Source organism: Callospermophilus lateralis, unplaced genomic scaffold (assembly GCF_048772815.1).
Source record: "Callospermophilus lateralis isolate mCalLat2 unplaced genomic scaffold, mCalLat2.hap1 Scaffold_929, whole genome shotgun sequence".
Taxonomy (NCBI): domain Eukaryota; kingdom Metazoa; phylum Chordata; class Mammalia; order Rodentia; family Sciuridae; genus Callospermophilus; species Callospermophilus lateralis.
Window position 1 is genome coordinate 87,615 of NW_027517440.1, and position 144,179 is coordinate 231,793.

Below are 144,179 nucleotides of genomic sequence, written 5' to 3' on the forward strand. Positions count from 1 at the left end.
TCACCTTGGGCCCAGAGCAAGGAATTGGCCATCAATGGACTGAGACCTCTGAAACTGTGAACCTCAAATAAATTTTCCTTTTTTAAGGTGTTCTTGTTGAGTATTTGTGGGACAGAGATAAAAGGCTAACTAAAACAAGAAGCAATTATAAGGGGAAGAGAATCCAGAAGGTGAAAATTTCCTCTGGTTTAGACAGAGTATTGTAGATTAAAACTCAGACCATGAAATGCTACCAGTGAGTGTGTAATGGGGAAGTAACCTTTAGAAGGTATTTTACAGTAAATATGGCAGTGAATGTAGGAAGATATATGTCAATAACATTATTAAACAAGATTTTTGATTATTGTTAACTATGGGAAAATTATTTATTTTAGAAGAACGGGGGAAATTGAAGAAGAAAAAAGTTGAGGATGTTGTTCAATGAAGTTTATGTTGACACAAAGTTTCCAAGAAATTACAGAGTTTTGAAAAATGGGCAGAATATATAAAGGATTAATGAAGGGACATCATCTAAAATGTATCCTTTCATTAGATTGGGTCATTAGTTTTTCTTCATATATAAATATAAATGTGATTTTCTTAGTTGTAGGTGGAAAAAATACCTATATTTAATTATTTTTTTAATGTGGTGATAAGGCTCAAATCCAGTGCCTCATATGTACAATGTGAGTACTCTACCACTGAGCTACAAACCCAGCCCCTGGGCTATTTTTTTCTTAAAGAGTTTTAAATCATATCCAAATTTACTTTTATTGAAAATCTGATAAAAAATGAAAATATGAATTACTTCAGTCTCTGAGGAGCACTCCTGAGAGAAAAAAGAAAGAAAAAAAAAGTATATAGAACTTGTGAAGAAAGAGGGTCAGTTTTAGAATACTTTCATGGGTTTGCAATTATGTACTCTATAGACTGCATGTGTTTATATCCTAAGCAGGGTGGCCAATGAAAGATGAATGACTTCATGCTGTTAAGAAAAACTGTAGGTGATGTGGATATAATTAAAACCTAACTGAAAATAAGAAAAAAATATACAGAGATAAACTAAATACTTGTGTTAAGAATATACTAGCTATAGTCAAATTAATGCCATACAGATATCAAGTATGTGAGTCAAGACAAATGCTCTCCTTTTGAGTCTACTTGGGCAGTGTTAACTTTAAATAAATTCTAATTCATTTCAAAAGTATTACACTACACCATAATATATGAATACACATTATGACTTCATAATTTCATGTTTATATTTTTGTATAATGCTTATTATATAGAACTAAATGTGAAACAATTCTGGCACAAAGTACATAATAGATTTTTGAAGCATTGATTTTCACTGGAGACAGAAGTCTTCATAGTAGCCATGCCTCAGACCACTAGACAGAAAAAGAGTGAATGGGGCACTTCATTAAAAGAATGAAAACTAGTTCTTCATGCACAAAAACAATTAAGTAGACTTTTTGTCAAATTTATCACCTTGTGATAGATAAGAATAAATCAAAAATCAAGGATAATTGCAATTTCTCAGAAATACTTTCCATTTGTTCCAGCCATATACCTTCTTTTTATGATTCCTCTTTCTGTTATTAAATAAAATGCATGAAAAGCCAATATTATCTAAAATTTTCCACATTTGAGTGTAGAGAAGAGTTTAAAACAATTCTTAAAGGAAGAGTCTCATCAAAACTTCTGGTGCATAAATACTTAGGAAGAGATAAATATTTCTATATTTTATTTACTAGACATGAGAAAATAAAATTGATGCTTGTACTGATATTTCACTTTGATAAGCCTTCCTAACATTTCTGAGTAGATATGGCAAGATTTTTTTTCTAAATATAAACACATGACCTTAGTATAAATTAATTTATTGAATGAAATAAATCAAGAAATGGTACTTTTTAAAATTTATTTATTAGATAATTTTTTGTCTTAACCAAGAAATACTTTGCTATAGCATGTTCATATATATGCCTTAAGTTATAAATCAATAATATTCATAAAAATCCAAATGTAAGTGCATCTATAAAACATGCATTATTTTATTATATTTAATGTTTATAAGACATTGAATTATTTATTATATCATATAATGATATATTATTATATCTAAGCTTTTATCAGCTAATTATATAAATCATAATGCTTAATTACACTTAATGTTTAAAGAGCAATGAAAAGCCTTTATAAGTTATAAAATATTTTTTAAAACGCAAAATAATGTAGTATTTTATCTAATGCATGGCATCAGAATACTGCTGAACATAGTAACCTTAATAATAGAGATATTCAAGTTAGAACAAAAAATATTACTCTTAATAACTGAATCTAATGCATTAATTAATGTTTAACATTTTTTAATGCATTTAGTTTTTTTCCAAATGATTCCAAGTAACTAGTCTGCATTAATTAACTAGTGATTTCCACATTGTATATCTACATTGTGTATCATATGGTGATGATATTTTGTACTTTTCTAAAATATCTGAGCCCTACTTGAGGAAGCTTATTAATATCAATTTCAATATATTTGTTATTCCATAAACTTTAATTTTGTCTGTATACAAGATATAAAAAAATCAACATTTTAACTTTTTAAATGCAAATTTTAGCAGTATTATGTATATTTACATTGTTATGCAACCAACAATGGACAGATATATTGTATAAATAACAAGGTATAGATATAAAACTAGTATTCTATATCCAGAAATTTTTGGCCAATTTATTTACATTAAATTTGAAACATGTGTCCTTTCTAAATTCTTTTAGAATTTGTGTATGTATACATCATTTATATAATTTATACCAAAACAGTTAAGGGAAAATGCAGTTGCATGAGCTACTTTGTTTTTTTTTTGTTGTTGTTGTTGTTGTTGTTCTGATATTCCAGGCTGTGTGACCCTCCTTAGTTCAGTGACCTTACCAAGATTTTTGTTCTTGAGTCTATCATCGTTCATTCAGATATAATAATCTTCAAATCTATATTCTATGTGTTCTTATGTTTTGACTTTTTTTTAAGGTTTTAAAGTGTTTTGGTATTCTAAACTTCATACTAATATTGCAGCATGGACCATACCATATGTTTTGAACCAATACTTTATAAGACCATGCAAATGCCTGTGATATCTTGTGTCTTGAAAATTATTTTCATATTAATTCATAATATAATTTTGTCAAACTTAAATTTCTAATATCTCCATCCTTCAAGGATAAGAGTGCTCACACAAAGTAGCCATTCTTTCAATATGTGTTGGCCAGAGTGAATGAATTGCCAGGAAACATTAAAACAAGGACTCGTTATGGACACACCAAGGGCAAGAAAATCAATAGATGCAGTGCATATTAAGAAGAAAAATGTGTCAAGGAAACACACCATTATTAAGATAAAAAAGCACACATGTTTAGCTATTCTGCAATGTTTTGCATATGTGTAGCAATATTAGCTGGCCATGAATTCATCATAGAAAAAGATCCCCTTGTATTGGGCATTGTCCCTCTTTAAGAGAAGTGTAATTGAGTTCCACTAGCCTTGATTTAGAATAAGCAGAAAGATATAAGAATGTTTGACCTTGAAAAGACAATACTTCAGAGGGATGTAAAATATGCCGGTAGGAATTAGTTTCATTCTGTGTTGCTTTCGAGGAGAAGCTCTCTCAATGGCTCTCTAATCTAAATACACTGTTTGTGTGTAAAAAGGGGATGTGTCATAATCTTATGAGCTTGACATCACTGGATTTGGTATCATAGATCAATACCATAATCGGTAATGTGTTTAATTAATAATTTTTTTAATGTACATTTATTTATAACCTATGGTCTGGCAGGTTCTTGGCCACAGTGATACTGAGATGAATCAAGTAGATTCCCATCTACTGGGTGGAGCCCATCAAGTCCTCAGAAGGTTATATTTGAATTTTGTAATACACAATTTTCTATGATGAATAATGCTACTAATGGACACTACAGATATAGACTGATTAGAGGGGTGAAACTTCTTGAGGAACATCTCCTGGGGAAAATGACTCCTAAGTCCTATGGAACTGTTAAGGCCTATTATAGTGGGAGTTCCCTGTTAAAAATAACTTGTTAATTCTTCTTATTATCTAAATACATTGTTGACAACATTTACATCTGCATCCATCACTGCATACATGAAGTTCATATAAACTTCATCTATGCAGTGATGGATGCAGAATTTTTACTAATATGTATAATGGCATGGGTATGAGGTGTTTTCTGAAAATTACTGTTTATGCAGTAATATTTAGAGGTAAACTTATTTGGCCATGAGACCTATAAACTTATCTGTCCATCTTATTTTAAATCACTGGGTAATAACTACAGGCAGGTGGGATGTGGCTGGAGGAGATAGATCACTAAAGGATGTGGCCTGAAAGTGTATCTTCCCTGTGGCCCTTCCTCACCACATCCTTTCTCTTTCTCTACTTCCTCACCCAGCCACAGGGGAGAAGCTTTCCTTCACCGAACATGTTCCCCCATAATGTGTTGCATCATCTTAAGCCCAGGGCAATGGAGTCAGTCTGTGATGGACTAGACCTCTGAAATTGTGAACCGCTAATAAACAGTTCTTCTTCTTATTTGTTCTTGTTGATAATTTCTGTCAGAGAGATAAAATCAAAACAATATGGTTTCAAAATGCATCATTTTTGGCCAATTAAGTCTAAAAGGAAATGAAACTCAGTAACTTTTCAAATCAACTGATAACAAAAAACAGATCTCTTATATAGTGTTTTTAATTACTTAGCTGTGAAATTGAAAATGGAAATATATATTATGCTGCTAAAGTTCTTAGTTCTTACACTATTATTATTGTTCCTATCCTGCCATCTATCTTTAACAGGCTTATATATAAAATATATTTTATACTGCTTTCTCCACATTATTACTTGTGTAAAGGTTGATTATTACTTGGTCAATCCTGGAGCCTATGATTTACTTAAAGAGATCACTCTCTGGTCAAAAATAATGCTTATTCAAGATGTTTCTCATGATAGAGCAATTATAATACATCTAAGTCCAAACTAAATCCTTCATCCCATTCAAAATTATATCAGAAATTCTTTTCTGCAAATAGTGACCAGAATTTTTAAAAACACATTAAATAATAATCTCTCTTAAAAAAAATGTATGTATGCTTTTTTTCCATATGGTAAATTAACTGTTACTTTATTAAAATCTACTTTTTAAAATATTATTTATTAAGTGGCTACTGTATCCTTGAAATTATTCTAAGTAAGTATTCTCCAAAAATACAGAGAAAAAAGCTTGCTTTCAGCAACTGATATTTTGTTGGCGACCACAAACCAAAGAGAATAATTAAGAAAAATAAACAGGGTTTTGAATAGCAATAAGAACTAAAGAGAAAATGACAAAGGTCATGAAATGCTGAGGAGTAGTATCTCTCATAGAATAATGACCCAACCCGAGTATTAAAAGTTGTTAATTGCTTGAACTTGCAGATGTGTTATATTATATGCAAAGAAGAGCTAAGTAGCAGGTATAATTTATCCATCAGATTATCTGCTATGGAGATGGGGATCATCCTGTTTCCTTTCAGTGGACCCAAGTAATCCCAAGGGTCTTTCTTAATGAATCAGAGGAGTCAAAAAAGAATTAAAGAAGCTGCTTCTGTTGCTGCCTCAGAAGATGGTGAATAGTGATGAGGATACAGGCAGTTAGGCATTCTCCAGAAGATGAAAATATTTAGAAAGGAACACAGCACTGCTGACAGCTGGACTTGAGGCTAACAAGACCCTCTAGAGTTGATATGGTATCAAGCTATTATATTTATGGTAATTGGTGACAGAAGCAATAGGAAACAAATTTAGCATGAGAGTTTGGATCAAATGACCAAGAATGTTTTAAAAAGATAACTTTGAGGAAAAAAAAATCTGAAGGAAGTTGAGAAAATTTTCATGAACCTACGATGGGATAACATTTGCAGGAGGCAAGAAGAGAAGGTAGATTCCTCCAGTGAGTCAGGAAGGGTGTTAAGGGGAGACAATCAGAGAGCTCAGTGGGAAGGTGGGGATTTTGTGAAAACTTTGAGAGTCCTGCAGTTTCTGAAGACTTCAGAGAGAAGATCATTGGAAACTCACCATTATAGCTGCTCTAATGAGAACACATTGGTGGCCTTTGGGACTTCTTGGGGCTAGATTACTCAGTGAATGGAGAATGATGGGATTCATTTGTTGTTCATCTCCCAAACCCAAACTATAATGCTATTCTAAATCTCTAGGACTTGGAGGGAAGAAAATAACCTGATTCCCTTCTGTCTTTGAAAATATTTTCTTCTTCCATGACACAATAAAGATTGATTAAAATATAGCATAGACATTTCTGTCTCAGAATTAAGCTTTAAAGTGACATGAAGATGAATTGGGAAGAATGTAAAAGGCTTTTGCAATGAACCTTATTCTATGTATTTATTTGATATTTATTGCAAAATAAATAGATACACAGGGAAAAGACCATAGTGAATTGCTAAATCAGGGCATTGATATGGGGGATATTGTGTATCTTCCCTGAATAAAAGGAAAGAAAAAAAACATGCTTGTATTTTCTGATTTGCAGGCAACAAAACATAAAGAAAAGTGGTTTCAAAATAATGAGTATCAAGTACACTAAAAGTATTGCATATTATTTTACCTCTATTACGTGAAGGTAAATAATTTTACCTTTATTACATATAGGAAAAATATAGAGAGTTGTATTAATAAAGGTGAAACAGGAAAATAGATATACATTCATAAAAATTATTAAGAATCTTTTCAGTCTTCTTGCAGCCTTCTGTCTATTGAGGGAAGATAAGAAAAAAAGAGCAAGTGTGTACCATGAATAACGGGCATCTGAGCCTGAATCCTGTTGGATATAGTCACATATGAGTCAGAGATGGAGCTGGTCATTGAGGCAGAAATGACTTCTTAGGAAAAACACACTAACATAGGAACGAGAAAGATGAGCAGCCTGCCATCTGTGGAACAGAGATAATAAGAGTGAGATGTCTGGAAAAGTACAGGGGCACAGGTAGCCTGGCAAGGCTGGGATAGCAGAGGTAGAGTGCTCCAAGGTGTGAACCTCAAATGCCACCCTCTCGGAATCTATGACTGGTGGTGGTGTGTGACTGCAGTGAAGCCATTTCTCCTGAGAGTTTCTCTATCCCAACTATGTTTATAGGGAATATAACAATTCTGGAATTTGCATTGCTCAAATGAATCCCAACCACCTTGTCCTTTCGTTAAATCACCATCATTTTGAATATATGGCTAATATCATGATTGGTCCAAGACTAAAAGTTAGGTTATCAATGCTACTAATCCATGGTCACCCACAAATTAGAAATGTCAGTCTCCCGCTGATTGACACAGTCACTACACTGCTGAAAAAGAAAGACAGCAGGATGAATCTGTCAATCTGCCTCAGATAATAATAATAACAACTGTAATGATAACAACAACAACAATAATAATAAATCTATATTAAATCCAGTAGGATCTGTAATAACTTGGGGATTGTGCATAATAGTCCCCCAAATTGTGTTTTTATTCTGGACTGTCACCAAGTAGATGTCAGAAGACTTTTTGTGAAACTGAAAAGTGATCACATAATTTTCAAGATGCTTTCTCAAAAGGCTTATTTGTCTTTGAATAACACACTTGTCTGCCTGTTTTGCCACTCTGGAGTCTTGTTTCATGTCATGTTCTCTCATCTGCTGGGCCTGAGGGCTCTTCCAGTGGGCTTTGAAGTAGGGACGCTCTGCTGTCTCCTCTCCTTAGAATGCCCCACCCTGTTTTTTTCCAGATCTGCCTCCTCTTCTCTGAGATTTCATCTCCACAGTCTTTCCTCAGAGGAGATTATTCTGACACCCCCACGTCCAAGGCACTTGCTCTTATAGTCTTCACAACACTCATCACCATATGAAATTGCCTAAATCACTGTGTACTTCCTTATGATCTGCTTTTTACTCCCACAAACACAAAACCATTAAATATAAATTTTGAAAGGAACTGTACAGAGAGTGTATGAATTATCATCCCATATGTCTCATATGCCACTATGGGACAGTTTGAGATTAGTTTAATTAAACTACAATTGGCTAAAGCACATGCACACTTTAGAGAATCACTAAGGCATACATAGTACCTGGAGAAGGAATAACAAGAGGGTGCTGTTAGCTTACTAAGACTGAAGGAGAGAGAGGGTCTAGGGACACAGGCATTATCTAGTGAGGGCCCCTGGGATAGAAGAAATGGGATGTGGGCTACTATGGGAATAAAAGCCCAGGCCAATTTCTGTTTTACTTGACAATACACTGCCAATAGACCTAAGGCTTCCTGGAGCCAAGGAGCAAAGTCTAGAAAAGTATTAAAGTAGATCTGTGGGGCGGGGGGGGGGGGAAGGAGAGGGGAGGCCGCAATTGATTGTGTCTATTATATCCTCAATTCTTTTTTTAATTATTTTTATTTTTTTATTAGTTACACATGACAGTAAAATGATCTTGACAATTCATACATTTGAATCAAATGGGGCGTAATTTCTCATTTTTCTGATTGTACAGGTTGCAGAATCATATTGGTCATACAGTCACGTATATACATATAGCAATAATAATGTAATAATAACAATATATTGTCTATTTTATTCTGCTGCCCTTCCTACCTCCCTTCCTCTCCCCACTCCCCTCCCATCACATCTCTCTACCCAATCTAATGTGACACACTTCTTCTTTTTTTTCTCCTCACAACATTATATGTGTATTCTGTATAATGATGAGGGTCTCCTTTCATCTTCCATGCAATTCCCCTTTTCCCTCTTTTTCCCACCCATCTCTCTTCCCTATTTAAAGACCTAAAAAGAGCATAGTACAGGTGCACAGCCACATCAATGTTTATAGCAGCACAACTCACAATAGCTACACTGTGGAACCAACCTAGATGCCCTTCAATAGATGAATTGTTAAAAAAAATGTGGCATTTATACACAATGGAGTATTACTCAGCACTAAAAAATAACAAGATCATGGCATTTGCAGGGAAATGGATGGCATTAGAGCAGATTATGCTAAGTGAAGTTAGCCAATCCCTAAAAAACAAATGCCAAATGTCTTCTCTGATATAAGGGGGGTGACTCAAAATGGGATAGGGAGGAAGAGCAGGAGAAGAAGATTATATCCTCAATTCTAATAACAATAGGTGAATGAAATGTTTACTTTAGTACAAGGCTTGCCTGATCTGTGGTCCCATGTCTTAGTACTGAACTTTACCTCTTCATTCAAAAATTAGCTTTTGTAAAATTATATACTAGATGATCACAGATGCTGTTTATGATATTTTTTCCTATATAATATTGTATTATTTTTCATCTCAAAATGGCATTCTTGGAACATTTACTGTATTTTATAAAATAATCAGACATTCATCAAGATTGAGGGACTATTGCCAAAGAAAATAAACTCTCTGAAGACTATTTTTCTTTGTTATATTATTTTAAATGTGTAAAACTATCTCAATCATATATGTCCATTTATATTGGCAGAAACTATGTAACAATATTCTTCCCATTCTAGTTGTCTTGATTAATACATTAGAAATATCCTCAGTTAGAAGATATTAAAATAATCCCAGGATTAATTATCTCTGTCTCCTTTTATCCAACAAAAATGATTTATTTTAGAATTCTATGGGATGAATTAAAGTAAGTGGCATCATTTTTGTGAAATATTTATACTGTTCTATAAAATTCATTGGTTTGTTTTCAACTGCTCTCCTATAAGTCAGCCACTGTATCTATATACAAATACCAAAAGGAAGGTAGATAGGATGGACACTAATACTAACATGAAAACTTAGTTGGCTTGAAGCATTTTCTTCTGCTTCCTGCTGTCTGGTATGGAAGTACTGCAGCTCAGTTCTTTGCAAAGTCCTCCTACATCAAAACTATGTAATCTATTCTTGCTTGTTTGATTGGTTTTTATATTTTAATTGATTGATACACAAGTGGCCATAAGAGGAATAATTTCCTGAAAGAGAAATTTTCAGCATTTTAAAAAGTGATGTAATGAAAAATTCTCTTTTCATGTTCAATATTATAGTCTTCCCGATTCCCCAGATTTGTACAAGTTACAAAAATGTGCAAATGTTGCATTTTATTTTTGTGGAACCGTGGTTTCTTGAATGTAAGTGATGGCGGAAAGAGCATTATTCTCATCATCACATATATTCTTGCTCTTCCGAAATTTTAATGTACTACCTTATAGTTAGTTAGGCAGCATGGTACCAAAAGAGGGCAAGGAACAGAAGGCAGGTCACCTATCATACCCAGGGCAGATGAAGAGGGCAGGGTGGCAGATTCCATGGGGACAACTTGACAAAATTAAAAATCACAGGGGGAAACAAGATCACAGGAAAAAACAGATATTCTGAAAGTGAGTTATATGTATCTACCCCCTTTGCAATTCTATCTTAATGTTTTGATCTAACTTCATTTCAGTACATAGCTTTTTTTATACACTTCACTAAGCAGAAAGAAACAAGTCCAAAATTCTCTCTCCTTTTCTCTCTTTCCTGCCTTCTCTCTCTTTTCTTTCTCTCTAATTTGATATTGAGGATTTTCAAACACAAACGAATTAAACAAATAAAAATATTTTATATATATTTGTAATTATTATATTTAAAATAAATTGTGCAAAGCTAGGCCTTAGTGAATAGAAGAACAAGTCAGTAAGCATATGAACATATGAATCAAACTCAGGGATTTATCTAAAATTTGCAGATAGCATAACTCAGAAAGAAGTCACACAGATTAAGGTAGGCAGGACAGAGACATTAAAAACTAGAGATGAAAAATCTTAGTTGTAAGATTTAGTTGGAAATAAGGCATCAGGAGCTTAAGGTGGAGACAAACAGATTGAATCAAAATGGTGTCAGTACCAATTCTTGAATAAAACATCATTAGCAAAATGAAGGCTGTCATTTTATAATTATTTCTTCTAAGTGTCAAAAAAAATTTCAGATTGCAGTTAAATCTGAATTGGCTTCAAAATGGCATTTGGTAGTTGGATAGTAAGTAGAAAGTAAAGATAAAATGAGGATGTATATTTGGTTTGTGATTTCAATGCTATGTGCTCCTGTTGACACTCTTTGTCATACATACTTGTTCCATTACGAAACACCACTATTAGTGCCACACAGGTTGAAGGCAAAGGCTGTCCCATCTTACCCTAAAACCATTGACTGAAAATAGGAATTAGGTTAATGCATTCAGTTTTTTTTTTTAAAGAATGCTGGAAGCTTTTACTTACTTCCTTTTGAATAAGTGTAAATATAAATTAGTTCTAAATTTGGACACAAAAGTAGAAACTGAACATCATGTATAAATATGCATATGAACCATTAAATTTATGACTAAAAATGTAATTATGGATAAATTCACTCGAACAATCATTTATTTGGTCAACCAGCTGTTGAGTCCCTTCCAAATATCAGGCACTGTCCTAGGTGCTGGAGGACCTGGTGACAAAGGAGACAGAAGTCCCAGCAATTATAAAGCTTAATGATACCTAAGTGAAAAATCTATTGCTAAAGTAACTGAGGGAGATGGTGAAAGACAAAATATAATGTGCAAAGGAGATTATTCACGAATTATAAAAAACTAAGTGGCATATTTATCCTAGAAAATGAAAGTGAAGAAGAAAATGGTAATCATTAGAAAGTGAACACTCAACAAAAATTGACCATGTACATTTTTTCACATGATTATGTTTACCAATTTTTTAAAACATTCTTATTTGAAATAGACACATTTGTATAAATAAAATTTAACCTAATGTTCTTAGTTACATTTTAGAACTAATATGGTAGTTTTTAATAATTCCTCACTGCTGCTCTATATCTCATTGTAGGGTTGTTTCCGAAATTAAATTATATCTTAAGTATTGAGCATTTAAGGTGTTTTTAAATAACACATGATTTCTCACCGGCATAACTTTGTTAGTGAATCTACATAGAATCATTTTATTGTGGTTGCAATCTATTTTATTATGGAAAGTACAGGATTTGTGATGTTTGTCTTCTGTTACTATTTCCCCCTCAAGGTATTATTAGAACAGCTTTGGCAAACATGGATACAGAAGTCAAAGAACAATACCAAGTTCTCATTCAAGCCAAAGATATGGGAGGACAACTAGGAGGACTGGCTGGAACAACAGTAGTCAACATCACCCTCAGTGATGTCAACGACAATCCAATTCGCTTCCCCAAAAGTATGTAATTTACCCTAACTCAAAATTTGCAGAGCCATTTGAAATTATTAAATTACAATGTTATATAATGCATTAGCAATTAAAATCATTTCCCAGACATTTTTTTTTTGGTTTCAGGGAACATAAGTCAACAGATAAAAATTGCATGACTTCAGAATTTATAATTTCAATGTATTTCACATCCCATATTATTTTAATAGAAAATAGAGTTAATAATTGAACAATCAGACTTATTAAATCAATGTTAACTAAAACAAAATATTTATAGTTATTTGGGTGGGATCTTACCGTGATACATTATTAATTTAAGACGTAACACAAATATACATAATCTGATATAAGGCATCCTATTTATAACACATGTACCATCATATTTTTTATTATATATTTAAGATAATAATTCTGTGACTCCATTTTTGTAAATATACACATGGAACTATTTTCATATACTTTTGTGAATAGGATGATATTGATGATATTTTATTATTTTAGTTCTGACTAGTTATTTCATTTTAGTTTTGCAATAGGTGAAAATTGCTACAGTTTCTTTTGATAATAGAATGGTTCACACCTGTATCCTCTCTATAACTCTGTGTTTCCCTTTGAAAATGAGTATTTCTCACTTGTATTTCATCTAGTTTTCTGTTACAGTATTACATTTAACACCAATCCGTACCTATTCACTTCCCAGTGCATTTTGGGGAATTATTTCTCTGTTCCTCAGAGTTAGAATATTGATGCTGAATGGTTTTAGTCATAGTTTTATAAGAAATTTGATTAAGTCATCAGGTAGTTTTTTTGTCTAGAGAGTTTAAAAACCAAAATGATTTTTCTTTTTCCACTTCAGAAGGACAATTAGGGAGTTCATCTACTAAAATCTGTAGCACTAAGAATATTTAAATAATTGTATGTTTTATTGCTTTGGCTACATGTTTTCATATTTGAATGCTTTGTCACTTTTTTCTTTATAGTTTCAACCTATATTTTCTTCATTGGTATATATTTTTATTTAGTAATCAGAAAGTCTAATTGCCAAATGTTTGGAATGGCATTTAGAAATCATTATACTTTAATGCATATGTTGATTAGTCAATTGAACCATTCTACCAGGACACATATTAAAAAATGCCATGTGATTCATGCTAAACATACATAGTTTCTGTCAATTTAAAAAAAATGTATGAATTTGTTTCAAAGATAACACCAAACTTTAGAACATGGAAAGTATATAACAAAGTTTACTAGATAACGTTATGAGCAATAACACAAAATTCCTTAAAGCAATATTTTTTCTTACTTTTTTATTGAGGGAAACAGAAAAAACATTAAAAGGAGAAACAAATAATTACTTTGATTACCTATTATATGATCTCATTAAAGAATATGGTTCAAATTCTAAAAGCTATCCATGTTTTTTCTTTTCTTTTTTCCTGTAGTTCTTTCTTATTTCTTTCTTTCTGTTTTATTTATTTTTTTTTTTATGTCTGCTTTAAATTCGGCAAGCTGTGATAGATTATTGAGCAGTATGGATTGAGAGATTTTTCTGTTTGCATGTAAAATGTGCAATATTAAACATGGGTTCAGATTCAGGTTTTGTGTATATAAAGCCTGTGGAATCTATAGTGTAGCAAATACGTTCTGGGAAATGTGATATTCTTATTTATATGGGTGATAGTGGTGTTTCCAGGTCAGAAATTCAAAACCACTACCAGTGGAAAGATGTCCTATTAGTGGGTATGTGTCAGGGTTTTAGCCCCTGGTTTCCTCCTGACCTGCGGGAGACATGGGGAAAGCATGCCCTGACCAGGATGAGCCAAGAAAGGCAAAGGTTGATTGGCCTTCGCCACCCAGGCACCCACACCCTGCCCTCCCTCGCCGAAAGACAATCAGACACGCTAGGGAGACCTTCAAAGCAGGATCTTGTTTATTGAGGAAGTACACACAGCTAATATAATGCTCAGGAGCCAATCAGGATAAAGGTCAGAGGGGTGGGGTGAGTTCACTTATACACCCTTCCCATGTTCTGTAAGGGAAGGCATAAGCTATTCACGAGGGTGGAAGAGTACTGGACCTATCCTGGAGGTGGTCTGTTTTTTCTGTCACCACCACACTACCTACTGGCTGATTGCCAGGCGCCATCCCAGCCACATGTGCGGCCCCAAGACTGGGAAGCAGGCAGCAAGTCATGTCCTACAGGTATGGGTGAAGAGTATTTTGTAGAAGTTTGGGCAGGGATAATAGACCTGGAAAATACACAGTGAAAGTCTTGATTCAAGAGAAGCTACATATAGTTAGGAGACACAAATTCCTGCTTAGATCCCACTGAAATAGAAAGATAACTTTAGATCGTATGTAGGGCGTAAAAGAATATGGATAGGTCCATAGGCTTGTTGGGTATTTATTCAAGTTTCAATTTGTGTTTTTAAGAGTGATTAAACAAGAAAGTATGTGAAAGAACAGAGCATTGAAACTGTTAGAGCATTTATAAGCTATTCCATGAACTTTATGATTACTGTCTTATCTTCTTTTTTACAATAACATTATTAGATTAATATTTATCACTTTGCCTATAAAGAAGATGGACCCTTAGAGAGATAAATACTCAGTTATCAACAATGAATTGAAGTTACAAGTTTTTTAACTCTGAAGTTCACAATTCTTCTAATTTAACATGATATTAAAAATAAAAACTATGGTTTTCTTTATATGCCACTCTAAAACAATATTATTTTAAATGCACTTCTAAAACAATCATAACATATATTAAACTGCCTATACTCATAAAGAGAAAAATAAGAGGGCAATAGAAAATTACCTAGCAGATCACTGTGATCAAATTATTTTATGATTGTATTACATGCACATTTGAACCACTGTCTAGCATTATAATAAGTGGGAGATATTGTTGAATTATTTGAAGGAAGAATGTTTTCATGTTTTGCATGAATAAAAAATTAGTCCAACTGCCTGAAGTTTTACATGTCTTTGTGTCAAAACCTTTTTAGTGTAACATCATTTTGAATTACATTCGTCAGAGAAAAAGACAGAATACATTTATACACAGTAAAACCATTCTTTTGAGGCCAGTGCTCATTTAGCAGAAACATTTCTCATATGGAGCAATTAAACAGCAAATGTGACATAAAATTATGAACTGAAATGATATCTATTTGAATGTTAATGTCAAGGAAACATGTATTTCCTACATAAATAACTTAAAGGAGAATTCCCCAGACTAGCTATATTTGCTCATGACTCTTAAGCAGTTATGATAAAAAATCTTGCTTCAGATGAATTTGACATACTTTTTCCATTGCTTAAACATGCACAACATAATTTCTTAGAATTTACTTATCACAGTGCATTATGGCAATGTGTATTCATATGCATGTATGACTTATTAAGCCCCCATTTGCATCCATTTTCTTCTATAAAAGAAGATGGGAAACCATAAATGGCAAATGTATTTGTATAAAACTTATGAAAATAGTTTGTCATTTTACTGTTGATTTAAAATTGATTGCCCCATGATTTTATAACTTTTCTCAGTCTGATAATGATGATGATGACTATGGTATTGACTAATAAATTACTATGTTTCACACAACATAGAAATTGTTGTGTGACAATGATTTGGATGTTCCTTCTCACTTAATTCTTATAATGACTCAGTTTCAGAAATAAAATTGCAATGCTATATTGTTTAAAAAGTAAAAGAGATTCATCCAGGAACTTTATTTTTAAATTAACTCTCTCTCTAGAGTGGAAATTTATTTTTGATGCCTATGTTTACCCAAAAAGTTCCTCCAAGTAACCCAGAAAAGTGTCCACAAATGAAACCAACAATACAGGATCAGAAGTGGAAATAACCTGATACCTACAAAAAGAACTCTGAAATCATATGAAGAGAAAGCATTTTCTTTTAAAAATGTTTTGCATGAGAGTTATATGGCTCCTATCTATTACAATCAGGGATATCTCTAGAGGATCTTTATTTGTAAGTAAGCTACAAAAATATTAATGATTTCTATTACATGAATTTTAAGTGGCTAAACCATCTAACAAGCTGATCTAAAGTATATATTATGAAATCAAATTACTTAAGTAATGGGGTCAATTCAAGAGTATAAACATATACGCACATAGATATTTATGTGGTTATATATACACAAGCATACACACAGTCTCAGAATATGTGTTATATGTGTTAAAATAGAATATCTCCTGGCCTTTGAGTTCAGAGAAGGCCTTATACTACTCATCTGGATATGGTGAGGATCACTCAGTTCCTTTCACAAGCTTCCTTGTTACTCTCAAGTGCATTTTTTACACCTCACTTCCTATCTTGCCTGGAAATTCTGGCTAAGGGCAGGCGACCTGTTTATTCTCCAAACACAAAAAAATAAACAAACAAAACCTAATAACACTCCCATAATATGGCTAATCAAAGCCTTTGAGCCTGGAGTAAGTTGAATACAAATGTTACAAAGTTGTAATATGTATACACTATGTATTTATGTTACATTATTGCAGAAGGGCAATAATGTAACATAAATTACATTAAGGGCAATAATGTAACATAAAACAAATTTCAATGTATTGCTTTTTAGATAAAATAGCTTTTATATGTGATAAGGACTGAAGTATACAGTAGTGTAGAGAAAGCCCACAGAAACAGTAAGTGAAGCAGAGCCTGGAGATATCTCAATAACAGAGTGGAAAGGACACGGGGATCTTCTGGACTCAAAAAGGAAGTTAAGTAAGAGGAAGACCAATGAAGAAATGACTTCAGCAAGAAGATGGCTTTTGTGTTAATATGATGAGCTTGATGGAGGGGAGAAAGCAAAAGGCCATTGAAAAAGGCTTTAAAATTCTTAAAAAGTGTTTTCAAAATCAAAGCCACAAAGAAATATTTCTAAGATATATAAGCAAAGAAGTGATACATGAACTCTCACACAAAGATAAAAAATAACTGAATTAAAGAAATCATGCTCTGTTTATCATTAGAGTATGAAAAATCTTGAAAAGAAAATGAAGTTATGAGAAGATGAAAAAAAGCAGATCAAGTCTTTATTACTTAAATTTCTGACATTAGTGACAGTCTTTAACCATAGTTGTGAAAGAATCCTAAAGCTACCTTTAACTCCATATGGTTCACATTTCTCTACTTCATTTTTGCTTTATTATTGGTCTTAGGAGCTATATAGACAAAGAAACTGGATTTTGAAACTGTTTTGTTAATAAGAGCAACACAGAACCAAGTTTAATAGTAAAAACCTTGGAAACAAAATTCTGATATGTAAGAAATATATCTTATTAACAAATATTAGATGTAATAAAATATATCATTCAATAGAAAAATAATTAAAACTGCAGTTTTATTGAAGTAATGAATTGAAGTAATTGAATAATGTAAAAATAATATAATTTTTTATTTGAACCTGCATAAAGAGAATAAATTTTTAAATTTCTTCCCTCAAGCACCAAGTATAGATTTTTTAAGTAACTGACAATCACACAACTTGGAATAAAAACAGTGATAAACTTATGAACACAATATATATAAATGTACTGGATGGGAATCCATATCATTACAGAACAATGGAAATGTTGGAAGAAGTGATATCGACATTGATTCCTGAAACAATATTATTATAATAGTGTTAGTGGGAAACCAAAGCTATACTGAAATACTTACAGCACTGCAAAACATGACATCCTATTTAAAGGTTTGTATATATAGAACTATAAAAAATTAGAAGTGAAAAGACAGAAAGGGAAGGAAGGAAAGAAGAAAGAAGAAAGAGAAGGGGGAGAGAGAAAAAAATCAAAGAGTGCATTGAAACCATTCCTGAAAAAATAAATGATAGTCAGATATTTATACATGAAGAGATTTGTAGTGATAGCTAGTGAAACATTAAGGCACGGGCAACTAAACAGGGAAAGTCCAACAGTCAAATACAGGCAATAGAAAAAAAGAAAAGCCAGTGCATTTGCACATGATTCATGATGGTATGATGGCCATTAAGAAATCAAATTAAGAGACAGCTAGTTGGACTGTCAGTTAACGAATTGGTTTTGGCTAAAAGAAACTAAACTCTGCCATGAGAGAGAATATTACAAAACTTCATCTCTTCCAGATTATCTTATTAAAGTCTCAAAAGGAAATTCATGAGTAAACAATCCTTTGAATAAATAGATGAGGTCAGCTGAATTTGAAAGTCTAAATATTTATTTGTTTTAAGTATTTCTATATCTATCTATATCTATATTGATCTTTATTTTTATTTGTTTTTATGTGGTGCTGAGGATCAAACCCAGTGCCTCACAGGTTCAAGGCAAGTGCTCTACTACTGAGCCACAATCCCAGTCTTGAAAGTCTAAATATTTATTAAAATTTTGTTAGTTTACTTATTTTTGGTACCAGGAATTGAAACCAATGGCAAATAACCACTGAGCTACGTCCTTGGCCATTTTTATTTATTTATTTTTATATTGAGACAGAGTCTTGCTAAATTTCTTAGGACCTCCTAAATTTGCTGAGCGTGACTTTGAACTTGTGATGCTCCTACCTCAGCTTCCTCAACTGCTGGGATTACAGGCATCTGCCACCATGCCCAGATAGGATCTTAGTTTAAAGGTGCTCAATTTTTTTTCTAAATCATAAGAAAATTTGTATTATTTTTGTGGAATATTTTGATAAGGTTATTTGACAATATATGTTAGAATTCTTAATGTGCTATATCTTATTTGATTAATCAGAAATTATAGGGATAAAGTCAACTGAAAGAACTATTTACATATTTAAAGGAGGATTTAAGGGAATATTAAATGCACTCTGTTAAGATGAATAAACAATGGAAAGTTATTGATGCACTTGAAAGGATGTGAACTCTTGCCAAGATCCACATCATGTTTATTACCATGTAACAGGAATAGTGAGTATATAATTCATATGTATTGAATATATATATATGTATATATATATATATATATATATATATATATATATATATATATATATAATAGAATGTGAAAGAGATTTTTATTCTGATAATAATTAAGTAATATAAATGGGCTGTTGAAATTCCAATGCAAATTTTTGAAAAAAATATAAAGGACAATTAGATTTGTAGGGAAATATAGATATGTTTATTGAAACTGTAGTTACTATAACTGCAGTATTAGATGTAAAACTTATACTTGCATAGAGGTACTTTGTAAAAAGGAAAGGAGAATCAGAAGTCCAGAAAAAAATGTAGTCAGTTTTCCTTCTTTTTTTGCACTACTGGCATAGAAAGAGTGTAGAAATAAATAAATTTTATCTTTAAAGCCCCATCCCCTTTTGAATATTTTTAAATCTCCTGATGATCTTTTTCTCCGTATTTTCACTGACTGTGCTCTTTAAACTTTGAAAATAGAAACCCTCCTGTTTATGCCTAACCCACTAAGTCACACATTATTGAAATGTACATGCTTCAATATGGCTGAAAGTATTAATTTTGAGTTATTTGTATTTTAAAAGCTTGCTTACTAACAAAATATTGCCTCAGTTTAATTGATTTCAGGTAGTAAAATGAGACCAAGTGGACAAACCAAATAAAGTAATTATTCTGTGGGTCAGAGATGCCACTTGACTTGTCCTTCTCATAACCTAGAACACCTGAAAGAGGTGTTGAACAGATTATCTGAGCTTATAGGGCACATCTCCCAGGACTGTGTTCAATGATGACACATAGTTGACTTGAAATTATCTGTGGTGGGAGTTCTTATGCCATAGAAGTTGACAAACACTAAAACCCAGGGCTTATACCTGCATTCCCTCCCTACTCAATATGTATGTTCATAGTCATACCCTACCAGGGTATGAATGGGAATTATGATAACAGTATAGACATCATAGTTCTAATGTGATGATAAAAATATTTATTGATGGGAAAGATTTTAGATACATGCTACAAAATGTAAAGAAGTTTAGAAATGATTCCTAAAAATAATTATTCTTCTTAAAGGGTAATATGTATTTTAAAATGTCTTTCTTTCCTTCATATTTATGTCCATTGACTTTCTAAAAGCTTTATACATTTATTCCATGTTATTTCTGTGTCAGAAAATAATGTACTCACTCCCTGTGAGTGATAGACATGACCCTGTCTCTTCTTGCAGAAGAGCATGAGGAAGACATTGCAGGTACCTCAGAGAGAAGTACTACGGGAGACTCAGTTAGCACACAATAACAGTAATACAGAGAAGAAATATGTGTGAGATCTCTGTTAGCAAAGACTATGATAGTTGTGAAAATGATAATATGTGTATAGATTTGAACAATTTTATTGGATAAAAATGGTAGTATTTATTTTCTATCAATGGAGGATTTTAATTTATGGAACAGGAGAAATACTACTTGCTGAGACATTGCATATTAGATATCTTTTGGGGGACATGGCAATCCTATAAGCTCTATGTGGAATGCAACAAGATCGATGCCTTGAAGTTTTGGAACATCATAATGTTTTGCCAAGTATGAAACTCAGAAGGTGTATATAGAGAAATTTAAAATATAAAAAAAAAATTAGTGTGAATAGAGTAAATGAAGTCAAGAGGATAGATGAAATTAACTAGAAGAGAAAAATCAAAGGGGCGGCTGGAGACAATGGCTCTTGACCATGATTGTCAATAGAACCAGAAGGAATGTAAAAAATCCTGTTATTCAGGTCTAAACACAGAACCACTAAATTAACTCCTCTTTGGGTTATTCTTGGGCTGCAGCATTGTATCCAAATCTTTCCATATGATGCTAACATGCAGCAGGAATTTTATCTGATCTTGAGGACATAACAAAGGGCATTGGGGAGGGGACAGCTGTGAAGTGGAAGAAACCAGAACTCTATATAGAGAATGTAAGAGATGTTAGAAGTGTGCTTCAAAAAAGAGGGAATGATGAAGAGGGTTGAATGATGCCCAAAAATTGTTAAGAATTTAATGACAAAGAAATAAAACTGGCAATATCAGAGGAAATCTTTAACAGAATAGTGGCTTCAAAAACCAGCCTAAGTCTACATGTGGCTTGCTTGTTAGGTAGAAATAGGTCACAGTGACAATAAAGGAGAAATTATGTTAAAAAGGGGACAATAATTAAAAGGGTGCCTGGAGTCAGTTTGGAGCAAAAGAAAACCTTTGTGAAATAATCAAATATGAACACTGTCTATTCTTGGGAATATCTCAGTTAAGAAGAATATTGATTGTGAAAACAGACTGTGTGATAAATTGTACCAGTATTTGCATATTGCTGGAGTTCAATAGTAAGAAGGGAAGATGAAGGATATCTCAATTGAAATTGACTAAATAGCGGGAGGGGGATGCTTACAGATGTGATAAAAGTTTATTATTTAAATTTTTACCATGATGCTAAAATGCAGTGAATATCATCTAGCCAAGTATTGTCCAAAGTCAAATGTAGAATTTAAAATGAAAATGTCAGAATGCATTTAAGGCTGTTGAGTCATTAGTCAGAACAAGATATTTTGTGTGTGTGTGTGTGTTTTTTTAAACACTTTTTATAGAGTATGGGGAATAATAGAAAAAGTTTATGCTGAGGTATTCTTTGAGAGAGTGATGAAGAGTTCCCATATAATCAAAGTAAGTAGTGTGGTTGCTCTTTTCCTAGCCTCAGGTATGTAGAGAAGAGCCTCCTCAACAACCAGGGCAGATCACAATGGCTGCTGTTATTTTCCCAGACAGGGAGCAAATCCTTGGGATAGTGTTTTCCATATGTTTAAGAATGTTGAAGTACCCAAGGAAAGCTGTTTGTAAAAATAATTACATGATAACAAAAGGAAGGGTAAAGATGTCGCTGCAGAAGGGAAAAATACCCAAGAGTCATTTTAAGTCCTACAAAGGAGATTTTCCTCATATTGAGAATCTGTGCGTGGAGTGCATCACTGAGGGATCTGGAGGGTGAGGCAGTGTTCTATCAAAGTAGAGGCAATTCCTTGCTCTTGGGGGTTGCAGGATGAGATGCTTCCAAGAGTTCTTCACTCACTGCCACTCAGATAAATCAGACCTGGAGAAGCAAAACTATACCTTAAAACAAGGACACACCAAACCCCTAGCTTTGCTGTATCCTACAGTTGGGGAGTAATATCTTGGAGAATTAATAGGGAACAAAAAACTGACCACTATATTGTAGTTACTGCTGCAGATGATGTTCTGGCTCAACATTGTTTTCATCCAAGGAAAGACATTCACTGAGGAAATGGAGAGGGGAAGAAGGAGAAAAATGAACATGCTGTACTTATTCCAATAACAGGAATATTAATGAGGGATTGTTTGCAGGTTTGGGAAAGTGAAAAATCTACATAACACCATTCTAATTTCATTCTGTGAAATACAGTTCACAGTCGTTATCTGGGAAAAGAATTAGTGAAGTTAGTAAAGCTGAGTTTGTGGAGAGTGGATTGGTTTAAAATAGAAATGAAAAGAGAATGGTAGTTACTTTAGCATCTGCATACTTTGCAAGCAATGAGGAAGGTGAATTCTAGGTTAATGATCATAATTTAAACCAATATCTAGCTGTCTTTCTTGTTTTTTCTTAGTCATACATCTCTCCTCTTTAGAAGATTAATATGACTATTAAGGGTTGTCTTTTGTCAGATATAGTAATAAAAGAATGTCAGAAACCAGGCATGGTGGCTTATCCTGTAATGCCAGCAGCTTGGGAAGCTGAGGCAGGGGAATCACAAGTTCAAATCCAGCTTCAGCAATTTAGCAAGACCCTGAGCAACTCAGCAAGACCCTGTCTCTAAATGAAATATTAAAAAGGGCTGGGGATGTGGCTTAATGTTTAAGCATCCCTGAATTCAATCCCTTGTACAAAAAAGGTGGGGGGCATTGGGAATATATATAGGCCACACATTAGTATTTTATTGAAATGATAAATCAAACTTTTCAAGTGGATATGGAAAGAACAGGAACAAGATGAGAATTTATACAGATTAATATACCAGTGGTCTTTCTGATATTGGAGTTGATAGATCACAGTGGGAGTAGCTGAACAAAGAAAATTATAAGTCAGGAAATTCTTAGCCTATTAGCTTTTTCATGTGGTTGTTTCTGTGGTTTGATTCTATGGATTGATGGTTCTGTGGATTGTTTCCTATTAGATGACCTCACAGACCCAATATCAAGTTGGCTCAGTTCACACACTCAGTCTAAATATCATACATGGAATAGAATTATAAACATTGCTTCAGACCTTCGAAGTTGCCATGCTAGATTAATATTTCTGATTTTTCAATTAAATTCTTCAATGACATTAAATTGTTAACACTCCTAGATATGTTTAAACTCATTTGAACATTACACAATATATACATATTTTTAAAAGATGGGGAACCTCATAAATATGTATAAATTTATGCTCTTATGTAATCATTCAAAAGAAAATTATTGAATTCTGAGAAAGACAAAACTATAAAAAATCTGTTTATCCATTTTTATATTGTCTTCAACATCCTGTGGACAAAGCTACTAGAAGCTGCAGTTGGACCTAATCTTTTACCTGAATTACAGGCATGCTAAGTAATTAACTTACTATATAAATATGATTTACATCTGGCCCTATATTTTTGCATTGTCTTATTTGCATAGAACCAGAAGTTTTAGATGGATGAGTTCTTATCACTCTTAGAAAAGATTTATTGCTATCATTACATAGAATTTATAAAACTTAATCCATTAATTTTAGATATATACTTAACAATTCATGTACATGCTTGTACAATTTAGAAGGGACATTTATAACCTTTGTAAACTTTCTTTTCTCTTTTAGTTGTTGAGAACTGAGATTGTATTAGATATAAACATTTCTAAATTGCACTAGATTTTACAAACATTTTGTTTTCCTTTCCTCTTCTGAGTTCTTTGAATTTCCTTTTTTTCTACTATTGTATTTAAAAAGGGAAATAATTTAACTAAAATAGTAAAGTTATTGGTGCCCAATCCTTGACATTTTAAAACGTGTTCAACCTGCACTTTTACTAAGTCAATCATTGCTAGAAAATGCTTCTCTTTTAATTGATACAAGTTTTTCAATGGCTTTAGGTAATGATAAGTTTGTGAACAATTTAAGATGAAAAATTTCAAAACTTTTTTAGAAAACTTATATCAGTAGAGTAGAATGAACACTAGTTCTCTTCAAATTTATTGTCACTGGTCTCATAGCCATTCTGAGACTGAGTTTGGATAGATTTGTCATTCCTGAGGTTCTATTTACAGATGTTTAATGTGTTTGGTTTAAGCCCAGATTGAATTCAATTTTGTCATCAGAAAGGTCTTTTCTTGCGGACTTTTTTTTTTTTTTAATTAAAAAAGTGCTTTAGAATTTTGAAGACAGAGGACCTAAAATATTACTAAACTATCAAAATATTTTGTTATTCCTGAATTCTAAAATTTTCAGAACAAGAAAATAAATATTTTAGTAAAATATAAAATAATTTTTCAGCATTCTCTTTTTTTCATTCTCACACATTTGTATGCAGCTTTCTCTTTCTTACTGTTATTCATATAGAAAAAAATATTATAATGCATATTCATGGGGACATTATCAATAAAAATATTATTTAAAATTTAATTAGTAGTAATGGATAATACAAAGTATGTTATTATATATATATATATATATATATATATATATATATATATATATATATATATAATACTAAATTTTATTTACTATTGTACCAGTGAATTTTTGAAAATAAATCTACAAGATGAATCAAAATTATTATTACACCAATCTTACAAATAAAAGAATCACTAAATATTTTGCCCAAGGTCACAGAGATATAGGTAAAGTTTCTATAAAGTTATTATTATTTTTTTAATTTACAACAATGTTGGTTGCTTTCTCTTGGTATGTTCTTGACATACTACATTATTTGTCTATTATTACATTTGCTTAAGAAATCAAATCATATGCAATTAGGTGCAATTAGATGGCATTTCAAGGAAAAAACATACAGGATCAGTATTTAAACAATTCTATGTCTAAATCTAATTATGTAATCTACAGTTAGGTGATTGTGTATGTATATGCATATACACATTCTGAATATTAAATGTAAACTTTTTTAAAAAATAGTATAATTATTTAGGTGGGCTCAAGGATACAATTTTGAGTTCTTAAAATGTTTAATAATTCATATCAATTTATTCTTAAACATTTCATATTTCTAGCATTCTAGTGCCGCAGTCCGGCTGCACCAAACTAATGGGGGGGGGGGGTGACGAGCAACTTGTGTACATTGATACAGCAGGAGTGGGAGCCGTTTATTGTAAGACAGGAGGGGTATATATACATTCCACACAGCTTATCTTAATTAACGTAAACTAGATACAAGAGTCAACCAATAAGGAATCTCCACACTTAATGGCTCTCTGGCATTACTTCACAAACCACTCCCTCTGGCAAAATGCCAGGCGCCAACTTGACTTGTTTACAGACCCTAACATTCTAGTATTTAAATTTTTTAATTTGTTCTTTCTAGGTATACATGACAGTAAAATATATTTTGACATATTATACATACATGGAGTATAACTTCCCATTTTTTTGGTTTACAATGTGGAGTTATAGTGGTTGTATATTCATATAAGAACATAGGAAAATTATGTCCAAATTATTCTGTGGTCTTTCCTATTCCCATCTCTCCCTTCCCTTCATTCTCATTTATCTAATCCAATGAAGTTCTAGTATTTTTAAGCTCCAATTATTACCTGTCATATACAAATGATCTTTATAAATAGTTGAATGTTGAGCTCTTACACAATTTTTTTGTTATCTGAAGACTTATTGCTTTAAATATAAAATGTATTTTAAAAGTAAATTTGTAAAAATTTATTTCATCTTTTTAAAAAAATTTTCACATTGCTGAAAGTTTTTATGATATTTATAAATTGTTCATTCATTTAATATATTTGGTTATATCATATTTTCTCAGTAAATTAAAACATTATTTATATTTTTTAAGTACATGCACTAAAACCTCGATGCACAGAAGAAATGTAAGTGATAAATAATTTCTTTATTATGTCTTAATTTTAAGGGATACAGATTAGTCAAATGCTGTTACATCAACCATATATGGACAATGCCACTCTGAATTTACCACAAGTTTTCCAAAGCCATTAAATATTAATGAAATTTGTGAGAATGCTCTGAGATGACAATTCTCAAAAAGAACTGCTTAGATAACTTATAACTTATATTGACAGAGTACTACAAAGTATAGCTATCTTCACATTTATTGTTAATGGCCTCATAAAGTGTTCTTTTTTAAAGCATAAAATTCACATCTCAGCATAGTGTCTTCAAGGGGGGTTATTTCATCTCTAGTCTGCATTATTTGGTACCCTTCAAAGTTTAAAGTGCTTTTTCTCACAATAGAGGGTCTCAGTTCTGGCTAGACTTTCCATATTTACTAACCATTATCCAGTGGACATGACTCTAGTCTTTATTATTTTTCTCAATATACAATTTATTTATTTTTGCTTCTATACTTTTCAAATGAAAAGCTACCTTATAAAATTTAATACGCAACTTGAAGCTGCTCTCACTGAATATATTGGAAAGTGTCTGCAGAAATACCCTATGCTCTTTATATCCTCCTATTTCCCTAAAGATATCATCCAACACCTGCCCTGCACTCCTCAGGGAGGTATCCTCACCAACCCAACAGAAATCCCCTGTATAGAGCATCATGCTATTGCTCTCAAATCAATTTTTATTGTAATGTTTAACAATAAATTTCCTAACTAAATATCCTATTAGAGGGAGATTTATAGTACTCATTCAACTTAAACCTCCATTTCTCTATTTTTTCAGCAAAAAATTTAAGACTCTAACACTGATGGACCATGAGATTGAACTGTGACTAATCATACTATCAATTTAAGGGTTTTATTTTTTCTACTGATTTTTATCCCAATCACACAGTGAGAATCAAATGTTGTAGACTCACTTCCTAATAAATCATATTTACATTTAATTGACATTAAAAATTTTAAAAGGGGGATTCCACTTCTTGGGTCCCCTTCTTCCTCCGGGAGAAGTCTTTTGTGCTGTCCCTTAATAAACTTCTAATTTCTACTCTGAAAAAAAAATTCAAAAGGAATTGAAAAATATCTCATATATTCTGTGCTCTGTTCCTTTTCTCTGAATTTTCTCTTTGAGATGTTGAGTAAAACTTGAGTGACTATGCCCCATGCCTTACTGCCACACTAAAAATAAATTCAAGTATCTTCATGCTTGCTCAAAAGTCAGGAGTCCCTCAAATCTGTACTTATTGAGAAATATTTGTGATCTGAAGAATGTAGGTGACAATGGTCACATTAATTTCTACTAGGTACTTGTCACTTTTTGATAAAAGACAGATTGCCCTTGAATGTCCCACTTCCCACTTTATCCTTCTTGGAGACAATTGGGCAACATTTAATCCTTTCATTTTTGATTTTTCTAGTTGATCTGGTGGCCTAGGTTTCAAACCCTGCTTAGAATTTAGTGAACATTGAACATCTGGCAGCAACTGTGTTGTTTGGCAAATAAAACCTAATGAAAATAATACTAGTTTATGAGAAATGGCTACTTTGATCAATTACTATGACTTTCATTAAATATGATTCCTTAATAAAGTCTATATTAATGCTCCAACATTGTCATTAGAAAGTTTTATTATCATTTGTTTGTATTGTATATTTACTTATTTAAACTGTATATGGTGTATTCTTTTAGAAAGTCATCTTACATGTATAATACTAAACAATTAATTACTTACTCACAATTATTTTAGGTCAGTATAAACTATACCTTCTAGTGGGACACAGTGGCTCATGCCTGTAATCCCAGCAGCTCAGGTGACTGAGACAGGATCATTGCAAATTCAAAGTCAGCCTCAGCAAAAGCAAGGCGCTGATCAACTTGGTGAGACCTTGTCTCTAAATAAAATACAAAATAGGGCTGAGGATGTGGCTAAGTGGTTGAGTGCCCCTGAATTCAATATCTGGTACCAACCCCAAATATATATATACCTTCTTTCTTGTGCATCAAATAAACAAGATATAGGTGGATATTTAGCCCTCTTAAGACAGAATGTGTGTTCTATTGAGGTGATGTTCTTTCGATGTCAGTTAAAATAAGGCAGATTTCAAAATAATTTACAAGAAAAAATGGGAAATATTTGGGAGGTAGAGGGTAGCTGGCAAAATTTAACTGTTACCAGGGCTGATGAGATTACCAAGTTTTGCCAACTGATTGTGAAATAACTATATATTCTATAAAAATAATTGGTAATGAAAAATGAAGTGACTTAATTTAATAATTTTTCATGCCATCTTGAAGCAAATAATTATAAGTTTAAAAAGTAATTTGTTGAGTGAACTTCACCATGCAAGAAAAGTCTTGAGTGCCGTCATAACTCAATATTCACATATGTACTAGAATTCTAAAAGAACTTAATCACTGCACTTTGTTTGTCCATGGGAAAGTGACATTCAAAATTTTTTTATAGAATTTGAAACTGGAATTCCAGTATCAAAATTAAACATGGAACTTCTTCATTCATTTTAGCATCTGCTAAAATTTTTAACTTTGATTTGAATATTATTGTTTACCCCATTAATATTCACTTTGATGAGATGTTCAAAAAATAGTATGTCTTATTTATTTTCTTTATCTTAAACCTTAAATTTTTGACAAAGGTTTTAAATTATGTCTACTATTTTCATAGTTCTGGAATATTTTCCACAGATAAGTATTCCTTTTTTTACATTTTTTTCTGATCCAGTACATATTTCATGTAATGTAAGTATTCTATTTGGTGGTAAAAATGATCAGTTTAATTTTTTCTCCTTTAATGAGAAAAAGAAAAAAATTGGGGAGTTCAAACTTTATGTACTCAGTTTAAATATTAGAAAGTATGCCAAGTTAATATGTATTAAAAATGAGCTGACGCCTGGCATGCGTGCAGCTCTGGGTTTGATGCACCTCATACAAATAAAGATGTTGTGTCTGCCAAAAACTAAAAAATAAATATTAAAAATATCTCTCTCTCTCTCTCTCTCTCTCTCTCTCTCTCTCTCTCTCTACCTATTAAAAAAATGAGCTGAATCTTTGTCTCCAATATGCCTTATTTAAATTCATCGAGGTAGAATTTTGTATTAGTGTACAGCTTATCATTTCAGTTCATTGTAAGATGAATTCATAGTCATTGTAATGGTTACTTTCTGTATACATAACCTTCAAATTCATAAATAACTATCCATCTATCTATTATCTATTTATTATCAATTTATTAATTATATATATATATAGATAGATAGATAGATATAAATATATATATATATATATCTTTTTATTGTGTTTTAGATTCTATTTTATTGGTATTGATTACTTTGGTGACAATTATGAAGACTTTTACCCTCACATAGAAGGTATAATTTGATATCCATCATATTAAAATATTTCCACACAGTAATTTTAATATAGCACACTCTATTATTTATAATACCCATTTAAAAATCAAAAGCAGGTCTACTGAAGTGAAAATGAAGTTATTACATATAATCATAATCCTTGACAGCAAATTGCCTTTGCATTTTGCTCTATTATGTTCCAAATTTGATTTACTTTGTGCAGTCTACATTTTTCAAACCTGATAATCTTCCTTTACTAGTTCACTGTCAATGCAAATTACATATATTTTATCAGGCATCCTCCATCTGAAAGTTCCTGAGTCTTCTCCTGTTGGCTCAGCTATTGGAAAAATAAGAGCTCTGGATCCTGATTTTGGACAAAATGCAGAAATTGAGTACACTATTGTTCCCGGAGATGGAGGGAATTTGTTTGACATCGTCACAGATGAGGATACACAAGAAGGAGTTATCAAACTAAAAAAGGTACATAAACAAAGGTTTTGACAGTTTACTATGTAAAAATAATTAAAGAAAATGAAAGAGTATAAGCAATTTTAATTTTACTTTAATTAGTAATATTTTAAATAAAAAAGTAATTATTATGAAGTATTCACTCCCACAGATAGTGTTATTCTATGATTTAACAAATATGGATTTATATTGAAAATTGAAGCATAATAATTTGATTCTGTACTTTTTTAACACTCTTATCAGAGTTTAATTTCTAATTAATTTTATAGCAATATATGTACAAAAATGATCAATTTAAAAATAAAAAAAACAATCAATAACTTTTATCTTACCAAATTTGATCTTGACATTTCATGACTTTTTGGAGAACACAGAGTATAAATATCTAAGTTAGCACATTATTGGTGAGAGTTGATATCACAGTGGAGAAACACTATTGTTGGTAAGTTTTATTCAGTGCAGAAGTGGAAGAAATAAGAAAGGATAATAATGGACTTGAGAATTCTGTAAGAAAAAAGCCTACAGAGACTTTTACTTTTATCAGTTAGGAAGTAAGACTAGAAATATCCCCAGTGACGAGATCATTGAAATAATACAAGAAAGAGATTTAGATGCTAATAGTAGTGAAGATTGAGAGAATTGTGATTCTGGCCAAACTTTAGAGCAAGAGAAAGAAATGGAGAGTGGAAAGAGCAGTGGAGGAGGACAGCAAAGTTGTTCAGACCCTTGAAAGAAATTGTTACTTGCCCAATATGTAGTTTTGTCTTTTATTGGGTAGTGGCACATGAAGGAGTGTGTAAATGTGAGAAAGAAACCTGATTCCATTGGAGGCATGTAGATTGCTTCCATTATAATGAAGAAAACAATGAATTTTGAGTAGTGAAGTATAGCAAAAAAGTGAATCTTATTAAATTTAGGTCTTCTTTCCCCCTCTCCTTGTACAATGTATACTCTCTTAACCCCAAACTGCAGTACATGTCATTTCTGTTACTATTTATGAACATTTCAACCCAGAAGAAATATTTTTGAAATCAGTGCTATTAATCAGTCTTTTCTTCTCATATTTGTTAGGAGCTCTGAATTTTAATAAGAAACACTATGAATTATAATGAAAATCATCATAAAAGTAAATGTAAGCTTCATATAGATAGTCATTTTGTTTTTATTCCCACAAATGTACATAAATTGTACTTAGTCCAGAAGTTAGTTAACACACATGATACCATCTAAAATTATGCATTAATGCTGAATTTGAGAATTACACAAAGAAAAAAGGTGTATGATTCTTGTGTATTTCTCTATTGTTATTTAGTATTTCTCTTTTCTACTCAGTAACATATCAGTGAATATTCTTATTAATTTTATGTAAAAGTATAATATTTAAATATTTTTCAAAATCAATCCAAATGAAACAACTGTAACAAATATTAATAAGCTAATAATACTAAAAATGGTAGAAAATATTTTACTATTTATGATAATAAATAGTATCTTAAAATTTAAAATTTAACCATTAAATTAATTAGATTTACAAAGTTAATCTGAGTGACAGAATTAATACTAAATTATGCATATCTACATTTAAATATTCTTTCATCTTGCTATTATAAAAGTATTTTATATTCATCAATGTAGTTTTATATATTTTATATTTACTTTTATAGACACCTATTTTTCATCCATGCCTGTAAGTAACTGATGATTAGATGTCAATCAGAAAAATCTTTATTTTTAAATATATTTGGAAAGAAATAGTGTTATATTTCTTTATTATTTTATGAAGTCAAAAATATAATATTTAAAGGAAGTGTTGCAGTTATAAATTATAAAAAACTTAACTATTATTAATCAGTAAAAATGCATTTTCAGTCCAAGGAAAGATTAATAGTGAGTAGGTGCTACATCATTTTTTGTTTGAATTTTTGAGAATTTAAAAAAAAATTATTGGATTGACTTTGAGATTTATAAAACTATGGAAATGCCTTATTAAAATTGAATTACATAATGCAGATAATCAATCTGAAAAATGTATCTCTAAAAAAGACAAAACAGTGTTTCCTCCTGAGGTAAATTAATCATTCATCTTACTGGCATAAAACTCCTTGTCCAAATAAATCTGTGATTATACCTTTCCCTTCATCATTCAAGGGATATTTATGGTGTAGCCACCATGTCCCAGATCCATTTTGGACTCAAAGATAGACATCCCCTGTTCTCCAGCTCCATCCATTCAATTGGGAAAATCGGAAAATTGACACATGAAATATCTCTATCAGCAATGATAGATTCAAGCTGATAGGCATAATTCAAGGTAAAAAGATTACAGGAATGTGAAAGGCAGTCTTATAGTAAATGTCAAGAAGACTTTGGGGCTATGGTGAAATATAAGCATATTTCTGAAGAAAGACAGATGAACAACAACTGTGTACATTACATGTGTTCAGAAAAACTAAGCAACAATTGCAAAATCTCTCTCTGAGGAGGGACTGATGGACAAAGAGACTGGAAAGGTCAGTGAATAAAAGGAATGTTGATTGGAGAAAAGGTATTCAATGTCCCATGATGGAGGTCTTGTAGGTCAGGTCAAGGACTCTGAGCTTGGTAATAATGAGGGGAGTTATATGTAAATCACCTCTGTTCTAATAGAGTCAGTTTACTCTGTATGCTTTGAGGAAAATCAGACTTAAGCAAGTAAGACTTACTTAAGTAAGGCTGAGAAAAGCCCAGTGAAAAGATCACTGAAATTAATCCAAGAAACAGATTGAGATGCTCATAGAAGTAAAGACTGCGAGAATTGGTGATTCTGGCTAAATTTAAAGAAACAGTCAAAACATATTGTTATAACTATTTTTATCATGTAGAACATTACACCAAACAATTCAGTACTTACAAAGCCTGACAGAATACTTGGAGTCACTTTCAATGTTTTAACTTGCTGTGATCTCTAAATAAGGATCCACCAGGGGCAATCTCTACCTAGTAACCTATTCTGTTGAAAAAAATGCAATCTATAGACTACATCTATTAAATCTAAGAAGTAAGTTTTGCAACACAATTTTTGAAATATCTAACATCTATCTACGTGTTGGATTGCATGAAATGTGCTTATGTACATACATACACACACACACACACACACACATATATATATATATATATATATATATATATATATATATATATATATATATATATATATCAAACATGGTGGTATGATTTTATGAAAAAGGAATAATGGAAAAAATATTCAGCTGAATAAAGTGCATGGAAAACTCAAAATAAATTAAAATGGCAGCTGTATTTAAAATACAGAATCCTTTTGGTTAAAGCTCATGTAATAAGACTATTCAAGCATTACATGCAGTAGGTTCTCAGAAAACTTTATCTTGCACTTATTATTGGTCTTTGAAGAATGAAATGAGCAAAAATAAATATGAATGTAAACATCAACAGTAGTATTTTAATTTTCCATATGATCTTAAAATTATTTTTTGACAGTTCCTACATAAATCATATTTTTATGTATACTAAATACTTTTAGGAAATCCATAAATATATATCCTACATATGAATACATAGCTGTATTTTAAAGATGAGTTATTTTAAATTTTTGGCTGACAAAATTTTAAGCAGCAGTAGAGGAATAAAATAATATATTCTTCAATTTAACAGAGCTTCTCTTTTTTTAACCCACTTAAAATACATTCAAATGCTCAATGTTCTGAAGCACATATTTTCAATGTTGTTTTATCTTCAAAATCTTTTATTTAGTTTTATTTTACTGTATACTTCTCTCCTTTTCCTCTGTAGGGTGAGGATATATAAAAATGAAACTCAGGTTTATATAAGCTGAGGAGAATGAAGAAAGCTGTCATTTCACTGTATTACGTTGAATTCAGAGTAAAATTAGGAAAATTTGTAAATCTCTCCAAAGCACACAATACTGGTAAAAACCCAAACCAACTCTTACTCTACTCTTGCATGTTACACTGAACAAAGTATACACAAATTAAAATTCTCTTATGTGTTTTTGAATAATATAGCAATACCAACACTAGAAAAACTAGAATAATGCTTCTGAAAGTTTCAATCACATCTTAAAATCTAGGAGCTGGGATATATTTGCAATTAGAAAATCAGCTGTTTTAAATTCAAAAAAATTCTTATATTTAAAAGACAAATAAACTATATCTTAGTAATTACTCCCTATGAGAAAAATAAAAATAAAATATATACTTATTGAATATAAAAATGAAGAGGAATTCACATTAGTTAAAAAACTCTAAATGGATAAATATATTGAGAAACACTTTGGTTTGCTTGTTGCTGAATGAAAACTTAGGTAATTAAAACAGTAGAGTGAATACTTCAGTAATACAAAGAACAGTTTAATATCCTGCAGAATTTCAGAAAGAGTCCTGTACCATCTCTATAAAAATGTCTGTTAAGAACTACAAAGTAGTGGTGGCATCTTTTTAAAATGAAGAATGATGAAGTAGTGGCCTATTTACTATAAAATAAGTAAAACATTTTTTGAAATTAAAAAGTTTAACCAGTTTGATGTTATCTTAGCATATTTTTATTTTGAATTTACATAACTAAAGATCACATTAAATGTAAAGTAGAAGGATTTTTAAATAGGAGATGAAATATTTGACTTTTCAACAGAACGATTTTATAAATAGGCTGTGGCCTCAATTGGTTCCATTGGGCATCTATATTTTATATTTACTCATGAATCAGTAAAACTCATTAATTTTATCATTTTATATGACTGAGAATTATTTCCACACTATATGACTTGGTAACAGCACCATCATGTGGTAAATTTTAGAATATCTCTTAGGAATAAAATGAAAATAAATTGTAGACTAATTTATATGCTCAAAAAAATTAATAAAATTTAAAATTCTATTTTTAGTAACTCTGACATTCCTAATTTCAGAGAAAGGGGTACTCCTTATGTTGTTTCTACAAATATTATGTTCCTGTTTTTTTTCCAAATATTTGTCTTTCTCTTGTTTTTCTTTTTTAATTTCTAAACCTTGTTTATATTCTTTAAATACCTTGCCCAACTTTTCTTAATAGATTCAACTCTAAATTAACCCCGAATTAACAAAACCAAGGCCAATTTTTCTACTGCTTTGCAGATTTTTCTATTTGAATATTTCTTAATGCTTTTTTCAACCTCAAAATGTATAAAGCCATATTCCTTCTTTTTCTCCAATAAACATGTGACCTGTCTTATTTTTGTCCTTTCTAGTTTTTTTTAACAAAAAGTCCAGAATGCTTCTTAGGTTTCTACCATTCCCTTAGACCTTTGTTTTCCAAAAACAGGGCAAGAGCTTAGCCAGTGATTTCTTCTGAGCAGAAATTAATGTTGTGGCTTATATCCTTCTTTAATACTCCCATCCAACACTTCTAAGTATTTGCCAGCTTCACCCCTTATCTTCCTTCAGGAACTCTTTCATCCTGTGAATGAAGGGTGGGAACTACATCTGATTATCTTACTTAGACTTTTATCTGGTCCCCATTGCTGGAAAAGTCAAAAGCAGGCTGCATATTTTCTTTTACCAGCCTCTGTACACACTGTCACACACATGTACAAGCTCCTTTTCACCCACACCAAATTCACTGCAGGTGTCTACCTGAGTTGTTGAGCTGTTCCACATTCTCATGGAAGTCTCTTGCTCACAGGAATTTCAATACTTTCCTGTTACTTAGTATTATCTCCCTTGCTTATCATCAACGGTTTTTTTGAGCCCTCCTTCCCAAACTGGTTGTCTCTTACTTTATTTTACAAAATTTCAGCATTTCTGCAACAGCACTTGTTGTACTTATGACACTCATTTATGACATATCTGATTTTTCTTATTTGAAGTTCTTTATCGTGTTTATGTTTTGTCCTGTTTGTTAAAGAAAATCTCTAAAATATATAGGGTATTAATGTTTTGTTGGATAAGACAAAAAACATTTCATGTTCACTTACGTACTATATAAAGTTCAAAATATTTTGCAAAGTATATAAGAAAAGCAGTGTTTTATTGATTTCATTAATGGGAAATTTGAAGTGCATGGAAGAAGGATACATTTTTCAAAATCACATGGCTTATTTTCAACTATGGTGTATTTTGAAAAGCATATACTTTCATTGCAATGAATAATGATATGTGACAAAAAAAAATAACTGGCCTCTCCAGATAGGAATGATTTATACTGTACATGTATGTGACTCATATATTTCACTTAAGCATTTATAATACTTGATGAAACCTTTTGTCATTTTATGAAAATTATTATTGACAATGTGTAGCAAGAAGCCCTGACATTATTGCCTTTGTTTTGATTTATTTTGTCTTTGTTACTAGATTTGTTCCAGAAATTATTGTCACTAAAAAACAGACATTGAACTAATGTCCATGGTCTTTCAGGTACTTGCTAAATGACCGTAAAAATATTTTCAGTATTACAAAAGACTGGAATGCAATAACTTTGCAAAGAAAAACTAAATCCATTTTAAATAAGTAGTTCTGTTGTAATATTTTTAGAGATAAGTTGGATGTAGTGTTTATTTTATTCTTTAAATAAAATGGCAATTTTTTATTTATAGTTATATAATTTTTAACTGTATAAGAAATACTGTGAACACTGTCAAAAGTAAAGCCTATATTTAAAATATCCACATTTTATTTTGTTGCATGCTTCTTCACTATAGGGACTTTCTCATGTGGTACAAGAACATCAATTATTCATCAAATCTTTGATTATTTTTAGTGAAATATTGAATTTAATTCCTTCTTCAATGGAGATTTTATATATATATAAGCTTTCCCATCTCTTCTCTCAGAGAGGAATTGACTTTATTGATCATAAAATTAACTCATGGAAAACTTGACTTTCTTTCAAAATAATATGTGTTCTGAACATCTTATCTTTATTGTTCAGCTGGTATATAAACTTGCTTTGGAAGAGTGTTTTTCTAATGTATTTTCATCATGGTTCAGTCTGATTTAAATCTGTTTTCTAACTCCTTATCTTGAAAGGGACTAGTACATTTTGTAAAACATTACACTCCTCGCTCATTTGTGTCCCTTCACAGTTTTCTATTCTCTTGACTGTGAAGACCTACAAAGTGATTGAGTACAGCCTTAATGCCAAGGATACATTGTTTTTTGTTCATTTTTGGAGTGTTCCCTTCACTTTGTTGGTAAAACTGATAGATGCTCATCATGAAAACTGCTGCAATAACATTATAGATGGGAAGACGGCTAAGCCACATCCCTGGTCCTTCACTGTCGGCTTTTCAGGCTGAATTGAAGGTGTGGGTTGAGGTTGAAATCTGATACAAGGTTGGAACTCTTTACCAAGCTAACTGGTTGCCTGCAGAATTAACTTTGCTGAGGTTTTATGATTGTTTTGTTAATTCCTGGCTGAGATCAAGTCTCAATCCTCATAGGTATCCTTTAGGCACTTGCCACACTGGCTCCTGTGCTCACATGTTCACTTGCTCAAGACCAGCCAGAGCTGCTGGGGATATAGCTCAGTTGGTAGAGTGCTTGCCTTGCATGTACATGGCCGTGGGTTCAATCCCCAGCACCACCGAGAAAAAAAAAAAGTCCAGCCAGAATCATTTGCACCATTTGCTAGGTCAGACATCACCAGAATGTGTCTTCAGTCAATGTCAAATGATTAAGGGCCTTAGTTCTATATTCATATTATTTTTTCCACAGAACTGAACAAGTTGACAAGAGTAATATGCCATTTAATTCACAAGTCCCTCACACTAAGGAGCAGAATTATTACATAAAATGGTTGGGGGCAATGGGGACAAAAATAGGGAGCATCTCAGAATTCTGTCTGCCACAGCTGTTTTTTCCCAGTTCTCATGTATCTGTAATTATAGGTACCTGTTTCCACTCAACATTATCTGGAAACAACAGGAGGCCTAAAAGAGCCCAGGGGGTTATTCTGATATTTAATATTAAAAATAGCTTATCCTCCTTTTAAGTGAAACAAAAATTATTTGTCATTGAACATTTTATGTATATTTAATTATCTGGACTTCAGCAAAGAGTAAATAAAGCAATGTAACAAAAAGAAGTAAAAGGTGAAAATTTGACCCTTCTCTCACTTTGTATTCCAGAGAGAAGCTAAATATGCCATTCTCCAATTCACCATAGTCACGGTCTTATGTAGCACAATTTCCTATATTGTGAATTGTTTTCCAAAAGTTCTGATCTTACTAATCTTTTGTTACAGAAAAATCCAAAGAAGTTGCTCAGTTAAACTCTCTTTAGTCAGTCTTTTTCTTATTCTTCTAGAAAGGCTCACTGAATTAAATATGCCCAGAGCAATGTCATAAAATTCTCAAAGTACTGTGTAAAAAATAAATATTTCAAATTTATTTAATCCCATCAAAAATAGAACCAATTTTCTAGCAATTACCAAAAAAAATCTTTTCTGTTCTATAATTATATCAAATGTTAGAATTTTTGTCGATTACAAAATCTCCCTCCAAATATGGCTTTGGTCTGTCAGATGGGTGAGTACAGGCAAGTAGAGATGATTGGTGATTCTTTGCTCTTTCAGAGTTACACCATTTTGTGAATTTGCCTAAGGGTCAGAGTCGTGAAGAAGTCCACATAGAATATAATTGTGGCATTTCTCTTACAATTTTCTCCTGTTCTTTGATCTTCGTAGGAAATAACGTTTTGGTTGCAAAAAAAAAAAATCTAAATGTACAAAAAGCTTCTTTCATCTCACTCTCTATTTCCCTCACTGCCAAATTCTTACCTGTTGTGATAGGCCAGGACTTCTTTAAAAACATACATCATGTCTTATCTCCTAAAAATAAAAGTAAAATTAAAAAAGCGAAAAATGTTTCAGAAGTCTCTTTCTGTCTCTGGCTTGAAATCGGTTTACCAGTAAAGAGTCAAGTTCATCCAGACAGATGTAATGTATTATTAAGAGGGAAAATAAAACTATATATACAATATATAAGCTATATATACAAATATACACATTAGTACAGATAGTCAGAGGCATTTCAACATCTAGAGGAAAATTAGAGATGGGAAACAGTTGGTAAGAATGCCTACATTTTAGGATAGCCGTGGATTTGGTGCCCAAAAGAGAATAAGTCTGAGGTGGGGCAACTCAGTTTGCTTTGAAATCAAGGACTCCAAAGTTGTTAAAATTAGATTGCTCTAAGATAGATGTTAGGGTTCACTGTCAGGAAAATACATTGTTTAACATTTATGGAGCACTTATTTTTTTACATGCAAGAAGAACTTTGTATTTTCTTTAATTTGAATTAGCCAGTGAACTCTTTCAATTTACTTTTTTTTTCTCTTTTTTTCAGACAACTACTATGGTGTTTTAAATGAAATTTATTGCTTCTTCAAACTTCTCCATTAGACAACATGCCTTTATTCTATAATTTATTGAATGCTGAGAGAAAAAAAAAATCTTATTTACCTTTGTACCTTTCTGTTTTTCCAAGGGGATACCTCTTGCCTTGCCAGAATCTTTTATATTTTAACTAATTCAGTGGTGAAAGTTTTAATTTGTTATTTGTTTCTTCCTTTTTCCAAACGAAAGTTATTGTTGTAAAGAATTTAAATTATTACTAATTCACTACTCAGAAACTTACATAATAATCCTAACTTATATTCACCATTATAGTCCTTAATATTTAAAATATGTGTCCTGTCTTGTTTTGGTCTTATTTATTCGAAACTGTTCATTCTCACTATTTGTACTGATTTCTTCTTTTTGTTTTAAATAACATTTTGACATATTTTTCTGTAAATTAGCTGTATTTTCTTGAGTCTGATTCCTTTCTCAAAGCATGAGAGTCAAGCTTTAGATGGGTCAAAATATCATCATGGGATTATCCTCTATCTATGCTTTCTTAGATATTTCATTCCTAATCATGGGACCAGTGGCCATATTATCAATTTTATTTCTATTTGTTTTAAGAGAAATAAACATTTCTAACAGGAAAGTAATAAAAACTGAAAGAAATCAATGTTATATGTTAACAGGTATGACTAAATTATCAGAAAGTCAAATCAATTATTTGCATAGAACAAAGATAAAAATAGGAATAAGAATATAATGAACTTGATAAAATGAAGGGAATAATTAAAGGGGAATAAATGTATGGTCTCATGCGTTAAAAATATTGTGTGGAGACTTACTTGATGCATATACAAGACTTATAACTGATTTTACCATAGCAGATTTCATTAAATTGTGAGAGTTTTTAAATACATAAGTGATTTTTTTCTCTTTTTCTCAGAAGAAATACATAAAATAATACTCATGTCTTTAAAAGTGAAAATAAACCTCCTTTAGTTTCCTCTGGTGTGCTAGATAAAGGAACAGATGCTGACAAGGCAATTAGCAAATCATTGTGGTCACACTATAGGGAACTGCTTTAGCAAACAGAAACTTAAGGGTCCCCGTATTCACTGTTAATGTTAAATTTGTGTTGTCTTAGTTTTTCCTTGGAGATTAGAAGTCTGAGTCATTACACTTAAGCTTATCACTTAACAAAGCAACATAGTAGCACCATATTTCTGGAATATAGCATTTTCAGTTACTTTCATAATAAAACTAACATTTACAGTGAGGGTGAATGTAAATAGTAGCAAGTTAAAATTGAGCATTACTGAAAATCTGGAAAATGACTTGTATGTTTGTTCCAATGCCTTCTTTAATTTGTTCATATATGTTGGAAGCCTGAATTCTTGGTGATACTTACTGACAATGCATGGGAGAACCAGTATTTATATGGAGTTCTGAGAACACAAAAGACCAACACTCTTCATAATTACCATTGTGTGTGATTTTGAATCTTGATACAAATGTTTTCTAATAAAACGACTTATTAATTCATAATTATTTAAAAGAAAATGATACTAATGTCACAATAGGAAAAATGAACTTAAAAATGTGCTGTTATGCCAAATTTACAAATGGAATCTAGAAATTTTCAATTATACAATTCCATTTTTGTTCCATTTCTTTATCACTGCTTGCTTCCACTAGATGTCAGTATTGGATAAGATGTGAGAAGTGCTTTCCTTAAACTATTAACTGATTTCAAACTGCTTTTATAAAATGTCTAACCCCTATCTAGTATGTATGCTCATAAGTACATTATGTAAATTTAATATGTGCAAAAGATTATGTTTATGAGTTACCCAGAAAGTTTGACCTTGTGCTTTACTTACACACTAATTATAAAAGTGAGACATTTCAAAACCAGTATAATTAATACCAACTTGCATTGCTCTGAAATGATGCTCATGGTTTATGCCACATTCTATAAAAAATGTAACACTTCAATTTGGATTTGTCCTCACTACAGCCTTTATATTTTGAAACGAAGAAGGCATATACTTTTAAAGTAGAGGCCTCCAACCTTCACCTTGACCACCGGTTTCACTCTGCTGGCCCTTTCAAAGACACTGCTACAGTGAAGATCAGTGTTCTGGATGTAGATGAGCCTCCTGTATTTAGCAAGCCACTTTACACCATGGAAGTTTATGAAGACACCCCTGTCAGGACCATAATTGGCGCTGTAACTGCACAAGACCTGGATCTGGGCAGTAGTGCTGTTAGGTAAGAATAAGAAATATTTTCTTTTTATGTGTCTTGAAAACAAAACAAAAACTAACAATTAACAATTTTCTGACCAAAAGTGCATCATGATTTACATATAGAATACGATGCTATAAATTATATATAAGAATAGAGGAAGTGCTGTAGGATTTGGACCAAACATCTGTATCAGTCCTCCTTGCAACATTTACCACAGATAAGCTATTGGATATGTCACACAAACTAACAAATCTCAATTTTTAATCTATGAAAGATTTAATAAATGAAGTTCAAAGAATGATTTTCCAAATTAGTTAATTTAAGACACTTTCACAGTGCCTAGAATGTAGCAGCCATGTTATAATTATTTTAAAATTTCTGTCCCCAAAGTTAGTGTTTAAAAATGGATGGTTTTGTCATTTGCTATTTGAAAGCAATTTTTTTTCTTATTGTAATGACTTTTCATTCTGAATGTGAGATTGAGACAATGAAAACACATTTAGTCAGTCCAAGAGTAAGATGAATTAAGGAATTGCCCAGAACTCAGACTTTGCATGGAGCTCTTTTCTATGGATACCTCCTCACTAATCTCTCTCTCTCTCTCCCTCCCTTCCTCTTTCCCTCCCTCCCATAAAGCTATAACTTACAATAGCACTGTGGAGGGATAATAAAATCCCCTTTTCCTTACATTGATCCTGCAATAGGATTGAGACTTCCTTCCATATTCTGTTGTTTGCTAACTGACCCGAACCCAGACTTTGCACAGAGCTCTTTCCTATCAATACCTCCTCACTAATCAATCAATCTCTCTCTCTCTCTCTCTCTCTCTCTCTCTCTCTCTCTCTCTCTCTCTCTCTTCTCTTCCTCTCTTCCTCTTTCCCTCCCTCCCATAAAGCTATAACTTACAATAGCACTGTGGATGGATGATAAAATTTCCTTTCCTTACATTGATCCTGCAATAGGATTGAGACTTTCTCCCATATTCTATTGTTTGCTAACCGACCTTACACATCTTCAACTCTTGAGAACCAATAAAGAACAGCAATAAAAGCTATTCTGGACCAAATTAAGAAAACATTATGTAGTCTTTTAAAACAAAAATACTCTATTGATATAGAGAGGAATAAACATATCTCTTAAGATTTTATGACATGTGGTAAGTAAATACCAAAAATTTGTGTCATGTATTCAGTGGTAGAAAGCACATCACTGTAGATAGCACAATCTGAAGAAGTGGTTTGAAAGCATGTATTTTTTTATTGTATTCATCTGAATCTATCCCATGGGGTGCTCAGTCAGTCTAGGCTGTAGTCTTAGATTACCACAGACTGGGTGAATTAAACAATAAACATTTATTTCCCAGATTTCTGGAGGCCGTAACTTTCAAAATCCAGGTGCCAGCAAGTCTGGTATCTGGTGAATATTTAGAAGATGGTGGTCATCTTCTTCAGTGGTCATGAGGCAGAAAGAGACAGAAAGTTCTCTGTGGTCCACTGTTTAGGAGCATGTGGGCCCCACTCACACAGCTTAATCACCACCATCTCTTAATACCATCATATTGGAGATTCAGATTTTGTATCATGACTTAAGGGGGTGAGATGTTCACAAGCACTATGTCCTTAACATTCCATTCTGACCTATCAAGATTCTTGTCCTCACCTTCAAAATGTGTTCATTCCTTCCCCAGAGCTCCCAAAGTCTCAAATTATTCCAACATAATCATTTGAGTCTAAAGTACAAAGTCTAGCTAAATAATATCTAAACCAAATATGGTTGAGATTCAAGGTAAGATTCATGCTGAGGCAAAAATTCCCTCCAGCTATGAACCAATGAAACCAAACAAGTTATGTATTCCCAAAATACAATTCTGTGACCTAGGTCAGACATCACCATTCAAAAAGGGAAAAGCAGGCAATGCAAAAGTGATGACAAGTCCTATGTGAATGTGTACTGCAGCAGGCCAGACTCCCTTCAGCCCTAAGATTTAAGAATAAACCTTCTCTCGGTCAGTCCTCTGCCCTCCTGGACCACTGGGGCAGAGCTCCAGGCTTTTGCACTCATCAGGGTGCTAACATCACCCCTACTCCTGAGCAGGACTCTACACATGCTGTTGCTCTCTATGTTGGCCCTACCCATGTAGGAAGGTGGCCTCCCAGCCCTCTATTTGGCATCCTCACCCTTTGGCTCTACAGGCATTGATCTTGCACTGTGAAATCACTGGGAAGGCAGCCATGACCCTAGCCCTAGGGAGGTTAGATTATGTTGGAGTCCTTCTTTTGAACTAAGGAAAGCACATGTTCTCAGTTGAAGGTACTGTAGGGCTTTGGAAGTCTGCGAGCCTTCTTTTGTTTTTCTCACTGGTTTCTTCAGTTTTTTTTGGCAGAGCTGCTGCTGCTGTGATGACATCTTTACTCCTGGCTTTTGTTGTTATGGTGGTTAGAGTCTGTTGCTCACACCCACAGGAATCCCTTTATCAAATTAGTAGTCTGCCAACCCCTACTGTGCTCTTCTAAACACACTTTCTCATGTTTTACAGTATGGATGAGCTATTTCCACATTTTAAGATTATGATTTCCACTGGCTTAACCATTCCATCTTTAGTTAATCTCCCTCCACGTTTTGCTGTAAGTAATTAGAATGAACCAAGTTTCTTCTCCAACATTTTGTGTAGAAAACTCAGCTAAATAGTAAGTTTCACACCTTGAAAGTTATATGTTCCACAAAATGCTAGACTGTGAACACACTTCCCCAAGTTCTTTGATCTTTGATAATAAATATTGCCTTTCCTCCAGTTCCTAGTAGGTTCTTTATTTCTCTCTGAACTTCAACAGAATGGTTTTACCATCTACCTTCTACAACACTTGTTGGTGATTTCATACCTGTTCTCTAAGTAGACAGAAACTTTCTTTATACTTCTTTTCTTCTTTCTGTGCCTTATGCAGGTTGACTCTGAATGCCCATAATTTATAGAAATGCAAAGGTCCCTAATACCATCTATAAGGGTTTCACCTCTGAACCTAAATACTCCACAAAATGCTGACCTGTAATACCATTACATTGCAGGTTACAACATCAATATATATACAAGGGGAGCATGGCCACTCAGATCACAACAGATTCTTTATTTTCTATAGCACATCTGTGATAAGGACAGAACTCTAAAAGAAGCACATCTGTCTCACAAAAAGGGAGAAAAATTATAGTAATGAGCATACCTTACTTTTCAGGTCAAGTACTGGCCAGTTTACTCATGGGGCTCAGGCTGTTTTTCTGCATGTCAACATTGCAACATGTTTCAGTTCCAGTTAATCTAAAGAGAATGAGTAGAAAATGCCTTGCAAACAAAATTATAGTTTTTTTAATAAATGTGTAAAGCTATTAAAGAAATACTGAAGATTGTAACAAAAAATAATGAAAACATTGAAAAAAACACTGATTAAAACTCTATACAATTTAATAAAAGAGAATTGGGGTAACAGTCCAATTGCATATGTCGAAATCACATTCAATTTTTTAATTGTTGAATTACATGATGATACAAAAAACATTAACAAAAGTTGTCCTTCTAATGCAGCACTTCAAAACCCTTTCACACAGAAAAATTTAAAGATTACATAAGTAGAACTCATCCTTAGGTAAAGGGACAGTTTCAAACCCAGGAAAATTGTCAAATTAATGATCCTGGTATGAGAAGGAAAAGAAAGATACATTTCAGAGAAATTATCCTGCACAAGTGGGCTTTCAAGTTTCATTGTTTATGTCATAGGAGTCAGGGCAATGCCACTTTATTTTAAAGTCACACCCTAGTCTTTCTTCTAATGAGTAGTGCCTGCTTCCAAGATGAAGATGGATCTAATTGATTCTGTGAGAGTTGTCGAAAGACAGAATTGTTTTGAAAACATGAAACTGGTCCATGTTCATGGAGTAAACAACAAACTTGAATCATGCCAGTTGTGGAAATATCCTGTTGAGTCATCTTCGTTTGGTGTAAAAACATGTTTGCTCACTTAACAATGATAGTGAAAATATGTTCTGAAAACTAAATATCAAATATATAATTATTTGACACATTAGGGTACAATCTATTTGTTTTTTTTTCTTTGTTTAATATCTTTTAACAGTGTTACTATGCAAGGTAAAATTTAGTAGTGTTAATCTTTTATTCTGGATATTTTATTACTGCTATTATTCTTATCATTACACTGAGCACAGTAAAGCCAGAAGTAATATCATCACCAAGAACTAAACCAGCTTCAAAGAAAGATTGGCTTTGATTTTCTGCCTGGCAAACTTACCACACAGTTCCCTAGTAGTCTTAGTTTAATTTGTAAATATTTTCCCCTTTGTTCTTCCAGCCTTTGCCTTTTAATGCTCTCTTCTTCTGCCCCTAGTATTGTCTACCCTTTGTGGTAGAACATGTTACAATAAAGGTCATAAAAATAATTTCTAGTGAGGCAAGTCTGACTGCAACATGTGTACCTATTACTAGCTACTTTTTCAATACACCAGAAATTTAATCAGATGGGCAAAAATACACATTTATCCACAAAGCACATGTGGGAAGAGACACAAAAGTGAAGCCAAGCTTCCCATATGGCATGCTAAGGCAACAGATAAAATTTATTTTAATTATTGATAAAATTGGATCGGGAGATACTACATGTTCAAAAAATGTCCATTCTATTTTTTTATCTTCCTTAGCAGGAATTTTGTGATGATTAAAATAAGTGGTGGTATAAAATATTTCTAGATTAATCTGCCACATTCTATGAGCTGCATATGTGATTTGTTACTTTTCCTTCAGCATATAAAGTTCAGAAGGCCAGATACTGCTCTTCACTGGATTTTTATCTATCTATCTATCTATCTATCTATCTATTTATTTATATTTGGAGTCAGGGTTCTATTATGTTGCCCAAGCTTGACCTAAATTCACAATTCTTCTGTATCAGTCTTAATAGTAGCTGAGATATGATCACAATCCACCAATCCCCTCTCTTCTGCATTGGTCTTGATGAATCCCACATACCTCAAACATTAATGTTATAATTTGTTCTAGAAACTTCACTCCATGAAGCAGTGGTTCAGAGGTAGGGATTTTTGACAGTGATTAGGGCTAGAAGATAATTGGTGGATTAATATATTTAATGGAATAATAACTTGAGTGGATTATTGGGTGGTAACTGTAGGCAGACGGGGCATAGCTAAAGGAAGTCTGGTTTCTGTATTGTATTATATATAATATGATACATATATTATATTATATATGTAATTATAATATATATATTTATTTAAAGAATATGTGCACTATAAGAATTTGTTTTATATAAAGATATATGGTGATGATCCATAAAAAATTGTATTGTATTATATTATATATATTGTATTGTATATAATATTATATACAATACAATACAGAATGCCACTGGAAGCCTGGTTCTTGAATTGTATTATATTATATATAACATCATATTACATATATATAATTATAATAATATATTTGTCTCTATGCTCTTCCTCCCTCCCTTTCTCTTCCTGCCCCTCATTTCTGACTGCCATAGGTTTTGTGACTTTCTTCTGCTACATCATAAGTTTAGAGCAATGGAGTTGGCCAACTATAAACTGAAGTTTTGAAACTGTGATCCCAAAATAATTTTTTCTACTCTAAATTATTCTTGAGAGTTATTTTGCTCAAAGCAATACACAGCTGACTAATACAATTACCTAGAACATAGGGGTAGATAAATAAATATTGGTTAAATTAATGACTTGATTTCTATATTATAAACTACAACCAAATAGCAAACTATTCATTTATAAATATTTTCTGTATGATGCAAAAATCAAAATGATTAAATATTTTGTTTACAAATATAGAACAATACATGGGAAACTCAGTAATTAATTAATAGGACTTGCTTCTAAGAAACACTGCATATATATTTTTTATGGATCATGACCATATATCATTATATATAACAAATTCTTGTAGTGCATACACTCTTTAAATGATTCTAAGATATATATATATATATATATATATATATATATATATTATTAAAATTCACATTGCAAATACAAAGTAAAGAGATAAGGCTGCAGTTCTAAAAAGTATTAAATATTTTATCTTAATAAATATTTTATAAAGTTTTATAGGTACTACTTTTCCTTAAGATCACAGTATCTGAATACTGTGATCTGAATCACAGTATTTTAAAATAAAAAGTGGTCATGAAAACAGAAATAATTCTCTTCTACTAACTGATAAAATATAATACAGGAAAAACTTACTAGAGTCATAAAACCAACTGGACTCTAGAAAAGGAAATATGTTTCAAGTTTACAATAAGAAACAAATAGTGTGTTGGTTTCTATGCCATAAACTATTCTTCGTGGATTATTTTATTAAGTTAGGAAGAGCTAACTATTTACCATAGTTGAAACTAATTTCCAGTAAAAGATATATTATGAATTCTTACATCACTTGAAAACCTGCAGAATCAAATGAGAAGAAACAACTCCAAAAATGTTAAATGAAAAACATAAAGATATTGTGTATAAATATTGGTGGACCAAAGAGAAAAAGCAGACAGGACTTGATTTGAAATACTTCAAAGAAACTCAAGGCAAACATGCATTAAAGGGGACACTAATTTAGAAACTGCAGTAACAGCTGAATGTGTTAATCTCTGGGGAGTTTGCCTTATTTGAATTTGTCACAACTATGCTATCCTTAAGATTTAGGACCCTCAAGAGAATTATTTTTCTGAAATTGGTTTTTGTATGAAGTCTACTTGCAAATATGCTGATGGCATATAGCTTTCATTAACTGCATTTATAGAAGCTAAGAACAGATAATCATTTTACACAAAGGGAAAAAAAGAGTGGGGGAGGAAATTAATTTTTCTGAGAAGAGATTGATCAAACTTCCTTTTGCTATGACATTAGAGCATAAGTTCTATAAATATAATATCAAAATCCTCATGTATGTAAGCCCTTAAGAAAAAAAGGCCAACACACACACACACACACACACACACACACACACACACACCTCTGCTTAGGATAGATTTGGAAAAATGCCCTTTCATATATTCATAAGCATATGCATACTACATTTTATTAATAACATTGCATTGCATATTAGGATACATGTTTTACTTCAAAAATATTAACTTTGTATATTGCATTTAAAGCTTGTTCAATAAAAGTATTGAATCAAGTAGGTTTTCACTTGCACATTTTGGGGGTTATTGTTAAATAGTACCATGTTAGTCAGCTCTTCATCAAAGTCACAGAATACATGAGAAAAATAAACTTAAATGAAAGATGACTTATTTGGGCTTACAATTTCAGTTCACAGATTCTTGGCCAAGATGCTTTTGACTTGTGGCATCTCAGTATCTTATGCAGTGGAAAATTGGGGCATAGAATGTCTGTCCACCTCGGGGTGACCAGAAAACCAAATAAAAAAAGTCCTGTTCTCACTATCCCTGTCATAGCCTTGCTCCCAATGATGGAGGTAACTTCCTTCCACTACGCTATGTCTCTTAAATGTTCTTTCAGTAATTTGGAATTGGCAATGAAATATGCATATTCTTTTGGTACCTGTGAAAGCAGAAGTCTAGGATGAAGGAAAAGAAGTGGAGTATAAGAAATTATTTTAGTGATAGGGAATGTGATTTTTTTTGAACAATAAAAAAGTGGTGCTAAATCATGTCTTCATAATTGTTCAAATGCATTTTAAAACTTATCAGTGATTTGATTTTCATAACTGTGATCTCACCTAATCACCTTGGGTAACCATTGCTTGTAAACTCAGCAGGAACCCGCCCCTGGGAGACAATAAGGTATACTTGTTGTAGACATGCTCTTATCATGTTATTGGTCCTTCTGAATCTTGCTCATATACCATATTTCTAGTTGACAATACAAAATGACAACAACACTCTTACAAGCATGCATTGCTTATTTTGTTTTCACTAGGAAAAAAAAATTCTGTTCCCTCAAACCTTATATCCAAATAAGGATTTATTTATATTGGTAGCAAGCGACTATCAACATATAATGATATCATCATATTTAATTTGTACTAGTTCTGGAATGTGCACATGTCTCACATCACACACAATAGAATAGCTCATATTATTTTACAGAGAGAGAAATCAAGATACCAGAAGATCAAATCATGTCTTCAGAAAGGATGGCAAAAGATTTGAAGAAATACAGCTAGATCCCCAAGTTCTCATTATTATAAGCCTTGGAACAAATAGCCAAAGAATTAGCTTTAATTTACAAAGAAATTTTATATTAGTTTAGTAATACATTCAATTACGCAGTGTCACTGTAATGGAAAGGATGGTGATTTATTTCAGAGGCCAACCTGTTTTGCCTTAGGTAACTCCTCAGGAGTTCTGACCACCCAGGTGAACATGGGATGTATCATGGACCTGAATTGCTATGCTTTCCTTTTGTAGTAGTTCAGGTTACTTGCTTTATCTCCAAGTGCTGAGGGAGCAAACATTTAAAAAACCCTTTCCATTCTCTTTCTTTTCTTTTCTACCTTGTGTGTGTGTGTGTGTGTGTGTGTGTTTGTGTGTGTGTGTGTGCAGGGTGATGGTAACAGGGATTGAACTCAGAGGTACTCAACCACTGAGACACATCCCCTGCCCTATTTTGTATTTTATTTAGAGACAGGAGTTGCTTAGTGCCTCACCTTTGCTAAGACTGGCTTTAACTTTGTGCTCCTCTTGCCTCAGCCTCCTGAGCTGCTGGGACTATGGGCGTGTACCACAACACTTGGCTCCATTCATTCTCTCTATAATTTCTTCAGTTGCTTTTGGAGAATAATTATTTTGTCACACTAATTTGAAATTGTGTATGTATGTGTTTGACCTATAATAATTAGTTATTTTAAATGCATAGTAAATAATCATCATATATTTTCCTGAAAAAATACGGTAAAAGTCAATAATCATTAGAAAATTAAAGAAATTAGTCCATGAAATAATCTGTCATAAACCATTCAATGAATTATTAGAATGTGAATAATTTTAGTGTAAATTAACTAAAGAGTACACATGTCTAGTTTTGTAGGAAATCAAGCTTACTTAGAAGAAATAAAAGAAATAAAAAATTCTTTAAAACATAATATAAGCTTTTAAGACACAAATGGTAAATTGCTTTAGATAAAATAGCAAACAGATCCAGACCATTTTGCTGTGGCTCCTAGAGACAGTAAATAAAATTAATGATGACATGAACAAACATACTACTTCAAGGCACTAATATGAAGTAGTTATGATGAAGCTATCTGGAAAGTACTTCAGGATAAGTATGTTTAACACTCATTGATATAAATTAAGAAATTCCATGTCTACCCTCTAGCCTGGATATTGTTAATAAGAGCAGTCAGATGTTCTTATAAAATAATACAGTGCACCCATGTAAGTACAAGGCCCTATGACTGAACAGGGAACTCACTGATAAACTCTAATGAAAGGAACTTCTTATGTACTCAACAAAACAAAATACAAAACTCTTGTTTTGCTATTTTCATTTTTGAGAAACCAACATTAACATCAATTTAAACATGTAGGTTAGACAAAAGAAATAACACAGGAGGATTTTGTAGGAAAGAAGTGATGGATGTCACTCATAAGGACTTGAGGACCCTTCATAGGAACACCACGAGCAAAGGCAAAACATGCATTTAGTGCTGCAGGGAATTCAGAAAATAGCTGGATTGAATTGAGAACCACGGCCCAATGAAGGACGCATAAGATCCAGAGTCAGAAATATTTCTAGGGATGAAATGCCTACATTTATTAAGCACATTCTTTATTTGTATTATCAAACCCTGCTATCTGTATGTTTCAATACATAACAAAGCTGAGAACCTGTGTTTTATATTCAAGACATCAAGTTCAGAACCCAAGCTTAGTATTGGTGTAAACCACATTTTCCACCATTACAGCAAGCTGCTTCAAGGTCTCAACAAATTGAACAAATGGTCACATATAATGCTCTGGGAACAGATGATGTTTTTTTAAAGAAAAAAAAATCTTTTTCTGAGAGTATCTAAAGACAAAATACATGGTCCACATAGAACAAGAGAATGGCAGAGTACAGGGGAGTCTGAACACTGACATGCACATGTATCAAAAGATTCATAGTTAGAATACAATGTGTGACTGTTTAAGAAAACAACAAACAACAAACAACCACAACAACAACAACAAAAACAGGCCTGTCACTTTGGTGCACAACTGTAATCCCAGATACTCAGGAGGCAGAGGCAGAAGGGTGGCAATTTTAAAGCTATTCTGGACAACTTAGTGAGACTCTGTCTTAACTTAAAAGGAATGAAAATATAGTTCATATAGTTCAATGGTAAAGCATCTCTGGGTTCAATCCTCAATACCAAACAAAAAAAAAGGAAAGTATGAGAAAATTAAAGGAAAATGAATACATAACAAATATAATTTTAGGGGCTGGGGATGTGGCTCAAGTGGTTGCGTGCTCGCCTGGCATGTGTGCCGCCCGGGTTCGATCCTCAGCACCACATACAAAGATATTGTGTCCACCGAAAACTAAAAAATAAATATTAAAATTTTCTCTCTCTCTCTAATATATATACATACATATATATATATATATATATATATATATATATATATATATATATATAATTTTATTAACACATTTTATATTTATACCTCTTTAGACACCTATTCTAAGCATATTACTTATATCCAAATGAGATATTTAAACAAAGAAGTGAAACATTTCTGTGTGTGTGTGTGTGTGTGTGTGTGTGTGTGTGTGTGTGTGTTACTCTCTAATACTCTCTTGAACCCAGGGTGTTTTTGCAACTAAGCTATGTCCCTAGTTCTTTTTATTTTATTTTGATACAAGGTTTCAATGAACTTCCTGGGCTGGCCTGAAACTTACAGTCCTTCTTCCTTAGCCTCCCCTTTCACTGTGTCCCATGTCCCAGCAAGAGTGCCAACTATTTAACCATTCTAACTTTATAATGTGTTTAGTTTGTCATTAAACATCTAAAACAAACAATCAACTATCCAAACTGAGATACAACTTTGAATTTATTAAGAAAAATTTAAAAATAAGGAGAAATATAAGATAAAGAAATAAATAAATGAAAGAAATAAAGATCTCAGTGTTTATATGAACCTTTTTAAACTTATATTTGCCTAAAAAGGTTCATATAAACACTGAGATCTCTAAGAAAAAAGTTTAAAGCTTAATTGTTATTGTTAAGGAAGCAATTACACTCTGAGTGTTGATGTATATGGCTGAAGTTTTCATTAAAATGTTTCTGCAAATAGATTCAATTGACTTTCATTTCATTAGCTGTCCAAACACAAAAGCAACAACAACAACAACAACAACAACAACAACAAAATATTAGCAACTTAGAGATAAGAATGAAGAGATTTTGATATATAATAATTACCTAAACAAAAGACTGTTTTCTACATTGACCTGAATTATTATTTTTACATTTTATTACCTAAGTATAAGATGTAATAGTTTTAGTATAGTTCAATACCATCAAGTACTTTTTACAAAATGTTTTGAGAATTAGGACAGGGTCAAAGATAGCATTTCCATTAACTCAGAGGAAGTTATTTAGGTAAATTAAAAGAAAGAATTTTAAGGGGAATGCTTACCTAATGAAGAGAATAAAAGTTTTTGAGGCATTTCTAAAAACTCATTTACAAAGAAGTAATAAAAACTGTACTCTATCAGGTAGCCTTCACAGGTCAGGTTACTGTTTTTTTTTTTTTTTTAATTTATTTCTATGCAATTGTTAAACCAGTTTTCTTTGCAATAGTCATTGAAAAATTGTATGAATTGTTTTATATATCATAAGTATTTAGTTTTTCATTTAAATCTCAACTATTACTGAGTAAGTAGAAGATGGTACAAACATACTTTATTGTTATGTCTCTTGTTTATTGAAAAGGGTACTGCTGGGATTAGTTGCAAGTAAATATCAATCTATCCTTAGATTTTAATGAAGACTCTTGGAAACTCAAAGTGTGTGATTGTTGTCTCTAGGAACGTATATCTCCTGAAAAGCCCTTCTATATTTAGAAACTATGCCGTGTCTTCTTGAAATGTTCAAAAATTATAGTTGTGGTTTCATTGTCAGATCATGGCAATTATTTTTTCTGCTACTGGTCTCCCAATTGTTATATTGGGTAAAATATCACAATAAAAAAATGATAGCTCTTGTTCAACATTTACTCTTTCATTGGGCACTGGATTCAGTCAGTCATGTGAAGGCAGGACATCAGAAAAATACTAGTCTGTATAAGTTTCAGCCATATTCCAGAAGTCAGGGGGCTTCCTCATAGGAGAACATCCAGAGAAAAGGGTACCAAATGTCACCAGGGGACAATCTAAAAACTGGGTGACATAAAATGGTGAATGAGAGCCAAACACAGAAACCATTTATAATACAGAGCCTGAGAATCTGTGCTCATGGTTTGTGTTTGAGAGATTTGTGCGGAGCTTCGTAGTTCAGGTATTTTAAAGTTGAAGATAATGTATAGCATAACTTGATGCTAGAACTAAGCATAAGTTTGTGGGTATGGAAGTATATTTTATCTGGAAATTAAATGAAATAATGTTGACAGACAGAGGAAACGGAAAACACACACACAAAAACACACAGTGCAAGTTGACACGTGTGATTCTGGGTCAAAGCAACACATTTTATCTTTTTAACAAGACAGTTACACAGTCGGGTACATATTATTTTCCAAATTTTGTAGAAATGAAGAATAGTGTGCATTAGAAAGAAAGATTTCACACCTAACTGTAAAAAGAATGAGTGATATTTTACATCACTCACTCTGTCCAGAAAACAAGTGTTCTTCAAACTATTTCATTGCATTTCAGTAATAGTCAATTTATGTAGTGCACTTATATGTCAGTGTCAGACTGAGCAAAGTAAATGAAATTTGCTTACTATGGTAACAAAATACAGGATGCTGTAGACACATTATTATTTATTTAGAGGTTTTATTTGTTTTGTAGACTGAATTTAAGGCCTTGTGCATTCTAGGGAAGTACTATATTACTGAGTTAAGTCCTCAGCCTGACATATTATTTTATGCATACATTATGCAAATCATTGAATATTTAATATGTTGTCAAAAAACTTAAAATGTATGTAATTAACTACACAAAGTTGTATTTCTGTTTGAATCAAATTTGTAAATTATGACATGTCTCCAAGTATTAAGTATAAGTAAAATGGTAAATTTTTATTTTGTCTGGGAATGTGAAGTTTTTTCTGGGATTTAGGAATTTGAGTATTAAAGCTAATGAATTCTTCTGCAAATCAGAAAAATAAATTGGTTTTCCTGAATAAAACATGTTAAAATTTCTTATTGCCTTCTAGTGGAAATATTTGGCTGTCATATAAACTGGAATAATTGTTTCTGTGCATCAAATTAAGTGCAAAATGTAAGTTGCAAGTTGTCTGTGGAGATTACTATCCCAGGCAGTTGGTAACAGAAAAATGAACAAAACTAGTCTCTACTTTTAAATAATTTAAAAGGCAGTGGGAAAGAAAAGAGATTGAATCACCTACAGGAAATATATACAAGCTATGTTATCTTATTTGGAATCTACCGTATTAATTGAATATTATTGCCGGGGTTCGGCTGCAGCAAAATAACCTGAGGGTGACAAGGAACTTGTGTAGACTGATACAGCAGGAGTGGGAGCCATTGTTTATTGTAGGATAGGAGCGGTATATGCACATTCCCCACAGCTTATCTTAATTAACATAAATTAGATACAGCAGTCAACCAATAAGGAATCTCCACACTTAATGGCTCGCTGGAGTTACTTCACAAACCACTCCCTTTGGCAAAATGCCAGGCACCATCTTGACTTGTTTACAGACCCTAACATTTTCCCCTTTTGTTTAATTTAAATAACAACCATAGTGATTTTTACACAAACCATAAATAATCTGCTACAAGCAGAAGGGGAGGATACAAAATGCCACAATTCCAAGCCAATTGATGGCTCCATGCAAGGAGCCCTTGGAAAAATAATACCAGCAATGACACTGTTAGCAAAGATATCGAGTTACAATTTGTTGTAGATTACAGTTTGTTGTCTCAGTCCAGGTAAAGCAGTGTCTCAATAGATTAACTCACAGTTCAGGTAAATCACAGTCCAGGTTAGTTGTGCAGGCAGCTAGCTTAAATCACAGTCCAGGTAAGTTCTGCAGGCAGCTAGCTTGATCCGAAGTCTTGTTTGGTTCTCAGCAACACTGGAAATTCTTCCACCCTCGTCCTCACCGGCACTGGGACAAAGGCAGGAACTCCAGCAATGATGCTAAAGAAAATCCTGTAGTATTCCAGCAGGTGCTAAGAAAACAACCTTCTGAACAATTTAGTACATTATCTCAAGGTTTTTTTTAACATTTGAAATAAGCCTTAATATTGCTCATTACTCATTAGCTTCCAGGTGTGGGGGAACCATTGTAGTTACCGGCCTTGGAAATGATCAAACTTCAGGGATGCGGGCCATCTTTCGCCTGCAGCATCCCGGGCAGCCCCAGATGGACCCAGGGAGAGTCCGGGGAGTGTTCCGGACTCAAACTGCCACTGGGCACAGGGAGCAAGAGCCTGTGAGACTGTGCCTCTGGGTCAGGTTTGGATTTGGGCTCTCTCGCAGTGGTGTCCTGCTCCCCGGGCGGGGGGGGGGCGGGGAAGAGCCTGCTGCCACCGGTTGGAAAGTCCTTGCTGTGCCATGACTGGCTCACGCACATGGCAGCCGCCGTGCCACGCCAATTCATGCACCCTCCAGTAACGAAAAGATTCAGTAATAGCCTTTTGCTGCAACATTTTTCCTGATAATCCTTGCTCCTCTGAACTTTCTTCTTTCTGACTGGAGTTCCTGGACTTCCATCAACACATGCCCTAACTCCTCTTGGTTCCACTGGGGTGCCTTCTTCTCTTAGTAATTTACTTCTCACCCCTTCCATATTTTCGTCACAAAGACAATACAACATTTCAAGACAAAACAAGACACAAACATACTGTATCAATCTTCTCCATTTTCTCGAAATGGCCATTTGTCCTCTCGCCCTATCTGTCTAGGGACGAGCAGATTTGCTCCCTTCCTATCTATGGACGGGCAGCTTTTTTTTTTTCGTCACTTACCCCCGAGTGTCCTGGGGATCCCCATATGGGCCACCATCTGCTGGGGTCCGGCTGCAGCAAAATAACCGGGGGGTGAAAAGGGACTTGTGTAGATTGATACAGCAGGAGTGGGAGACGTTTATTGTAGAATAGGAGGGGTATATATACATTCCACACAGCGTATCTTAATTAACATAAACTAGATACAGCAGTCAACCAATAAGGAATCTCCACACTTAATGGCTCTCTGGCGTTACTTCACAAACCACTCCCTCTGGCAAAATGCCAGGCGCCATCTTGACTTGTTTACAGACCCTAACATATTACATTGCATGGAAGAAAGATGTTCACATTTCCAAGATGGGTAGAGTCTCAAATAATGAAATATTTTAAAAATAAAATGCAGGTTAAGTGCAATATAAAGGAAGAAAAGAATTGTAAAAATTGATGAAGATTCCACTTAATGAATGGCCAATGTGGAACTCTGCAGAGGCCTTCCTTGGTAAAACAAATAAACAAATAAAAATTAAAAAAAATGATCAAACTAAAAAACAATTATTTACTGTCTCTCAAAACTTTTCTAAAGGCTAACAGCACAAGAAGAACTATTTACTCAAGTAAGTAAACAAAAATTTGTGAAAAGCAACAGACTTTGGCAGTGGACCCAAAGCCACTACCTCCCTCCTTATTATGTCCCAGCTACCTTGGTAGAAATGCCTGCCCTGGGTATTTGTGGTTAAAGAGACATGTCTTCCCTCTCTTCAGTAGCCAATCAAGAGATAATGGTTTGCTAGGAGGGTCAGGCTGCCAATATTTCTCATCCCCTCCACCTCCAGGTTTCAGAAGCTAAATTTCTAGTGAGTGTGACTAAGGGACCAGTAGCATCTCTCCTCCAGTCAGTATCACACACAGCTGGAGGTTCTATCCCAGTGAGACTAATAATGTGGGGCCCAAACACCCTGAACAATGAGAGGCAGAACAGGAAGTCCACAGGCTGCTGTCTACACCCAATGCCTAGAGCACTGGCTCAGAGAATTTGCCCAGGCTGAAACAGAGTCCTTGAGAACCCAGAGATCTGAAGCTCTTCTCCAATTACTTGCTTTTATTAAGCCTTAATAGACATATTTCATAATTATTACCATGTTTTATTAGACTTGTGACATAGATACATAAAGGTTGGTGTAAATATGTTTATACCATATTTAATAAAAGCACATAGATATATAGGAGCAATATTTCTAGATAGTACTGGAATTCAGTTAGGGAATTTGAATCTGATAAGGTGTATATGGTCAAACCTCAGAATAGGTATAAGAAAAAATAAATCAACGAAAAAAAGTATAAGGATTTATATTACAATGCAAAATATTCACTTAATGAAAAAGGAAACAGTAGAGAAGGAATAGAGGAAAAAAGAAACAGTAGAGAAAGGAAACAGTAGAGAAGGAATAGAGGAAAAAAGAAACAAAACTTATGGAAAAAAAACTGGCAAATGCAGATTCAATATTAATTCAAAGACCTTATATGTAAAAGGAATAAACAATCTAATCAAAAGGCAGAAAATATAAAACTACATAAAATCTGATGAAACATGATTTGTATGATTATAAATTTCTGGTAGCAAAGTTATCCAATTTGAGTCCTTGGTTCTGTGCAAATGGCCACGCATTTTTTTTCAACATTTTGTAGCAAGTAACTACACTAGGCAACCTTACTTCTTTGGGCCTCACAAATGTCTCAACCCTTTTTTGTATAGATAACACACTTATATCATTTTGCAGTATATCCCATCTTTCCCTCAGTGAATCTGATACTGTGGGACTTCAAAGATCATAGATAGGGGAAGGGCTCAGGGATATTGATCTTGGAGAGCTGAGAAAGTTTCTGCCTATCAGACTGGGCCTGCCACAGAGTGTGGGGCAATATGAAAGTGGGTGAAGTGAAGTCAGTCTGTAAACACAGATTAATTGACCCTGAGAAAACATTTAGTCAGTGACCTTTCGTGGTAAGAGGGTCTCCTTCTGCCGCTTAGCATAGGATTTCAATAAAGTTTAGCTTTTTCATTTCTGTGACTTAAATATCTGATAAAAAACAATTTTATTGGAGGAAAAGATTATTTGAGTACTCACAGTTGCAGGGGTCCTGTTCATAGACAGCCTGTTCTATTCCTTAGGCCTCGAGGTCAGGTAGAACATTATATGAAAGAGTGTGACAGTGGGAAGCAGCTCACATGATGATGAAAAAGAAAAGAGAGAGACTCCGTTTACCAAATACAAAATACATACCCCAAAGACATCCTGTGTCCTCTGTACACACCCTACCTGCCTTTAGTTACCACTTAGCCAATTCCACCAGGGGACTAACTCACTGATTAGGTTCAGACTCTCATAACCTCATCATTTCTTCTCTAAACCTTCTTGCATTGCTTCACACATAATATTTTGGGCGATACCTAATATCTAAACCATAAAAACGTTAAAGCCACTAATTTTGACTTGTAGTTTCCCATAGGCTGGGCATCAGAATTGCCTGAAATTACAGGGAACTCACCTCTGTTTATTTTTACTTTATTCTGAGATTAAGTGTATGAGTAAGTATTTATTTCTGCACTAACCAAATTGTTAACATTAACCCTCAACAATATTGGGACAAATTAGTTGTCTTTGATTTTGGAGAAACATGTTAATATTTAGGATCCAGGGGATATAAAACCTCTAAGGTACTCTCAAATATGTCTGTTAAAACATTAATACATGTGTGTACATGAAGTTAAAAATGAATGTGGAAAGTATTATCAAGTAATATATTGGAGAGGTATTCTAAAATGTTCTTAGAAATGTATGATGAATTTAAATTTAAAAATAACATAAAGTAGCAGTTCTTGTCTGTCACGTTGGAGAGTACCTAATATAAATCATGCACCAAGGTCTACCTACACAAGAACAAATGACTTTTAAACAGGAGGCAAGAGAATGTCTTTTATCATTAAAAACTCCTCAGGGACAGAATTATTTTATTCCTTGACCCCATCACAATTTTTATCCATAAAAATAAAATTTCCAGAAAATTAAACACATAACAATATATACATATAGAGTTAATAAATTTAAAATATTTTCTAAAAACTACCACATTCTTGCACAACATTCATGATACCTAAAATGAATGAATTTTACGGATGAAGTGGGTGAAATTTTTAGCATATAAATTATATCTCAATAGAGTTTATGGAAGGTGAAGTACATTTTAGCAAAGTGGGAACTTACTGGAGCAGTTCCAAAATCGCCCACAGTGTGTACTATTTCCTGAGGAAACCCCTTATAAATGTTTACAGTTCTAATATAAACATATTTGCTTTAAGTATCTGAAATCTGTGTTTATATATGTTCTCTTCTTCAGTCCTACCTATTCCCTCAAAACATAACAAGTAATTCTGTCACCCCTGCACGTGTCCATTTCTACCAATTTAAAGTCAGCTAATGTATCTTGTGTCTTCTTTGGGCTGCAAGTGTCCCTTTCCTCATCACTCCTCAAAGCCTGTTGAATCAAGTCTCTTTACAACCCTGCTTACTCTCCGTCTTTTGTCAAGATTTTGAAGATCCAGAAATGCTCACAGTCTCATCCTCTTCAAATACATCCAACAAGTTACTTTTCTAGGGGTTAAATGTAAGCCCCCGTGACCCTGCTCAGCAGTGTTGATCTCCCTTAGCATGTGGTCTACCTACTTAATAGTATGTCTAAGGTCTTCTTTGACCTAAATCACTCATCTTCTCATTATTGTTCCTCTCAAGTATTTTCTATAGCAATTACTAACAATGTATAATTCTCTATACTACTTTCACAGGTCTGATAGTGTGGTTGCATTGCTCTCTAAAATACCATCTTTTCCCTTTCACTTTGGGTTTTTTAGTCTCTTTTTCAAGATCATTTCTCCATATCCTTCTAGTGCCACCAAACATCAGGCACAGGATGTCTTGCCTGAACCATTTGATTTTACACTTAATGCCTTTTCTTGGCTCTCCTATGGTCTTCCCTATCCCTCTATCAGTCATTAAGATCATGTGTTGATATGTGTAACCCCAATTCTTGTTTATTTTACTTAATTTTCATGTTTCAGCTCTAGCAAGGTGTCTACTGCATGATGTACACCCAGCAAATATAATGAGTTGCATGATTGAACATAGTATGCATTGAAAATTCTTTTTAAAATGCTAGCTGATAAACACATTCAGTAGCAATTTTCTTCTTCAATTAGGCATATATTTAGTTGAATAGAAGTGCTTAAAAGGACTATTGTGAGACAATTCTTTCTTGTTCAAAAAAGAACATGCTACAGAGAGAATTAGACTTATTATATCCTCATGCTTCCTGACTTTTAAATGTAACTTAACTTCATTTATATTTTTGAGAGCATTCCTAAAAGATAAGCTATTATATTGAAATCACATGGCTTCAATGCATTCTCACACCTCAAATCAACAGCCATGATATAAAAAGATTAATTGCACGGTTTATACCCTGTTCCATTACATTCAGTAACTTCAGGTGGGAAAATCAATTACTAACAAATATTGACAAGTTTAGTTCATAAATCTCATTTGTACAGGCAAACAAGTTTTGATCTCTGACTGCAGTGACATGAGAACTACAAACTTATCAGAATAATAACAAGCTTGCCAGAATAATAACCTGCTCTTTGGAGATACACTTCCCTTAACTGAATTTTCATGATGAACACAGGATCACTTTTTGTGGCATGGGTATTTTAATGGGCCAGCTGCAATAATGTCACCTGCTCTCAGCCACTGTTATGAACCTATCTTTTGTTCCCCTGCCAGAAACATAATGTTTGTAAATGTTCTGTGCATCACACCATATGATTAGCAGAGCTCTTCCTTATAATATCCCTTGTCAATTTGGTAATAATACAGAGTGATGATCATATGGGGATCATTACTGACTTGTTCAAATATCAGCATAAAACATTGAATCTATGGAAACTTGGACAAATTCTTTCTTGTTTCTATGGTTTCATTTCTATAATTTCATAAGTAAAGTGGGGAGATTGATAATATATTTTTAGAGCTACTGTATGAATTAATGATAATATTTATCAACATCGAGAGAAATATGGCAAGCTTTAAAAATGCTAACTCTTTTTATTATAATTGATAACATACCAGTTCATGTGTTCACCATTTCCTAACGACTTAAGTGAATGAAATTTCTGTTTTGTTATTCATTTTCTTGGATGTTCTACTCCTATTGCTTCACATAAGTCAGCAACATTTATTACCAAATATGTCAGACAATAAAAACGATAAAAAAGACATCATTAGCAAAGGTCACCACTTCTTTTTGAAAGTTGTCCTGACATATAGTATAATAAAACAGCAATGGCTCTTTTATGTTTGTATAAAGACAAATATTTTTGTACAATCACCAAATTGTCAAAGTTTTTCCTTCATTTTCCATTATGTGATTTTTTCCCCTGTCTGTGTTAAAATCAAGATTCTACCTCAGTTCTGGCATAGATTTTTGTTATTGTTTGCAGAAGTCTCCCTCATCCAAAGCCCTTTCACAGCCACTGTTAAGGATTTTTTTTTTACTGCTCAAAAAAGTTTAGTATTCAGCAGGTTAAGGAAACCCATGGTCAGCTTTAGAATTTCAGTCTCTGCTGAGCTTTCAAGGTGTCAAGACCCTAAAATAATATGAACAGCAGGAGTACTAAATCTTTCATTATTTCCAGTTTCCCCTTGAGCATACTGACTTTGCAATAAAGAAGCTGTCATTTACACTCTTCTTTATTGCAAGGTGGGTAATAGCTACAGGGAGAAAAATAAGGAACTGTGTCAAGTTAGCCTAACTGCCATTATGATTAATGTGTAACCATTGCACATTTGCATTTACTCTTTTCACATGCAGGTACTTCATAAATTGGAAGAGTGATGGGGACAGCTACTTTACAATAGATGGAACAGAAGGAACCATCGCCACTAATGAATTACTAGACAGAGTATAATTTCTCCGTAATTGCGAGTAAAGTTAGTAAGTATGGCATGGACAGAATCAATGTTATACCACAGTTCTTTGGATTTAACACTTTTAAATGAGTCCCTGCTGAGATGTTTTTTATTTTTGCAATAACAGCTGAGTGGTCTCCCGGGGAAACTCAGAAACCTGTTCCTTTTCCTCCTAGCATAAGTCCAGAGATATTGTGACAGCTGCCAATGAGCCCTGTTTGCAGTATCGCATGAATACCTAGAAAAGCATTTCATTGTGAGGTCTCATCGTTTTCACTCTGTACTCTCAAAAAGTCACCAGAGTGACAGCTTTTCTGCCATGCATGATCCTAAGAGTTTCATAGGCTGGTCAAGAAGAAATAATAATCAAATAAAATTACTCACTCTAAAATATTTTTTGAAATCAAGAAGAGCATTTAAAAAATCTTCTCCCTGTCTCTTTCCTGTAACTAGAATATATTTTTAATAAATGTAACTGTGGAATACACTTTTAAGTGCGATTCTGCAAAGAGCTGCAGAGAATCCCTAGAATTGTTTTTAATTGTTCCTTGTGTTCATTTCTGCTTGGTCCAAAATAGAATCCTGTCAACTGAGCTTAATTGTAGTTCTTATGGTTTAACAGTATAATAGAGAATGTGATAAAAATTTCTTTAAGTAATCAATTAGAGTGGAAATGTGACATTTGACTCTTTTTACTTGGTTGTTTTCAACAGAAATGCATTCCCCTAGTTCTTCTGCTTATGATTTCCTAAAAGTTTTGGAAAATCCCTAAGTATCTTTCATTTCGTTTTCTCATTTGTTTTGTGCATCTGGTGCAAATTTATAACACTTTTGCTGCTAATTTCACCTTTCAGATCAGAGAGAAGCTATGAATAGTTCTGTGGAAAGGTTTTGATCAGTCTCAACTCGGTGGGGGCATAAATGTGGAACAATTTTTTTATCTGTAACAACTGCGGCTCAACATGAACAGTCAGATACCTTACCCCCATGCTTTTAGAATATCGTTAGCCAATTTTACGACTTTCAGGTAACTCTTGATTGCTAAATAACTACTGCATTGTTTGTTTCAATACTTAACTCTTAAAATTTTAACCTGTCATGTGGAAAGTCTAGCTATTCTGAGGCTGCCATAAAAGAGAGATCGCCTGTTGATGCTCAGATTACAACTGGGGCTCAGTTCAGCCTTCCAACACTACATGTCAGTTGATGGTTATGTCAGTCTTGAAACCCCTCATCCAATCTACTTTCTAGATGAATTCCACTTGCTAGATGAATACCACAGTGTACTCCCCATTGCCTTATGAAACTAATATTAACTCATGGAATTGTGAGAAACATGAAAATGTTATTTTTTACTTTCCATGTCAAGGTTGTTTTTTGGTAAAATGGAAATAAATCACTGAAGATTCCAAAGAAACCATAATTTGTATATTTGAGAATGTGGGGATAAGGATATAGACATTCAGGTCTCTTGGGTTGGGAGTGAAGGAAATAAAAATGCATGAATTCCTCTTATCTGTCCCACCACTTTTAGTGTTGAGTTGCACTGATAGTAAAGGTAAATGTTTGAAGGCCAATTATTTTCTTGTGTGATTTGATCCTTTAATGTTGGGGGCTTTTGGAGACATTTGCATAGAAATCAGATACCACCACACAATGGTAAACCTTAAACATTCTTAACTTCCTCTTGATTGTCAAGCAGCCTTCTTGATAACAGTATAATTCTTGATAACAGTATAATTTCTCCATGCCAGTTCCTATCTGCTATGTCCACTGTACCCTACGAAAACTCAAAAACTCTTGCCAAGGTAAATTATAGGCTGTGCTACCACAATGTCTTTTTCTTGTCATTTTTGTTCAGATTGGACCTTCTTGCTCAGCTAGACTCAGACACAGAGTATGAAGTGAACTACTTGAGCGAATGTGCTATTGTAGAGTTGAATACCAGTCAGCTAGTCTTGGTGGACCCTCCACCTGCATTCTCTGTACACTGTTTGCTGTAGTCTCACTTGTGGTGAACATCTTTCTTCCTTTCTGTTCTGTATCTGCTGTACTTGCATAGGTTAATTCTTTCCTCTTGATAACTTTCAATGATTAATTTCTATAGAATTTTGAGGACAATTAATTTATGAAAATTATTTTCCTAAACTATTTAATACAAAACCATTGTGAGTAATGCTAAAATCACTTTGAAGTAGGAGTAATAGACCCCTGCCTTACTTCAAGCTAAATGTTTGTGGATAATCCATTGGTAATCTTTACCATACTATAAAAGTTTTCTTTCTCCCAGTAGCTACAAAACCATGGTAATGGTGTGAGAATAGACATAAAAATAATGTCCAGGGCCTCCTTTTAGAGCCTTTAGCTTCAACTGCTTGAAGCAGGGAAGAAAGTATAAACCCTTGTGTGAAAATAAAAGTCTTCAGTCACTGAAAAATTAGATTTCCTAAATTTATAGAACCATATTTGGTTACTTATCTCTATAATTAGTGCACATGCTCTCCCAAATTGTAAGCTGTAGATTTTAGCAAAATGCGAGTAAGGAAATCCTAGTTTATGGATAACAAGTTGTTTCTTAGCCCTAATAGTCAGCACTGGAACTTAGGTATATAAGATACATCTGTACATATGTATCTCATGTGTCTAAGAAATCAATTTCCTCAATAAACTTGCAAGGTATTACTATCTACAGTATAGGAGTAAAGGAATTCAAATTGTTTATAGCACTGTGTCACACAGCTAATGATGACAAACCTAAGATTAGAGCCCTGGACTCTTTACCAAAGTAGATTTTGTGGATTGGGTACCAACAGTTGTATAGCCATGCTTATTCATGAGAGTTACGTGGGTTATATATACTCCTCTCTCTCTCTCTCTCTCTCTCTCTCTCTCTCTCTCTCTCTCTCTCTCACACACACACACACACACACACACACACACAATATGAGAGTGATGCCAAATTAATATTCCTAAAACAGACTGACCATCAATTCCATTTTGAGGAATTCAGTATCTGTTCAAAGACGATTGAATGTATATTAGACCCATCAAAGAAGTCTTCTAGGACAAAATAAAGATGCCAAAATATCATCACATGATAATTAGAGATTCCATAATAAAAGCTAATTTTGAGTCTTTATTTTTTGCAAATGAACTTTTAAAGTAAACATGATTCATATTCCAATTCCTTAAGCTGACTTCGTTGATCAAGCTATCCCACTGATCAGATATTATTATCATAGTGAATGGATGAGAAATAAATACCCAATACTTGCTCTTGCATGAAGAATGAAATTGTTTAAGTAGACCAAACTGCAGGTTGAACTAGTATATGTTTTGACCTGACTCTTCTATTAAAACCTCTCAGGTTAAGTGAAATGGTACAATGACAGAACAACTTTAAATTAATTAAAAATCAATCATTTATCAGTGTTGCTATAGTCAGAGGTCCAAATAATTCTCAAGAATTTTAAAAGAGAGGGAAGCTTCAAAATTTCACCTCATTCAAATTATCAGAAAATTTCAAAAGGCCAATGTATCTAAATATTTTGGTGTTAATGTAACAAATGCCCTTAGTTAAAGAGGGTAAGTGACCATGACACTGAAGTCCTATAATTTATTTCATATTTATAATATATACAAATTACATAAGAGACAATTTTCTTCTTATTGATATTCAAATAATAACATGGATTGGTTTTATTTATTATGAAATAAGTAAAAAAAAAGTCAATGAACTCTTTTCCTAAATGCTATTTTTGTGAAATTTCATATATTTGTGTAAGTTCATGAGTTGAAATTTAATTGTTTGGTAATCAATTTTTAAGGTGTCTGCATGAAGATATTTTTATGTTAGAACTTATTTTACTTAATATAGAACATGTGATATGATTTTCATATGTACAGAAAAATCAAGTTATAAGATTTTTTACTATAATTCAAGCTCAACATGAATTATGCATTTATTTTATTTACTATATTAAGAACCATTTGTGCAAACATCATTATAAATAATGTCAATTCTTAAGGACATTGCAGTGAAAGTATAGATAGAAATTAACCAAATTAATGAATTAAAATAAGTTATAATTGTTAAAATTGTGTTTAATTCCATAAAATTCATATTTAAGTAAACACTAGAAAGAAGTTGCAAAGGGTTGACTGACCACTATGTGGTTTTAAAGTGATGAAAGATTTAAGTAAAAATAAATGACCTTTAGACAGAATATTCTTTTTTAAAACATTTTTTAGATGTAGATGGACACAATACCTTTATTTTATTTATTTATTTTTATGTGGTGCTGAAGATTGAACCCAGTGCCTCATATGTCCTCTACCATTGAGCCCCAGCCCCTGGCAGAATATTCTGAAATGATTCTCTGTATGCCAAAAAACTAGCTATGAAATTATATTCTCAGACAAGGTGAAGTAATAATAAAATAGTTAAACTATTCTAATACTTGTGTACCCATTAACTCATATGGTCCCCTTTGATAATACTTCAAGGTTAGTATTACTATCCATGGTGTAGGAGTGAAGAAATCAATGCTTTGAGACATTTCTTCGTAGCCCAGCACCACACAGCTAAAGAGAACAAACCTGGGTTTGGACCCTTTGACTCTCCAAAATACATTTTGGGATGTGTATCCACTAACTTCTGCTTCCTTCCTTTATTTTAAATGAGTAATAACAATAGTCATGGTAATTTTCAAATGCATTTTGAATAAAAAATATGGTACAGATGTTCTGTAAATGGGCTGGCTATGCTACAAAAACAAACCAGTAACACTTTTTCCAAAAATAGATGGACATGAGACTGGGAATTATATTTACACATTAAGAGAGGAAGATTTGAAATGTGTTCTCAAGCACATCACTGCTGTTTGTCAGCAGGTTCCCAGTCTTTGCAGAGGAAGCCTATGAGAAAGTAGAAAAAAGACCTCTCCTTAAAGGTGTGGTGTTATTTAACTTTGGGATATTAGATAATTATGCTATGTTACGAATTGCATCAGAATTCGGTCACATAGAACACCAACATTTATTATCTCATTTATTCATTCATGGGTGAAATGAGTCCTCTAAATGTTCTCTCATTAGACCTTAATTAAGTTCACTCCATAGGTGATATTAAGATTCAGTTTCTTGTAGGATGATGGACTTGAGACTTAGAATCTCAGAGGCTGTTGTTCCCAGGATGTTCTCAGTTTCCTGTAAATGAGAGCTTCTAGGGCAGTTTACAACTCTCAGTCAGTGCGATCAAAATAAACACAGGAGACAGAGAATGTGTGAAAGATCAAAATTAATCCTTTTTGTAATTTTTTTTAGACATTGATGGGCCTTTATTTTGTTTTTTATTTATATGCGGTGCTGAGAATCGAACTCAGTGCCTCACATATACTGGGTAAGCGCTCTACCACTGAGCCTCAACCTGAACTCCATGAAATTGAACTTTCTGTAACCTACTCTGAGAAATTGCATCACATCGCTTTTGCCACATTTTGGTTCAGTAGAGGCAAACTACTAAATCTAAACAACATGTAAAAACAGAGAGTAAAGAAAGTGTGTAAAAAGAAGGCAGTGATAATTATAGACCATTTTAAAAAGGTTGACTATTTTATGTGACTCTTGGCAACTAAATAAGTTATTTTAAAAAGAAGAAAAATTAGGAACCATATTATCTGGCCTCTAAGTCCTGAAAATTTTGTGAGAGAAGCAAATATCTGGTGAAATGATTTAAATGCCAATTCAAAATAAAAAGTGTTCTCACTATATCCCATATAACTTTTAATTTAAACTGAGTGTTTAAAACATTAAAACACACACACATACATTGTGTGCATGTAAGAACAAGGAACAATAAGTCCTACCACCACATAAAACTTTAAAGCTTAAAGAAACATACGGAAAAATGTACCTTGTCATAGGGAGAAGAGGGGATTACAGGTGGGGAAACTGCTTAAGCAAAGTCGTAGAGGTATCAAAGTTCATGTTGAGATCAGATCCTGCAAGCTTTGTTGGACAGTTGGATGTACAGAGGGAATAGAGGGGAAAGATTGTCTGTAGTCTCATTCAGCCAGCTAAAACTTCACTGAGAATTTAGTTTTTCCAATATGTTTGAGTCTACCCTCATTTTGTTGTTTCTACCTGTATGTCCTTTGCTTAACACCTTTCTAAAAGGCATGTATTTCTCCAACTTTTTTTGTTGGTGGATTTGGAATGCATTTCTTTAGTCCAGCACTGACTGCCTCACAGTGTATTATCTGGTTCACTGTGATTGACCAGGGAGCTGGTGACAAGGGTGAGTTGGAATTCTTTGTGGTGTCTGACCAGCAGTACTCTCCTACTCTACTTCCCCCATTGATTGGATCACTTTTCAAAATAGTTATAATATTTCTATGCATGCTGTTGAAAACTAATATCCTTGGGTTGCCTTTTTTTTCCTACTATTATTCCTCTACTCCCCAACTATGATCACAAATATCACAGTCATCTGGGATAATTTTTTTTTATAAGACAGATGTTTGGGTACATTCAAGTCACATTGGATCAGAATTTCTGGGATTATTGTCAAGAAACCTGTACTGGAAACAAGCACCCTATGTCATTAAACAAACATCAGGTGGGGAAACTGCTTAAGCAAAGTCATAGAGGCATCAAAGTTCATGTTGAGATCAGATACTGCAACCATTGTGGGACAGTTGGATGTACAGAGGGAATGTTGCCAAACTCTCCAGTGTCCTAAAGATGAGCACAAATTGAGGGAAATAAAAATGTGAAACCTGTCACTACTCAGCGTAGATGAGGTTTGATGATGGCATGGAGCAATTGCTTATGATTCTAAGCCCATGTCATTTTTTCTTCCTTCAGGTGCCCAGATAATTAACCTTCTCTTACTTTTCATAGAAGCCTTTTCATAGATTCCTGGTAGAATCTAGGTAGTTTGTCTACCATTTTATAATTTTCTTTTTTTCTTCCCCCAAGTAACTATTTGAAACTAATTTGTATTCTCAAATGAAAATAAATTTTATTTATACTAGAATTGGCAACATTTCAATAGTAGTTCTAAGAGTGATACTGTGAAGAATGAATCACTTGTAAAGTTTTCAAACTATTTCATAAAGCTCTGCAGTGTATCATATAACATGGAAAAATAATCATTAATGTTATCTCGATCATCAACTTAATTTAGAAATGTTTCCATTTTGCTCACTATTATATGCTATGCAAATATAATGAAATCCAAATTTATGTTGTGAGAGCTTATATTTTATTTTAAACCTTCAACTGCTTATGATTATACTAACATAATCAAACTGCTTAAGAGTACTTTAAATCAATATAATTGCTTCAACAAAATCACATGTACAACATTAATGTCAGCCTTATTTTTTACTTAATTAGTATCAGTTTTCTCAAGAAGTAAAAACTACATGATGAACTTTTCACCTAATTGCTGAAATCCATATACAAATATATATTTATACAAATATGATAAAGTTCCATTAACACAGAAATATTCCTTTAACCTGACAGAGTTCAAGAATAGAAAAAAAATATCAAAACTATTACATTGACATGATATATCATATCTAATATATTTGTAGAGTGATATTATCAATTTAGCATGAACTTTTTGAAGAAATGTCTTTATCTTATACATCTTTGATTCCAAGGTATATTACTCATTATGAACTACATGGATATGTTTGTAATTAATATATTGTGTATGTTCAACCTTTCTTGAAATATATTACATATTAACAATTTAAGTCACCAACACTACATTATACCTTCTATTCATTAGAATCTCAAAACTATTCATCATGAGTATAAATAAGACAGCAATATTTTAATATTTTTTCATTTATCTATTCCTTTGTGTATCTTAACATGCCATTTTTAATGTTTATAAAACAAAAAAAAAAAACTTCATTAGATGGGCTTATGGAATAATGACCATAAAGCACAGTATCCTGTAAAAAAAATAGCATGTAAAAATGTCAATCAAAAGAAAGCAAAGAAGGAGGGTGCTGTGGGAGCAGAGAGAAAGGTATCAGGGAGTACCTCCACAATACTGCTGCATGTTAACTATAATGTCAGGGAAAAGATATTAAAATTTTAGTATATTGGATACTAGAAATATCATCTATTTCATTCTTGATTGTAAAAAGCACTGATACTAAGAATAAAGTAATTGAATATAAAAGAAATAAGTATATGGAAAATATTTAGGGTGAGTAAAAGGTGACACTCTTTTGTATTTGTCTTTGTCTCTTTCCCTATACTTTTCTCATCCCTATAATAAAGATAATCAAGGTGAGAAAAAATTAAGGTTTGTGTTCTGTTCCAGCCTATGTGATATTTCAATATTATTATGAAGAGGTAAAAGCTGAAAAAAATGAAATAGAAGTATGAATTGTATTTTTGAAAATGTATGCTGATTGAAGAATAATTAAAAGGATTTAAGAAAAGCAGGTTTGGAGAACAGTAGAAAAAGCTAATAAATAATTTTGTTATAATTTAAGACAAAAACTTGAGTGTTCTATGAAGCGTTGACAGTGGATGAAAATGGAAAGATTAAAATGATGAAAATTGAAACTCATTTAATGTTAAAATACAGGGTGGGGAGTGAGACATCAGTATTAGGGGTCAGGTTTCAGGTAGGAGATAAGAGTAAGGGGTGCAGTAAACTGATGTAGAACAGAGAAACAGAAATAACGGTGTTTTGCAAACTCTGAGCTTAGTTTTGAACATAAAGGGTAGAATATGCTTGCTCCTCATACAAATCATTGCCATCATTTGTGTATACTTGTCATAATTCAGTAACAATTTAGCTTTGAAAAATATATTTGGTGGGGCTGGGGTTGAGGCTCAGTGGTGAACCCTCACCTAGCATGTATGAGGGGCTGTGTTCGATTTCAGTAGATATATGTGTTTATCAGCAAAATAGATTATAAGTGAGTATGAAAAAGAAAAGTTAAGTAAACTGAAAATGTGCCCATAGAAGAAAAAAATGATGAGGATGTAGAAAGACAAACAAGACATGAATGCCTAGAAATGAACAAGTATTTTTAGGAGCTATAAACCACATTTTGAATAATCAAGAAATTATAGAAGAGGCTAAAACACAACTGATTATTTTGTGCATTATATTCTTATTGCTTTTGCATCTTAGTTGATTATAATGAAAGAAAACTACATAGAAATATAAACTATTAATGATTTATTAAATCTCTGTAACTGGGTGTTTCAGAAATTTAATTACTTACCAAAGGACATTTGTTCATTAATTTTGATATAAAATCATATTTATTATAAAATTAATATTAGTGAATTCTATGTGTTTTCAAAATTCAAATATTTCAAATTATTTATTGTTCATTTATTAATTTTATTTACATTTATCTTTAACTAATACATTAAGGTCTAAAAAGTATACATATTTGTGGAATAACAAGTAATATCTCAAAATCTTTGAACTTGTGTAATATTTATATCAGGATCACTATATCTATTGCCTGGACATTAATCATTTCTTTATGGTGAAAACAGAATCCTTTCTCTAGCTTTCTGAAGTATACAGTATAATTATCTCTATTTCTATTTTTATTGTCATAAGTAATAGAATTTCATTTTGTTTTCATGGCTGAATAATATTCCATTGTAAATATCTACCAAATTTTCTTTATTTATTTATCAAGTGTTGCATTTCTGTTGTTTCCTTTTCTTGGCTACAGTAAACGTGGCAGTGTATTTTTTCTTTTTGACATACTTATTCCATTTCCTTTGTGTATATACCCAGGAGTGGAAATATTATATCATACGGTAGCCCAATTTTGAAGTTTCTGAGGGATTATTATTCTGTTTTCCTAAATGGCTGTACTAGTTTACATTCCCACCAACAATGTGCATGGGGTCCTTTTTTTCTATTTTCTCCCAGCACTTGTTATCTTTAGTCTTTTGATGACAGCATTCTTGCTGGGATGATGAAATGCCTCATTGTGGTTTTCATTTTTTTCCCTGATGATTAGTGATGTTTAGCATTTTTTCTTATTCTTTGTTGACCATAAAATATTAATCTAATGTTGTTGTAATTATTATAGAAGAAGTAATTTGAGAATAACCTTTTATATTACAAATGGTTTTACATAAAGTAAAATAGAATTGATAGGTGTATAGATTTCATTAAGCATGGATTAATTCAGGGAACATACACTGAGAACCAAGGAATCAGTGGGGCGTGATCCATACAGTTTTCTTGTCTTGTCAACTCCATAGAAACTGTTTTAGATTTTCAGCCTAGTCTGTTTTTAATACTATATTTATTTGTTTGTATATTTTATTGAGTATCATGTAGTAGCACTGTGTTATATTCTAAATGTCAAGATAAATATGGCACAGTTCTTGTCCTCAAGGAATTCAAAGTATCTAATACTTCATATTATTTTAAATTTATATATATAATTTACTCTTCATACAGTTTTCATTATGAAAAATAAAAAGATTAGTGATATTGTTAGGGATTTTTTTTTCCTTTGGAGATCACATTTTGTAACCAGAAGCACAAAAGGTAATATTTGATTTCACCATAGGCATCTATGAATAATTTAAATCCTTTTTATGGATTGCTCAGTCTAGTTGCAGATCACACCACAAAACAGAGCTATTATTAAACATAGTTTAACTTGACTTGCAATTTAGAAGTGAACTGGTTTAAAGAGGAAAGCCAAAGAAAGCCTTTATTATTCACTCATTTACATGTGTCATACTCAGTTTGTACAATTATAATTCAGTTTTTGGTATAAAAGGCTACAATTCCAATTTTGAAGTGATTGTAGTTATAATTTAGTACACAATCACAAAATGGAATTTTCACTGATATAGCTATTCCAAAGCTCTTGTCATTTTTAAATAAGGAAGCAAAGTAGCTCCCATGTTTATTAATATAACCAAAACCTGGTATTTGTTAGAACTTTACAATTTTCAAAACATTTTGTATTAGACTTCTCACTTGGTTCTAAGAAATGTTGCATTATTTGACTATATTTATTGAGTATCTACAGAGCTGAATACTGCAAAACTCTCTCTTGGCTCTGAAAGGGGTTTCCCCATAGCATGGTGGCTGGAGTGCATTATGAGGTGACTTGTGGAAGAGAGGTGATAATTGCCTGGGCAATCTCAGGCAGCATGCCTTCTTGCTCTTCAGTTCCTTCATAGACATCTCAGATCTCAGGATTTGATAAAAACACTGAGGAGACTCAGAATTCTGCTTTGGCTTCTGCAGAAATCTTAGGGAAGATTCTGCCCATTTTCTCACCTATTCATAGATATAAAATTTTAAAATTTTGTAGATCACTAGGACACTATGGCAAATTTAAATCTGGTACAGAGTCTCAAGGTACTATGTAAAAGAGAGCTCTCCATAAATGTATTGCCTTCGGTTTGCTCTCTATGAAACCACTTGGCACTGAGAAGACCTGGGAGAGAATAGTACAGTTACATGAATTTTACATTCTCTTTAGGTAATAGTCTTATTTATCTAGGATTATCAATGTTATATATAAAGAATAGTCACTAGTTACCTGTTTCTAAAAAAGATTTCTGATTTAATTTCCAATTGATAACAGGCAGACTAGAGTTATGGGAACATGAAGGGAATAATTTTATTAAATGTACTAATTGTGTTAATTCCCACATGCTTTCTTTTTTAATAACCAATTTACCTGCAGTCCTGCCTGGCTTAAGTTGACAGAATATGTTAACAGTCCTCAGCACACTATCTATTATATGAAGGAAAAATGCAGGCCCAAATGCCAATTAGAATGCAAATTATTCTCTCTGAAAAGGGGGGCTTTTTACACGTATCAGATCCTGTAACTCAGGATGAAAAGTATGATCCACCCAAATCATAGAATCTATAAGAACAGCTTCCTGTGAGTACAGGCAGCTTGGTCCAAAGTGACCTACAGTTGTGATGACAGTGAGGACTTGAAAGTCCAATGTCATCCTGCTATCAGTCAAGACAAGAGGTGGACCTGGGTAGGATTCTCTGGAAACTTCCCTGGGATCCCCAATAAAATTAAAGACAGGAAAGGAAATATTCTCATTCTCTGAGAGGACCAACCGAGCTTTTGCCTTGAGAATGTTCTCCTTTCCTATCACCACCTAGCTGGACTGGCGATGAGCAGGGATCAAAGGACCTGACTGTATCAATAACTAAGAAAATGGTTAATTAACCACACAGTACAGAAACATAAGACACGATGGCTCAGCTCGGTGAACCCAAGGGTCAGCTCCAGCCCTGGAAAGACAAAAGAGTGAGCACACGGAGAAACTTTCTGTTTATTGGGGAAAAGATATTCAAGAATATTCTACTCAAATAAGGCAAGGATTGGGTTTTAGGGGTTTGCTCATTCCCTTTAAGTAACGCCCAGGTAGGGCTTGAAGTGGGCTCTGTTGCTGAGCTAGGGGGTAAAGGCCTTTGTTTATAAAATATACTGGTCTGTACTTTTGCTTTCTTGTGAAGTTTCTGTTTGGCTTTGTTATCAAGTGATAAATGTTTCCTCTATTTTGAAGAATTTACACTATTTGGTTTTTAAACGTTTGATAGAATTTCTAGTAAAGACATCTGGAAAAAGGCTTTTAATCGTGAAGAGATTTTTCATTATACCTAAATTTTCATACCTGTTTTAGGAACACAAATGTTTCCTATTTCTTCTGTCAGTTTTGATCATTTGAATCTTTATAAGAATTTGACCATAATTTTTTTTACTATTTTTTGCAATAAAATAACTTATCATATTTCTTTACAATATTTTGTTTTGTTTATGATTAAAATATATTTCTTATTTTATTCTGATTTTGGTAATTTTTTTTCTTTTTCCTTATTTTAAAGTTGTACTTTAAATATGAATAAACAATTCTAATTCTCATTCACTGAGTGAGCATGAGAACGGACTGCAATATCGTTTAGGATTTGGACAAACATCTGACAAAATATTTTGAAGGCATGAGAGACAAATACAGAATACTTTCTTTTATTTCTCTTCTTTCTTTCTTTTTTCTTTTTTTCTTTTCCTTTTTTTTTTTTTTTTGGTACCAGGGATTAAACTCAGGGGCACTCAACCACTGAGCCACATCCCCAGCCCTATTTTGTATTTTATTTAGAGAGAGGGTCTCATTGAGTTGCTTAGTGCCTTGCTATTGCTGAGGCTTGTTTGACCCTCCTGTCTCAGCCTTCAAAGCAGCCATATGTGCACCCTGCACCTGACCAGAATTATATCTTGGTTATCATAAATGGACCACAAATTATTAATTAGCAGATAATTAAAATATAAACAAAGTAGACTAATGATAATGGAAATTTAAACGGTCTATTAGGAACATCACAATTATGTGTGACATCAGTTGTTTAATGTTTACTAAGCCAACAATTGAATTTGTTTTTTAAGTATTAAATAATAACTAAACCCTGTATAATTTTGTTGTCAAATATTTGGTCATTATACTCTTGCTGAATCAAAGTTAAATAAAATTTCATTATTGCTCTGTGAAATATAGATTAGATGGGTCAGAAAGAAAATATGTCATTACTTTGTCAACATACTTTAGTAAATTGTATACCTAAATGAAAGAATGCTGCATTACTTTTATAAATTATATACTATGGCAAAAAGTTCAAGGCTTATTAGACTTCAGTAGTTCTCAAACAGAGATGTTCTTCCTACCTAGCTTGGCACTATGGAATTCAGTATATTGTTTTTAAGCCCTTAATTTTGAAAAATTAAAAATGTATTTAATAGAGAAAAAATAACAGAATTAAATCCATAAACCCATTACTCATTTTCAGCAATATGAACATGCTGTTTTTATTGTTTTTCCTCTATCCTTGATTGAACATTTATTTTATGGCTTTTGTAATGCTGGCTTCTGACATTTAATTTCAGGAAATCTAGATGTCTTGCAGTGCACAGAATTGTTTCACACAACAAAGATTTGTCTTAGTTAAAACGCTTAAAGCATCCCCTGGAGAAACACTATTAATAATAAGTTATTACAGTATTGATGTTTTTTTGTGAAAATTTACTCATAGAAAACATCAACTAAAATGACATTTTAGGGCAATAATTCAATAATTCAAAGAATACCCAGAATTTTTGATGAATGAATGTAGGCCTGAATTCATTTTGATAATCTTTTTACATATTATAAAAGTAGATTGTTAAGATAAATACAATTGAGGGATAAGACTTGTCTCCTCTTGAAGAAATTCCCTCTCATTCTAACCTAATGAAATAAAACTCCTACCCTAGAAAAAAGTGGAAAAGAAATTCTCCTCTTCATGTGGGCTCTGGACTTGAACCCACTTTACCATGTAAAATAGGAAGTAGACTGTTTCCCATTGTCCAGATTTTGAACAGGTTGTCATTCTTCTTAACAGCAAAATCTAAGACATAATATAAATTATTTATCTATTTTAAGTGGCTGTATAATTATCAGTGTGCTTTTTAAAAATAATAATAAATAATAGAATTGAGAAGCACTAAGGAGCCAGAACATCTGATTCCAAGTCAGCATTTTTACCTTCAATTGTGGTTTTTGGAAAAGTCACAACTCGCCATTTTTTTTAAGAGTTCCATATGCATAATAGGGTTGATGATAGTGTCTATATAATAGTTACCATGAACCATAAATGAGTTAATCTGTATAATGTGTTTTAGAATGTTGTTGATTCATTGTTTACTTTTTAAAGTATTAAGCATTTGTTTTATTTTTATTGTTGATATACAGTTTTTTTTAGAAATTTAAACCAAGTTTAGCAAATTTACTGACTTTTATCCCTATTCTGCACTACATAAATGTAAGTACTAATAAAATAACTGTCTCTAGCTAATCTCCACAGAATATAACTGGTCATAAGAATAATAAGAATTTCACCAAAACATTGAAAGTTATGTAAAACATCATCTTATTTAATACAACAAATCTATGAGGTAGGACTTATTGATATCCTGTGTTTTATATGGGGAAACTCAGTGAAATAACTGAATAAGAAAGGTTCAATAACTTTTGAAAACTAAGCCAAAGTTTTTCTTATCAAATAATTTAGTATGCTTTCACCAATATCAATGTCTACATCATATGTATTTTCACAATCATTCTTCAAGATTAACAACATAGTTTTCATAATTACACCAAGTATCCTCATTTCATATATTCTCTGTCCATACTGGTATACATGAGTAGATTTCACAGTGACATATGGCAACGTGTAGATATTTTTTGTGTTAACGTTCAACATTTTAAAATTTCTTTCTACTGAATTTTATAGACTTATGACAATCAGTCATTCAAAATATTTGTGTACTCATTTCTTTAAAGCTTTCCAGATAGAGGTGTATAAGAATATTTTGAATTTTCAATAACACTATAGAAGAATTTAACTTCTTCTACAGAAGAATCAAGACAGAATGTATGGTAGAATATATACGTCTTTCAATTTTCATACTCCTGGACTTACATTTTTAACTCCCCTTTCTTCTAGCTGTGTGATCTGGGTAGGCCTTTAAAAATTTGAGACAACTGATTCATCTGTAAAATCTTAAAGGTAAATTTTGTATGTTGTAAGCTAAAACTTACAAAATATTAAAGTATTATGTTATAATTTATTAAACTAATTATTTAAAACATAATACTTTTATGTTTTGTAAGTAATACTTTTATGTTTTGTAAGAAATTATTTAGAGCATACTTCAGCAAATGACAGGTAGCAAAGGGTAAGTTATTAGGTTGATCCCAAACCCTGTGATGGGATTTTAACTGATACCTTTTCAGTTGAGATTTATTTTGATACTGTAGAAAGAACCTATTTACTAACAAAAGTTTGCTTATTCTTTTCTTTCATATAATCAACAAGTAATTTCAGGATATCCTAGCTTTCTATGATATTCCTTGATTTTACTCCCTTAAAGCTATTTTTTCTAATTATAACTTATGTAAATCAATTTCTCTTTCTTCTTCATACTCATCATTCTTTTATTCAGGAAGAAACTTCTGAGACGATTAATTTCAAAAGGGTAATTTAAGATGTAAAACATGGCAGAGAGTAAAATTTTTACTACATTTGTAAAACTTAGAAAACTATATTTTTTTAATCTAATAAAAAATATTGCTAATGGCAAAGATTAGTCTTGTGAACTAATCCTGGTAAGATAGGTAAGTCATTCCACCAGAAATGCCCTGAACTTATAAAATGCCAGCTAAGTGGTTGGTCTTACCTAATGGTGAGTTTCAGGGATGAACCCTGGTAATATGCCTTGTTTGTGTTCTGACACCTAAGCATCAGTGTTGCACTGATGTTCTTTATTGAATAAAGAATAACTAAAACAATTTTAATCATAATTTATGTTTTTATGTTTCAACAGGTAATCCATTATTTACCAGCAAAGTCAACATACTAATTAATGTCTTAGATGTCAATGAATTTCCTCCAGAAATATCTGTGCCATAGGAGACAGCCGTCTGTGAAAATGCAAAACCAGGACAGGTATCTTACAAATAGTGTGAATCGAGAGTATCTTACAAATAGTGTGAATCGAGAGTACACCAATTACACTTGTAATTTCATTGACTTGTGAGGCTGAGAAATGAAGATAACAAGTTTGAGGTCAGCCTCAGAAATTTAGTGAAACCCTATTTCAAAAAGAGAAAAGTGAAATGTAACTCATTGGTAAAGAAACCCCGGGTTCAATCCCAGAACCCACTGCCCCATGCCAAAAAAAATGTTTAAAGACACATCATATGTGTATATTTTCAACTCTAAGTCCAGACATATATACATGTGCATATGCTCATATTTCAGAACAAGTCCTCATAAAATACATCATAAGAGATATTAAACTTGAGTGGATTATGGTGAATATGGATGTGAAAATAATCCCATGGGAAATAAAGTTTTGATTTCCTAGCAAGTTCTTTGGATTATGCATTCTGCCATTTTTGTACTCTCTTACTGTGGCTTTTCTAAAGAACTTAACTGTGAGCAAACACTCTATGCTGATATATTGATGTGAACTTCAATCACTTTTAAATAACATAACCACTTACTTAGGTAAATTGAATGAGTTTTAATTCTTGAAATAAATTTTACATTTGAAACAATATTTTTAAAGGGCACGCTTTAAAATTTACTGTCTTTCAATTTGTGCATGTAATACTACTTAGTAGATTATTTGTCCAAAAGCTGTGCACCAGTAATATGTACTATCAATATAACTATTATATGAAGTTTAAATAAAATTTAGAGCCCATGTTCACTCTAGTAACATTTCAAGTGCTCAGTAATTGTATGTGTCAAGCAGACACCATTTTCTTGAGTAAAGTTACATTTTCATAAGCATGGATACTTCTAGATTGACTGTGTTGTCCCAATCATTCATAGATGATGTGAGGAAACCACTAAATGAATTACATTACTACATATTTTCATCATGTTACCTCAAATAAGAAATCTGCATCATTAATTTATAATAGTCACAGAATGGATTAAACCTTATCACCTTGAAAGCAACCACAATATGGATGTCTGTTTCGCTTGTTCTGCTCCAATGTTTTTAATAGTAGATGCTACATAAGTATTTGAGGATAAATTAATTTTTTTGATAATTGGAAAATTAAAAGAAGTTTACAAAACTTCTACAAATTAACTATTTTTTCACTTTTGAGGAGCTCCACTGTGCCAAAGTATATAAAAAAGCCATTTTTTGTCTTCTGGATACTTAGGAATATCAATAATATCAGACTAATCAAAATCTTATAATGCTCCAAATGAAATTAGCCTCTGGGAACAGAGCTCTATTTAGCTCTATTTGTCTAATAAAGTAAAAGATTTGAAATACTGATACAAGTGCATGTTACTAGAGATCAACCAGATTTTCTTATTTGTGGACAAAGTAGTGAAAAATCTGTTGTGTTCTTGCGAACTCTATATCAAAAAATATCTTTTGGGTTTTTGTGTCCTACTCCTCAATACTTATGTTCAAAGCACAGTGCTGAAATGTCCCTTGAGTTTGCAGGGTGTGTGATATATTGCCTTTTCTGCTTTGGGTACCCGACTATAGTGCCCCTGGCCTACAAACCATGCATAGCAAATAGCTCTCTCTTCTGGATTATTCTTGAATATATATAAAATACATATATGGGTATATATATATATATATATATATATATATATATATATATATGTGTGTGTGTGTGTGTGTGTGTGTGTGTGTGTGTGTGTGTGTGTACTTTTCTAAAAAGGAGAGAAATAGTAGGGAATAAGTTGGTCTTATGTAAACCTGTGAAAATTTATGTGAGAGTTATTTTCTTCAGGGCAGTGCTATCCAAATAACGTTTCCAGATAAATGAATGTCTTTAATAGTTTCTATATGCTGTCCTAAGATGATTTTCTTTCTTCAAAAATATGTTCTTGATATTTTGTTGTTAAATATTTTTTAATTTAATAGTGGCACCAGCTAACAACATTAAGAAAACAAAATAAAAATTGACAATCAAATATTGGTCCCTAAGTAATGTACAGAACTTTTAGGGGTGAAATTCTATGATTGGAGTACATTGGTCTGAGCCAAAAAAGTTAATTTTTCAGGATATGTATCAAGATTCTTTCTAAATTATCATATTCCATTGTCTAATGATGAATTATAAAAGTCTCATTTATGACAATTATACAAGGAAAATAAATTCTGTGCAAAGAGTTTGCACTATGGTAAGAAATTAAAATTTCAAATCCAGAATCCAAAATCCCTAATTTTGTTACTAATGCTGCACTGATACATAAATGCCAATAACAACTGTGATTCATCTATCCATTATTTAGGTATCTCTCTGTGTGCCCAAACATATGGGAAGGTAAATTGTATTCCGGAGACTGGATTTAACCAGGAATAAAAACCAGAAATAAAACAAAAATCAAAAGCATCAGTTTAATAGCATCAGCCATATGATGAATATTTTTCACAATTATGGCAGGTTACCATAATTGAATATAACGTCTTCATCTGCCAGATTGAAATTTAGTTCAAAAGCATGATCCTCTGATCAGCACACATCCTTTGTCTTTTCCCACACATGCTTCCTGAAATTAGTCTTTCTGGAACACAGCTATTGGATATGTTGATTCAAAAGTGCCTGGAAGCCATTCTGATTTTGTTTTGTTTTGTTTTGTTTTTGGTGGAATGGAATCCATATTCTTGTGCATGCTAAGTAAGCACTCTACCACTGAGCTGACTGTCTAATCACTTAAAGCCATTGTAACTTGCTTATCTATGTAGTGAATTATGAATGTAATAGTTTGGCTCTGAGAAATTACTTTTTGATTATTTTCAAATTTAAGAGTATCTCACTGAAATATCAGGAATTTAACTAGACTATGTGCTACTTTTGGTGACAAAGAACATTTTTTGAAATAGGGATTGTAATGCTTATTATGGAAATCTATAAAAACATATTTTTGTTCCTAACCAATGAAGGAAAATTAACGTAACAACAGAAACAATATACACATTCTTTCTTTGTTTCCCATTGTGTTATACATGAAAATAAAACTCATTCTAACAAACAACAGTTCTAAAATTTTGCTATTTCTAGCACTTTTAGATAATCAAATATTTTGTTTCCAGTAAGCAGCTTCATGTTTAGGCTGGAAAGAATTTAATTCATCTAATTTAAAATGCAAACAAGTACATTTTAATTTCATTTTGCTTATTAGTGAGAATTTTCAATGCTGTTAAGCTTTTCAGTTTCACATATATTGATTTAGAATTAACCTGTGTCCTATAATTGAGCCTGCTATTAAAACCTGTAAACATTTAGAAAATTGTTTAAAAAATTATGTGTGAGTAATTGGCCTGTTAAAATGAATTCAAAAAGTATAATTTCTGTAGCATACTTTATTAAATGGATTTATAAACCTGTTATGTAAAGTTCCTTTCAAAACTGATTGACTTCAAGTTTAATCTTAACTTTGTTTCAGATAATTCAGATAGTCAGTGCTGCAGATCGAGATCTTTCACCTGCTGGGCAGCAGTTCTCCTTTAGATTATCCCCTGAGGCTGCCATCAAACCAAATTTTACAGTCCGTGACTTCAGAAGTAATTATAAACACTTAAAGATTTACCTTTTTCAAGTAGCTTTTTCAAAGGGCACACATAGAGGAATCAATACTTTTCCTAAAAGCATTCAATTTTGTAAAATAAAGAAATCCACATATGAGAAATCCAACATTGCCTAAATAGTAATAAGTTAAATATTTAATCTATATGGATCTATCTAGAAGGCCAATGTATTTCCACCATACAAAGGAATGTCTCTTAATGAGCCATGCATGTAAAAAGCTACCAGACAAATTGAAAGTTGTCCCTATCAAATATATCCTTTGGCTCCCATGCATATTTCTTGTACATACAAATAGGTAACTCTATAGTATCTGTTTTATTTTAATAACACTCAGTATAGCACTGGTTACTAATGTAGATATTGTAATCAGAATGATTCCCAGGCCATACCAAAATGGTTGACGCTCAGAAAATTGTACTAAACGATGAGAACTTCACCCTACTTGTATTAAATTCATGTATACAAAGTATAAAACATAGTGGTTATAATATATTACTGCCACTATAATTTTAGTTATCCCCTCATATACCATGTTTACACTTACTTTCTACAAATATTCTGGCCAAGATTGCTACTACTTCTGCTATTACTATTGCATGTGACACTATTATATCCACTACAAAAAACATAAAGAATACTGGATTTCAGATGCTTCTCAAAGTATGATAGGATTATGTCTCCATAAACTCATCGTAAAGTTGAAAATATACTAAATTGACATTGCATATCATATACCTACCCTACTAAACATCAGGGATTAGCATATCCTATCTTAAATGTGTTTAGAACAGTTTGTTAATCTGCAGTTGGTCAAAATCATCTAACAGATTGTCTATATTAGAATAAAGTTTGGAATATATTATGCAATTTTTAAATATCATACTAAAAATGAAAAGGGTAACAATTTCATACTATGGGTATGCTTTCATACAACATATGGACTAAAAATATTTAACCATGAAGTTGGGAACTGTCTATATTAAGGTTTATGTGTTCTCTATTAAGTAATTGCAAATTATAGTTTTGCTTTTTGCCTTTTTGTTTGTTTTTGTTTTTTGCTTTGACATTTTTATCTCTTAATTTTTTTTTTTTGATTTTATAAATAAAGTGACCACTGGAGTTTACATTTCAGGGGCACTCGACCACTAAGCCACATCCCCAACCTTATTTAATATTTTATTTAGATACAGGTTCTTACTGTGTTGTTTTGAGCCTTGCCTTTGCTGCGGCTGGCTTTGAACTTGTAATCCCCCTGTCTCAGCCTCCTGAGCCACTGGGATTACAGGCATGTGCCACACTGCTCCTGGCTTCAAAATTTCTATATGCTAAAAAATAAGAATTAAAATGCCAATTTTTATAATATTTGGTAGTGAGAAGCTAAAGTTTTAATAAATTCTGTTTCTAGAACTAAGTACTTAAATTATAATGGGATGATAATGATGGTGATTATTGGTAGACGCCCAAGGATGTTTTGAGAAAACTGGGTTTGCTTTAAATAATTAGAGAAAGAAATTGGAGTACCCATGTATTGTCACCAAAGAAAGTTGAGTGAGAATGACTGAAGAACAGCTGTACATGAAACAGCACCCTAAAGTTGAAGGATTTTATGAATAAAACAACCACATGTTTTATCATGAAAATGGTAACACTTCTGAGAACAGAAGTAGACAATATTTATAGTTTTCAGTTAGAGCAACCCATCTAAAATAGAGCTGTCCAAAACAAATCAGGTCATTATGTTCACACTATTTATAAATAAGCTAAAGGTATAGTAATTCAAATAGAGTAATTTTATAAGTCATTGAAAAGTTTATGCAACAGTATAACATGTTCAGATTTTCATTTTGGGAAGATCAGTCTTATGTAATATGGAAAAGACATGAGAGGGAGAAAAGATTAGTCCTGGCACCTTTGCATTATCGTGTGAGACTGGCTGTGAAGATGAAGACAAGAGGATGGAGAAAGAATTCATAGAGCCCAATGCAGGATGCCCTTGGTTTAATTCATGAATATAATGCAGACAAATAAGATTTCCAGATCATAAGATTGACGCTCATATCACTTACTCACTCTGAGTATCTGCTATGCCCCCCTAATCCATCTTTGTTGGAAGACCAAGATAATCATGATAATATGGACCAGACCCTCTGGTCTCAGGAGCAGTGTTGGCTTATAGACTGCACATATACCTGCTACAGAATTTAATGTCAATTATTGCTCTTCTTTACTGCAAGCTATATTTGTTCACTTTTTAGGGTACAGAAAATGTTTTAAGTGGGGAAATGAGGTTTACTGTATCTTTTTTTTTCTCACTATTGACAATGTACAATTTTCATGCATTCTATTTTCAAAAAATAATAAACTGAAAATAAATATTTTAAATATCCCAAAAGATTCTAGACACTGTGGTGCATTTCTGTAATTCCAATTGTTCAAGAGGATGAGACAGAAAGATCACAAGTTTGAGGTTCTGCAAACTAACGAGACCCGTGTCAAAATAAAAACATAAAAGGCTGGGGAAGTAGCTGGGAGGTAGAACATTCCTGAGTTCAATCCTCAGTACTGCTACACAAATAAACCTATTAATTATTTTCACTCAGGTTACAACACTTAATCTTTGTTCCTTTTCCTCAGATTCATGTAGAAAAACATCAAGTGCTGAAGATTTTAGAATTGCTTCGACTAGTCTCCACTTTTCTATCCTTATTGTCCCCACAATCATTTGACACGTAAATTTGATTGGGAGTATCCTAGTAGACACCTGGCATTTTAAAGTTTTGTTTCTTAATTTTAAAGTGTTATGTCTGTAATAATAACAAAGTAATCTTACCAAAACAAACCCTGATCTTATCACATGTATACTTTGTTCATCAAGGTACTCCATTTTTCAGTAACTTCTGTTGGCTCCATTGAGTATCTACAAACAGTACAATGTAACATAATGGAAGTGATAACATTTTTAACAGACTTATATTTTATTGAGTAATATATTTTTCTAATTTTTTAAATCTATTTTCAAGTGGGAATTATGAATGTTAATATATTGATAAATAATAAACTACATGTCAATTTATTTCTAAAAATAAAACATTTGGGGGGAGTTTATTGGAAATAATAATGAAGAGTTTTCAAATAAACTAAAATTTATGCTTTCATGAATAGAAACATATAAGAAAAGAGCAAATGAATGCAAAATAATATTTTCAATTGAAACATTAATTAAATTTATATGAAATGGAATTTTGGTGTCTTTTGTTTCTTCAAATATCACTACTATTAATTTTCTTCAAGTTAAAATGATTTTCCTTTGTAATTACATTAAAGTGGTAATAGTTCATGATTTTCACAAATTGTTATGTATTTTTACATTTATAATTGGAATGTATTTTTCCATCTCTCTTTTTTTATCTAATGTGCAAGAGTGAAAGCATTTAAATACCTACACATGCATACACACACACACACACACACACACACACACACACACACACACTCATACCTGCAGGTGTCTGTTGGTATAAGGATTAATTCCAGGACCCTAACACCCATAGAGTCCAAAGTTTTCAGAAATACAAATTTCTTATAAAGCATTTCATAGTATTTACACATAATCTGTGCACAGCCTTCTGAAAAATTCAAATCATCTCTATGTTACTTATTATACCTAACACAATGTAAATGATACAAAAATAAACAGTCAATTTTACTCTTTATGTATAGCAATGGAAATTTTTTTCCATTGCTTGTTTTCTCAAATTTTCAATCCATGGCTATGGAATGTGTGAATATGGGGGGTCCGTATATAAACATGTTTATTTGTTTATGTATAAATGATCCATGTAAAACACAGGAAAAATCACAAGTTTAATCTGAAAGAGTCAATAGATTTTTTAAAAAATATTCTTTTTAGCTGCAGATGGACACAATACCTTTAATTAATTAATTATTTTTTTTAATGTGGTTCTGAAATAGAACCCAATGCCTCACATGCTAGGCAAGCAAGAACTCCACCACTGAGCTACAACCATAGCCTCCGTCAATAGATTTTTAATGAATTTTAAAGAATAGATTCTTATATAAGATATTCAACAGATTAATGCTTTAATTTTTTTGTTATGCTAATATGTGTGGAAATATTCTTTTCCTCAATGACATTTTCATATAAGAAAAGAAAAAAGAGTAACCCAACGACTTCTTTTCTCATAAAACATTCTGTATTTTTTTTCAAATACGAAAGCTAATTCTTGCAGCAGACAAGATTAGTGTTTCCTCCTTCTTTAAGGATTATTTTTCTGGCAGCTTTCATGATGATATATGACATAACTAATATAAGGTTGCATTTTACCAATTCAAAAAGGTCTTCTTATACTTAGTGGATACCAACTTAAAGAATTGAAGTGAAACTCACAGTAACCATGTTATCTGAATGTCCTGTTTTGTAGACAACACAGCTGGAATTGAAACCAGAAGAAATGGATACAGCAGCAGACAGTAAGAGTTGTATTTCCTCCCTGTTGTAATAGAAGACAGCAGCTACCCTGTCCAGAGCAGTACAAACACAATGACTATTCGTGTTTGTAGGTGTGACTCTGACGGTACCATCCTGTCTTGTAATGTGGAAGCAATTTTTCTGCCTGTTGGATTGAGCACTGGCACTTTAATTGCAATCCTACTATGTATCGTTATACTTTTAGGTTAGTTTTAACATTAATAAAGTTCTCTCTCACACACTCCTATGTCTCTATCTCTGTCTGTCTCTCTCTCTCTTTCTTGAGCGGGCATGCTCTCCCTCTCAGTTTACCATGTAAATAGATTTTTGTTCAGTGAGCTGTCACTTCTTGTTATAATTTATCTATATTACAATATTTTATGAGATATATTTTTATTTAATCCCTCATAAGTCACATAATTTAAAATATAAAACTGGATTTTCAAGTTTGTGGCCTTTGCAAAATGAGATTCTCTCTAAAAATATCTATTTTTTGGCAACAATTTCTCAATTCATTTTATATTCTAGTAATTACTACAATTGAATAAAAGATCCTATAGTCTTCTAAGAAATGTACTAGGTGAACAAAAGCTCTCAAATTCTGAAAAGAGAAGAAAGAAAAGGGCAGTAAAAAAATAGAATATAAAGGAATCCCCAAATTTTATTTTCTTCAGTTAAAACTGCCTTTCAGAAGCAATTCTTCTTCCAATTTTCCCACATACCCTCACATCAAAATTTTAACTATTCCTACTCTGAAGAAAACTGACTAAAATATCTAGGCACACAACAAAGGAAAAGGACTGAAGTAAAATGTGTTCACCATCTCTGTGATAGTGACTGTCAACCAATTTCAGGGCTTTGCCTCTCCCATCAACTGTTCAACTTTTCTATTTCACTTTCTAATTTATTGCCATATTCACACTAGTACAGAAAGATTTCAATTTTGCATCACTTCTTTAAAATCAAATTACAACAGAAACACTGCTGGGCACTGTGGGATAAGTTTGTATATGCATATTTTCCATTCAGGAAAAAATATTCTGAAAAAAATGAACACTTTCTAGTAACTATAGGATAGAAAGCAAAACTGTTAAACCACTTGTAGAAGGTAGAACATGGAGTAAGAAATTCGATGATACCTTGTGAGAACATGCCTTGAGTCAAATGTTCATGCTGTCTTGAATGATAAAGTTGTAGTCCAATTTACATGTGTATTATTAATTACATCTAAATAACTTTCATAAGCATAATGAAATATTATGTCCTTATAATTTATAATAAATAATTATTAGTATCTATTTGTGCTGTTGATATAAAACTTAAAAGAGCACATTCAAAAAAATTCTAACATCTGGAATTGAACATAATCAATTAGGTTTAAGTTCAAATCAAGTGTTCCTTTCTCATTCTGCTCATTTGTCTTGTGACTACTGGAATGCCAGAGTAATTCCATAGCAATTTAGCAGCTCTGCACTTTCCCTATGACTTAGGGAATCCCAAAACCTAGGAGACTTGTTTGATTGCCTGGGGAGAAAAAACCGAGTTTCATCATGATGAAAGAACTCTATAGTTCTATGACAACAGTCTTCCAAACTCTTCCAACATAAGTAAAAAGGATTTTGCTCCCCTAATTATTTTTAATTGATTAAAATGAGAAGGCACATTGGGAGTGTATTGGTCTATTTGTATTGCTACCTTGAAACAGGGTAGCAAGTAACATGTCTGCTCATCATTACAAAGCCCTGAAATCTACCATGCACTCCTTCATTCTATGCTTCCTAATGCCTGCAAAATACCTGTGCTATTCTAGAGGCTGTGAATTCACTCGAACAGAGTAGTGAATATTGGCACTCTTCATCTTTCCATGGTGTCTGCTTAAATATCCACTATTCTTTGACTTCTGTAACCAATCACAGACTTCACTAGGTCTGCCATTTTCATTTCCTTTGTGAGTTGATGGGAAGCCCAAGAATTCAGTGTTACTTGATTTTATTTTAGGTGGACTTCAGGGAAGTCTATAATAGTCTGCTTTACTGCCATGATGACTCCTAAACCAGTTTGCATTCAGGAATTCTCTATGAGGCTTTCAGTCTCTCACATACTCCCCAAGCAATCAAACAACAGTCTCTTAGGTTTGGGGATTCTCTAAGTCATAGGGAAAGTGCAGAGCTGCTAAACTTCTCTCAAAGTCTCAGTGTACAGAAGTCCTCCCTAGGTTCCCTCCCTTCTTCCAATGCCCTGACTCTAATTTTGGAGAAAGTGAAATAACCTACTTTCATCATGATGTATTCTTCTCTACTCTCTAGTTTTATGACAAGAGTCTTCCAGACTCTTCCATTGTAAATCAAAAGGATTTTGCTCCCCTAATTATTTTTAATTGATTACCTCAAAAAATTATTAATTTTATTAAAAACACAAATTTCCAATTTCCAAATGAGAATACTACAATTTGGAAATTAACCATGATAATTACATCTTGCAGATGATGATGATATTTAAGTTTTTTTTTTTTTTTGGTATCAATTCCTAAAACTCTGTATGGTTAGAACATCCCCACCCCCACCCACCCCGGCATTTTTGTCAAACTGAAATCTAAAATATGGAAATATAAGGGCAAAAATGATATTTTGAATAACTGTTCTGTGGTTTCTTGTTATCATTTCCAAATAAAGTTGTTGACTTCAGACAATGAGAAAAACATAAACACATACGTGCTCCTATTGATTGTAGTGTTTTTAATCTAAGATTGGAAACAGCATGCCTTGATCAATTTTAACTTTCTTGGAATGATAAATGACTCATCTGCCTTCTTTTCCCCAATTGCAATTTGTCTCCTCTCAGCCATAGTTGTGCTGTACATCGCATTGCGCAGGCAGAGGAAGAAGGATACCTTGATGACCTCCAAGGAAGACATAAGAGACAACGTTATTCACTATGACAACGAAGGAGGTGGAGAGGAGGACCCGCAGGCCTTCGACATGGGGCGCTGAGAAACCCGACAGCAGTCGAAGAAAACAAAATCCGCAGGGATATCAAGCCAGACTCACTTTGCCTGCCCCGCCAGAGGCCCCCGGTGGAAGACAGCACGGACATCAGGGACTTCATCCATCAGAGGCTGCAGGAGCACGACCTGGACCCTGCTGCCCCGCCCTATGACTCGCTGGCCACCTTCCCCTACGAGGGCGCAGGGTCGCTAGCCAGGTCGCTCAGCTCCATTGACTCGCTGGCCACTGATGCTGACCAGGACTACGACTACCCGGCAGACTGGGGAGCGGGCTTCAAGGTCCTTGCTGACATGTTCCGTGAACAAGAGAGCTACAACCCCGACAAAGTCACTTAGGGAGAGGCAGAGGCTAGGTGCAGAGGAGGAGAGATTTTTTAACAGGAGCAACACAAGTAGACATCAATGCGCGCACACACACAGGCTTTATAATGCAGGATTCTTTTGATGATCTGGTTTCTAGCAAGTGGCTGTATTTATCACACTGTCAGTTTTGGTTTATTCTGTTGTCACAAGATAAATCCTATAATATGTACTTGCTTTGTTTTGTTTTGTTATTTCAGAAACACGCTGAGACAAGCTCAGGCCTATTAAATACAATTTACTGACATGACAACCTACAACGAAGATAGCTATGTGGCATCACGGTGGAAGAGTGTTAGATTTTTCTTAATTCCACTAAAGTGTCTATTGAAACTCTTATCATTTAAAGTGGTGTACCCTACACTCTGCTGTGATGTGGTTGCAGGATTCAGTGATAAAGAGGAATAAACAAAGACATCTTCAAGGAGCAATAGCACCCTGCTGACTCTTCTCATTCCTTTTGAGACAAAAAGGAAACTCTGATCTCCATCTTCTTATAATTCAAAGGTGTTTCTTTTTAAAACTGTATGCCAAGACATATTTGCTTTTCCTACCCTTTCAGAAAATTGAAATAAATATAATAATATCAAATTAAATATGTAACCCATGAATTTGAAAAGCCATGTTTGATCGTAACATCAGTTCATATTAAAGAATGTTAATTAATATATTAGTTTTTTCCAAAAAAATAAAATTTTAAAAAAGAAATGGAAAAAAATTCCTCTTTATAAAGGGAGGCCTCAGGGCTAAAATTCCACATTAAAATAAATATTGGTTTTGTTTTATACTGTAGTGGTGTGTGGAAATTGGTTTTAAAAAGTCACCAAATCATTTAAACTCTCAGTTGTAGATAAAATACCAGCTTCTATTTCTATGAATATTTTCAAAGGGAACAACAACTATTAAATTAAATAGAGAAAGAGCAATTCATTACAGTTTCTTAGATTTTTATTACATTCTAGTGATTCTTTCTTGGCCAATGAAAAAAATACATATCAAATAACATAGGCTAGATGTACAATACATCTCTAAATATTTTTTATGTTATTGAACAAATAAGTCAGGGACTTCAGAATGTTGAATCCAATGACTAAATCTTAAAAAGGACACAAATGCAAAATCAGTCAGCTGATGCTCTTACTAACATGTACTTTGTGAATGCCATTCTATACTACAGCTCAGAGTTAACTCTTTGCTATCTCACAAACAACAATCCTCAGATTCATCATCCTTTACAACTTCCCTGTAAATAGATTTTTAATTTGATACAAGTTCCTAAGAAATATTCAATTTAATGAGCATATTAGTAAACTTCACTCATGTTAATTTCAACTGGATTGTATACTATTTAGAAATACACATAACAGATATTAACTAATTAAAGTTGTATATTTCTCAATATTAAACCTATAAATGTGTCTTCTGAAAGATAAACACTATGTATAATTAGAAAATTAAAGTTGTTGTAGTTCCATCTGAAATCTAAGATCAATATCTAACTATAGTTTTAAAATATCTATGAATATATTTAACATTTACAAGATCATAAAACCAAGAATTCACATATGGGAAAATCACGTGGAAATATGAATAACTGGTAAATTATACTCAGCCATATGCACACACAAATGCTTACTTTAAAATTATCTATTATTGATGCTATGGCAATGGGATCCTTCAAATCTGCATTTCCCATCTTTTTCCTCTTTCTACCAGTTGCATAGTTTCCTTTTCTCCTTCTGAGGAATGACTGACGAACTTGCTTTCCTCTACTGATCACCCAGTTTTTACTTCAGTCTCATTCCTGAGAACTACAATATTCATGTAGTATAATACTTTCTAATATAGTACACTTTGGGAAATATTTACATACTTTTTTAGGAAGCTTATAATATCATCATATTTCCCAAGAGAAAAATTAAGATAATTTCTAGATTTGCCCACACAACATGATTCACTATGTAATGAAGAAAAACCTCCTGAAGAAGGTTAATGTGCAATATCATTCCCTTTTGAAATGATTATTATTGGCAGAAATTATTGCATTTGACATTTTGTAAAGGAATATCATTGGATCTACATTCAACAGAAGCCATGTGACGTGAAGAAAATTAGGAGGGGCAGATTATGTGAAACCATGTGACTAAAATACTAAGCAAAAGTATGAAACTTGTGGATCTTATTTTAATCATATTAATAAATTTTATTTTTAGGACATCTATCTCTTTTACATTTTCAACACTATTTGTGTGGTAGGGCTACTTTAACAAAATATCAAAGATTGAAATGCTTAACAAGAGGTGCTTTTCCTTACAGTTCTGGAGGGTTGGTTTCTTCTGAGGCATTTCTCTTTGCTTTAGGATAAATTCTTTGTTCTGTATTTTTACATTGTCTTCACTCTGTGTTTATGTTTTTATTTACTTTTTTAAAAGAACCTTCTGAATATTAGATTTGGTCTTAGTCATGTAACCTTTTTTTTACCTTACTTATCTCTTCTAGGTCCCTAGCATTGAATGCAGTCGCAAAGACAAATTAGGAGATAGATTTCAGCATAGGGATTTGGCATATAACAATAATACAGATAATCACAGCAAACTTTTTTTCAACCAAAAAAGCATTTGATTTCTAATAGCCAACCACCCAATTATGTCAAAAGAAAGTGATGGAAATAATCTTCATTACAATGGGAAACTAGAAAAATCGATATGGGGAAAGAGATCTGTTAGTATTAACTAATTAGAAGTGTTACAGAATACTTTTTATGCAATGACAAAAAATAGATTTAATATATCAATATTTTTATTTTTAAATATTTTTTAGTTGTAGATGGACACAATACCTTTATTTTTAAATTATTTTTATGTGCTGCTGAATATAGAACCCAGTACCTCAGTGTAGCAGGCAAGCACTCTCTCACTGAACCAGAAACCCAGTCAAATTTTTAAAAAAATTTATATTAACAATCACAAAACTTCATTCAAGCTTTAAGCAATATAAAACTATTAATAATTTTTATTTATATGGGTAAATATTGACTATTAACTATAATTAAACTATAATTTTATTGTCTTGCATATGTATCTTTATAGAAATATATATGTACATATTATATATAAGTAAGTATGTTACTTATAAATTTTTAAATATACTACCTTTGATTTTATTCAAAGAATATTTATCAACATCCAGCAGTGAAACTTTGTGATTGATACACTAGAAATAATATAAAATTGCTTTTGTACCAAATTCTGTCTCGGGCTAGTAATGTCCAAGGAGGCAAGTTCCTTCTTCATCTCTCAATGTTCTAGTGGTCACTGTGGTAAACTTAATTTGTTGCACCCTAATGTTTTGTAAGCTTCCTCTGAAATTAATTGGCTATTAAATTCTAGCTATAATCACAAGTCCATTAAATCATTTGTGGATTACAAAAAAATCTTGAGACTCATAGAGATCTTTAAGTCATAAATCACAGAAATCTTTGAAGTATGTAGTTGATTGATCATACATTAAAATTTTCCACTTCTATCACAGAAAGGAGCCATTTTTAAAATACAGATGCAGAAGTTCTTTAGGTGTGCATAGGAAGAGAGAGAAAATAGTATGAAAATAGCTACAGCCCAGATCTTGAGGCAAAGAGGAAAAATAAATCATCAAAAGGAAAGATTAAAAGATATTCACTATTCCCTATAGAAATCTTTGCAAAATTTTCAATAGCTATTGTATAAAACTGAGAATTACTAATAACAGATGTAACTGCGTATGTATTATATGTGAGGTGGTCAAATTGTGACTAGAAATAAAAACGAGGTGATAAAAAAAATCAGTAAACAGTCTCAGTATCCTTCCGAAGAGTATGCCTGTACAATGGATCATTGTATAAATCACCCCCTGCTTGAAAATATCTATTTTTGCCTCCTCAACTACAGCAGCTTGTCCGGATATTCAGTTCTTGTTGTAATCGTTCCTTCCTCATTATTTTAAGTATTCTATCATATTCTGGCATACAACTCAGCTGAAGAGACAAATATGATTGCACTACTCTTTCATGTGTATGTGAAATGGTTTGTGTTGGATGATATTAAAATTTTTTTCTTACCCTCTGAGTTACAAAATTTCATACTAATGAGCCAAGGATGAGAATTTCCTAATTCTTAGGACTAGATATTTGAGGGCTTCTGTAAATATGCAGCCTCAGAACCTTCACTTCTGGCAGATTTTCTGGTATTCATTATTTTGTTGCTGTTTTGTTTGTTTGTTTGTTTGGTGGTCTGGATGTAATGGCTCATTGTATTATATTTAATTTTGTGTCTTTTAATATTTTATCCTATTTTCGTGATAATAATTTTCTTGGTAGTTCTCTTTTTTCCTGCTTGCTCTGCTCTTATATTTAGATGAGTCATATTTAAATGAGTCTTCATTTTCTGTGATGATGTTAATTGTAGCTTCTTTTTAAAAACAGTTACACTTTTTTATTCTTTCATACATTATGAGCTTCAAATGAGTACAGGAAAAAGAACTATAGATTTAATTGTAATGTATTCCATTTCAAATTCAGATCTCATTTCAGTTTTCTGCCAAACATGATATGAACAAATTCTGAAACTTTTAAGTGTTCTGTTGAGAAGATAGAATCTCAAACAGCAGCAATATGAGTTCTGGAGTTTATAATTTCACACATCCCTGTTCCACCAAACTTCCAGTCATTTACCCAAAACTCTTGACTGCTATTAGACAATATGCCACATTCTTTATTGTGTAAAAATACAAATACACTGATGTGCATATACGAATAATATAAAAATAGCATATCTAGATGATTCATAAATATTTGTTTCCTTAACATTATGTTATTTATCTTCATCACTCTGTCTAATTATGGCAGAGACATATAAACAGTCACAATTATATAAAGACTTGGAAAACCTTAATAATTTGTCTCTGACATTTGTTATAAAACAGTGAGACTAAATCCTTATGGTTGGTTAATATATGTTACACTATATAAATAATACACTTATATATTAGCCATTGCATGTTAATAAGTCTAAATTTTATTATGAACCACCACGTTGTTCAAGTTTCTTGAAATTCTTAGTGCACATATTTTTATAACAGTCAGTCTGAATCTCTATTTTTTCCAAAGTTCTTAAATTCCTTAGGTATTTGTGTTTAATCACATTTTTTATTGTCTCACTTTAAAATTAATGTTATGGGATGTACTGATACCCAAACAACTTGTGCAAAGTTGAGAAATAAAAAATAAGTAGGAAGTAAAGTTCTTTATTCATGGAGAGTTAAATAAATCTAATGTTAACTTCCATTCTTGGTATTTTCTCACTGGTTTTCCAACCACAACACTGTTATTTACTACTCTACAATGAAAAATAAAAACAACAGGAACTTCTTGGAATTATGGTTCATAATACAACATATTATTATACTTAATCAAGAAAATAACATTATTATTTCTGATATCCAATATCTTACCCAAGAGTCAAGACTGAATGACACAATATTTTTCCCCAGTACAAATAGAACTCTATTACAAAATTGATGATATCCATGTGTGTATTACCAGTAATCCAAATATATGAAACCACCTTGCATTATACCTTTTTCTGCATTCACATAAGTCATCTAAATACAACCTTGGCCTTTATTTTTCAATGCAGTTATGTTCAACGTCATTTCTTTTTAGCTGCCTTGAGTGCACTTCTACCTTAACCTTTAGCAACACTAAAGATACAAATTCCAAAAGTAATTTACTTACCTTATATTTCTCCCAATACATCATTCACTGAATATGATGCTTGACCTGATTGAAAATTACTATATATATATGGTCACTGAATGATTTAAGATGGTCAGTAACAATTATCAAATTTTTCTTTCCAAATTTCTGCTCTGTAACCATTTTTAAAGAATCAACAACTAAAATAGAGTTTCTACTGAGCACACACTATGCTAACAATTATACTATAAACATTTAATTCTTAGAATACATTGATGAGACACTAATTATCATTATTATTTTGTAAATTAGTATATCAGGTTTAAAAATGTAACGAAAGGCCTCTATTTAGACAAAAGCAAGTGGCAGAGCCAGGACCCTAACAGAATTCTGAAATGCACACTTCAGTCAGTAATGAGGTACAGTGTACTGTACTCTCCTACCTCACTCATTCATGACTAACAGCCTAAAGTCTGTCTCTTTTGAAGCTCACTAGTAACTTCAAAATTGAAACCCTCCAACGACCTTTCCTTTCATCTTCCTGTGATTTCCATGGTTTTAAGCACATTGTCATCTCTCATCTTCAAATTCTGCTTCCACCCCTCGGTTCATTCTTTTTTTTAAGTATTTTATACCCTCACATGTTCTACAGAGGTAATTCCACTGAGTGCTCACTCTGTTTTTATTTCTTTCTTTGTTTTGGTATCATCAACATTTGGAGTTCTTTCATGAAGCAATTTTTATCTCTATAGAAAATAGCATTCAAAGAATTCTTAAATTTATGTGTGTATATCTATATACACAATATACATACATATAATTCCTATAGCATATATATATATATATATATATATATATATATATATATATTTATATATTTATATATAAAACATATTCATAAGTAAGTAGTATTTGCTACTTTCTAAATATATACTCCTGGCAATTCATTGGCTTTGAATTCATTAGATCCAAATCTATATATTCCACTTTCTGAATGTAATATTTCTGTTGTTAAATGAACTCTAATGTACTCTAAACTCTTTGTTTTCTCTCTCTCTCTCTCTCTCTCTCTCTCTCTCTCTCTCTCTCTCTCTCTTTCACACACACACACACACACACACACACACACACACACAAAACCTTCCTATCACTCGCCCTATTATGTCAGTATACTTCCACCGAGATATGAATAATCTTTATTTCCAATACTATTGCCACTCTCTCATTGTATTGCTGTTATAGTAATAAAACAACTGTTAAAAATAAACTTTTAAAATTACTAAGTGCAGAAAACTTATATATGTATAAATATGAACATATATGTATATATACATATAAATACCCTATATTTAGTTTCCCCTACTCTTACATAATTTTTTGTTAGGGTACCAGAGATTGAACTCAGGGGCACTCGACCACTGAGCCACTTCTACAGCCCTATTTTGTATTTTATTTAGAGACAGGGTCTCATTGAGTTGCTTAAGTCCTCACTATGTTGAGGCTGGATTTGAACTCAAAATCCTCCTGTCTCAGCTCCCTGTGCTGCTGGGATTACAGACATGAACCAGTACTGATAATTTTCAGTCAATTAAAATCTGTATTTTCCTTATTTTTACCTAATGTGCTTTCACCGTTCAGGATCCCATGCAGGGTTGTCATTGCATATGGTCACTCTAAGATTCTCATGGCTGTGACAGTTTCTCAGATTTCTACTTCACAGGTTCTTGGAAGTCTGAAGGATTACTGATCAGGTGCTTTGTGGACTGTCCCTCACTGGGTATTGGTCAGATATTTTCACTTCATGATTTGACTGAGGATGTGTTCTGGGGAAGAACAGAGACATAAAGTGCCACTCTCTTCACATAGATCAGAATGATATGCTATTCAAATGACATCACTGTTGATATTAACTTTTATCCTCTGGCTGAGTTAGTTTTTCAGGTTTTCTTATTGTACATTCCTAATTTTCCCCAAATCCTTATGCAGTTCTTGCAAGAGAGTTTATTCATGTTGCCTACATGTAAGAGGCATGGAGCTATGTTCTGTGACTTAAGAGCAGAGTTTCATCATAAAACATTTTAATTTTGCATGAGATATGTGTCTATTTTCAATTTATATATTTAGTCATCTATTTATATGACAATGGACTCATAGATATTTGATATTTTGGCCTATAATTTAATGTTACTTTATTCATAAACCTATTTCCATTCATTTATATAGCCCTTTGCATGTCTTCAATAGTTCTTTTTTTTTTTGTGTGTGTGTGTGTGTGTATTTGGTTGTTAGTATATTCTGAACACTGTCTTACAGTCTGCCACTGCAATCTCCAGTCTTGTCTTATAAACTATTTTGACAGAGTTCTAGAATTAGCCATTTCTTCAAAAAGGCTTATTTCTTTTTGTTGGAAATTATCTTACAAATTTGTGGGAAGGTAAAAGTGCTTCTCATTACCAGGTGTGTGTTTCATGTCTTCAGATAATAGAACAAGAAAATACATGTGTGAGGATCAGAATCTGTCTGTAAGTGTTGCAGTGTGTAACCATCTGTGGTGGCTTCATTAGGCTCAGAATGAGTCAGGGTAACATCACATCTATAATTCTTTACCACCTACATCATTGTTTGTAGTCTTTCTTGTTTATGAAAAACGTTCACTCCATTACTGAGAAAACTACCTCTTAGCATCGGTCCTCCATTTAGGAATTCTTCAATTCCAGTATAGTGTTTAAGAACTATTAAGCCATAAGACGACTTTATCAGAATTCTTTAGCCTTCAGTCTTAGATTTTTCAATGTCACTCATCATAACTTTACCAGTGATGCAGTTTTGACCATTTGTCAAAAAGTGAGATTATTTTGTCACTTTCTCTTTCAATTTTTAGATCATTTTATCTCCTAAATAAAAATTCTAGTTTGCATATTAAAAGTTACTGTTTGTAATATAATGGTCTATAGATTTTGACACATTTATAGTGTTGTTAGTTTACCATTTTAGTCTCAACAAAATAGTTTTACTGCTCTAAAAAAGAAAATCTGCTGCACTTCTCGTAATCTCCAGAGACTTCTCTAGACTATTGTGAAACATAAATTATGAACTATCTTTGTGTTTTTGACTTCCATGCTGTTATATAAATAGAATAATACATTGTGTAGCCCTTGTACACTGGATGCTTTTCTTGGCAATATGAATTTAAGAGTCATCTTTGACTTTGTGTGATGTGATAATGCATTTGTTTTTATGGAATTCATTCCACTGTATGGATGTACCAGTTTATCAATTTGGCTACTGAAGGACACCTTGGTTGCTTCTAGCTTTCAGAGATGGTAAATAAAGATTTATACAGATTCACATACAGGTCTTTGTGTAAACACACATTTTCAAATTACTTGGGAAAATATTTAGAAGTCCAGTGGCTTTTAGGAGTATATTTCTGGACTTTCTGTTCAGTGCTATTGATCTTTGTGTCTACTCCTTCACAAAACCACAGTCTTTTGATCACCATCACTTTCTTTAAGTCTTGAGATAGAGAATGTGAGTACTCCTGTTTTTCTTTTCAATGTTGTGTTGGTCATTGAAGGTTTTTGCTTTTTAATACTCATTTTGAACAAATTTGTTGATAGTCAGGAGGTAATTTTCTTAGAATTTCATTGTAATGACTCAAATCTTTAAATTGATTTGGAAGGGATTCACTTCTCAACAAAAATGAATATCCTAATCCTTAAACATTGACTACTTCTCAATTTATTTATATGTCTCTTACTTTATTTAATAGTTTTTGTAGTCTGTGTAAAGACCTTGTATATAATTATTAGATTTATACACAAATGGTTCTTTTTTGGTGTGTATTGTAAATGGCATATAAAACTTTTAAAATTTTAATTGTTCACTGGTATATAGGAAAGCAATTGACTCATTCTAAATAAACTTGCATCCTGTAATATTGCTATATTTGCTAATCATTTGAGATTTTTGTACATTGCAAATTTTATACACAGACATTTATGTCATACTCAAATAAACAAATATTTATTTCTTCCTTTAAAATCAATATATCCTTTTATTTATTTCATTGTTCTAGGTAAGAATTTCACTGCAATGTTGAAGAAATAGTTATGGCAGATATTCTTGTCATGTTCCTGTATTGTGACTGATGTTAGATAATTTTTTTTTTAGGTAAAATCAAGTTAGGAATATTCCTTTCTATTCTTAATTTATTGAGACTTTTTAAAAAATAGAGAATCATTGTTGGACTTTGTCAATATTTTTTCTATTCATTGTATGATTATAATGATTTTTCTTGGTAAATCAAGTGGCATTGTAGATAACATTTACAAATATTGAATATCGAAGCAGACTTGAAATGAATCACCTGTGTTTGTTATATACATATAACCTGGATTTCCTTTCTTTGAATATCACTTGTAGTTTTGATATTAGGGTAATGTTAGCTTCATAAAATACATTAGCTAGTATTATATATCCTTGTATATTTTGGAAACATATTATTTAGAATTGGTATTATTCTTACTTGAAGTTTGGAAGAAATCCTAAGTGATATAATCAGGACCTGTTACATTTTTAGTATAAACTTATTGTGTGTTTAATTGATTTAATAGGTTCAGGGATATCTATTTCTCCTTGTGTGAGGTGGGGTTTTGTTTGTTTTTGTTTTTAGTTTGTGTCTTACAATAGGACTCTGGTATCAAGGATATAAAATTTGTGACCCTAGGCTTGGTCACAGTATTCACTAGTTATAATTTCTATGCCTCTCAAATTCACAACAATGGTGATCAATTTTAATTTGTTTCTGGTGTTGCTAATCTTTGTCTTATTACTTTTATTCATGGTTAGTTTGATTGCTAAATAAAAATAAATTGGTCATTTATATTTTTAAATGAAACAGATTTTTTATTATACTGTTTCCTATTTTCATTTATTTCTGCTCTATTTTATTTTATTTTATTTATAGTTGTTGTTTTTGTTTTGCAGGGCTGGGAATGACTTCAGCAGCACTTGATCACTGAGATATCCCTGGGCACCTTCTTTCAAAATTTTAAGACAGGGTCTCACTGTGTTGCCCAGGCTGACTTTGAATTCCTGCACCTCCTGCCTCATCATGCCTAGTAGCTACATTACAGTTTTGAGCAACCACTCCCACCTTCTGTTCTAATTGTTACTATTTCTTTTACCTTATGTGGTTTATATTAATCTTTTTTCTATGATGTTTTAGGTAGAACATAAGTATAACTAGTTTTGAAATATATGCATTTTTGAGGTGGGGTTTTTATATGTTTTCCAGGCTTTTCTTGCATTCCTGATGCTCCTTCTCTGTTTATGTGGAGATGGGATTGCAGGTACACTCCACAGTGGTCCAACTTCATACATGCTTTTCTCTGAAGAGAGAATTTACACCGTGTCCCTGAAATTTTAACAGAATACATTTTAATTTCCATTGGGTCCTACATATTTTTAACTTCTCTGAAAACTTCCTTAGTTTATGTATTATTTAGAGAAGAATCTTTAATGTAGAAACAGTTAAGTTTTTTTCCAAGTTTCTGTTATTGATTTATACTTTTATTTATTTTTATTTTTATTAATTTTTATTGTTGGTTGTTCAAAACATTACATATTTTTTTGATATATCATATTTCACACTTTGATTCAAGTGATTTATACTTTTAATTCCACTGAAAATCTAGAAAATATTTTGTTTGACTTCTGCATTTTATTTTGTATTATTTTTAATTTTATAAGTTTGTTCGGGCAAGTTTTTAGCCAAGAATATGGTTTATTTTGGTTAATGTTCCATACCTGTTTGAAAAGAATGTGCATGGTACTGTCTTTGGATGGAATATTCAATGTCAATTACATAAAATGGACAGGTAGGTACATCTCATTCATATCTTCACTGACTTTTTTACCAATTTGATTTGTAAATATCTATCCAACAAATAGATGTGGAAGTTCCTATTAAAATTTTGGATTTTTCTATCTCTCCCATGTCTGTTTCTTTTGCCTCATTCACTTATCTATAATTGTGGTTCTTCTTGGAGGGTTGATACCTTCCTAACACCTGATAAATGTCCTTCTTTATGCCTGAAAATTTGTGTTTTGAATTTAGCTTTTTCTAAATTTTGTATAGCGAATACAGCTTTCTTTTGATTAATGCTAGCATTGCATACATTTACCTCTTTATTTTTACCTCTTAATAATTTTAAACCTATTTTCAAGTGCAGGTTATCTGAAAAGCCAAATTCAATATGCTTCAAAATCTAAAATCTTATGATTACCATCATGACACCACAAGTTGAAATGTCATAATAGGCTTCATGGAAGAAGTCACAGTCAAATTATATGCACTCTAAAAATATGGTACAAAAATACCAAGAGATTATGAATATAAATTGCAAATGAAACATTTTATGATTAGGTTTGGGTTCTATCCCCAAGATATCTCATTATGCACGTGCAAATATTCAAATATACAAAAAATAAACCAAAATCTGAAACACATCTTGTTGCATCCATTTCTTATTTTTGTATACTCAGTATTTATATAGAAAATATCAATACTTCTTTTTTCTTTACTCTGATCATCTATGACTTTTAATTGGCATATATGAAATATTATACTACAGTTTATTTGCATTTGGGGAGTGTGAGGGACTAGGAGATTTCTCTACTCTTCTGATTAAATATCAATGTTTCACTAAAAATATATCTCAAGTCTATGACTTTTCAAAGTACTTTTCTGTGACAAATAATTTTATTTTATTATCTGGTGTTTACTCTCTTTAGTGTTTCCAAACTATTTTTCTTTCTATTTGTAGTTCAGAAATGTTTTTTTTCATTCATTGTCAACATATGCTCTTATAAGTTGTTGCTTAAATTTTCTCTATACAAAAATGCAAAGTTAAAATAAAAAGTGAAAATTAGACCTTCCTAAATATATACTAGAATAAAAGTGAGTTGCTGATGATACATGAGAAAAAAACAAGTAAAATTTGCTGAACATTCAATTATAATAGCCTGTTCAGATGATTTTTGAAATATCATTGTTTATGTGTGTGTGTATACATATACACATTCCTCTAAATATTAAACATGTTGGATGTACTGTTCTTAAACCCCGCAACATTATGAAATGGAAGTAGGGTTTGGTATATTATGGCTGTCTATTTTATACACACTTGTTCAATTATGGCAATATCACATACCAAGTTGTTATTTAGGAATAAAACATGGAAGATGCCATTTCTCAACAAATTATTAAACTATGGACACAAAGAATGAGCAGAGAAAAACCTTAGGCTTTGCTCATTAGTGGTTAATAATGAGCATTTATTATAAACTCCTTTAAATTCTTGAAAAATGAAAAGGTCATATGCAAACTAAAATGATAAAAATACATCATGCACACAGCATATGAATGTTCCAGCTGTAGATAGAAAATGAGGAAAATCTGAAATTATTACCCTTAAAAATCCAGCCTCATTATGGCATCTCTGAATGGCTAAAAAAGATTAAGTCAAATTCACAAAGCAAATTAGAGATATGCTTAAAGCTTTGTTCTCATAAGTATGCCCTATTTTGTTTCAGAGAATTTATCTCTCAAGGAACGCTACCTTGTAGATATTCAAATAATATGATTAATTTATAGAGTTCTAAGAGAACTTCATAAAGAAACAATAGCACAATTCATAATTTAAAAATATTTAGGACGTAGTGAAATGCATTTTAAAATATAGACATGTAATTTTCGACTGGAATAATTATTTGAATGAATATTAAGCAATAACATTCATGTTTCAGTTACTGCCATCTTTTCATTTAATCTACACAAAAACCTTATGGAAATTATCAGCTTGAGTTTAAAATGCACCTACAGTTACATATCTCTTACGTGACAAGTTTTCTGAGGAGAAAAGTATTTCCAATAAAAATGATAACAGTGGGCTGGGGATGTGGCTCAAGTGGTAGTGTGCTCACCTGGCATGCATGCGGGTGCGACCCGGGTTCAATCCTCAGCACCACATACAAACAAAATGTTGTGTCCGCCAAAAAACTAAAAAAATAAATATTAAAAAATTCTTTCTCTCTCTCTCTCTCTCTCTCTCTCTCTCTCTCTCTCTCTCTCTCTCAATAAAGGTAAAATAAAAATAGTAACAGTAAAAACAAAGGTCAGAAAAAAGCCCAGTTTTACAAAAACAGAAATGATAAAAATGAGATCAGAAAAAAAAATGCTCAGTTTTAAACTCCACAAAGAATTGTTTCTGCATAAAGATGTAGAAGTTCATCTACTCTGATGTCTGTTCCTTTCCTTCTCAGGCACTTCACTTCTGAAGTGGACCCTTCTATCAAAAGAAGCCACTCTCATTTACAATCAGTACAATTAGACAGGCAAACATCTTCCCTAACAAAAGTCTTGTTTTAAGATTCAGTTTTCACTCTGAAGGAAAAGCAAAATATGCTGTTTTGTCAATTTGTTTGTGGTCAGATTTGAACGTCTAATTTTTTTTTCAGGTGTGAAAACTGAGACACTAGAAGTTATACAATTTTCCACGGCCTCAAAGTTAATAATTTTGAAAACTCTAATTGGAGCTTTTGTAGAATTTCCTTCAGGAGTTAAGCTCTTCCAGTTTCATTTCTCTGTCTCTTCTTGACATACCGAAGCTTGATAATCACTTACTTATCCCTGGCCGGTTTCTCTTGTCATTTGTTATAGAAGTTGTTTAAAAATTATCTGGTGGTTTCATTTACGTTCACTGGCACACACCCACCCTTCTAGCTAATCTCTGCAGAAAATCATACTTGCAGCTTTATAGAGTAACTAGTAATTCTCTTTGTTCCACAGTTTCCCACTTCATCCTTCTTCCCTTGTCTCTTATAGATAGCATTTGCACAATTTTCAGTAGTGTCAATTTGATAGTATCTGAGCCAAAGCATACTATACTGCTTGTACTCTTGAAAATTATTTTAACGGATAAAGCTCCAAGGAAGATATTTTTCAAGTCACTATACATTTTTTTTAATATTTTTTCTTCTAAGAATTTATTTATCTTTTATTTTGCTGATTATCAAGTTGTCAGGGTTTTCAGATCACTATCAGAATTATGTTAATATTCTCTTGAGTGCTGTCATTGTCATTTATTCATTCTTTCAAGAAATACCATTCCTTGTGTATCTATTTTGTGCCAGTCAGTAAAGAAGCTACATTGGAAAAATCAAAACGATGGCATTTTTATATGTCTTTACATGAATTAGGCCAGATAAACAATAAATAATTTGGACACAAAACTGTTCATGTCTTAATACATCCATATAACATAAGTAACAAATATTCAATTGTTTTTTCTTTAGATAATACACACAAAAAAATACATGGTATAAAGCTTCTTTAATAGAGCCATCTTTTTTTGTGAGTTTTCAGGCTCAGGTTACTAAGATCATCACTAAAAGTTACTGAAGTATTTAAGAATGATTTTTTTCTTGGGCTTATATGAAATGTTTTGCTTCAGATAAACAAATAACTTTTTTCATAGTAGCTGTACCAAAACTCATTTATCCAATCAGATAACAGGTTCATTTTAAAAATAGCCTACAACAATATAAAACTATTTCAAGTCATAATTTTTATAAATTTTAGCATTTTATTAAATAGGCAGGTAGCTTTATATTCAATAATTCAACATTTTGTTTATTTTTGCAACAAATATTTATTGATAATTCAGTAGGCTGAGATGTTATATTATACAAGGAAATGTAAAAATTATAAAGTCATTCTTCTTCTTTTTTTTTTTTTGATACTGATGATTGAACTCAGGACCACTCTACCACTTAACCACATCTCCAGTCCTATTTTACATTTTACTTAGAGACAAGGTTTCACTGAGTTACTTAGTACCTCACATTCTTGCTGGCTGGCTTTGAACTCAGGATCCTCCTGTCTCAGCCTTCCAAGCCACTGGCATTCCAGCCACCGCATGTGGCTCATTCTTATTTTTTCCATTCTATTAAAATAAAAGAATTCCATCAGATTGTATGTATATATACTAGATATCTGAAGGAATTTGTGTTTCTATTCTTTAATCTGATGGTGGATTAATCAATTGCACATTTTCCCAGTGCTTAGTGTACCTTCTTGAAATCCATGCAAAGTAGTCAATAAATGTCATGAAACATAATTAGTATTCATGAATTTTATCTTTGTAAAATTAATGAGGTGACACTTTCACTTTATTATTTAGCCTAATTCTCTTTAACTAATCACATGTGGATTTGTTTTACTTTTCCGTTCAGAGTATGGCATGTATAGACTTATCTTAGTATTCTGTCCATAAAGCAGGAAACAAATTCTTACAAGAATAAATGAAGTAATAAACTATTCAATTGTTTTCTTTATGCTTAACACAAAATTTAGCATGTTAGAGAATAATGAACAGGTAGTTAATTTTAACAAGAACATTCAGATATGAGAGAAATTTGAGGAGAATTTAATAAGAAACTATTTGGTTAGATATTATGAAAGTACATTATTTGAAAGCATCTCATTCTACAGTCTCATCCAAGTATGTTTTCTATCCACATTTTCTGGTTTCTTTTGGCTTACATGTCTAAGAAACTTAGTAACTCTTGTACAGTGGTAATATCATTGTTCCAAAATATTTTGTTCAGTGATATTTTGAATTTCCAAAGGGTAAACAGAAGACCCTTTTTATTTTAAAACAGTGTAATAATATTTCATGTATGAAGCTGTAGACACTAATAAATTGAGCATTTTCAAGGGCATAAAATTTTTCCCGTAAATAATTAAAGATTCCCTTAGGTCCCGGGTATGGAATAATCAAGCATTTTTAATGACACTGCATAAATTGCTTAAAAAAAAAACAAGAAATGTGGGAGAATATTATAACACCAATAATCAATGATACATGCTTCTTTATATCCATGTTCTGAACATTGCCTGAGGACCTCATCATGTGACATGATTTGGGTAAATAGGGAGCCAAAACTTGCAGTTTAAAAAGTTAAAAGTGACTGCACCTGGGGCATGCTCTGTTCCATTTTTGCTTTGGATTTATTCACCTTATGAGAATGCCTATGTTGATCCTACGGAAACACATGGCCAGAAGAAAAATCATGAGTATCCTAAACGTGGCCCTCATGATCATACAGCTCAAGCCAAGTTTATTGATCAAAGCCTTTTGAGTAATCATAGAAGACCAGCAAACAACCACAAAAGTTGGCCCAAGGCACACTGTTGACTGACAGAAGAAATGCTTTTTTAAACCCCTACATTTTAGAGAACTTTCTTCTATAACAGCATGATACAAAGATATATGTTGAGATTGTTCTAGCTATAGGGACTATGTGATTAGTGTGGGGTTTATTAAATAATATATAATATCTGCATAGCAATTTAGAGGCAATATGCCTTCACAATTACTCTTTTGCTTGTTCCTACAGACTTCTAAGTTTTTATGGCTTTAAAATTTCTTTCTTATTGTTTTTATTCATTTGTTTTCTGCTATACCACATACCTATGGAACTAAGGGTAGCATATGGCAAAGGTCCAGAAAGTGTTTAATGAGCAGTGGACCATCAGCAGAATCAAAGACAAAATATAATCTTGAAAAAAAAACAAATATTACAATTATATGCAATTAAATTATATATTTTATTTCATATAGTTGATTAGGTAATTATATATTCAAATAACTCAAAATCATAGTGCTTGAGTGTATTTAGTAGAAAAAAGAAAATTTGAATGTTTAAATCTACAGACAATAATAGTATATTTACAAAGGTTTACATTCAGATCTTTGATAAATCAGATTTTATTGTTCTATGCTAGAAAATGTCTCCCTGCAAAATGATGTGATAAGGAAAAGAACTTTGAGAGAAATTATCTCAGCTTGTGCTTGGTTTCTAAATACAATTACATGTGACCTTATAAAAGAGGGAAAAAGGGTGTCTGATAAACAGAGGAGAGAAGGTGATGTCAATACAAAGTAAGGTAAAATCTGAAGATGTTCTCCTTGAACGCTGCACGGAGCCAACAGACCAAAACCGTTGCCAATCATCAGAAGGCAAACAGGAATGGAGCAACTTTTCCTCTGGGGGGCATGTGGCCCTGCGAATACTTCAGTTTTGATCTACTGGAACTAATATCAAACTTCTTCCTCCAGACCTGTGCAAACATAAATTACTGTTGTTCAAATCCAACAAATGTAATTTTTCATAGCATGTATGGAAAATTATTAAAACAACATTTTGCCAAGAAATAAAATTTAAAATATCTTTTAAATTAACATTTTAAATGACCTCCAAAATAAAGAAAAATCTAAGTCACCATGAGAAGCAGCAGCAGGTAGGGACATATTTACAGTGGTAAGCCCACCACCCACTGATAACAGCTGTAGCATGACTATAGACTTTCAATGACATTTTGAACATGCTTGAAGGTGAAAAGAAGATGATGAATTTTCATTGGAGGACTGACATATTTTACTTGTATTTGGATTTAAATTATTCAGAAACTTAAATAATTCACTGATTTTTATTTATTCAGTTTCCATTTCCCTATCAAATTATTCAAATATGCAATTCATAAGATATTTTCAATATAGAAGGGTTTATCACCCAGTCAGCATTCATTCTTCCTAAGAAATTGTGAATTACATACAGTTCACATTGTTGGCCCTTTGATTCTGGTGTCACCGAACACACCCACTAGACCAGTGACAACCTTGATTTGTTTGTTTGGTGAGTCAGATCCCCACAGAGAGCACTTAAAATATGAAAACAAGACTAAATACATGAAAAAAAAAACTGAGATCCTTGGTAGATGAAAAAAAAATCCCTTTACTTTGATGAACTTGGAAGCAACAAATAGCTACTTGATCACAATAGAGTCTAAGAATTCATTCACAGAACTAAGGGAGAGGAAAGTCAGAAGTAAAACGGGCAAAGCTAAATCTCAGTGCCATGCTTTTGAATTTTTTAATTTGTTAAAGTCTAATCCCTTATTTTCTTAAAAAAGTTGAAATTGAGTTTTTAGGAATTTACAGTGGTTGAAAAATATTTATTTGTTCTTCTGAGTTATACATGACAGTAGAATGTTATTTTGACATCTCATACATACATGGAGTATAACTTCCCATTCTTGTGGTTGCACATGATGTGGAGTTACAATGGTGGTATATACATATAAGAACATAGAAAAGTTATGTATGATTTATTCTATTGTTTTTCCTATTCCTATCCATCTTCCATTCCTCCTATCCCCCCTCCCCCATGTAATCTGATGAACTTCACTCCTCTCTCCCTGCCCACCCCCAAATCTATTGTAAGTCAGTATCCACCTACCAGAGAGAACACTCATTTGTTTTCCAGGGATTGGCTTATTTCACTTTGCATGATAGTCTCCAGTTCCATCCATTTACTGACATATGTCATAATTTCATCTGTCTTTCTGGCTGAGTAATATTAAATTATATATATGTACCACATTATCCATTCATCTGTTGAATGGCACCTCGATTGGTTCCACAGCATAGCTATTATGAATTGAGCTGCTATGAACATTGATGTGGCTGAGTCACTATAGTATGCTGATTTTAATTCCTTTGGGTATATGCTGAGGAGTGGGATAACTGAGTCAAATGTGGTTTCATTCCAAGTTTTCTGAAGAATCTCCATACTGCTTTCTGGAGTGTTTGCACAAATTTGTAGTCCCACTAGTAATGTATGCATGTATCTTTTTTTCCCACATCCTTGCCAACATTTATTGTTACTTATATTCTTGATAATTGCCTTTCTGACTGGATTATGATAAAAATCTCAGTGTAGTTTTTTTTTGTTGTTGTTTGTTTTTAAATACTTTTAGTTGTAGATGGATATAATACATTTTATTATCTTATTTATTTTATGAATGATGCTGAGGATCAAACCAGTGCCTCATACTTGCAAGGCAAGCATTCCATTGCGAAGCTACAATACCAGTCCTCAATGTAGTTTAAATTTGCATTTCAATAAGAAATTCATTAGATTAACCACATTAAATTATTTGTGCTTTAACAGTGAAGGATAGAGATTTTAGTCAAATTTTCTGTTTCTCTTTAGGTCTTTCTAAGTTCATAATTATAAATATCAATGTTAGTTGCATGAATATATAAATGTATTATATATGAATGGTGAAAGGAATTCTATCAATTTTATTACAAATACTGATTTGATTAAAAGATGTTTATAAAATTTATTATTGCTTTATTTTGTCTTACTCTTTTCCTAAAATATTGATTCATTTAAAAATTTATGTGACTTAAAATGAAATAAAATAAACTGTTTTAATACTTTAATTTTATTTATTTATTTGTATGTGCTTCTGAAGATCAAACCCAGTGCCTTGCATGTGTAGGTGCAGGCAAGCAAACACTCTACCACAGAGCCACAACCCCAGACTCAATTTTATTTTTAATGCATTACATTCACCAATTTTCATTAAAACCAAGAAAGTTTTTCATTGTTTTAATTCGTTCACATTTTAATGAAATCAGAGAGAGAGTTAGAGAGAAAGAAAGAGAGAGACATTTCTCTTGCTGGTGTGCAAAATTTGATATACTCTTTTGACTTCAAGGCAAATAACCTACAAGATTAGATCCATACTATATGTAAAATAAGAGAAACTCACAAGGTTACTTCTAATATTATTTAAAGTTTTTTTTTAAATTTTGTTATTTAAAATATATTTTTAAATTTTTCTATTTTTTTATTTTTTATTGGTTGTTCAAAACATTACAAAGCTCTTGAAATATCATATTTCATACATTAAATTCAAGTGGGTTATGAACTCCCATTTTTACCCCAAATACAGATTTCAGAATCACATCGGTTACACATCCATGTTTTTACATATTGCCATTCTATTGACTGTGGTATTCTGCTACCTTTCCTATCCTCTACTATCCCCCCTCCTCTCCCCTCCCATCTTCTCTCTCTACCCCATCTACTATAATTCATTTCTCTCCTTGTTTTTTTCCCATTCCCCTCACAACCTCTTATGTGTAATTTTGTATAACACTGAGGGTCTCCTTCCATTTCCATGCAATTTCCCTTTATGCATGGCAGTAGAATGTATTTTGACACATTATACATACATGGAGTATAAAATTAGGATCCCATTCTTATGGTTGTACATGATGTGGAGTTTCACTGGTGTGTATTCATATATGAACATAGGAAAGTTATGTCTGATTCATTTATTGTCTTTCCTATTCCCATCCCTCTTCTCTTCCCTTTATCCTTCTTTATATAATCCAATGAGTTTCCATTCATCTCACCACACCTTGCCTTATTGTGGGTTAGCATTCTTGTATCAGAGAGAACATTTGCCCTATGAATTTTTTATGAGTGGCTTATTCACTTAGCATGATAGTATCTGTTTCCATCCATTTATTGGGAGATGCTATAATTTCACTCTTCTTTATGACAGAGTAATATTCCATTATATATATATATATATATATATATATATATATATATATATATATATATTCCACATTTCTTAACCATTCATCTGTTGAAGGGCACCTAGTTTGGCTCCATAATTTAGCTATTGTGAATTGAGCTGTTCTAAACATCAATGTGGCTGCATCACTGTAGTATGCTGATTTTAAGTTATTTGGCTATATACTAAGGAGTGGGAGAACTGGGCCAGTGGTGGTTCCATTCCAAGTTTCTTGGGAAATCTCCATCCCACTTTCCATACTGGTTGTACCACCAGTGTTCAATTAAGGACATGTGTTGTATTAAATAATAAACTATTATTCTACTTGAGAGCTCACAAGAGTAGTTATATAGTGTTTTGTCTTTTGTGAGAACTGTCAGTATTTTTGCTAACATTTAACTATTGGAGAAGTCAGAAAAGAATTTAAATTTTCTGACTCCTAAAAATACATAGAGATGAAAAAATGCTGCTGCTGTAGGTTACCAGCACCATATGTGAAAAATTAACTAGAGCTAAATAGCATAAGTTCCTTTTCATTAGGACTCACATTTTGAGTAACACCTCCAAGAAACTCATATTATTTTTAACATTATTAGTAAAGATAGCCTTTTTTCCCAGTCTTAATTACTATACTTCCCATCTGAGAATATTTGGAATTCTGACCCCTCAGATAGACATTGATAAATAAGGATAGTGTTTCTTTATCAGTGCAAGTCAGGCACTTAGTTCCAAAATTATATCCTGAGTCAAAGTACTGAAATTTGATCAACATCAGCCCTATGTGCTTTATAGTGCTGCTTCACAGGCTAATTGTTGACAGCATGGATAACACTGATACAAAGCTGTTTACACTTTAGAAAATTAGATGCATTTGGTAATAAAATGCTCTCCGTGGGGATGAGTGTGGCTTTTTATTGATGTAAACGGCAGGAAAATACCAGAAACAAGAGTGACTTGATGTGGAATAGAAAATAGAGTATATAGATAAAGCAAATTTATGCATCCAATTTGATTACAAGCATGATGAAAGTACTTCAGTGAGGGTTAGAGAAACACACAAAGGTTGAAGTCTCTGTTTTATATAATCATGTCTTGTTTTTAAAATTGTTTTTAATATTTATGTTTCATTGTAATTGTCAATGCACTTCCAGAGAGAATATCTTATTAGTTGAAAATAGTTTATACATGTTCGTAATCTCTGAATAGGAGCAATGAGGAGAAACAGTGGGATTTACTGCAATGCATGAGAACCAGCGGCTGACTTTATTTGTATGTGTTCCAGTACAACCTGTGCTAAATAAACCATTTCTCAATGTGTTTTTGTTGCCTTTTAAAGCTCTGAATAAAGATTATTTGGTATTTAAGTAATAGCCCAGGGACAGAAGTTTATTTGAAAGAAAATTATTAATGAACTGTGCTATTTTGATAGTAAAAGTATTCTGCATTTGATTTCAGCAGTGGTAAATAGGTTTTCAGGTGATAGGATCTAAGAATAACAGCACCTGGGCCTTTAAATTTCAGCAAAGCAATGAGAATATTAAGTCTAATTCCAGTTAGAACTTTTCTATTTATGGTTTATAACTGAACATTATGCTGAAAAATGGAGCTTTAGTAAGTTGTATTGCAAAATACATTCAGGAAATTATTCTTCAACACAATTTTAGTTCTGAAATTTAGAGAAAATAAGAAGTTTGCCAAGACATCCAAGATAATACACAGCCTTAGAAAATTTCAGTTTAAAAAAGTAATCAAATTAAAGATTCTCCAAAGAGACCATTTTTTACCTCCTTTTCCCTGGAGGTTCAACAAGAAGTTTAAATAAATACAAGTAAATAAATAAATTGAATAAAGAAAAAAGAAGAAAGAAAAAAGAAATATTCTCAGTTCCCAGTGTTTGTACCAGATACTATTTTGAGAACATAGACTAACTTCTGGAGTATGATGTATTTAACTCTTTGACATATTCAGCCTGTTTATAAGTATCATGGTGCTATCTAGAAGTTCTGAGCCCACTTAATGCTCATGTGGATTCCAGCCAGAGTAGAAGTGAGGAGGAATGCCTCACGGGTGTTTTTGTCAGAAATAACAGTAAGAATCTTTCTACCAAAATAAGGATATCAAAGGGTACTTCATATTTAATATTCTAAAAATAAAATCATTTAAGATTGTGCAATTTTTGAAAAAAGCACCATAATTAAAAAAATAAATTCACATGTAAGAATATTGACTTCTTATTTCACTTGTGACAGCAATATCTGAGTTAATTTTTAGTATTTGGAATTTTGAAAATATATTTCAATAAATGTTTGTGTTAGAATCTGGATTCCATCAGAAAAAATATGTAAACTATTTTTTTTTAACTTTATGAAGTGTGTAATAAAATATATTGGGGGATTCTCTCATCATTGATTGTCTTAAATTGTTTCAACGTCTGAACTTCCTTAGGCCTTATCACATAATTCAATCTCACTTTACAAAATATTATCAAATTATTTATTAAGCACCGTTGAGGGACAAAGCATGGTTTTACCAATGGTACATATAGGAAAATAAATATTACAGATCTTTCCCCAATCAAATTAGCAGAACATTTAATAAACCATATTTTTGTAGGAAAAGAGACATATTGCAAAATTAATGTGATTTGTGAGAGAGAAAATTCTGGTTGTCCATGCCATTTTCCACCTGTTGACCCAGCATGGTAGAGTATACTAAAAGGATGCATGTTCAGAATATGCAATTCTCTGAGCTCTTTTTAGGTTTCAAAACTGAAACAATTTTACTTACCTAAGTTTTAGAGATTTTGCTTTTGTTATGATAGATATTTTGGCAAAGAGAGACTCAGATGTGCAAAAAAATTATTGATATTCCTAAAGTTTCTTACAACTTATATTTGGTTAAATGAAAATACAGATAGCACAATTTAGAACCTTTCATTGCCTATAACTTACACAATTATAAAACATTTTAAATGAATGTACTTAACTTGCAAAGACATCCAAGATACCACACAGCCTTAGAAAAGTTCAGTTTACTTAACATTAGGAGAAACAGAATCCTATAATAAAATATTTTCATAGAAAAGCCTTTGTAGTATCTTCATATTAAAGGAAAGAAAAGCAATATGACATATCACAGCACACGCCCACATTTTGCAGAAGTCTGATTATATGGTTAGCCATAATCTGTGTTCAGTTCAAATGTGTTTACATTGAGTTTTACCATCATGTAGGAGGAATTTACAAAATAAGACCACAGTAAACAAAATTTAAATAAGCATAGTATTGTTTTATCTTTTATTTCATATTAACATATACTATAATCTTTATATTGTAAGTCAATTAATGCATGAAAAATATTTTGTAATATACTAATGTTAATATCAATTAATACTAATAAAATAAGTCCTAATCAAGAGCTTTGCCTTAATCAGAGCTTCCTTCAAAGGGATATTTACACTTCTGATTTAAATGTTCCTTCTCAATGAGGAAATTTGTGTGTTTGATGCTAACTGACTCAGACTTTATAGGTGAAAAACGTAATACAACAGAGTGCAAGCAGCTGATCTTTAAGCCAGTAATGTTTTCAGGGTAGATGCAGCACCATTTAGTCATTTGGAGAAAGACTGTGATGCCAAGGATTATTGCAAGAAGGAGGAATGCATGAGAATTATAAATATTACATGGACCTTTATCATGAGAAGAAATCAGTTTCCTTTTGGATTTAACACAAGGTCTACTATCAGTGTGTGATTTATTCAAACATATTTTTGTCTTTCTTATTCTCCAAGAAATAAAACTCAATTTTTTTAAAGTAATGTGTATTCTCAACACTTTTATATTGAGGTTAGTATATATTTAATGTTTTAAGAAATAAGTTATTTTGTATTTTTCTGAGGATACTGTTATTTGTTTTATTTGTTTAATCATGGATTTTTTAAATAAAATTTCTTAAAACTTTATTTCAAAAATATTATCTACTAGTCAATATTTTAAAGAAAATAAATTCTATATTTTACTTAAAACTATGTTGTGGGAATCTGGCAAGTATTTTCTCAACTACAACAAATTTTAAAAGTATGTCAAATATTTGAAATTGCTTTTGAAATTGTACTTATAAGATTATATGGGGAAAAAGTTAATATTTTTCAACTTTAAAGAGACAATGGCCTTGTTCTTAGAAATTTTAGCTGCAGGTGTTAAAGCATCAGATATTATCCTAACATTTCCTTAGGATAATTCACAGTGATGTTAAACATCACCATTACTAAACAAACTATATTAGCATGACTGAATCTCGCCTTTACCATTTCTGAAAATGGTATTCAATCTTTGAATGTATTTAGTATAGAATTGAATTTCTGAAACGATCATAGTAAAAATTAATATATTGAATGAGTAGACAATTAAAAGAGCCAAAAAACTAACTATAATTTTTTAATATCAGGAACACAAAAATGATTTTTAAAAATACATTCATTTTTCACTACATAACAAAAAATATAATAATACAGTAAAAACATAAAAATATCACATACTTGGGAATTAGTTTACATTTTTTAATAAAAATATTCATATGATATTGAGAAGGTAGAAAAATGTTTTTATCACTTGGTATTATATATGTTGCTTTACTTTTTAAGCAAAATTATCCAGTTTGATGAATTTACCTGCAAATGCCATCTTTTCATTCTTCTTTATGGTTAAGTACAACTTCATTGTGTTTATATGCCACATTTTCTTAATTCATTTGCCTTTCATGGGCACATAGAGTGCTTTCATAAATTTGCAATTGTGTATTGTGCTGTTATGAATACTATATCACTATAATATGCTGATTTTAGATCTTTTGCATAAATATTTTACTATTCTTAAATTTTGTTATTTAAAATAAATTTATCTTGAACTGATACTTAAAAAAGACAAAAATACACAATTAATGTTTCAGCAAGTGATGTTTTGTAATAGGTACACATTGTAGAATCACATTAAACATATCCCTCCCTCTCCAATATTTATCATTTTTTTCTTTGTAATGAATACTTAAGAAACCTCTTCTTCTACCATTTGAAATACACAATATGCTATTATTATATATAGTCACCCTACTGAGCAATCGCATACCTGAATTATTAATTCTGCTTTAATTCTGAACTTTAAAAATGCCACATAACTGTATTGTTATTTTTAAGCATTAGCATGCTATTAGCAGTTGTAAGCTTCCTTATAATATCTTAAATGTGATTGAAGCAGAATAGAAAGATATTCTTACCACATTTTTCATTATACTAATTATCAAAATATTAAGATGTTCTACAAAATATTTTTATTTATTCGCTAAAGGGGATCTGAAGTGTAGAAATTTTCTGAATAGGAGTGAGCTCTGAATTGAGCTTTCTATTCATGAGTATGTATTAGGTCTTCTAATTGCTACTCCAGGTCTACCCTGTAACTTCTCCTGCTCTATTCAACCATCCTGACAGAGCAATCTGTATAGTTTGGACGAATAGACCTGGGTCCTCTGGTTTCTGCTGGGGTTGGCCAATGAGGAGCCCTTGCAAGAAAGCAGAGAAATGAGAGGGAGAGTAACTTTTCCTTGGTTCTGCCTGTATGAGAAACTCAGGAAACTAGATTTCTTCAATAAAAGGTCTCTAGGGACACTGATAGCAATTTTGATCATTTCCAGGTTTATGCACTATTATTTCTTGAGGTGCTTCTGCAGTTAACCACTTGGTAATATCATTCAAATTAGAATGTGTTGTGTGTTTCCTATTGGGACTCAGATACATTAGGATATCTGAATTTTTTCTCAACATTTAATTTAAAAATTGTTATTGTTTAACCTCATTTGCAAAACTAAGGAAATACAATTCTCAGCTTATGTGCTTGTTAAAAACTGTGCACTGATAAAAGTGTTGGATAACAAAACAATCAGAAGGTTGTGCATACAGGGTAGATTCTGAGGATAAAACTGGAAGAAAGCACTATATAAGACCTAGATTAAGTATGTTAATCTAGCAAAGAAAATATGTGCATAAGCTCTCTTGAGAGAACAGTGAAAATATGAAAAAAAGAAAATAAAAACACAAAACCCAATAATATAAAAAGTAGATAACAAATACATTAATTAGCAATCATAAGAAAAAGGAAAACTGACATCAGCTTAGAGGCAGTAGAAAAGTGGATAACTACCACTGAGTTTTGAAATTTACTCTGTTTAATTTTGTATTGATTATGCATACATTTATTTATTCACTTACCCAACCAATCATTCATTAAATATTTATATTCATTGATGTTGTCAGGCAGTATATCAATATTTGAGTAGCAATGGTGATGAAAATATTGACATGGCTCACAAATGTATTAGTGAGGGGAAAAGGAAGGAATATCATGAATATACAGAGATAGAAGTGACAGTCTATTAATCCTGTTTCGAGTAAATAAGGAAGTTATTCCTAAAGCAAGGATTTATATGAGAGATGATTCCAGGAATTACTGGTAAGAAGAAAGAGTGAATTCATTTAAGAAAAGGAAGAATACCAGGGGAAAAAAAGAATAAGTACTATTAATAAATAAATAATTGGAGTGAGCAACTGGATTCAATCCTATTGCAGATCCTCAGACCAGTAATAGCATTGTCCTCAGAATATCTCCACACCCACTGCAGTGTGAGAATGATAGTCTTTTCCTATCGATCCACTTGCTTCTTTCCTGAAGGCTATATTTCAGGAAAATAAACTTCCCTACAGTTTTCCCTATTTGTGGGTGAGAGTATACAGAAAGTGCAGGAACAATATGAACAATATTCTATGAGTGGACACTGATAGCATGTGCCACCGGTTTCCAGATAAAGTGGTTTTCCAGAAGAATATCCATATCTATAACTGCAAGTTGTGCTGCCCATATGGGGGGCATTATTTGCATGGACCTAATTGAATTAAAATGAATAAAATATAAAATTAAAAATTGGGTTTTGTCCATCATAGCAGTGATACATCTCTTTGCCAATAGCTATGCAGACCTAGGAGTATTAGAGAACAAAATTATTGAAAGACATTTTGTTCGACAGTAGTGCCTTAAACATAACATATTACATTTGGAAAAATGGTTTAAATCTTATTGTGACATTGGATAAATATTTTCACTTGTCAACTTTACTCTTGAAAATGAAACATAGGGAATAGAACATGTGTAAGTATTTTTTTTCTTTTTATTTATTTATTTCATACATGACAATAGTGGAATGTATTACATTCATAATTATCCATTCACAGCACAGTTTCTCATAACTCTGTATATAAAGTATGTTCATGCCAAATTATGCCATTATACTGAGCTCTCTTATTTTTTTGCATTGCAATTTTTAATACACCTTTATACCATAATTTATCAGATCTCTGTTTGCATATAAGGTATGTTGACACCAAATTCACATGAAGATTATGCTAAATTATCCAATCTCAAAAAAAATGCTGAATGTTTTCTCTGATATAAGGGGGTATGACTCAAAGTGGGGTAGGGAGGGAGAGCATGGGAAGAAGATTATCTCTAGATAGGGAATAGGGGTGGGATGGAAAGGGAGATACAAGGGGAATAGCAAGGATGGTGGAAGAAGAGGGTCATCATTATACAAAAACATGTGTAAGTATTTCTAACTAATTTGAGAATTAAAATAATAGACTAAGACTATTGGTTTTGAATGTGTTCCAACTTTTATTTGAGATGCCTTGTATTTTTATAAAGAATATTATACTTCATTTACTAATGAACATAAATTACTTTTATCCACAATAACCTGCAATTTCTTCCCTTGATTTTTAAGAGAAATATAAATATTTGTATCATTTTAGTAAAAGTAAATGATTCTTAGTTCATTTTATCAACTTTTTTTCAAAAGGACTTTCAGGGTCAGGAATTTCTCTTATATGCTCCTGCCATTTGGAAGAAGTGAGAAGGATGTTTTCTTTTAACTTCTATAAGAGTAGGGACAAAGAAACTGCATATGACCTCTCTGACTTTATATGACTTTGCATATATATAGTTTTCCTGAATTTTTTTCCTATTAACTTTATTGTCATAAATCTTTTCTGTAAATATGGACTTAGGGTAAATCGTTTGACTACTTTGATTAAATCATGAAACTGGTAGATAGTCATGGAATCACAAAGAAAATATGTAATACTTTAAACATGTACATACATTTTTTACCTTAAATTAATGCAATAAATCCTAAACTTCTGTTGTCCCTTGCAGCCTCTTTATAAGTAATGAATCTACTTAATGTATCTTGCTACCTACAAGTGTATTCTGTCTCACTGGACTCAAACCAGAATACCATGCACCTGCTTCACAATGTATATCTTAAATCCTTAAACTTCACTTTGAAATTGCCATTTCTCTAAGTGAAATGATCAAAGTCTGCTCTTAACTCTGCCCACTTATCATTCTCTAGTAGAATAATTTCCATTGAAGGAACAATATTATTCAACTTGTCCTATTTTATAACAAAAATTTAACCTTAATTTTGAGTCTCAGAACTCAATTTAATTACGTGGTCATTCTAGTAGTTCTAAGTGCCTGTAGTCTAAGGGTGGAGATAACCAGACTTCATGTTTCCAAACTACAACTTGAAATATGTGTCAGTGCTGCTTCTATAGTGGCTTTCCAACTCCATTAAACCCCCACCCCCAGTGCTGCTTTAATTGTGATTTTCCTTTTATTTTATAGTTATTGCATGCAAATGCCCATCTCTGAGTTTACTTTCTTGGGAGTCTGACATTTAATAGTTACAGTCTATGACAAATTAGGGAATTATATGCAAAAAGTTGCATTAAGACAGAACAGTGAAATGTTTGGGGCTTTAATTTTAAGACAATTTAATTCAAGTTCTCCAAAGCATCAGTTAAATGATTTCAAAGGAATGATCCTACAAATGCAAAAATAAACAACAATCACAAAAATAACAACAGGGTGTCCTCAGTGAGAAAAATACATTTCCACAAATTTCTTGAAAATGGGATAAATATGGGAGCCAGTATGCCAGTATTCCTGTAAAAGAAATGTTATCAGTATCAGAATGGAGTCATTATTGTCTAACTTTGTCAAAGTGGAACCAGAAGACCATACGAAAAAAAGAAAAAAAAAAACCTTTCACTTAGCATTCCTGTAACACACCTTATTGTAAGAAATTCCTATACTTCCTAAGGGTCCCACTCACGGTACTACATAGATAATAATAGACAGTTCCTGGGGCCTGCAGTACATCCAAAAAGTCACCTGTACCAAGACAGATGCCTAGCAAGGGCTGCCTGCATCAATGAACAAAGGCAAATTCCCAGTATAAGTTTCTGTGAACAACAAATTTTAAGGCAGCTTAGCTGGATTCCTTTTTTTGTCATTTAGAGTTTTCATCGTCCCACTCTTCAGGATATATCTGTGATTTTCACAGTATGAAGTTCTCAAGTTATAATTCTTTTGGTATTCCCAATTAAAAGGTTTGTTTTGGAGGACCTATCTCTATGAGTTTTAAGTATTTGTAATTTTAGATTGAGAGAAAGCAATAAAAAGAAGTAGCCCCAAATAAAACAGCAATGGTCTATGGAGGTTTGCTGGGCAGAGAAAGCAAAAAACTGTTTAAACAGAAAGCACAAATAAAATTCTTCCTCAAATTCAGTGTACATTTTAAAGGTAAAAAGGCAATACATAAAATAATTAGTAACTTTCATTGATTCAAAAGAAGAGGAGAGAGAAGCTTCAATATTTGCTAAAAAAAATTATGTTTACTGGAAAATCAAGTAATTATATTTTAAATTGATTATTATAGAAAAGTTTGAGTGTGATTTCTAAATATGGCTCTATTTCTAAATGAACACCACTGAATTTGAAAAAAAAAGAACTGAAAATGATATGTGGAGTGGTGGCTAATACTCTTTATTATAAGCTCCTTAGAACTATTTCATTTATTTTATAAGATGCCCAAATGCCTATGACAATACTTAGAACTCATGGGGTAGTAAAACAATAGCAGAAGAGATAAGGGCGGGAAAGGTGCAGACAGAATTAAGATTTAGTATTCCACTGAATGAACAGGCAAGGAATTACTGCAACAATGGGAATGAAAATTTTGGCTCTCAGTTTTCCAAAATGACTGAGCAAACAGAAATAGAAGAAGAAACAGGAGTCAGGAGAGCACCTGGTTCAAAGGACCATTGTGAACAGCTTTTACTTTAGATGATATAGAACAGGTACTAAAACCTGTTCAGCAGCCACTGGAATTGTGAGATTAATGTGTGGAAAATATTTATATTTTGTATTTTAAATATTTTATATTTTCAGATTCTATTATTCAAAAAAATTATGAAATATTATTCATTGTGCTTCCTACATACATCTTGCTCCTTCTGTTTTCAGATGAATAAATTGATGTACTTTGAAAATGTCTAGAGTTGTTAAAATAGATGTGCAAAGAGAAAGACAAAACATCTATTTTTTGAAAACTTTCTAACTGGGCTTTTGGCAGTCAGAACATTAGGGACTGAGGGGATGTGAACATAAAATTAATCCATGTAACCTTTTATGACAGGTATGTTGAGGAAAAGAAAGAACTATCAGAGGCCAATGTAAGCATCAGTATTACATTGAAGGGCTGGGACTGAAGCTCAGTGGTGCAGCACTTGCATAGTATGTGTGAGGCACTGTGTTCCATTGTCAGCACCACAGAAAAATAAATAATTATGTATTTCAAAAAAAAATCAAGAAGAATCATATGGAATTGTATGGGGTAGAGAGGGAAGGAAGTTATGGCCTCGAAGGAACCCAAAGGGAAAGATAAAAGAATATAATTGGGAGATTTGGGTGGTGTAATCAAACCCCAGCATCACCATTTTTAGTCAACCAAGTGGAAGACAAAGGAAAAGGGCAAACTTGAGCTTCTCACCCTGGTGAGCAATGTTCTTCACCTGAACTGAGGCTTCCCACAGATTACTTCCCTGTTTATCTCCAGAGATTCTCAACAGAAAGCTGCTATCCCTTCGTCTGGAATTTTCTGAAACTGCTGTGTATGAGTCTCTTTGATTGTATCAATAACATCAGTAAGCATTGCCAAAGAACAGAATGTCCTTGGCTTCTAAAGGGGCTGTAGTAGGATGGGTTTTCTACAGTTATGGGGCTGGGCCTGGGGAAAAAAAGCATACATATTATATCATGAAATTTAGAAACTAATCATTTATTGTCATTTTGCTTTTCCCCCTACTGACAATAAAAGTTATTTTTCTCAAAATTACTTAATTCTTAGTTTTGAAAAAAAAAATTCTTCCAATTCTACACGGATTTTTGCTATTTTAAAGACTGATTTATAAGGCAAATATGAATATGTGAAAAAGTTTAAGTATAAAGTATAAAGACTATTCTTCCCTTCTTTCTCACATTTTTTTCTACTTTTCTTTGTAGTTCTCTCTGTGAAAATAAGAACTTCTCTTGAAACATTAAAAAATACCCAAAGCTAGAGGGAATATACAAACTTAAATATTTCAAACCTTCCTTCATCTCTCTTTTTCTCTCTCATTTATTCCTTAGGTACTCACTTCCTTGCAATTTCATCTTTCAGTGTTTCTGTTATTTATATTTAGAAGCCTGACTGCAGATGAATGCATTTGAAACCTAAATATTTGTGGAGAAAACTTTTTCAAGCAAAATTGAATGAGATTTATTTGACCTCTGATTCCGTATTTCTTCCAGGACTTATGTATTTTTCTCTCCCTGTGTCCCTTTGTCAAAATGTTCTGGAAATAATTTGATAATAACATTGAATTTCCATTCACTAATGACCACTAGTGCCTTATAAGAGTATTCTCCAGCAAATTTGCATGATGGTTTTTTATATATAGACAAAAATCTATCTAGTTTTTTAGCTATTATTCAAAAACATATAGTAATTCTGACCTATTTTACATGTGCATAAGCAAACAGATATAGATAGAATTTTGCATTGATCTGTACCCTTTCTTAATGAAAATTTACATGGCAAGAATTTTAGGTAAGTACCAGGCTTCATTTCAATAAGTAGTTTACAGAACAGAAATATATAGCTTGCAGTACAAAGCAGAAGTGTACTTCAAAGCATAAGGAGAAGTGATGATGTATACGAACAAAGGCACTGCCCAGATTCCCACTATAGGCCACTGTGAAAATTAGGGATGCAGGACTGCTCGGTCCTGATTGATTTATGGTTACAGTCTACTGAAGTAGAGTTCATCAGTCACCTCTGATAGCAAGATGAAATTTTTCTGGTTGCTGTTTATATTGGCAGTTAAAACAGAAATATTCTCTGAGCATAGGTCAAAAAGTACAGCTTGTGGTTCTTCCAGGGTCACAAAGTGTGCATGGGAGCCCAGTCAGCAAAGACTATCAAGACTTCATTTCTAATTTAGATCCTAATAGCCCTTTGGGAGCCTTCTTGGAAATTTTTCTTTTTTCTAAAGTTCAAACTTTCATGTATAGGTTTCACAAATACAGTATAAACTACACTAGAAGATATATTTTTTCTTAAAGATATTCAAGTCAGATTATTGTTTTTCATTACTTTTGAAAGATGCTCAAGAATAAATATAACGATGTCATTAGAATCATCCATAAATCCATTTAGTCTGTGCCATGCCATGCGATGTGCCAGACATTAAAGTAGCATAAGAATGGAAAGTTGAGGCCCACCTCTTATGTTCATCAAGAGCATCCTGCACAGTTGTGGTCTGATTTCCACATATGTAGCCTGACACACTCTTATTACAAGGATCTACTGTAAATGAAAAAGCAGCTCTATTTATTCACTGAGTTTGAGAACTGTGTGCACACAAACTCTTCTTTACTAATTTAATACCCTCTTCTATATAATTGTGACGGATTGGAGTAGCAGATGCATATGGCTATTCTCTGTCAGAATTTGTGTCCAGGAATAAAACTTGAGAATTTTTGTTGGTGTTGTATAATTGGATAACAATTATGCTTACTGTCATTTATTTTTTTCTCTTAGTGATATCCTCATCTTTGTAGTAGGAGGAAAGGCATTTGCCCCCTGGGTCTCGGGGTAACAGTTACCAACACTTACCTACCTTTTTTTTTCAGTATCTTTAGGAACACAGAAAGAATTATTTTCTGAGATTAATATTTTTATAGTGTTAGATCATGGGTAAAATTTTATAGTAAATTTCTACCTCCAGTCCCTAATAAATTTAAAAAAAATAGTAAAATACTTAAAACTCACTAGCCATGTGTTATGTTTTAGATTAGGTGTTCCCCAAAAACTCACGTGTGAGACAATGTGAGAAGGTTTAGAGGTGAAATGATTGGGTTATTAGATCCTTAACCTAATCATTGCATAAATCCTCTGATAAGGATCAACTGGGTAGTAAGTGTAGGGTCTTTTAGACACAGGAAAAAAAAACTGACTAAAACACCATAGGAAAATATGTTTTTTTATAAAATCTGACAGATGATAATAGTGCTTGCAATGAGGTGAGTCTTTTGATGATGAAAATCTATTTAATGACCTTAGTTCAAGCACTGGGTTATTTTAGCTTTGGTGCAATTTTTACTTTTAAATGAAAATGAAAATGAAAAAACCACACTAGAATCATAATCAGGTTTAATTTTAATGTCATCCTTTAGGTTTTTTATTTATTTTCAAAGTTTTTATTTTATGATAATTCCTCAAAATCTTTACATAACTGCTTATTTTAAAATTAGAATATACTATTTTAAGATTAAATCATTTTAAAAATAATTTATAACTCTAGAAATCTTGATAGAAACAGCCTTCCCTCTTTTAATCTAAAAGGTTAAACAACAAATATTTTCTGTTTCTATCAAGAATTCTAGAGTTATAAATTATTTTTAAAATGACTTAATCTTAAAGCAGTATATTCTAATTTTAAAACAAGCAATTATGTTATATGTATAAAAATTTATGTCTGATTATAAAGTTATTGAAAATAGCAACTAATGTTTCACACTGACAATGCAAGTCATGACATATATTCAGAATTTGTAAATTTAGCCTCTGGTTAATCCATTAGTTTTAGTGGTATAATGTGTACAGCTACATCATCAGGTTGACAATGACCAGTAGTTAGATTATTATCATAGATATGTATGTGTGAAAAAATCCATGTAGTTGTTTCCTCAAAAAGTGAAATGGACAATAGTGTTATTCCTTTCCAATTTACATATTTTTTACCTGAAATTGAAAACTAACTACTATTTATTTATTATTTTCCCTCTTAAGTAGTCCTAATCTGACTGTAATATTTTGAGGACTATCATGTTTTATACAGGATGACATTTTATATCATTTGTAGTGATCCTTTAGCAAATTTGTAATTATTTGAACAGTATTAACAATATTTTGGATTTATGAAAAGACTTTTTTACATTCAATTTATTAAAATTATTTAAATTACCTAATGTGTTGTTTTGATAGAAATGTGTTGTTTCATCTGTAACCAACATTGCAGCTCTTGATATGCAGACAAGATAACTTTACAGTAGAATCACTTTTTAAAAACTATTAATGAACAAAGCTGTTATCTATTGCAATTTAGGCAGAAATCAGATATGTATTCTTACACCATGAGTTTTCATCCCCAGAAAGAGCATTGAACTCATTTGCATTGATTTTGTCATCTCTCCTTCCTTTGAAAATTGACAGATGAATAACAATTTCTACATTGGAGTTGTAATCATTTAATAACATATCCAGGTATATGCCTGTTTCATTAAATGTGTAGCACAGAACAGAATTTCTTCTCTGGGAGTGTAGAATCCCTCAGTATTTGAGGAGACTAGAGTGGGGCTTACCTTCTTATCGAGAAAATAATTACTAAAAATAATCACTAAAAATAATTATCCACAGTATTTGCCAGTGTCAAACAGAATGGGACTAGAATTAAGACCAGAGACCTTAATTCTAAAGGTGACCAGTTGTTTAAGTTGGTCTCTTCCTTAATTACACTGATTCTAAGCCACTTTGAAGTTTCCAGCCTTGTAAAGATGGAGAAAACAGAACCAGGGCAAGAACCTTTATGGGCATGTAAACAGAAAGAAAGCGCAATTTCTTCGATAATTGACAGTTCAACCCAAAATGAGCTGTGGGAAACAAAAATTTTTCTAAAATCTACTCAGTATTTATATTGTTTGCAATACCAAGTAACTGATAAATTTGTAATTGAAATTTATATTAGATTATAAAAGTATATATATATATATATATATATATATATATATATATATATATATATATTCCCCCCTCCTAGGAGATAAGCCCATTTGTTAAAATTAGACTTCACTAATTTACCCAAACTTTCTAAATATCTATATTATTTAAGTTATATGTAATTATACACAACTGTATATTTTACATAATGAATTTTATGTAAAGTATAATTATAGATTTGATGTACTGTGTATACAAGTATATTTAAATGTATTATCTATTTAATATATAATATATATATATAGATATATATATATAGATATATATATATATCTATATATATCATGCTATATAAATGTAAAGTTTCTTGTTTTTATCAAAATAACAAAAGTACTCCAGTACTCATTGAAAATAATTATAGCTTATATTAAAATTAATTGAATTATTTTATAATAGTTAAGAAAATGATTTTTATGTGAATTTCAAGCTTTCTACAAGCAATAACCTTATTAATCTTAGTATGCTTTATTCTTTGTATCTATATTTGTGCTGGAAAAAGCTGAGTGTTGTAAATTCCTTGAAATTCTTGGTTTCTTCTAAATCACATTCTTGAGCTGGATAAAGAAGCGTCTCTGGAACATCAGCTAGGGATAGATTTATTTTCCCTTGTTTTCTCCCAAGCACTGAAGAGTCAGTGAGGTAATAAACTTATGTTCTGCTGCACTCACTGTAATACTTTAGTGAATTGCTGTGGCTTTCATGAGAAGGCCTTACAGTGGTTCCCTGCAGGGCTTATGTCTCTGTTGAGTGGCAAGTGTGGGCTGCTTCAGTCATTAAAAACTCCTGGCAAAATCTATTCCTAGAAATGCATGCTGATGCTCACAGGCGGCGGTACATAAGAGTAAGAAATGAACAGGAATTATAAGAATTACCTTTTTTTAAAATAGTATATACATCTCAAGGAGGGTATATTTTAGGTTCTCTGAATTTTAGATGCTAAGTGTTTTCAACATCCAACATTTAGTTTATTACTTTATTGGTCTCTATTCAGATGCTTTTTCAAGAAACATTAGTGACTATCAAATTAATTATGTCAACTGTAACCATAAAATCAAACTGGTAAGTTTTAAATTACATTGATGTTTAGAACCACCTCAAAATCTGATCATTGGACTTGGGTAGAAATATCTTTTCAAAAGCTTCTTGGTTAATTTCATGATACATGCAGTTTTGAGAATTTTTACACTAGTCTAATTCATTTAATTTATGGGAACGGTAAACTGAAGCCGAGAAAAGTAAAATAATATACACAAGGTGATAAAGAAGTCAGATTTAGTATTAGTGAGACCCAGTTCCACAGCACAGCAATTCTTCTAAAATAGTGGCATAAACCTTATCTTAATCTACATCATTTTGATATATGATATCATTCATCTATATCATCAAGTAACAGCTTAAAGTTTAAGTTCAAATTCATTTTACTCCTAAACATACCCTTTCATTTTTCGTGTTTTACATAAGTTCCTTTAATTTAAACACATAAAAATTATCTCTATATTTTTAAATATAGATTTCAAAATTAAGAATTTGACATCTAAATATGATGTGAGACCCTCTAACTAGGTAACTTGCACTCCCTTTTTCCACTGGATAGAGACTAGAATTTGATTCATGTATTTAGGGTCATGTTTCCACAGAATAACTGAACATTCCTAAGCATACCTGTTATATTTATTTTGTATATGATGAAGAGATAGAACAAATAATAATAGAGGAGTGAAGAAAATTATGGAGATGGTAGAGTTGTTTAAAATATGAAGTAACAGTTTGAATTTATTTCAAATGGAATGAATATATAGAATTGTATGGGGCATATGAACCTAAGTAAATTATGAAAGGAAATTTGCATTAGTACAGTATTTTTTATAAATTTACTTTTTCTAGAAAAATAGAGCTATAATTGTTAATGGGTTATATAATTTAATACATTTACCAATTACTACTATAACTCATATTTCTCTTGATAAAATTATACTGCTAGTAAAGCACATATCTTAAAATAACTCAGGTACTTGATCTATAGAAGAAGAAAAACGTAAGAAAAAAAATTAAATACTAACATCTGCAATTAACTTATATTTTCAAAATTTCTCTTTTTCTTTCAAAAGGAAAATACACTGTGAGTTATTATAGTGCATCTGATTATAGTACATCTCATTACAAGAAAATGTGACTTTGGGGTATTCTATTAACACATACAGTTATCAAAAGAAAAAGTATGGACATTGATGTTATAGGCTAATGGAGATCTCTACCAATATTAAAGTACTCAGTGGGCAAAAAAGCAGATCTTCACATCTTTGAACAAATAGATCAACTTATTAAAGATGATTATGCTAATAAGACCATTAAAATTTAATATTTTCTGATTCATGTGTCAGAGAAGTTCAGAAGTGTCAGAAAGATCCCATCCTTCTCCACTGTTTCCAAATGTTTCTCTGTGAAGGCTGAAATTGTGGTATTGCCTGCCTCAGTGCAAGAAGGTCATTTTTAATGAACAGAAGTTAAATTAGACCCCAGTATATATCTTTTGATGCAAATGTTGTTATCACAATTGAATACTCTTGGATTGTTGGGCATAGAGAAAAAAAATTTAGAAGAATAACTCACTACCATGTCAATCTAATGCTTTTTGATGAGAGAAATTCCACTAGGAACAAAGGGACAGAAAAATGAAAGGGCTCAAAATTGTTTAAAAGGAAAGGGAAAAGCAACTTTCAAAATGAACTTAAGAAAACAATAAACTAGAAATAGAACATAAAATGAAAAATGATAACTGAAAGCAATTTAATGTGAATTTTATACAGAGATTGCAAAACATCATGATGGGCATTTCTGATGTGCTATAAAATGCACACATATTCACAGAATATTTAAACAAGCATTTTGAGAATCTTAGTTAATTTCAATTATAGCAAAAAAAAAACTTGTTCTAAATTGAGTTTTTGTTTGTTTATTACTAAAGTATGTTAACAGAATCACATTCTATGTTTCAACTCAATATTAATTATTACTTTTCAGATGAAATATCTTCATATTGATCTTCCTTCTGTTTCCTATAACAGCATGATCTGTTCCTGGGGGAATAAGGAACTGAACAGAGTGAATATTTTTTATGTAATGTATGTGAAAATGTGAATTGGTTCGTTACTGCAAGTTCATCTACATAAAATTACTTTTTATGTTAAAATTGTTGACTAATTATCAAATTCCCATTACTTTTTTCCTGCTTTGAATCAGGACATAGTAATTGTCCTCTTCTTTTCATTGCTATGAATGATCACTCTAGGTCATTCACAACCCTTCCAGGAGCTTGGCCCCATGATCTATTTGTCTTCAAGCACAGGCACATCTTCTTGTAATTCTTCTGTGAAATTTCACATATGCATTCTTGAACTCCAATGTTTCACGTATTCCAGGCAACTCATGTTTCAAGAACTCTATTTTTAAAACAAAAACTCAAGAAAAATAAATATCCTCAAGCACGCCGTATTTTCTTTAAAATGTAAACTTTGAAAGTAGTAACATAATTTCAGAAACATAACCTAATGCATGCCTCATTTTACAGCCTCTTTGAGAATTTATATGAAAGAAGTGATTAGGCAATTAAATCCCATTGCCATTTCATAAGAAGAGTATGAATACAAATGTCAAGATCACCACTGGAATAAGAAAGGAGTCAGATTTCTTTTTTTATTTCTTTGATACAAGGGATTGAACCCAGGGGCACTTAAACACTAGGCATGTACCCAGCCCTTTTTTATATTGTTTAGACATAGTGTCTCACTGAGTTTCTAAGTGCCTCACTAATCTGTCGATGTTGGCTTTGAAATCCTGAACCTCCTTCCTTAGTCTCCTGAGTTGCTGGGACTATAGGTGTGTGCCACCATGCCTGGCAGGAGTCAGATTTCTAAATAAGTCCACTGTAATAAAATTTTTGTTTTCAATATATTCTTAATAAAAAGAAAAACCATAAAATGCAGAATATCAAAGTATATAAAATATTATTTTTTGATATCCTAAAAGTCGAATGGATTAGTGGGCTGGAATTACAGGCTTGTGCCACTGCACCCAGCTTAGAGTTCTTTCTAGTTTATGTAGACAAATTTAAGAATAGAAATTAACCACTCAGTTGTTGATTTCTTCATATTTTAAGTAAGCACATAAAAACAATCAATACTTCTTTCCAGTTTATATATTCAGACAATTATTTTAAGTTTTATGATTATTTTGAACTAACACTGTTGTTCTTTTGAACAAGTACAAACTTTCAATTTTTTGTATAAATTTGTGAGGAAGTTTTGAATATAATATGTACAAAATTTATTTTATAAATGATTTTCCATTGGCCATTCTTAAAAAACTAACAGGTTGAATTGCTTATAAGTATAAGGGAAGTAATCATCAGTGTAAAATTGTCTAGAAAATAACTGTTTGTAGGTGTGTGATTATTCTCCACAAAATAATGAGGTGAAACTTATGAATCCTAAATTATTCCACTGTTACAAAGAATGCTCTTTGAAAACTCTGGTATAGAATAGTGCAGAATTCTCAAATGCATATTAAAGCTTTTCCTTACTATATCTAGTTATTCGTTTTGTATTCACAAGAAATGGAATATGGTGGCAAAGCACATACTATATAGATTTTATAACTTCTTGCAACATGTTAATTTATGTATTTATAATAATTTCTATTCTATAACATTTATGTTTAAAGCTTTTTTACATGATACTTTTGTGAAAAGAAAAACATTTCATCCTTACATAATACTAAGATATACAAAAATATTATTGCATTTCAATAAAAAGTAACATTATAAATGAATAACAAGTAACTCCTATAGACAGTAGATGATAAAAAGTATAGGAGAGACAACACTGTGGGAAATGTGATGATAACAAATATAGGAATATTCCTCAACTTGGGCTGTAGGGATAAATATGCCTAAATAGAAAGTGCTAATGGGAGAGTATGGTAAATGCATCAAATGTTTCAAGCTGAACACCTGTCACCTTCTCCACAAATTTATATATTGATAAGTAATCCTTGATGAAAGGTGTTTAGTGGGGTGGGCTTTGGTAAATGATTATGTCATGATGATGGACCCTTATGAATGGGAATTAGCCCCTTTAAAGAAGGGGCTCCAGGAAGCTCTCTCCCACTTTGTGCTATTGGAGGGCGCTGGAGAATTTGCCATCTATGAGCCAAAGGCAGTTCTCCCAAACACTGCATCTGCCGGATTCCTGATGTTAGTCTTCTAGGTCTTCATATCTGTGAGAAATAAATTCTGTTTACTAAAAGCCACATAGTTTATTTTTTTTGTACCAGCCTGAAGGGACTAAGACAAACATACTAGTAAGAATAAACATTCAATTCCATCTATGTATCAACAAATGAAATGGACTAAATTATGACATCTACATATAAGAATATACTGCACTGAATTTAATTTTTATGTATGTACATAAAGGCCCAATTTAAAATAACAGCTATAATAAATAGAAAAAATACCAGCAGAAGAAGTGGAACGGGGGAGGGAACCAGGAAGGGAAAGGGGAAATGCTGGGAACTGAGTTGACCAAATTATATTCCATGTCTGTATGATTATGTCAAATTGAACCCAAATATTAAGTATAACTGTAATACAGTAATAAAAATATTCAAAAGAAGAAAATCAGAAACAGAAAATGTTAGAGTCACATCCTATTACAGTTATTCTTATAGTCTGGATTAATTTGTTCTGATTAGAATCTTCATTATGATGGTAACAGCATATCATGAGCAAAGTTTTACCTCAGTTTTCTTATCTGCATAGTGGTGATAATAATGGTGCTTATCTTGTGAAATTACTAATGAAAGACAAATTAAATTAAAGTCAATTAAATTAAAGTGATTAGAATAGTGACCAGTGCATAGATAATTTCTGTGAATTATTGTAACTGTTTGATGGAATATCTTGGAAAAGTTGTTTACTAGAAAGTGAAGTTTATTTTATATAAGCAGAAAGTTTAATTGATGGCCTATGCATCAATTAAATATTATATCAGTCAGGGTAAAGAAAATAAAAGGCCTAGAACTAGTTGAGAAATACTGGTGTGAATTAAAAGAACTAGTCAACTGAATATGGAAATTGATAAAATTTGAAGTCAGGGTTGATTCCAAAATTTAGAATGAAAATGATTGAAAGAAAAGGTCTTTGAAAGAAAGAAGGAAATTATAATGAGTATTATTTTGAAAGAAATTTAAAAAGCTTAGTTTAATTTTGTTTGCAATAACATCTAGATGTCAGGATATCTATCAACATAATCTAAGAGAATATTTTCATGGAATGTCAAGTTATGTTATCACATTTGTTGTGATCTCAAGATAGATATGAAATAATATCCTTAGAAAACTGAAAAAATGTATTTTTAAGTGCTTGAATTTTTACAGATGAGGAAATTGAGGTCAATCAAATTTATTTATTAAAGGAGCCCATTTAAAAGGAAAAAAAAAAGAAAGAAAGTAAAGTTCTATAAAAGAATTTCAAAGTATTATAAAATATAACATACCCAGGAGGTTACCTGATCAAGTGTGGCTACTAGCTTATAAAATAAAGTTTCAAAGATAAATAATAATATAAGGAGATAATTTATAAATTCCAAGTTACTTTAAATACATATTTAAATAAGACTTTCAATTTTTGTATATTTGAAATTTTTTTTGTTGTTGTTTTTAGTAAATATACAGGTAAATTTGAAACTGGAAATAAATTTGTTCATTAACATATAGTTAAAATTTTAACAGTTCCAAAAACTAGATCTACATGACCAAACAAAGATGATACTAGTTACTAAAACAAAAAGGATTCTGATTCAGAGTTCTATCTGTGGATATATTTTAGCAGTTCAGCAGGTGATTTTTACTAAGAACCACACTCTAAAGATGAAGGCCTCCCATACAATCAAATAATCTCTCATCCCTCTTAGGATGACTGTTGTGCAGAGAAGGAAGAATTTTATTTTTCAAATTACATACTCCAGTGACAATCATAGAACAAGTGATACCAAGATGACTTTTAGAATCTGTTGGAAAGCCTGCAGTTGGCTGCTAATTGAGACACAATATATTAAGCTCACCACACTTCTGCCTCCTCTGCAATCTTACTTAATCTCTTTGGAATCTAATCTTATCGTGGATTTTATTTCCCAAGACATTCTTTAAGACAATCCTTGAGGAATGAAACTCATAAGCTCAGATCTACGTTTTCATAAAATCCAAATGTTTCCAATCTTTCCTCTGATACCTTTCTTATGTAGTTGATTTTCTCAATGGCCCCACACCTATGGAGTGACCTGGATTCTAAAAAGAGGAAATGAGGAAATCCACAAGATGAATTCTTTGGTCTCCCCCTCACCGCCCCCCGCCCCCCCACAGGGCCTCCACTCCTATAAGATCTCACTAACTCTGCAAAGAAGGAAAATTACTGCACCAATTTATTTGTAGGCCATTTTTTGATCCCCTTCAAATAAACACGTACAGTCTTGCATCACAATTCGTCCCTTGGAGGGGCAGTGGTCAGTTACCATGCAGGTATCTAGGGAAGAACATGCCAGGCTAGTGCAGAAAGTACATAGGTACTGAAACCAGAAAAGAAAGGTTAAGCCAATAAAAGAACAGGGGGTCAATGTTCCTGGAGTGTATTCAGTTTACCAGTAAACAAGTAAAGAAATAAAGAAATACAGAGAAATGAAAGAGTAGGGATTAGTTCAGAGTAGCAGATGAAGAATCAGAAGTCAAATGTAAGAGACTGCCTTTTCTCCACTGTATGTTTCAGCACCATTGTTGAGATCCAATTGACTTGAGATATTTGGGATTATTTCTGGGCTCTCTATTCTATTCCACCATTCAACATACCTGTTTTTATGTCAATACCATAGTTGTTTTTTTTACTATATTTTGTAATACATTTTGAAATCAGGCATTATGATATTTTTGCATTATCCTTTTGGCTTCATATTGCTTTGACTATTCATGAATCTGCAGATTGCTTTAGGTAGTTTGGTAATTTTAAGAATATTAATTCTCCCAATATATGATCATGGGATGAAGCTCCATCCTTGAGTGTTTTCTTCAATTTCTTTTGTTAGTGTTTTAAAATTTTCATAACTAAGTTTATTATGATGTATTTTTGAGGCTATTGTTAATAGGATTTCTTTCTCAGTAAATTATTATTAGTGCATCGAAAATCTACTGGTTTTGTATGTGGATATTGTATTCTGTCACCTCACTGAATTTGTGTAACAGTTCTGAGAGTCTTTTGATGATGTCCTTATGGTATTTTAAGTGTAGAATCACACCATATGCAGACAGCTTCTTCAGCAAACAATGGTGGCAAAACTGGATATCTGCATGAAGAAGATTTAAGCTAGATGCGGCTTTCTTGCCATGGGAAAAAAGAATCAGCTCAAAATAGAACAATGACCTGAAACTTTAAATATTCAATAAGAATACAGGGGAAATACTTCACGATATTTCCTCAGACAATAACTTCATGACTGGAACGCTGATATCTAGGAAACAAAAGCAAGAATTGTAAAATGGAGTGAGATCAAATTAAGAAGTTTCTGCAAAGCAAAGAAAACAACAATCAACAAAATGAAAAGATAACCGATAGAATGGGAGAAAATCTTTACCAACTACTCATCTGAGAGGGGATTAATATCCATAATATGTGATGAACTAAAAAATCTTTTAACAACAGAAGAGCAAGTAATTCAATTAAAAGTAGGCAGATAATGTGAACAGACATTTCTCAAAAGAAAACAAAATACAAACTGTCAATGAATAATGAATGAATGTTCAATGTCTTTGGCCATCAGTGAAATGCACATCAAAAAAATATTGAGGACTGGAGCTGTAGCTCAGTGGTAGAGCGCTTGCCTAGAATGTGTGAGGCACTGAGTTTGATCCTTAGCACCGCATATAAAACTGAACAAATAAAGAAATGCTTTCCATCTAAAAGAATTAAAAAAAACTTTATTGAAATACCATCTCACCTCAGTTAGAATGGAAAAGCAATACTGGATATGATGTGGAGAAAAAGGATCCTTATTACACAATTGTTGGGTATGTAAATTGATACAGTCACCTAGGGTAAACATGAGGGAAGTTCCTAAAAAACCTAAAAATACAACTACCATATGATATTATTATACCACTCCTGAGTATTTATTTTGTAGAAAATGAAATCTGGATACTTGTATACCTGCATATACATGCTTTCTGTGCAATTATTGATAATGCTCTTGATATAGAATCAGTCTAGGTGCCTATTGATAGCTAAATGAATAAAGAAAAATATGAAATATATATGTACATGTATATATATATATATATATATATATATATATATATTATACTTTTATATAATATTCCATTACATTATATATGGTATGTTATATATTGCATTGCATATAAATGATCTATATGTAATACTTCATTGCCATATATAGTATGTGTGTGTGTATATATATACCATATTTTTCTTCATTTATATATATATATATATATATATATATATATATATATATATATATATGTGTGTGTGTGTGTGTGTGTGTAATATTCCATTGCATTTATATGGAGATTTATTCTACCATAAATAGGAATTAAATTATGTCATTTCCAGGAAAACAGATGGCACTACAGGACATAATGTTAAAAAAAATAAGACAGAGAATGAATACTGTTGCATCCTCTCTCTTACCTGCGGAAATTAACAAAAAAAAAAAAATAACCAGAAAGTAGAATAGGAATACAGGGAAGGGAAATGGGACTGGGGAAGCAGGTAAAGAGAGGAGGACAATAGAGAGCATGAGAGAGGGTAGACATGATCAAAGCACAATGTAAGAACTTATGAAAATGATACACTGAGAGCCATTAACTTGAAAAATTAATAAGCATTGATAATTACAATAAAAAATAAATTACAATAAAAAGTTTAAAAAGTACAGAGCAGTCTAAGAAAGGTATTCTATGGAGGAAAACTTGAGAGACTAAAACATCAAAATTTTAGAGATCAACAGAAATAAGTGGTTTTATTTGTATTTACAGTTGTATTCAAATTCTTACACAACTATATCAGAGTAGAACTAGTTTTCTCTAAGTAAAAGTGCATCTTGTAAGAAGATTGACAGAGTCTGAATCAGGGTTTCCCTACCAACTTTGATAACATGTTCAAAGAAGACTGAACAATTGTTTACTCAAAATTTTTTTTTTATTTCTGACGTCATGAAATGACAAGAATTTGTCACTACTATATGCAATGAATCACTTAATCATACCAGAATCTCACCTCTCTTCTATCTGCAGATCATAACTTAAAGTCACAGTCTCCTTGTCCTGCACCTGGGTGACTACTTTAGTACTGACTGAATGGATTTCCAGATCTCCCATCTTGTGGGAAGGTAGAAATTACATTAACTATATGTATTATACTTTCTCCCTTAATCAATTGATGAACAATTGGGCTATTACCAGATCTTAACTATTAACTATTGCTGCAATAAACATGAGTGTGCAGGTATCTCTTTTAGGATGACTTAATTCCCTTTGCATATATACCCAGGAGAGAGAGATCTGTATATTGTGGTTCTATTTTTAGTTTTTTGAAGAACTTCCACAATGATTTCTGTGAAGGTTGTATTAATTTATAATTCCACCAACAGTTTATATTTGTCCTCATCCTCACAAGCATCTGTTACCATTATTATTTTAATAATAATCACTATAGCTGGGGTAAGATGGTATCTCATTAGAGTATTAATGTGTATTTACCTAATGATTAGTAATATTGATCATTTTCTTTAAATATTTGTCACTTGGATTTATTATTTTGGAAACATTTTATTACCAACTACATGAAGACATATTTTGGTTTTCAAATAATGTTGATTTATTCAGTATTTTAAGGAAAACTTGGCTTCCACATTATTAATAACCTTTTTCAAGTCACACTTTGAAATACAACTCTCCAATATTTTGAAAATTTCCTTCTGACTGAAAATAATTATGTTAAACCAGAAACATTTGTGTTACCTCAGGGTACTCTCAACTTTAATGCTAACCACCCGAGGTTTATGATTGGAAAAAACCCAACTCCATTCACTGCAGGTTTTCTTGTGTATTTGTTTTGTGCTATTGATGCTTTAACAATTAGTTAGTATTATTATGTTGGTATTGCTCCCATGGCAGAAAATGGATACAGAGAACATTAATAAGATTTAAGTACAATATTCTGACTTTATAGAGACAATATAGCTGATTTACTTTCAAAATGATTAATGTTTCATTTTCTTTTCTAGTGGAAGGGGCTATTAGGACAAAAAAATTCCTACCATCATATGAGTTTCCTTTGTAGATTTTCAGGCAAACAAGACAAATAAATTTCAAAACAAAATCTGTACATATGAAGGATATTTTCTGTCTTTATAATGGAATTTACTATACATGCATTAAACCTCCTTTTGGGTAGCAATATTTCCTATGAAATGTACTTATGACAGCACTGAAAAGGATAGGCTAGTTAATTGGTTCCAAGTTAGGCTTTTTAAAATATAAAGTCTACTCCAAGGAGTTAACCTGTAGAAATATTCTAAATATTGAGCCAATTCCTTTGTCTTGTGGTGAGGGGAAAAAGGAAGCAGGACAGGTCTCAGTAAAGGCTACATAAAATCAAAGCCTAACCAGTAACCTTCACATTTTTCCAATATCTTTTTATCCTAGATTTTGAACAAAAATTACCTTGGCATTTTTTTCAATACTTGTTTAAGATGGATTTTGATCAATGCCCTCACACAGAAGCCACTAGTACATATATGTGGCAACATGTTATCAGGTACTCTCTCATTTTGTGGAGTTCTATCTCCTTTATTCCCACTTAGATAAATCTTACTCATTTAACTATTGCTTTCTGTTGTTGTCCATGGATTTTATTCTTCAAATTTGCAGGAAAATAATCCAGAAAGAAATTGACAGCTTCTAGGTTTCACCATTAAAAACTGAAACCCTCTATTGCAGTGGAGAAGAATTTGGTTTTGCTTGATGTGACCCTCAGACCTGACTTTAGCAGCCATTCCCTGCTGTGATTACCTGCTAATATTAAAATGGGCTTTCTGAAATTGCAGAGGAGTACAGCTTATGCAGACTCCACTCACCAGAAGAAACAGAGAATCTATTTTCTGTCAAATTCATGTATCAGTATCAATTTATAAAGAACTACTTTCCCAAGATATCCTGTTTCTTTCTCTTGGGCACCTGAATATTCTGAGGGATCTCTCATTGTTCACTTTCTCTATTTGTAAATACTTTTATTCAAATGGTTATTGAGAATTAAAATAAAATTTGGAAAACCAAATAGAAGATAATTCTAATCCAGATAAGACATAGCAAAAAATTTCCTGTCTTAGTCTATTTGTGTGGCAATCATAAAGAAGCAGACACTGGGTGACATGTAGAACAGAAATTCATTCCTTGTACTTAAGAATACTGAGAATTCCAGTCCATGCACCTACAGACTCATTCTTATGTTTTCTGCTTCCAAGATTGCACCTTCTTTGTCTGTCATCACATGCCAAAGAAGATGAAAGGGCAAAATCCATTTGGATATTCCTTTCAATATATTTTATGAGAGTAATAGTCCATTCATGAAGTTAGAGCCCTCATTATTTAATCATCTCTAACTTTCTGAAAGATCTTTTCTCTTAAAATGGCAGCATTGGAGATTAGGCTGCAAAATATAAATTTTGAAGGCACACATATAGTCAAACTATAAAGCTCTCTACAAAGAGTATAAATTCGTATGACATATACTTAACAACTATGGTGTAAGCACTGTTCTATGCTTTGGAGATACTCAGTTAAATACAAGCACAGATGCACAGAAAAAAGGATCAGTGTTTTGAAGGTATTTGTGTTCTAGTAGAAGTTGATACACAATGTTTGAAACTAGTTGCTTATGCATTACACAAAGAGAGGAAAAAAATAGAGAGAGGGCTTGCAATACTCAACATATTGTTAAGACTAATGACACTGGAAGGATGTAAGGGAATGAGCCTGCTCACAAGGCAGAGTCCATTGAAAAAACTCAAAGATAATATCAAGATTTACATGTTTGGAAAGCATGCTAACCAAAACATCTGACACAGGGTGAGAAAGGAGAGTAAGAGGCTAGTTCACTATTGTGAGTGGAGAGGAAGGTTGTTTTAAGCCTTGTATGCTATAAATAAAAAGTGTAGATTGAATCTGAGGAAGTGGGAAGCCATTGTAGGATTAGGCAGGAATGCACTGAAATGGTAAATCACGTGTTTAAAAAAAAAATTATCAGGGAAAAAAAAGTTGACAATATTTTGAAAGTTGGGAGTGCCTTTGTACCCGCAGTGGTTTAGGAATTATATCACTAGTAGTATAATGAAAATATTTAGATTCCACATTTAACTCTGCACAAAAGGCAAAATGTGAACTATTGAATGTCAATGGAAGACAAGTGGGTCTTCTTCCCTTAGTGAAATATCAAGAAATATCTTAGAAATATCTAGGAAAAACATGGTAATATAGTAGAATGCAATTCTTTCTCTGCAAATATTACTTAAAAGTATTGAAAATATTGCTGCTACTTTGAAGGGAATGGTATTGGACTGAATTAGACTGTGTGTGAGGTTTGCTACAAAACAAACAAAAACATGTACATTTCTAGAATGAGGCAGCTTAATATATATGGCAGATTTTCTTTCAGTAATGATATAAATAAAGAGTTACAGATTTTATGAGGAACTAAGAAAGATAAATACTCTCAACAGCAAATGACCTCTTCAATAAAAATTGTATGTTAGGGTGAAATTGTAAATGTATATAACCATTGATGGAGGGTCTAGATGACACAATTTATAGAAAAAAATACAGAGAATCAGTGTTATATGCAATAAGAGAGTATTAGTTTCCTATTCAGTGCTAGGAATAGTCCATGCATTTTTATTGTTGAAATAAATAAATACAAATAGGTTTCTATTTAACATAAGTAATCCTTTAAATAATAACCTATAAGCAGAAATTGCATCCTGGTTTTAGAAGATTTCTTTTTTTATGGTTGCTCTCAGGCTTTATACATTAGACTATGCTTTGTAAAATGTTAAAATAAGAGATCTCTCTCATGTCCTGAGGATCAGTAATTCTAACTCAGTAGGACAAATTGAGGGATAATATTGCACATCTAAGAGCATTCTCTGGAACATACTATGTGTCTCATTTTCTGATGTCTACCTGGTAACAGCATATTTTTTTGCCAGAAAACTAAAAGTATACTTTAGACATCTGTTAAAGCTAGCATATGACTGCTTTTAAATGATGTTAAGATTGCTTCTAATCATTTAGAAAGAGGATATGAAATTCCGTGCTAACTTTAAAACATATTAATGTTAGTATTCTTGTAAATAAATATATGTTGGAGAGGTCATTTGGAATCTCATTTTCAAAATAGTTGCAGCACTAGTTAATTTGTCCATTGAATTATTAGCAATTCACCAATAAGTTTTCTTTTCTTCATCCCTTCCTTCATCACTCCTTCCCTCCCTTTCTCACTCCCTTCCTTTTATCATTCCCATTCTCTTTACTTTGCTTCTTCTTTATTTTATCTCTGCCTTTTTCCTGTATCATTTACTCTTAAAAAAATAAAAAAAAATTCTAGCTGGGTGAAGTTGTGCACACCTGCATTCCCAACCACTGGGAAGACTGGTACAGGAGGATCACGTTTGAGGACAGTATTGGCAACTTAGTGAGACTCTGTCTCAAAACACAAATAAAACAAAAGGGTCTGGGGGTGTATCTCAATAGTAGCATACCCCTGGGTTTAATCCACAGTTCTGCAAAGAAAAAGAAAAAAAATTAAAATTAAAAAACTCCAAATAGAAATCACTGCAGAGTGATAGGTTGCCTAATTCCAAACCCCCATATCCTGTCTTCATTCCTGAAACTTGTTTATTTTTATACCTTACATTCTAAAAGGCAATAGCAGATATGATTAAATATCTTGGTACAACCAGTTTAGTCACTAGGTTTTAAAAAAGAGGCAACAAGGTCAAGTCAAAGAGAAAGACATGATGATAGAAAACCCTTTGTTTTGTCCATGTGTTCACCTACTCATTATACCTCCCCAACACTAGACTCCTTCTTCTTTATTAGCTTTCCCTCCAATATCCTTAGCTTTTAGTTTTTCCCAACTGAGGCACACAAGAAATCTTTGACTTTTCTATGTGGTGTGTGTTGTCAGTAGGGACCAAAGGGAACTACCAACGTACAACTATATAAGTACTTCTCTAAAAGTCAATATTCCTACCCTCCAGTATTATATTCAACTAATTATCAGGAAGCTATAGGATTATCTGAGACTTTTAGCATTGCAGGGAGGAAAGAGAGACATCAAATACCATTCTTATAATAAATTTTTATTTTAAACTAAGTTTTTGTCAAATCTGAAAATAAAAACAAGATTTGCAAATGTTTTTTTCTTTTACTCGCATTCTTTTTGATTGTCTTTCAGTAGCAACAACAAAGAAAGATCCATTTACCTCTTCTTTTGCTGCAGAATACTTTCTGAAACCCTATCCTGTATAAGTTGCTCAAACAACAATAAAAACAAATCAAAAGGAAACAGCAACAATACCACTCCCAATATTCTCAAATAACAGATTTGGAATTTAGCATATAAAAATTCTACTTGGAGAATTCTGAGAAATGTCCTTCTTTTCTCATACAAAGATGTCTAAAATATTGAGAGGACTTATTCTCACCTATTTTTTCATCAGGACTTATAGAACTTAAACCAAAACTGTTTGATATTCAGAGCAAAGCAATGGCTTCCCTTTCATCAGCCCAATTCTGTCCTTCTATGAAGCATGGAATACTATTGACTTGATGAATAGAGCAACTTTAAATCAGGTAGGAACCAGGTATTTCCAGGGGAAAAATATTTTGGTTTTATTTCTTCACTCATACCAACTTTGTTTTAAAGATATTTGAAAACCATTGAAGGGTGTTAAGTAGGGGAGTGACCCAAACACCTTCTGGTTCAAAAGCACTATGGTAGGATGAAGGTATTGCAGAATGCCCACAAGATGGGAGATCCAAAAAACCATTCAGTGCTAAAGTAGTCACCCAGGTGCAGGACAAGGTGACTATGACTTTAAGCTATGATCTGCAGATAGAAAAGAGGTGACTTGAGAGAATTCTGGGATGATTAAGTGATTCATTGCATATAGTAGAAAATGAGCAAACAACTTGTGACAATTTCTTGTATTTTGTGTCATTTCATGACATCAGAAATTTAAAAAAGAACGAGTTTTGAGAAAACAATTGTTCATTCTTCTTGGAACATGGTATTAAAGTTGGTAGGGAAACTCTGATTCAGACTCCAGAATGTAGTCTCAGGAGTGAATATGAAGAATTAACAATGTCAGTTTACAGAAAATAGAGTTTTAAGTTCAGGGAGACAATTAATAGGAAATACTGATTTTTAAAAATGGCTTTATGAGTAAAACTAAGTTCCTCTTATTATAGCATGAATG

General features: G+C 32.2%; 1 pseudogene; it reads left to right on the forward strand.

The window, feature by feature from the left end:
* The first annotated feature begins 12,120 nt into the window (after window positions 1–12,120).
* On the forward strand, window positions 12,121–91,129 carry LOC143387140 (cadherin-12-like; annotated as a pseudogene).
* The last annotated feature ends 53,050 nt before the right edge of the window (window positions 91,130–144,179 follow it).